The sequence below is a fragment of the Tyto alba genome, unplaced genomic scaffold (assembly GCF_018691265.1).
Source record: "Tyto alba isolate M040663 unplaced genomic scaffold, T.alba_DEE_v4.0 Super-Scaffold_14, whole genome shotgun sequence".
NCBI lineage: Eukaryota > Metazoa > Chordata > Aves > Strigiformes > Tytonidae > Tyto > Tyto alba.
The window spans coordinates 21,028,071-21,132,593 of NW_024881276.1; the positions used below are offsets into that span (position 1 = coordinate 21,028,071).

Here is a 104,523-nt window from a genome sequence, read left to right on the forward strand (position 1 = left end):
TACTTGATTTCAGATATTGATCTTTGTTCTCGTACTTTGAAAAGCTTCCAAATTCCAGCTCCAACAAAAATGTTACTATTAAAACCTCAGATATCATTCTGACATCAATTGTAGAAAAGATGCACTTAAGGAAATCTAGAATTTACAATATATGTTGTACTGACAGAGTAATTAGTAAGACAAAAATAACTGTTTTGTTTTAATATTAACAGTGGAGTGTACAGTGGGATTTTTTGCCTTTTTATTCCATTAGACAATGTCAGAACCATGCAGATAACTGCGGATGAACTACTGGTCTCTAAGCATATAAGAGGAGTCATGGTTCATTAGAAATCACCTTGAACATAAAAAAGTTGACATAATCTGCTGGACAAAGAAACTGTGAATTGCGACAGACATGTCTGCAGAAAAGAGCTCCATCATCCTGATAGTTTGAGTAGGACCAAGACAAGGGAAGGAACGCTAGGAACAACAATGCCTATGGAAAAAAATCAGGGTAGGGTCAAGGTAATAATATTTTGAAGTTAGATTTTTACCAGGTAAGCTGAAACTCAGAATTTCAAACCTCCTGCTCTGCAGAAAGCCCTGCCATTTGTCAACAGCTGAATGGCAATAGAGATACTGAAAAATGTAATACTCCCTTCACAGACATCATAACAGCTGCTATGTTTTTATCTATCTTATGAAACCCTTACCAAAAATAGCCTACCTCTCCAAATGAAAAATGTGATATTCTGTAAGCAGAATTATGTAAGCGATGAGTACCTCTACCCACACTTTCAGTATCTTGTTACAAGAACCTTTAAGTTGTTCATTGCATATCCTCACCAAAAAAACCCAAACCAAACAACCCCCCAAAAAAACACCTGAAAATTTTCTAGCCTTGTTTCTTAAGGAAGCAGAGTTTGCATGATCGTGCATGACATTTCTCACTTTCCCCATAACTTTGCATCTGTTGGCAAATTTAAACTAAATTTGGTAATAAAGACAGTCTCGAAGAAACTGAAGTTCTGTTCAATTCCTAAGTTTCATGAAGCTGAGTAGTGGACAGAACTTCAGTGTGCCCTTGGAGCAAAAGGTAATTCAGTGCAGCCTCTTACCATGGGCCACCTCTAACTCAACTCCACGCACCTGCCAAGTCCCCAGGTCATCTGTGGCAGATGCTTCCCACCAAATAGGAAGAGGATGGCTGAGATGCAGTGACCAAGGTGAGAAATGCCAACATGGGACAGGCCTGGGAATAGGAAGGTGATAATGGAAAAAAGAAAACAAATCAGTCAGACACCAGACCTGATTAGTTCCACTGCTCATGGACCAGCTTGATTAACTAAAAATACGTGCAAGTCTCAGGGTGTAGGTCTGATGCACAAAAGCACAAGAGCAGTCATTCTATACCTATTAGAATTCAAATGAGGTAGGATAATTTAAGTATCTGACACAATATTTAATATAATCTTTGTGAAATAACATGCTTTATCTTCTGATGTGTAATTTTCCTTGTGATTAAATGGCAATACATGCACTAAAACTTGTATCACTTTTGTCACACAGAAATTTTGTTTGTATTATCAACTAAGGGTGACTTAAGAAAAAAGATTCCATTGTGCAATGCCAAGAAGCACTTCATTTTCAAAAGAGGTCCTCATATCACTTTGTCAATTGATCATCATGGAACAAAAAACACAAAAGTTTTTGTATAGCTTTTTGTAAGTGAAGTTCATACAGGACAGGATAGCTTAGCCTGAGAAAGGAAAAGAATACTTATGGTAAGAAACCAGAATATACTGAGCAACCAGAGACTGCTGGGGTGATGCCACTACTGAATGACAACGCCACGAAATCCCTGAGGCTGCCTTTGCTGTATGACTCTCGGTCACACTCTTCTGTATTTTGGCTACTAGCATGGTCTCTGCAGCGCACAGTGATAATTTCCTCTTCAAGAACCCATGGCAGAAAAGATAGAAGAAGAGCATATGGGGAATGCAAGTACTTTTTTCTAATGAGGACATGAAACAGCTCTGCCTAATTCATTCCCTTCTGCCAAATGCCCAAGGGCCAGCTGTCCACCAAACACGAACCGATGACAGGGCAGGGATAGAGATGACCCTGTAAACCCCAGAGCCACTCGCTTAGCAGTGTGGATTCCCAGGACAAAGCCCCAACAGGCAGTGAGAGGAGCTAGCTGCAAAGCTGACCTGCAGTGGCAAAGCCCTCTGGGGAGGGAAGAGCAGCACTGGGCAGTAAGAGGGGTACTGACGACTGATTTTAATAGGTAGGCTGGGAACTAATTTTGAATTGAACAGCCAGTGTGCTCAAGCCAGCCTGAAGAACCTCTGGCACAACCCTGCTCATGTGTTCCCACCACTAAATACACTTCTGTCAGTGAAGCTCAGACTGTGTATGGGAGTTCAGTGTTTCACCTTCAGCTCAGGAGAGATGTGGAATCCTGAGTAACGTCCTGGGTTTGAGTGACTGGTGGGGTTTTTGGTAGCAGGGGAGAGGGCTACAGCAGTGGCCCCCTGTTAGAAGCTTCTTGAAGCTTCCCTGGCTCCAAGTCAGACCCACCTCTGCACCAAGGCCGAGTCAACCAGCTGCGCCTCTGTGATAACATATTTAAGAAGGGACCTTGGAGGAGGAGTTGGAGTTGTGAGGAGGAGTTGCGACATCTATGTGAACACCAAGGTCGGTGGAAGAAAAGAAGAAAGGAGGGGGGATGTGTGCCAGAGCAGAGACCCCCTGTACCCTGTGGTGAGACGGCAGGGCGGCCACCTCCTGCCACCCATGGAGGTCTATGGTGGAGCAGAAGCTGATACACAGTCTCAAGGGGGGGGCTTGCACAGCCACTCAAGGTAGCTTCACCCAAAGGATGCCAGGACCCTGTGGGAAGAAGCAGCCCCTGCTGCTGTATTTCAGTGCTGGGGTATTTCAGCGTGCGGGGGTGTCCCACACCGGAGCAGCTCAGGAAGGGCTGCAGCCTGTGGGAGGGACTCAGGTTGGAGAAAGTTTGTGGAGGTCTGTCTCCTGTGAGAGGGGAACCATGCTGGAGCAAAGGGAAGAAGTTCCAGATGTTTCACCCCCCTCCAAAGATGAAAGAAGCAGGAACACTGACTGCACCCCCCATTCCCTGCCCCCTGCACTGCTGCGGGGAGGAGGTAAAAATATTGGGAGCAGAACTAAGCCCAGGACGAAGGGAGGGAGAAGGGGTTTTCAAGATGTGATAATGCTTCTCACCATCCTACTCTGTCTGTTAAGTGTTGTTGTTAGTGTCTGTATTAAATTTACGTTATTTTCTTCTTCCATTAACAAGTCTATCTTTTGCCTGTGACTATAATGGGTGAGTAATCCCTCCTTGTCCTTACCTCAAATCCTGAGCGTTTGCTTATTTTCCCCTTTCCAGTGGTGGGAGGGAAGGGGAGAGTGAGCGGCTGCATGGGCTCAGTTGCCCTCTGAGCTCAAACCACAACAGGTAAGAACAAAACTAGCAACCACGTGGGTATCCAAAAATCCTGAAGGCACACTAAATTGTTACATCAGTAAAAAGTACGCAAGACAAATGATAGACTAACCCAGAAGACATTTGTTAGGATAAGCCTCGAGCCCCTGCACTACAACTGAGGACAGACTACTGTGCTCTGTTGGAAATATCAGAAGGCATGAATTCCCTGAAAGGATGCGCAAATAAACAAGTAGAAGTGAACAAGCATACATGAACAAGCACATCAGTAATAAGTTAGCCCTACTTTGAGTATGGGCTGGACTAGATGAACTCCTAAGGTCCCTCCCAACCTGAATTATTCCATGATTCTACATTTTATCAATATGCAACAAGCTTATCTCCAGAATATATGCCCTATAATGATGGATTTGCTAGAACAGAAGAAACAGCTCTGAGGCTTCAGCTCCCTCCTCCACCTACCACACCAGTATCATATCCTTTCCTTGTATAACCTGTAATTTGTTTCCCACTCCTCAGCTTGCTACATCAGGTTTACAGAGCCAAAGAGGAGCCATGGTGTGCCCAGGGAGCAGAAACCAGGGAGCTGAAGCAGTGCACAGGGGTAAGAGGGGGGAATTCACATTCTTCTCAACATGAAGCCATACACTGGGGGCCCACACTTTGGGACTCAAGGGGAGAGCAAACCTCAAAGGATGATCTGATGAGAGACACATGATCTACATCTAAGAATCACCTCCACTTCTATTCCATTTGGATTGGGACTGCATCTGTGCTGGGCTGAGTGACAAAGATACAGAACACATCCTGTCTAAAAGCATGAAACTTTTGTACATGAAAATATGAGCAGTTTAAGACTTTTTTTTTTTTTTTTTACAGCTATAAGAAGCACATGTGTAATTTTAATGTAGCTCTCCTTTTGGCTTTGGTGGTTTAATACTCTTACACAAAAGAAGTACAGCAGAAACTGACATCCTCATTTTTTGCTTGATTGCTGTATGACATCTGCTAACCCTACAGTGGCTAAGCGCTCTTTACTTTGTCAAAAAAAACCCAAGAGCTTGGAAAGTGTTCCTTTTTGGCATGTCATTACTGACTCCTTTATGAAAAGTTCTTGTAGCAGCCTGATTTAATCCTCATATAGAAGTGCTGCTAACCCAACTGATTTTCTTATAATGTCTGTATTTTTCTTAAATCCTTTGCTGCTGAAATTGGCTGAGATCCATTTGCCCTTGCTGAGGATCTCAAAAGAGGTGCCTGCGCCAAGGTTACTCTCTCAGTTACTTTCAGTGCAGGAAGACAAGCACCTCCAGTGAGAGGATTCCTTCACATCAACAGAAAGACCGTGTCCAAGACACCTCCCACCCAGAAGACTGCAGGAAAATATCAGCCCTTTTAATTGGTGAAAAAAAATTAATAATTTTGAAAAGACGAAGCAGGCATCCCCAAAATGTGGAATGGTGTCACAATGAAAAACAAAACTACCAAATTTTCACTTAAAAGAGCATTTAGGGACTACATTTCTCTACACCCAACAGAAGTTATGCTGGAAAATCCTTAGCTACACCCTGAAACCTACCAATGGGCCAACAGAAGCCAGTTATGACAGAAAATAATGTATGAATGGGATGTCCCATCTATGGGTAGGGTATTTTCACATTTTCAGTGCTCTAGATTGCCAAGATCTGTGTGGTAGAAACCTCATATGGTACAGCTGTGAAAAAGCCAGTAAATGGGGCTTTAAGGGACACTGTACAAACATAGACTAGTGGGTAGTATCTGGAACATATATAAACATGGCAAAAATGCACTGAAGGAAAGTGTGGAAACCAAAATCAGAGGTTGGAAGCAAACATCTCTGAGATCAGAAACCCAAAAGAAGGAAGTAAAGAAAAAGGACAGGTGAGTTGAAATGAAAAGTGGGTGTGAAAGTGCAAGTGAGGCACTGCACAGAGTTGATGGTGCTTTGAGGGAGAGACAGGGAGAGTGCTGAAACAAGCAGCCAGCACGAAGCAGAGAAGCCAGACACAACTCTAGAAATGTCTTTCAACGTCCAAAGGACAGTGCCTTGGCTCTTGTTACTGCTGTTCCAGCTGCCAGCTACAGGCTGGAGCCTCCAGCAGGCAGCTCCTTCCACCTTCCTTGGGGAGGCCCTCAATTACAGAGGCTGTATCTCCAGAGAAAGTACCAGAGACCACCAGGTGACCTTAAATCATGGATGACTGATGATAAATTCACTTATGCTGCATAAGTTCACATCGTCAGGGGAAGATGTGACAACTGTATTTGTATCACGTAAGAGTTGCTCTTAGTATACGCTTCAAGGATTTTCCTTTTTTTTTTTTTTTTTTTTTTTTTCCCCCTTCCCCTTTGACTAGGAATCTATTCAGTGGCCTAAATTTTCTGTTCCTCATAAACTCTGCTTGGCGCATGCATGACGGACAGGGGCCAAAAATGGCCTTGTGCCATTGCTGGTCTGCCGGGGACTGGCTTAGCTTTCCATGTCAACTGGCCTGGGGCTGCCCTCGTTTGGATTTGGCTCCATCCTCCAGCTTTGGCGGCAGCAGCCCCCGAGGGGCTGTCCCACAGCCAGGAACAGCTCAGCAGCCCTCTGGCCGCCCTGCCCGCCCCTGGACATCTCCCGCAGAGCCGGCGCTCGCCCCTGAGCCAGCGGGGCGGGCGAGGGTGACAAACCCCGCAAACCCCCTTTCCCTCGGGGATCTGCAGACGGGTCGGACAAAGGAGCAGCAGCGCCTTCGAGGTGGGGAGGACGGGGCTCCCTGGCAGGACGAGCCGGACACCAGCACCGAGCCGGCGTGTCTGTGTGTGTGTGTGTGTGTGTGTGTCCCCGCCATGGCCTCGGCTCAGCTCTGAGGGAAACCCGGGTCAGTCAGACCCAGCCCTCGCACAGCTCAGCGGACGCTCAAGCGCTGCCCAAGCGCCGGTGGGGCGGCGTCCGCCCCGCCCCGGGGTGGGGAAGGCGGCGGCCGCCCTGTGACAGACCCGTCCCCGGCACCGCCGGGGCGAAGCGACCGGCCGCTCCCGTCCCCCGACCCGCTGCCGGCCGTTCGGCAGCGGCCGCCTCGCCCGCCGCCCCTCAGGGGGTTCCGCCACCGCCAACCTTCCCCGCCCCCCCCCCATCCCCAGTGCAGCCGGCGGGCGGCTGTGGGGGCGCCCCCTCCCCCCCCCTCCCGCCTCCTCCGCGCTCCCTCCGCCCCCTCCCCCGGTAGCTCCCTCCCGCTGCGCAGCTCGCCGCGCCGGCGGGAGGGGGGGGGGGGCTATGGAGAGCCAGCGCTGCTTCGCCAACCGCTTCGATGACTACCCGGGCAGCCCGGCGGCGGCGGCGGCGCCGGACAGGGAGGCGGCGGCGGTGCCGCTGGTGACGGCCACCATCGAGCGGATCCTACGGGAGCTGCCGCCCCTGGGCGGCCCCGGCGGCTGCCCCGGCGGGCTGTACGGCGGCGCGGCCGGCGTGGCCTACATGCTCTACCACGTCGCGCAGTGCCCGCTCTTCGCGCCGTCGCGGGAGGCCTACCTGCGGGCGGCCCGCCGCGTCGTGGACGCCTGCCTGCGCTACCAGGAGGGCGGCGGCGAGGCCGACGCCGACACCCGCGCCGCTTTCCTGCTGGGCGGCGCCGGGGTGTACGCGGTGGCGGCGCTGGTCTACCGCGCCCTGGGGCTGCCGGACTTCGCCCGGCCGCTGGGCAAGTTCCGGGAGCTGAGCGAGGTCTGCGCCCCGCTCTCCTTCCTCGAGTGCGGCTCCGACGAGCTCTTCGTCGGCCGCGCCGGCTACCTGTGCGCCGCGCTGGTGCTGAAGCAGCGGCTGGGCATGGAGGTAAGGGGGGCGGCGGGGCGGCCCCGGGGCGGGGAGAGGGTCCCCCCGGGGAGCTGGGCTGTGGCACCCTCGGCGTCCCGCCGCCGAGGCGGGGCTGTGCCCTCGCCGCTGTTCCGCGGTGGAGGGGTATGCACCGGGGCTGCCACCAAAAGTAAAAAATAAACGGGGGGAAAAAAAACAACAAAACAAAACAAAACAAACGCCTTTCCCAGCTTGCGCTTTGGGGCCACGCTTCAGGAAAAGCCCCGGGGGGAGGAGGGGACACACACACATAGCACACACGACTTTCTCTAGTCGCTGTTTCTCCGCAGCGGTCCCCCCCCTAAAATAAACGGTGCGTCTTTGGCGGGGGGGAGCGGGGACCCGGGGCGTGCGGGGTGCGCTCCCGCGGCGGGGGCCCGGCGCATCGGCTCTGGGTTGCCGGGTGGAGAATCGTTTGGCAGGAGCCACCCCGGGCTTTTCAAGAATGTTTCCTTAAAATAAGCTGGCTAAGAAATGGAGTAGTGTTGGGTTAAACAGAGTAAGGAACCCTGTAATAAGAAGTGGTGCTGTGCTATAATTTGCAAGCAAGGAGCCAGATTTTCAGAGGCGCTTGGTTTTACTAACCCCAGCGTACAGCAGCTAGGAGTCTTTTGGAAATCTGGCCCTGTATTTTGTTTCTTTTCATGAATGAGAGCTGTTTGGTTTAGTGTTTGTGTGGGGGTTTTTTGGTTTTTTTTTTGTTTTTTTGTTTTGTTTTGTTTTCTCTGGAAGCATGAAGTGTGATTGTGGTTCAACGTGCTGTTGGTTTCAGTAGTTGGGACTTCACCCTAGGATATTGTCATCGTCGGTGCTAACGATTCAGAGCTTCCGCTCACTACAGCATAATAACGCAACTGATTTTGTTTGCTGTGGTGGTTGCTACTAAGTGGTCAGTCTGGTATCTGAGCAGGCATTTGTTAGGCTTTGGTTCCAGTCCTCTTGTCAGCTCCAATCTGTGTTTCCTCTGTTAATCACTGATTTGCAAGTTCATATGCTTTCTTTCCTCCTGGGAGAGGAAGCAACTATTATAAGTAAATAAATGTAAAAACAAGAGGATCTGCCCCATCCAATACCAGTCACTGCAATCAGAGTCCAGGGAAGTTCATTTAATGGAGGACTCGGGAGTCTCCAGGGCATCCAGAGAAGGCAAGAAGAATGTCAAGTCAGTTGAATGTTTTGATTGCCTTGAACAAAAATTCTAACAGCACTAAGCTTTTAAAGTAGCATACCGTATGTGCTGTTTCTTTGTGTGGGATCGTCAGACAAGCATAACCATAAAAATGGTTATTTTTAACCATAACATAACCAAAGTTTTAATTGTGACGGCATTTTCTGTGAGAGGAAAGTTTTATAGAGGCGTCTCAATCCTACATGCAGCGGTGCCAGCCTGAGGAGATGGTTCCTTGAAGAGGAATAAGCTGTTAGTTCAGTTTGCACTGGGGGAGTGTGTCTAGTACCCCTGTCAGTGCTTATGATGGTGTTGTGTTGTACCAGCTGAATGAGGTGGCACCCTGGACTCTACTGCTTCGTTAATTCCTTCATCTGTTTGTTTTACATCCTTGAGAGCAATTGCTGAACAGTTTGGAGAGTAGGCACAACCACCTCTGACAGGCAGTGTGAGGAAGGGGAAAGCTCTGCTCTCTGCTTGCTTGCTGAAAAATTAAACTTTACGCAGCTGTAAAGAGTTAAACATCCCCACAGATGAGCACTGGTGTGCACTTACTGTGGAATTCATTTAGCAGGTGGGTTAAGTACAGTCAGAGATGGGTGTATTTTGCCAATAAAACATACTCCGTGTCCCCTTGCTGATGTTTTAATTGGTAAGCTAACGTCCTTCCACAGTATTATTTATTCTGTCACCACACCGTAATTTTAGACGTATAGTGCAAGAAATAAAATAACCTAAACTGTTAAGTATTAATAAAACCAACTTTATTTTTAAATTTTAACAAAAATTAAAACTTTTAATTAAAATATTTTGCTCCTTAATGAGGAAAATGATGATTTCTAGTTTATGTGTACTCACGCTTGAGCAAAATTTGGGTCCTTTGTATTAGGATGAGAGCATTTATCAGAATTATTTTAATTACTACATTACCAGACCAGACCCAGCATCTTTTTACAAATGAAGAAGGGGATGCCCAGGGAGAGTGCATGTCATTTATTACCCAAGGTCAAACGGTAAGCCAGGTACATCCCAGAATAGAAGCAATGTCTTGTGATTCGAACCACTGGAAAATGCTACCTCCTGTAATTTGATTGTGCACAGTCTCACATGGCTCATTGCAGCATGTTTTCTTGTTTCCCACGTTCTGTTTTTTTGAGGACACTGTGCAAACATTTCCAGCACAAAGTGAAATCCATTCCTTACATTGAAATAGAGCCACTGCTGCCCATATGGTTGTTTTTTCCTCTGAAGCAGTCGAGTGGTGGCCTATATACAACACATTGTTTGCCCTTGAAGAAAGGCTTTTTGAGCAAATTTTACGATTTATGTTGTGGGTTTGGGTTTTGTCTTTCCCGGGCAGGGGAGGAAGGAGACTGCTTTATTTCAGTAAACACCAATTTAGCTCATCTGCTGTGCCCTCATGCTTCAGTTTCTTGCTAAAGAGTCTCCGTGTTTTAAAGCTTCACATCTTCTTCAGAAAGTTAATGGACTGTCCTGAAGCATCCAGCCTGTTGAATGACATTGACCTCATGTGAAGAGGGCATTCGCGTTCAGCTGGTGTTCAGAGTTTTAGGCTAATGCAGCATTTTCCCCTGATGAATTAATTGAGAGTTTTTGCATCAGTAAGGATAACTTCAACAGTCAAGGCTTAACAGGATCTGGCTTTCATGATGCACTATGCATTAGAAAAGATGTTTGTTTTCATCCTTTCTTTAGTTTCCATTACACTGTAGTTGGTGTTTCCCAGGCAGAGATGGGTAAAATATTGTTTTGGCAGAAACAATGTGCCATTTGTATAAGGTACATATAGATAAGGTGCATGTACTGTAGCTGTCCTTAACTGCAGTGTTTTCAGTGTCAGCAAAATTTTTGTTTCTGTTCTGTCTTCTCTGGGTACCTCTTTTTCTGATGCTTGTAGTGCTGGTTTATTATGTGCTCTTGGGGAAATCTGCCAGTCCTGCTTTTAATTCTCTTCTCTCGGTCTCTATTTGCTTGTGCAAACAGTAATAAGATACCATGAAAATGGTGGTCCCATTCCCCCGTTCAGAAGGTATTTTATCCTCTCCTCATTTTTTCTCAGTGATGTTTCTGTCCCATTTCATGGTTGATGGAGCATGGTGTGTCTCAGTAGTTGCACTTCCTTCTGGCAATGTAACTGTCAGATGACAGAGGAAAAGGTATAGAAGTTCAAGTGGCTTCTTGCATCGCCATCTGCTAAGATGCTGCTGCCTCCTAGCACAGCTCAGGTTTTCTTTTAGTAACTGACTGAACCGATGGACTTGACTGACCTCCACTAGCTCTGGGTTGCAGCAGCAAAGACAGCGATGGATAGCAGCGTACCACGCATGAGGCAGGCCAGCATCTTGCGTGACTGCCTGATGCTGTGGTTTCATTAGAGACTGTGGTTTTGAAAGACATTGGTGACACCGTAAGTGACCCTGGCCTGCAGTTGCGGTGGTGCCAAGCTGAACCAGCACACTATGCCAGCAACACGGCCAAACCAGTTCTCTCAGGGCGTCTCAATTTCCTTTTCCAACAAATGCGATGTCATGATTTGCTGTGTGTTTCTGAGGTTGCTGTCCCATCACAGGGAGGGAGCAATTCTGATGTTACTCTGTTGTGGGATGCCCAGAAAGGGCAGTGGTCTTTCTGGCAGGACTCTGGTGAGTGTAGTGCCCTTCTTGAAAACGATACTTTCCCTGGCTGCTGTCCATCACCGGAGCCTCTTTTCTCTTGGTCCTCACAAGATTGCAAATCAAGCTGACCAACTTCACCTGGTACGTGGAAAACAGAAATAGCACTGCTGTGTGATGTCTGGGATCTGGGTGCCGCAGCAAGGCAAGTGCGAGGCAGGACTGGCTTTAGAAGGCAGTGGAACAGTGATGTGCGGAGCATGGGACCTGACAGGTCCAGACAGTATATTTCATAATCTTCTGAGAGAGAAGATACAGGTGAATGAACATTATTTTCTTTCAACTCCTCAGACAACTATAGGTGATATTACTTGTTCCTTGGAGTCTTTCCTCCAGCTGGTGTTTAAAGACTATTGTAGGTTACTTTGCTCCACATTTGGTTTTTTTTTTTTTTTTCAATCTCTTAGAAAAAAATTTAGGAAGTATAAAAGGAAGGAACTTCCTGAATGACGCCTAGAACGTGTTCATTTGCAACTCTTTAAAGTGAAGTGTAAATGTATTAATGCCAAACATATTGTTTATAAAATACCCTCAATGGGCTGATCTTAGAAAGGGACATCTGCACAATACCCACAGAAGAGATGCACCTCCAAGTGCTGTAGCGCAGAATCCCCATGTTAGGCTTTTACTCTCACTTGTGCCTGAAAGGGAATGGTTGTCCTTTGAGGTGAGATTTCATTCCTTCTGTATGTCTGCTAAAAGTCCTTTCTCTCTGTGGAAGAACTTGCCAGTTTATCTGAAACGTGGTGGTGTTTGAAATGTCAAATATCGTGGTGCTAGCTGGAGCTGTACTGATTTCATTATTTCATTTTACACAGGCCACTACACAGCCAGGATGTCGGTTTTTTTTTGCCATAGAGGATTAAAATGAGATAACAGTAAAGATAAAAAGCTTTTGATCCTAGCCTGCCCCTTTTAAATATACTTTCTTCTAGCCATGGTTTCCCAAACCACACAGTGGGACTAGATTTTGCATTAATTTGCTAAAATTGAAGAATTTAAACTGGGAGTTGAAAATAGGAGTTTTCTAAAATGAACAGTGAAACAAAGGGAATTATTTGCATCTGGATTTTTTGAGAAAGTGTTCTGAAATAGTTTGAGTCTACATTTCAGAATTCTTCTGCTTTTCTTCAGCAGGGCAACATGAATCCTTTTTTATTTTAAGCAGTCTTCAGATTCTGTGATGGGGACGTCTTGATAATGGCCTTCAGGATTCAGTTCAACACAGTAGACACTGAATATCCAGTTGTAGAGTTAAAGTAGAAAATTTGGGGTTGAAAATGTTGAATTTCAGTTGTATTGTTTAACAACCAGTAAAAAAGCACTGTAGTACAGAGATTAGTATGGATCCTGCCAGGATTGGAGGTTTGATTGACACAAGTTTAGCTACATACATTATATATTCTGTTGCAGAAATACAGATTTCAGCTGCTTATAGCTGAAGAGTGGTATTAATCTGCCATCGGCTTCTAAAAAGACAATTTTGTACAAAAGCAGTGTCGTATCTCTGTACTGCTTTGTGCTGTTGGAAGAATGTTTGCGTATGCAACAGCATCTTTTTTATCAAAAAGCAGCCCAAGCAGTAATACTGTTGTTATAATATCCGTTATAAAAAAAATATCCAGAGGCATCTCTTGTATGCAGAATAGATCTCTACTTTCCCATCCTTCTAACTCCTTAAAGTTTCACATACTGGAAGTTAACTCTTAAACATTGTCAGTTCAGTCATCTTCCTCATCGTCACCATGGAGAACTTTCAGGTCACCCTTTGGAGTTTGTCAGTACCGCTCCTTAGCCCGCTCGAAGCAGAGGTGTTGAACGCAATGTCTTTGTCCTCTGCAGAGCAGGGTGTGCAGCCTCTGGCCTGAAGATGAGATCTGCGGAACAAATTGCAGGAGTCGGAACGAGGGCGTTTTTGTGGAAAAGGTGCTGAGCAGTTCTTTGGGCCTGTGGAGTGTATCTGGTGACGTGAATCTCTGGAAGCATCTGGAGCAGTCAAAGCGTTGGAAGTGGGGGATCTCCCCAGCAGGGAGGTGCAGGGCTTGGGTGGAAGCTGCTGTTCTTCACAGAATTAGTTACTTGTGGTCAGTTGGGTGGCACAGTGCAGGAAGTTTATTGAATACCTGTTGCCTTGGGTTTTCAGATTTTTGTAGGTTGTATTTTATACATATGTCAAATAACTTTATTAAAATACTGTGTTTCTACAGATAGCTATATTTGACATTTATGTTTTCCTCCATTACAAAAGCTAATAGTGATTTTTTGGCATGGTTCTCACAAAGGACCAAAAGCCACAGTTAACTCGCAGTTAACACTGGATGACATGTGTAGAACATCCAAATACATAGGAGTGTGTGGAGGCAGAGAAGCAGGCAGGCATGGGTAAAAAAGACTTTTGACAAAGGCTGAACAGAGAGGAGAAAGAAAGAGCCAATAAAGAAAATGATAAAAAAGCAAAAGGATAAGTTACGAGCAAAAATATAAAAATGGAAAGCTGCAGAGAGGTAGCAGAATTCAAAGGTGAAGGGGAAAAGGCAAGAAATAACACCGACCCTAGAACAGAGGAGATTTAAAATGAAAATTGGGCTCCCTGGCAAGCTGGTGTGGATCTGATGGCTAATGTACCTGATTTAGAAGATAAAAGTTCAACAGAAGAGTAGAGACAGGGAGAAAACATGTTAGGGAATGAGCAGAGGAATAAACTACATTTTGTTGAGGAAAATTACTGTTTTTGTTTGTCACTCTTCTGTCACCATATTCTCTTTGCACAGGCTCATACACTTACAAAAATAGCTGTCATCACATTCAGTGCTTACAAATTCAGAGCACAACATTATGTCTTATATTCCATATTTTCTTTAAGGAATAACTGAGTTAACTACTTTATGTCTGGAAGCAAAAAAGGGCATTTTCATTAACACTGCTGTACTACTTCTGACACTGACATTTTCCTATTACATGCATATAATACTATAAACTAGTACGTAACCTAAACAGTAATGCTGTTAGTAAACCTTACTTTGGTACCTGGCTGAAGAAGCAGAAATGTGAAAGACTGACCTGCTTCTGAGAGGAAGAAAAGAGCACGAGGCTAACAGTTACCAATGAAAGCATAACATCCTCAGCCTTTTACAGCACTGAAATGGAGGAATAAAATTAAGCCTCACGTTTCTCCGTAGTCATTTAATACACATCATTAAAACATTAGACTTGTACATAAATCGCAGCACAGCTATGCAGCACAACTAGCAGGGCTTAAATATAGAAACCTTCCTCTTTACTTTCTCCTCCATTAAATGAATAGACCCTGCTTCTCTCTCTGTTAATTCAGCTGGACAGTGTTAAAATCAACCTACCACCCTGTCGACAGGCTGTGTAAAGACTGCAGGGCAGTCTACTCATCTGGTAAACTGCTGTCTTCAGCCTCACCCCCAAGCAGTGGACAAGCTCTGTAGAGAGGATCAGGGAGGCAATTAAAATGGGTTAGTCCCGTGGTCCCAGCCTGCTGTGGTGGGAGCATCCTGTCACAACGTGATGTAAGGCATTTGCTGTAAGTGGGAGTTTTGTTTGTCAGCCAACTTCTCTATTCCACCCCCTTTTTAAAAAATCAGAATTCAATATATGCAATCAGGTCACCATTTTTTGATAAGAGTCTGTCAGAATGGCTCTGTGTTTGTGTCTGTCATGCAGTTCTTTGACTATTGACAAGCATGAGATTAAGTGCCGAGTGATGTTGTGTGACCTCCTGTCCACTCCATTACAACAGAGCTCAATGAAAATACCATGTCAAAACCAATTATTTCTTATCTATGTTGTAGGATTATTTTAAAGTGATAGTGAGCTGATTAATTTTTCTAGGAGTAGCAAGGCAAAATAATTGAAATAGCTATTTCATTTTAGGCAAACATGATCAAGAAGTATCTTAATAGCAATCCAAGCTGTTGCTGAGTCATTTGGTGTTTCTCAGCTTGGTACATTTTGATGTCTGAGAACAGAACCGTAAATCTATTTTTGCAGCATAACAGCATTTCTGAATTCCTTATTTTAATGGATTGATGTCTCTTGTTGAAGAACAGTGGATCATGAGTGAGATGGAATGGATGTCAGATAGCACTGAATGACCAAGGGGGAAAAAATGTGACAGATAGATACGCCTTCTAGCTGTCCAAGGCGTTTAGTTACTTTGTGTGGCTAATCTTTTTCTTCACAGAATAGTTCTATTCCCTCATTGGTACAACGTTAATATAATTGAGGTTTATAAGTTGGGGATGTGCTGGTCAAATTTAGATTTCAGCATCAAGGAAATGGAAACTGCTTTTTGAAGTGTGTGGGCACGGGGCTAGAAGCAGCACAGATCAAAGCAGCTCTCCACTGGTGGCTCAGTGTAGAATCGGAAAACAGTGGATATTGCATATTCCATACTGTCAGTGTTCTGCAGTTTGTCTGCTCAGTCCTGACAACCAAATGATATCGCTTCCAGAATTGAAGAAATGGTAGAGACCTTGCAAGGTAGTTCAGGGTGTCATCTAGCCCCCAGGCAGGCGTACCTGTGCCTGTGCCATCCCTGGCAGCCTCTCTAACATGCTCTTCATACCTCCCCAGTAATGGAAGATATGTAGTTTGACTTGGCTGCCTGAGATGCTGTTTTGTTAGCTTCCCTGCTAGAAAGACTAGCCTAATGACTACTCTGAATCTTGCTGTAGTTTAAGCCTGATATTCCTTGTCCAGTCCATTGAGAAATAGTGGGAAGTTCTGTTCCTGGTTACAGAAGCTCTTCATGTATTTCAAGATTGTTTTAATTTCTACCCTTAATCTTTTCTTCTCTAAATAAACAATCCTAATCTTTCCAATCTTCCCATGTGTGTCATGTTTTCTACACCTCTAGTCATTCCCATTGCACTCTGCCAGACTCCCTCCAGCCTTTCCTGAAGAGTGCCAGAAGTTGGATGCGTGGTTCTGGCACAGTCCTTTCTAACTGAGCAGAGAGATAACTTTGTGTTTCTTCCAGGTCATGTTTCTATTTATACAGCTCGGTAAGGCACTTGCATCTCACACCAGTGTCACGCTGGCTCACATCCAGCTCATGACCTGCTGTTACCCAGCAGTTGTTTAATGGGCTGGTACTACACGGACAGGTATTCATTAGGAAAAGCCCCCGAACGAGTGAAGTAGGTAGGGGTCATGTAAAGACAGGGAATCATTGAACCACAGAAGCTGTGCTGTGATAGGCAAAATGAGAAGCTCCTTCCACTGGAGGAACTTTGTTTCATTAATGCCAACTAGAGAATCTCCTTTCCTTTGTTCTCTGATTAAAACTGGGAATATGTTATTCTATGTTGTAACACCAGATGTGCCATTATATATTCAGGGGACATTGTGAAGTGATACGAATTCCTTTGTGGACATATAGTTGGAACAATATATTTGGGAGGACCGTATTAAGTCAATTATTTTGTCCCCATTAGAAATCAAGGAATAAATGAAATATGGAGAAGTGTCTGGAGGTTAAACTTAGTATATTCTTGTGATTCACTTTTGTTGCTAATGTAAAGATAAAGCTCATCATTGTCTCTCTCCCTAGTTCTGTCATCTTCAGTGAGGGCCATTTTATATATTCTTGGATTCACCAGCAACATGAGTCAATGCAAATCTGTGTTTTTATTTTTATGGAAGTTTCTTACAGCTTCATCCAGCATCACCAAATGTGTTTTTTTTTGGCTTACTGGAACTGTCCTAACAAAAGCAAAGATTGTCTTGCAGTAAAGTAATACCACAGGCAGGGGTTGGAAGCATCAGCCTTGCCACAGGTGTTCATAGGACTTTGAGTGTGCCTTTTTCGTTAAGGTTCTTCATCCCTTCGTAAAGCTAACTCCTGATCTCTAGATATTTCTACTTTCCATCTGTGAAATGGCTAATGTTATACTTAATTGATGTAGCTTTCTAAGGCTAAGCCAGTGATTAGTTAGTCAAAATCATGGTTATAATAGCAAGGGACCTCAAGATACACATTCCACATGTAGCTGTTTAAATTTGATCAGACATAAGTTGGTCAAATATGAACTCAGGGAAAATCCTTAGTAGTAGAACAGCAAAACAAACTTCAGGCTCTTTAAATAAATATTGATTTGTTTGTTCTTGGTCTTGCAGAGCTGAATCAATCATGAGCTTTCTTATGCCAGGCTGCCCTTTTTGTACATAAACATTTTTTATTATGCCAGCAAAAATACCTGGGAATAATGCATATATAACTGCTACACATCCAGAAGACAAAATGTAGACAGGGTTACAGTATAAATGCATTTGTACTATTCTGGTTTAGTTCTTTAAGCACTGTGAGACTGCTAGCTTATTTTGATAAAACAAATTGTGAGACAATTGTTTTAAAAAACCACACAGGTAAGCTGAGTCTATCAGAGTTGAATCAAAAGGAGTAAAATCCACACCATCTGTCCACATAGTCACTTACTTGTGGATTTGTCTCCATCGCAGAGTCAAAGTATGGCCAAGGCTGGAAGGCACCTCTGGAGATCATCTGGTCCAGCCCTCTGTTCAGAGCAGAGTCCACAAGAGCAGGTTGCTCAGGGCTGTGTCCACTTGGTTTTGAATATCTCCACTCTATGACCTCCCTGGGCAACCTGTTCCTCTCTTTGGTCACCCTCACAGTAAAAAAGCTTTCTGTTTCTATTTAAGTAGTTTTTAATGTCACTGGGCACTGCTGAGAAGAACCTGGCTCTGTCTTCTCTACTCTCTCCCATCAGGTGTTTATACAAGTTGACAAAATCTCTCCTGAACCTTCTCCAGGCTGAACAATTGCTGAGTGAATACGTGGAAAGCATCCGTGGAGGGCCAGAAAAAAAAATATGACTCCTGTAAATTGCAGGTATTCCTGCTCCGTTTGCCTCAAAAGCAGACTCACAGTGCTATTCCACCTCCTCTAAGTTCCCCTAGTATCTTGGATGGGCAAAGGATTGCACTTTTTTTCCTCTGCAGTTGCAAGCAGGGAAGAGCCTGAAGTTCACAAATGTCAAAAGGAGCCATTCAGTGCCATCCTCTGCCACAGAGCCTTAAACACCAGTTGCATCCCTCCTTGTCAATCTTTGCTGTGTCAGGGAAGGGCAAAATCTTCCCCCAGTAGCCAAGGATTAAGGTTGACAAAATTGTTTGTGGCTCTTGCCGATAACTGGGAAGGTTCCAGATCTGAGCAGTCTGAGAGTGTGCTGTAGCCCAAGAGCTTCTCAGTATCTTGCACCCCTGCAGCACTGAACATCTGTTAGTGAAAATGTCTGGATGATTGTAAGATGTGGACCGTGCCCCACAGTTAAAGGAAGACAAGAAATACCCTAAAAGTACCTGTCCCCCTAAGGTATGGGAAGATTATTTCCTAAGCACCTATATTAGTCAAATGCCTTAGATTGCTCTTTGTCAGTGGCGGAGGGGAGGAGTTCCCTGCCCTACATTATGTGTGCAGAGCCAAGGATGCATCGGGGGAAGAAGACAAAACCTTTTTCTGAAAACTGACTTACGGGCCAGGGGTGATAGAACATTCTTCCTGGTGTCTGCAGATAGCCAGGACACCCCTCAGATAGGGGGCTATCAAGGTGATTCTTCTCTTTTGTTTTTCTTTTATGGGATCCTTTTCAAATTTTGCAAGACAGACATCAGAGGACTTCCATGTCCTTCTGGGCCCTTGAAGTGAAGCTGCTTTACTCCAAGAACATCAGAATATTAAGCAGACAGAATAGGTGGGAAAGGCATCTGGCAAAAAATTTTAAATACATGTAGTTTGACTTAACAGGCTTGACTTGGAAAACACATTTTGTCATCCATAGGTCTAGAAATAGCCGGCTGGGCCCTCCTGTCTCACTTTGCACAGTCCCTCCTGTGGGGCTGCTGAGAACAGGTGTGTAAAATGACAAACCCAGCAAAAGCGAAGCATGGCATCGAGTGCTCCCAGGGCAGTGACAACACAGTGTAATCTGTAGCGTGAGATAATAGTAATTCCTGTTAGTTAACTATACAGCACTTTGAGATCTTCAAATGTAAGGTAATGTCTAAGTGCAGTGAATCTTTCTTTATTATTGGTGGTGGTGATGGTGTGATTTGTCTCACAGCTCTTAGTCCACTTCCTCCTTTCTGTGTGAGGTTTGAACTCCTTTAATCTGAACTGCTCCTTCTGGCACAGCAGTCTCTTTTTCCCAAAGCATGCTTGGTTTATGCACAGTCACAACTGAGAATAAGTAGTGCAAAGGGAAGATTGATAACACTTTCCTAATTTTATTATAGTACCGAATGTCAGTCTTTTAACCAGGACAATAGTACAGATGGTGATCCTGTTATTTGCCAAGTAAGCTGCATTTTAAAGAGCGCAGTATCCCACAGTTCCTCAGATTAATCCCATGACTCTTACTCTGCCCTTGAAATGTGGCAGTATTGAATTAGAAGTGACTGTCTGTATCTGAAGTATGACTTGAATTGTATTTGGAGTTGTGGGCGTATTTCCAGGCAATGCTAACAGCTCTGTATGCCACTGGAAACTCTTTTGTTACTGTCTTTTGCTTCAGAGCTTTCTTTGTCGATGTGCCTGGGAGGATCTGGGAGCCACATACAGATCATCAGGGTTTTTACTACAACAGACTGCTACCATAGTCTAAGAGTATGGTAAAATTCAGATGACTCAGAGGACTCAATCACCTTCATCTGTTTTTTCTGCATTACATTGTCAGCATTATTCTTGTAGCTTAAGTTGATATTTCTGTTCAGTGGCTTATTGGCATGGCACAAATCGCAGATCATCACTCAAAGTGGCAGGATGCCAGCATGGAGTTCTCTAGAATTACCTTTGCTTGAAAGCAGTGCTGGTGCTACTTCAAAGTGACTAATTTGTGCTTCTGTTAGCCCGTGAATTATGCTGTTGGGTCGTTTACCTCATTTAACTAATTTTGCAGGTAGCCAGATTGTTCCTCCACAGCAAATATTTAGACATACTTCTAGATATCACATGCCTCATAAATATCTGCATAATAGAACTACACATATCAAGCAGCATGACTTAGAAGAATAAAGAAGTCTTGCAAGACAAACAAGATCACTTGTTGTAAATAACAGCATTACAAAATTAGTGGCTGATGAAAATGCAGTAGCCAATACCCTGTTTACATTTGAATAGGGTTTTTGATGCAGTGTCAGAGATAATCTTCCTTGAAAACTCAATTCATGCTGGCTTGGATGGGGACATTATGGATTTGGAATTGGCTGAAAGACCACAAGCAAAACTAATCATAACTACTAATAAAGGACTGATGTAGGAACCAGCCTTATTTATTATCTTCATTAATAATCCAGAAGAGGCAGCTCATTGGATAAGAAATGCTTTGGCTTTTAAACTGAGACAAATGCCAAATACCGTACACTGGCAGAGGGAAAGTATGAAAGCAGCTCAAGAGATTAAAAAATGAGCAGAAACAAGGTTTATTTTTAGCAGTACAAATGTCCCCCACATGTATCTGGGGAGAGTTATCTTTAATACTTATCCTCTAGGAAGAAGCTGAGTTTCAAGCTGAACATGACAGAGCCTGAGTTACTCATGTACTCAGTTCACGTGAGTGTTCGCATTTTGTCTGCGCACGTGCTGCATCACTGCTTGTACATCTGAATGTAAAATGATAGCACATCAGAGTTCTACGCCTACCTTAATGTAAATTAACATTATGTTTCTTTGCATTTATTCTGCATGGGAATGAATAGTTAATATAAACGAAAAGTCATAACTAGTCCTGATAGAGATTAACACAGCATGACATCCAGAAGGTCAGTGAAATTTTGGACTGCTTACACAGCTCTACCATCCAACAGAGATACTATGGATTCATTCTCTATGATTATTCTGGCCTTTACATTACCTAAAACCCACTCTGGATGCTAAGACCCAAAAGTTTTGTAGTCAAAATTTTCCCTGCTGGTGACTAAAGCTGGATATGCCTAAATGCCCAAGGTACCTGGTTTATGCTCTTGAAGTCTTCCAGGCATGTTTTGGTAGGCATGCAAATCCTGAGAGTGCCGCGTTGTGGAGCACATAAACCACACCAAAGTGGCTGCATCACTCATGATCCACGGCACTCTGGTACAGATTTATAGAGCTCTTTTCTCTACGGTGTTTATGCAACTCCTTCCAGTTGCCTTTCCACAGCAGTAGCAGTTTGCACTCCATCTCACCTGCTGCAACTCATCTCCACCTCCTCCAAAGGAGGCTGTAAAGCTGCGGCTGGGGAGCTCATCCCACATAGGTGCTCTCTCCCTGTTGCTGTCTCTCCCAGATTGCTCTAGGTGCTCTTCTCACAGAGCTCCAGGCAGGGTCTGGCCTGCTGTGGAGCAAAAGCAAGCCAGGCGTCATGTCTTTTCCCACTAGCAAGGGCAGAATATGTTCACCTCTTATCACCCTTACATGTTTTAAGACCAAATTGGGCTCTGAGCAAATTACAGTCCAAGTGGGGGTCACAGTCTCTTTCTTTTTATATGCAATAACCTTGAGATTTCATCACTAACCTGGTAATTCAGATTCACATCTTTTCTTTTTCTGACACAGTGCAAGAATTTAAGCCGATGCCTCTAAGCCATGAGTGCTGATGGCTAGAGCAAGTCTCTTATTGTAGCTCTGATTGAAATCCCATATATAAAACACGCAAATCTTCTTCAGAGCAGGGCCTGGAGGGAAATTCCCCAAACCCCAGGCTCTAAAGTCACTTTTTGTTGCCGAAAGTGTAAGCATGGAAAGAAACTGTTACTGCATGGCAGAGACACACTAACTGAAAAATAGCTTTGAGTAACAGTTTCCAAACTGTGTTACCTACAGCACAACGTGGACATTGTCTAAACAGTTGAATGCTTCCACATGCTTGCTATGAGGAGCACGGCAGTACACAAACAAATCTTTCTTCTTCAGCATTTGTTTCCAATGCTCCATATGGGTTAATATCTTATACCAGTACTAGATGACTCAGAATAGCTCAACAAATGTCTGTGGAAGGTAATTTTGAAATATGTTGCCTGTAACACGCCTAAGCTGCATTTTTTTAAGGACTGACTATATGCTCTGAAGCACAAGGCTTTACATTTCTTCCAGAATTGGTGGGCTGGGTTCTGGAAGTCGATTGTATGACTTGGCCTTGGAACATCTGTCAGGAATAGATAGATGTTCTTACATTGTGATATTTGATGAATTAAAATGTGATAAAATACTAATTTAAACAACGCAGGCTCTGAAGAATTGTAGGTTAATTCACTTGGACTGGTGGGGCACTTCTGGCAGCTAACCTAAAAATCTTTTTTTAAAATTCTCACCTTAATTATAGAGAGGTTCAGTTTATTTGTCAAAATTCCACAGTGCAAGTGGACTCAGCTAAACTTTGCAGAAATAAATTCTCTAGCTTACTTGAGTCTTGGGTGAACAGAGAGATATTCTGTCTTTAAACTTGATGCTTTGCATAAGTTATCGTTTCGTTCTTATGTTACAATATAAAATAACTTTTTGTGTTCTTTATCACATTGTCTCCTGTCCAGAAAATAAGTGTTGCAGTCTTTTTAGCTTCATTTCTTAGGACAATCTCTTACTTGTCTCTAAAATATCTTTTTCTGCTTGATATTTTATTTTATTTTATTGTATTTTATTGTATTTTATTTTATTTATCTCTGTGGGAGAACAGACTTGGAGAAATACCAGAAAAAAAACAAAGCAATGACTGACAAAGTAGCTTTTTAATAACCATTTCACTATTACTCTTATGCATCCTCATACTTTTTGTTTGCTTTTTACAGTGCTGCAATACACTAAGAAGAGATTTTCACTGAGCTGTTCACAGCACTGTGAAAATTGTCACATATAGTTTAGGTCCTTCTCTTCCACGAGTGTAGAATTTTGAGAAGGTCAAGAACTCCTGTAAGGTACTGAATTGTTACAACCATGCACTTATTATATAGCCACTCTCAGGGCATTTCATGCATCCCTATGTAGCATCTCAAGATGTAAAACTAAGCTTTTATTGGTTTTAAATGGGGAAAAAAACCCGTAACATTGAAAGCATTGTGATTGGGAGCCTCTAACACTGGCAGCAACTGTGTTCTCTTTCTTGAACTTTAATCTGAAACAGATGAAGAAGAGAATAGCATTTTGCTTTTCTGTGCTTCTGTACATCGTCTCTGCAAGTTTAGCACAGTAACAAGCTATAAAGTCTTTTATGGATAGTTCTGCAGACGCTACTTTCTGTAGCAGAATTCATTAGCATTGGGTACTATTGTTTCTGAATTGGGAGCAAAATACTTGGAGTTTGGGTAGAAGAACACAAAATGGATGCTCTGCATCACCCTCTCCTCTCAGCCACTGTCCTCCCCCATAATTTTATTTTTTTTTTTTTGTACTGGCACTTCTGCCATGAGGCTTTGAGGAGGCATATCAGTTTTCTTATTTAGTTCACTAAGCTTGTGAATTATGTTCACTTTTATAGAGGGAGGAGGTATGAACACTCAGAAAACAAGCCTAAAGACATTGGAGGTAGACTGGGAATTGTTGTATGGGGAAGATAAGAGGACTGGGTGATGATAAAGGATGAGGAATTCAGTATCCTTAACATAAAGAGGAAAAAACCATAAGGCTGCTTAATAATGTATAGAATGAAGTCACTGTCTTCCTGTGTTTCAAATCTACCTGGCATATTTTGTGAGTTGCAGCCATGTGAACAATGATAAACAAAACACTGAGGAAGCCAAAAAGAGGAAGAGCAAATAAGTTACGATACCTGGCAACCCACTTCATATATATAAGTAAATGGAAGCGCAATTACTTACATTGTAATATTTGATCAGTTTAAAAGTGGTAGAATGTTTTTGACAGGTGTACTCCATGCCCAATCCTGTAGTCCTGACAGAAGAAATTTCTCCCTGGAAAACAGTGGAAGTTTGACCTGTGTCCTACAGTTACAGCTGCATCTATTAGCCATAGCCTAGCATAACAGCTTGAAAGGCAAAGGAGCTCCTGTTAAACTGAATATCAAGTGAGATCAAATAGTTTTGTCCAGTACAATTTGGTGGTGGGTGTATAAACTGCAATCTTTCATTTTATTGCTAGATTTTTAGTCCCTCAAACAATGTGTTTGCAGGAACAAAGAGGCTTTACAGCAGGAGTGTAAAGCTCTGCCTCAACACAAAATCTAAACCATTATTTGGAATTCTAGCTTCAGGGGAGTGGTGACTCATACCTCAACTGAAATTTGTAATCCTCTTTCATTTAGATATGGAAGATAGTATGTTGCCCAGCTCATCACAGGAAACAGTCTCCTTCAGAATATTTGTTGACATGAAGCAAAATTCTTCCAGGAGTTCCAGGGAGAGCTACTGTTTATAAATCTGCCTTTATTCAGTAGAGATGTAGAGTGTGCACAGCCTTGAACTGAAGAAAAAGTGGTGAAAAAACCCAAATATTTTTATTGTAAGTCATGCACTCCACATTGATGTAAAGCAATGAATGAGAATGCATCTGCTAGTGGCTTCCCTCCAAACTGACTAAAACGAGAGTAGGATCAATCCTTGAAGAGTTAGATGTCTGCTCAGCTGTATCTGTTAGGTTTCTCTACTCAGCTTCCACAAGCTAGCTCAGCATTTTGCTCTGTCAAGTAAGCCAGGTAGTCTCAATCTTTAAGGGCTACCTCAGACAAAATTATTATCATTCTCAACAGACTGTGAGCCAGCCCTATGGTGTTACTGACAAGACATAGAATAATAAGAATTTATAAGAATAATTACGTGGCATAGAAACTCTAGTTTATCAACCTGGTTACTAAGTGAATTACTGGACTCCATTCTTGAGGGTCATGAAATTATTCTGGTTTTGTATCTATGTTAGATATTACGCCAAGTGGTAAAACTTCCAACATTTCTTATATAATACTTGTCGGGAGTAACACCCCCCAGGTCGAGGCCCATTCAGGTCAGCGAGGACTTTGATATTAAAAGCAGCATGAATAATCTAGTAGGTGAAATGGCTTTGACAAATTGAAAAAAATAAATACTGCCTGAGACTGAAAAGGCTTTTTTCCTTGTCCATCACTGAGTGATTAAGATGACGGTATTACTTAAGATGAATTGAACTATGAACGTCCTTAGAGATATTCTCAAGGAACTGTCAATCAACCTCTCTGTCCCCATCCTATACTTTTTATTTGCTACATAGTTGTTTTCAGTTCATGTTTATGAACAACATAATTACTGATGTTGAAACAAGTGAAGCTTTAATGTTATATACAATTTCAGCATGAAAATGGTACCTGCGATAAGCTGGAAAGAGCTAAAAGGTTGTGTGACCATACAGGTTCTGTGCAGTATCTTGATCAGAGATGCCTCAGTGAAGGGTGCAATTAAAAAACATTTAATCATCCAAATGTGCTGTATGAAAACTGCTGACTTTTCTCCAGGCCAGTACCACACTGAATTTGGATATAAGTAATTCTTTTCAAACACAGCTAGTTAACACAACCTACGGGGCCCAGGAGCTCTTTCACTCTTTTATCTCTCTCTCTCTTTTTACCCCCTTTCCTTCTCCCCCAGGGCCAGGTAAGCCAACCCCTCTCTGTTTTGTGGCACCTTTTGCAATGTAGCACCAAGCTGGCCCTTCACAGCCCAGATGAGGAATACGAGAGCTAGCCAGCCACCAAGCACGTAGCCTCTGCCAGGAGAGATCACTACAGCAGTAAAGTTTTGTTAAGTCAGGTGTATGAAGTGATGCACCGTGCCCTTGTCCCTTTGTCTTTCTTAACCAAACTTCAGTTAAAGGAACTGTACAGGTATTATCAGTTTCCCATAGAAAACTAGGCTAAATTTCTCAGAGCTTAAACATTGGAGATGAACCAGAGATGTCCTTGTTTCCTCTAAGACCTTGCAACAGTGCTTTCCAGTGCCTGATTTCACTTCTATATTTAGTGGCACCTCCAAAATTAACTGTGTCTTCATGAACTTGGCAGCAGTACAATTCATAATCTTGAGAGGTCCTAGCATGAACATTTCTCTTTGTACATTTATACGCCTCAGAAGTAAACACGTTATATTTTATTAGATCAATGCCCTGTCAGATGCTGCGTGTTCTCCTTTCCAGATGAAGTAAAAGAATGAAGGAATAGAAGTGTCCAGTTCTTTCTGGAGACCTTCATGAGATTTTAAAATACAGCTTATCAACTTTCTTTAGTTTCTAGATGCAGTTGCCATTTTCATTTGTAGAACTCTAAGCCTAGATCAGCTTCCCTGAGAAAAATATTAGTCTTTACTGACTGACTCAAGAGCAGGTTCTGCCCATATCATGTTGACCTGCAGATGTATACAAACACTAACAAATTCATTTTTCCAATGACTGGTCTGCCTGAGATTTTGATAGCAAATGATGGTGCCCAGTTAGACTTTTATAATTTTTGAGTTCAAACTAAAGGCAGGGCCACAGTTACTGTAATGTTTGGAGAGGCTCTCTCATCCATGTTACAAAGTTTTTCTTTTTTGCAAAGGCTGTTTCATGAATCCTGTTTCCTGCTGCTCTGGAGCTGGACAAATGGATAGTACTTCTGGATAGGTTGCAGGCATCAATCAGTTCAAGCACCAGGGCAGCTTTCCTATAACAAGAAGTGTCTGTGGAACAGATGAAGGCATGGATTCACTTCCAGTGAACCAGCAGACCCGCTGTTTAGGGGAAGTAACCTGATCCAAAGTACATGGGCAGAGCAGATGTTCCATGCTTGCTACTATAAAAAATGTGATGGGATCCTGGGGCAGCACAGCTACAACACATTGGACTGCCTGTTACCCAAACCAGAGTGCAACGTGCCCAGCTTGGAAGATAATTATCATTGTGACATAGAATTGTCAGGGATGTATCTAGAGTGCAGAAGGATAGATCCTCCATCAGGAGATGACAGCTCTGCACTGCAGCTTTGGCATAAGCTAACTACCAGACTTCTGTACTGATGTACTTTCTGACTGAGACTAAATAGTCAAAGGATTTCCCGCTGATGAAGAAGTTTTTACAGGAATAATCTTCCTCCTACCTGTGCAGGGAGTATAGATAGAAGGAAACCAGTATCCATGCAGCACTAATCTCTGAGTCATTTGCAGCTGTCATATACTGCTCTGATGTCTAGTGGAGGAGTGGTTGACACACAGGAGCTCCAAACAAGGATTTTGGCCAGTTTCCAGTGTCTGTGCCCTCAGAATGGCTCAGCCATGCATTATGAGGCTGGTGAATAATAATAATAAAAGAAAAAGGAAGAATTGTACTTGTTTGTTGAAAAAAATCGGGGTAGAATTCTGTAATGTAGAAAAAAGCCTGTCCAAGCAGTGCTGGGTTTGTTTCTCAGTTAATTTGCAAATCTTTTATTTTTACTTGTTTTCAACATGCTTTTCAATTCCTACTCTTGAATTTGGGTGCAATTCTAGGGAGAGATGCTTGAAATTAAATTGTTGTCTCCCTGTGCTCTGTGGTAACTCTAACCCGCTACGAGGCAGAAGAGAGCATGCAGCTGGGGTGCAGGCGGCTGCCATTTGAAAGCTGTAACACAGGCCTGCATGCCGGGGCACTCCACTTCTTCTGTGATGGGACTTGTACTTCTGAGCAGTTCCCTGCTGTCTTTGCTGTTGACCAGCCACATTCAGCTGAAGAGCCTCTGGAGAGGCAGACAGATATCTCCTAAGTCACGTTGGTTATCTGAACTGCTCTGCTCTTAGTTCTGTTCCTTGACATCCTTCCTGCTTCAGTTCTCCAGCAGCAGAGCACAGGGGGTTGTGCTTCCCAGCTTTCTTCAAGTAAAGAGGGTGATGGGGACCTCTCGTTTCCTTCCGCAAGACCTAGGAGAGCGGCTATATTAGAACTAGATAGCTGTATCCTGCCAGACCCCGGTGGAGCTGCATGAGAGATGGTTGAGGCCTGTCATTAATTGGGGGGGCGGGGGCTGGGCACGGGGATATATAGGAAAGAGGAACAGAGTGTAAGTGGAGAAACTCATGTTTTCCCTCTCTCTTCATTGACCCAGGAAAGGGGGGAGCTTGAAGAAAGGCCGATTGCAGGTTTTTTTCCTTGAAACTCTCCAGTGTTTGAGACCCAACGAGTAGAGATGCTTCTTGCCTTTGACCAACTGTGTAGCAGCACCAGCTGCTCTCAGCCGCTCTCCTAGCTACAGTAACAGTTGTGCTCCATCCTTTTCTGCAACACTTCATTTGCAGCCATGTCTGAAATTTTCCCCTTCTGAAGGACAGGTTTAACAGCTGAATTTGATGGGTTTAGTGCTACACAGTCCTAGCAAGTGAGACCTCTCAAAATTTTGTACTCTGTTAGCAATAACAAAAGTGCTGTATTGTCTTCTTTACCACTAATCTGGTTCATCTGGAATAAACGTCTTCAGTTTCTGATTGAACTCATGGTTAGTGACCCACAAAATCAGGATAGGACTGACGTTGCTGTTTCCACACTGCTGAGGCAAAAAGCCTCAAAACCTCCCCCAAATATACATGTTTAAAAACAAGCAATACCAATGGGATCTATAGGGAAGTCTGTTTTACTCAAGATTGCAGCCAAGTACCATTTTCCAATAAACTGACACAATTGTATTAATGTGCTGAGTCTACGCACACTGTTATATAGTTGTGTTAATATAAGAAATTTGGAAAAGTATGCTCTCTAGAAAGTATTATTCATGGTGCTGTTACAGCACGAGGCATACTGTGTTAGCAACAGTATCAGTAGTACTTCAGGAACTACTCTGGTTCCTTGAACAAAGTTTGCAGATTTAAGAAAAATGGTTTGTGTTTTCTATTTTTAAAGAAGGGTGTACTTGACACTGCTTGTAAGGGAAGCAGACAGCAGTGCATTTGGAGCTGGGTTTCCCACTGTGCTGCAGGAGAGGTATATAAGTCAAACTGGAAAAACACTGGGAGGAGGCAGACCTCCTCTTTGTATCTGATACTCTTCCCTGGCTTCAGGTGTTAGCATGATCTGAAAGAAGAAAAAATTGGCCATGACATTGCACAAAAAGGTCCCTGAACAATCCCAGCCCCTGCCTTTGGTAGAAAAAGATCAAGCTTAAGGAGTGAACTTAACCATCACACAGTGCAGTAGGGCATCATTAAATTACCAGGTTGGATCCATCATCTTTCTGCTTGAGTCAACTATCCCGATGAACATAGATGCGTATCTTTTTTTATAGCATTTTTGAGTATTATAACTAATTCACAAGCTCCCTCTGCTGGGCTTCCAGCATAGGAGACTAATAGCAAAGCTCCTGTTGGGTTTTTGTAGACTGGCCCATTTTTTTCAGTTTATTTTTGAAACTTTCTGCAGCATCAGAGACAGCATATGATCAAATTCATGTAAATGGACTTTTAGAAGTGTGACAGAGAGAGGTTTGATGTGTTAGATGCATATTAATTTTTTTACATGCATAGAAGGCAGCTTTTTCCATAATGTAAGTGTAGCTATTACCTCCTGAAAGTACTGATGCATCTATAAAAAGATAATGATACTTGGCATTCAGTAATGCTTTCTATTAGTTACATGCAGGAAAGAGCTCTAAGAAAATAAATACAGATCTTTTAAAAGACTTAAAGGCTTACAGTCTTAAAATATACTCAATACACTATGCAGTTTTATGTGGCAGTGTTTTTCAAAAGGCAAATCATGAGCCAGGGAGCCTCTAGTAAGCATTCAGAGGAATGACAAAGTGCTGAAAACGTTATTGTAATCAGAAGCAAAGAAGAGCTAGTCCTGCTTCTTTCTGCCTAATCCTCAAGGTCAAGATTTCTCTGCAGTTTTTGAAACACATATCTAGGTCCTAGCATTGTCATAACCAATATATTATGAAGTCTCTCTTAGTTGTGAAATTACTTACTTTCAACAAAACAATCTTAGGTTGAGAAAGACTGCTAACAACAAAAAAAGACAATGTTCCATGGTTGCTGTATACACAGCACTTCCTTGCTGACTTTTAACAGGGATTTACTGAATAAAGTATCTGCCTTAAATAATTCACAGATTTGTGGAGGGTCTTAAGGGGAGAAGGCATATTGTCTGCAGTGACACAAAAGAAAAATGGAAAGACTTTAGAAACAATCATGGTGGCTTTTTTTATGGTAAGTAGGTCCCCTAGGCATAGGCAGTAGTACAAATGCTAAGTAGTATAGTGCTGCTTAAGTGTGTGCTTAAAGTAAAAGGTATATGGGAATGTAGCTGTCACCAATATGAGTTGGGATGGTTATTTAACAGCATGCATCATCACTGGACAATGATTTAAAACAGAAAATAAAGAACTCCACCAACCAAATGATACAGAAATTGCAGGGGAAATGTGGAAAGCATGTATTCCAAACTTTGATCTAGTGAGGAGACTAAATTGAACACTTCTAATGTGATAGGATAGGTTGTGGTGTCATTAAAAATACAGAAAGACTTAGCTGAAATATTAAACCACCAGCATTATATCTCTTAGTGTCAGTAGTCTTTTGGCTAAGTACTGACATGTTAAAGAATAATTTTATCTACTGTGTAGCCAGCTCACATTAAATGACATTCAAGAAGTTTCTCAAAAAAATGTAGGTACCTCAAGCATGAAATTTTCTTCTGGGTAGCATATTCTCATATTGGCTTTATTCTTCATCAAAGTATCTGACAGCTTTCACCAGAGGACGTAATATCAATATGCGATTTATCCTTTCAAAGCCTTTGGGTGTTCAGTCTACTTCTTTGCTGTCCCTAATTAAACATACTGCTTCAGTAATTCCCAGGGGCAAGGAGGCATTGAGACTACACTGAAATTAAAATGAACTCTGTAGAACGATGGCTACACTGTCTGTGGTTATGATTAATTTATTCTATGATTGTTATTTTGATCATAAGTTTTTAGCTGTTTTATTAAATATCTTGTGAGGGAGCATACAGAGACTAGCCACAGATTTTATTTCTTGGCAAGGTGAAAGAAATCTGAGGTTTTAACACAGAATTGGTTGAAATAAAATGTAGCAAGCCAATGGAGATCTTAAATGTGATTTCTGATCATTCAGCCTTTGGAAGGTCACTAATAATGATGGTGAGAACTTCTGTTCCAGGCAACCATTTCCTAGAATAAGGAGCAAATACAAATTCTTCATATTTAAGTGTTTTGTAAAACAGGCAGAAGCCATACAATGATGGTGGATTGAAGCACTTGATAAGAGATATTTGGAGTCAGCACAAAAATTTTCTTATTTAGCTATTAGTTAGGACACACCTACCTGATTTAAGCATACAGGTCAGTCTGAGTGGCCAGAAAAAATGTTGCTTTCAAGATACACAGGTTGTTTTCTTTTCCATTTTCTTTGATAATGTGGAAGTGGGTCAGAATGGGTTGATTTCTATCATCCGTTCTAATAATGATTTTAAATAATAATTTTTCATGTGGCTTTGCATTTGAGATTTTTTTGCATTCTAAAAAAGAGGTGATATTCATTAGCATATTTCATTATGACAGCCAAAAGGGTATACTATGTATACATTTAAGTAATCATAGTGCTTAAATGTTTGGCCTTTTACACTTTATATTTTAAAATGTTGAACAATGCATTTCTTGCTAGCTGATACTTCTTTTTGCAGCATTGTGCAAGTCTGGATTTGGATCAAGGTTTAAATCCATTTGAAATATACAAGCAGCATTTTAAAATAGTTATTAATTAGATTTAAAAATTAAATGTACTGAAGATAAAAACAAGTTTAGCAAAAAATGGTTTGTACTGAAAGCCAGTTGATTTATTAAGTGAAGGAACCATTACATACAGAAAGTGAACTGGTTATGATTTTTCTAACCAGTGTGCCTTTGCCTTCCAGAATTACAACTAGGAGATCTTATCCTTCACATTTATTTTTAAAGGGTTACCTTACTAATCCTTTTACAAAGTATAGAATTTGGAGGACTATGGCCCAAACTGCAAGATGGTAAAATGAGGGCTCTGGAGAGAATGCAGTATGTCTCACCGTGTCTTTGCTCGCCTCATTTGCTTAGGATTTAAACCATTTCTTTAAATTTGGGGAAGCTAAAACAATTCATTTTCAAATGACTGGAAATGAGTGAAATCTCCAGATGTTAAGGGCTTGTTTACTTCTACTGCAGTAACATTAAAGAACAGTAATCAAGATCAGAAGTAGGTTGTTCTCCAGATTGTACAAATATCATCGTCATTTGGAGCAGCATTAGTACGTGCCTTGTTATCAGGCAGCAAGGTAAGATAGACAAACAAGATTTTTCAGCCATTAGTTTTTAGTCAAGTTTTAAGTGACATTAATTATCCGTTGCATCTTTGACATGCCAAATGAGAGAATAGCGTTTATAACAGGTGTTGCCTCCATACTTAATGCTAACAGTATTTTTTAAACATGAAAAAGTAAATCCTATGATAGTAAAAATTATAGCAAAAGCAAACGTGCTCAGAAACATTGGTGTTCCAGTTAGTTTCAGGATTGCTACTTACCTTGTTAAGGCTACTTCTACAGGCTTTTTCTTTTTTCTGCCTCATTTTGCCTTTTTTCTGTCTCGGCTCTCTTTTCATAAGTTGAAGTATATTTTGCAAAGTACAGCTGCCATACAGGCTTTTCCCTAAACCCAAAGCACTACTTAAACTAAATTATTTTAATGATCTTGGTATTGGTCAGTAATGTACAGATGTGGCTGACACAGAGGAAATTGCAGATGATTGCAGTGAATTGCGTAGCATTAGAGCTGTAGTTAAAACCTGTAAACCCAATTCCTCACTGGATGCTTTAGGTCAGTAACTTGGAAAAGTTCATGTCTGGTGAAATATATGATTTGTCAATCTTGGTTACTTTTGACACCACTAAGAATAAGGCATTAGTCATTTCTTAGGACTGCATTAAAGGCATTTTTGACCTGTGGTGATGATAAAAGTCCCATAAACATAGCTAGCTTCTCTTCATAGAAACCTGTCTTGCACTTATTTTTTCTGTGCGTTTTCTTCAAGTAAGAAGGCCTGATTCTTTTACTAAGATGTTTCTGAACCCACATATGCAGTATTGATTTTCAGTAAAATGTAGTACCTTCTTCCTTTCTTCCTCTTTTATATTGTCTGAGAAAAATCTGTCTAGCTCAGTATGTCCCAATAAAGCCTGTAACATTTACTTCTTCTATAGATCTGTTTTCCTTTGTCTTCTCCTAATGGCTCTCCCTCCCGTCTGGAGGCTGCTGTGCTGCAGCTTGCCTGGTGCTTGTTGTCAGCTTCCATCAGATTGATGGATCTCTGGGAAGGAAAGTCAGGAGCTCTTAGGGGACCTCTTTTCACCTCATCCATGCAGCTAAAACTTTGATGTTCACTTTCCTGAGATGGTATGAAACTGTGGTTTTGAGAAACATTATGTAAATTTAGTTTTACGTAAGAAACTTCATAATGATGTGCCTTGTGGCATGCTCATAGGATTAAAGGCAGTACTTTGTCTTGTGCACCAGCAAAAAAGCAGTCTTGAAAAACATGTAAAAAATAAAATTATTATAGTACACTTGATGTTTGTTTCGATGCTTCTGTTTAGGTGCTGACCCCAGCACAAATAAAATCAATTTGCCTGGCCATACTAGAATCAGGAAAGCAGTATGCAGTGAAGAAGAGGAAACCATTCCCACTCATGTATTCCTACTATGGAACAGAGTATCTTGGTGAGTAAAACACACCGACTACTTTGCAAGTGCTGCTGTGTGTAGATGCTGAGCCAGTAGATGCTTCAAAAATGAAACACATGAAACCCACAGTGTGGGATTTCTCCTGACTGAGATGGGACCATCCAACCTCCTAAAACTGCTAAGTGGGACTGGGGAGCTGGAGGGAAGGACTGATGCTGCCCAGCGCTGGGGAGCGCAGAGGTGCCTGTGCTGCACCAGGGGAGCAGCTTCCTTCCCTCTTCCCCTTTCTGCACCGGCAAACCCGCCCTTGCCAGGCGGAGGCAGCGGGAGGTGTGGTGCCCGGGCCTGTGTGGAGGAGGGTACCCCTGGGAGAGAACTGTCAGGGGATGGTATTTGTAAGCTGCTGGTGCCACATGGGGACTGGCAGAGCATTTTTTGCTGTAGCAGTGCAACTCAAGCACATGGTCAGCTCCTGCCCACCGTGAGCAGCTTAGCTGGAGCTCATCTGGAGTGGTGGTGAAGGGTCACTGGGCAGGTCCCCGGCGGGGGTTGTCAAGGCACAGTATCACACTGCAGAAAGTGTAAGATTGGTTTGCAGGTGCTAGTGAGTTCTCTGTCAGGGGAGCAGAGGGAGAAGTCAAAGAGGGGTGCTGCTGCTCAGACCCTGGCAGGTACAGACAATTCTTGCACTGAAATTTAGGTTTTAGCTGGGTGTCAGTTGATTAACTGGGAATACCACTTACGGTCCAGTTTCAGCGTGGGTTCAACAAAGACTTCAGAATAATGGTCCAGATTCAGTAGTGTGTAAAGAAGGATAACGTCTTGAAACAGTATTCAGTTTCAGTTCAGTTGAACTTACTGCACTGAGTTTCAGTCATAACAGAGTGAGAGCCGAAAAAATGAATACATATTTTTGCATAGCTAGGGGAACTGGAAATGACAGAAGTAGTAACAAATGATAGTGTCATGCACCTAGAAAGCTTTTATCCCAAGCACTATTGTCAAATGCATGAAGAAGATGAAAGAGCCATGCATTTGATAAGGAAATCAGTTCCAAGGGAGAGTTGCCATGAGGTGTAGGTAGGACCAAAACCTACCCTCTGATTTGACTGTTTCTGTTCTTTACAGGTGCAGCACATGGGCTTTCATCAATTCTTCAGATGTTGCTTTCCTATTATGAGTACCTGCAGCCAGCAGATCAGGAGCTTGTGTGGCAGAGCGTTGATTTTCTTATGGATCAAGAACAGAACAGCAACTGGCCTCCTGAGCTGGGAGAGACAATCGAGCGGGAGAATGAGCTTGTACACTGGTGTCATGGAGCTCCAGGTTCTTTTCCATGGGTGCTATGAGTAGCCAGATTCTGATCAGATTGTTTTTCCATGTTAGGTGATTCCATATAGAAGATAGTCTCTGGTTAAATTTGACTTGACATTTTATGAACTGCAGGCAAATGATTTAGGCTTTTTCTTCCAGTTAAGAAGCTGCTGGAAGGATAGGCATATTTTCTGCCTTAAGAGCGTAGGTGATCACAGCTGAAAGAATTCTGGTGATCCTGAACTGTATGTTTTCTGCTCTTGATCCCTTTCATGACAAGACCTCAAGGAATGGTACAGCAGAGTCGGCATATAGCTGGACAGAGAAGTAGTATGCTAAAGAACACAGATGCAGACACATCTGTGAGTTTGGGGAGGCCTTCAGAATAGCTTTTTTTTCCCCCCCACCAGAATCAAAGTTTAAGCTGCACTTACATTAATAATGCATAAATTTGACCAAAGTATTTTAATGTGAAAGGGAGAGGCTTTTTTTCTGAAAGTCACCCATATAAAACTGCTTTTCAGAGAAAAAGAATCAATCCTTAGTTTGGGTTCGTGAGGTAAGGCTGATGTCTGTCAGTACAGAATTTAATCTTACACTTTAGCAATTTTGGCAAGTAATGCTGTATATTGAAATTGCTTTTTTACCCCCAGGCAGAATTTTATTGCTAACTAGTCATATTGGCTTGGTAACATGAACCTGGGAGGCTACAGAAAAAATTACTTTTATTAAAGAATGTCCATGAGCATTGATGGATTGTTTTTAAAGGTGTTCAATCTAAATTACAAAAAATACATTATAATTAACAACCCTTAAATGTGCTTTTTGTTGATATGATTAAGGAACAAGCTTCTTGCTCTTGCACTCTACTGAAGTGAAATGAAAACAGCTTTTGCTTACCAACTTTTTTTATTTTTAAGAGGAAAAAATTATGTCTGCAGCATGTCTGGCCTATTGATAAAGCCTGCAGGGAAGATGCCCTCTTTGTTTCAGTATCCTGAGTGGCCTTTGACTTTGGTTTAACTGTTAGTGGAGACAGATGCAGTGAGATTCAACCAATGTGACAAAATCCCAAAGGGTATCCCAGATGTCTCCTAAAGTTAGGAGACATTTAGAGACATGCAGATTCATCAATTCCTATTGTTCTTCCCCAGAAAATCCTTTTTCCATCACTGTTCTTGGATAGTAACACACATGTAGCTTACAAGAACATTTTCAGCTACTTCAGTGTATATTATATTCAGACCACAAGTGAGCTATTCTAAACGCTTCCCGAGGCACTTTACCTGGTTGTGTGCGGTATGCATTCTTTTAAGGTTACCATGAACTGAGCTATGCAGTGCTCAGTTGAAGATTATGACTAAGTTATTTGAATCCCCTCTAAAAAGAAGCCAAATAGCTTTTTTTTTTTTTTTTTAAACAACAGTTAGTATACATAACTGTTTATATCTAAAATAAAGCAGCATGGGCCTCACTGGAAAAAAAAATCTAGTTTCTTTTTCTCATTCAGTAAAAAATTTCATCTGTTGCAAAGTGTAATAAATTATCTTGCCCATCCTTTTGTTTCTGCTTGTGTAAATAGGTGAAGTGGATGGGGATTTGAAACCAGTAGAAGACAGTGCTAAGAGTTTACTATTTTAAAGGCAAAAATTTGACTACTGTTTTAAATTAATAGAAGTCTGAGAATGTTAGAGCAAACCCTGAAATTCAGTAATGCATTGAAAAGATTAAAAGTGTTGTCACAGGCAGTGGATAAGTACGTGTTACCATATGCTTCTTAGTATACTGGATCCTCTGCCCTCCATATGTACCATATAGATATTTAACGTTGACATGTATAGAGCGTGAGACTGCATTTTTTTAGTGCATTAATCTTCATTTTCTTATGTGTTCTATGAAACCCTTGGCCTGCCTATTACAAAAGACAATCTCACGGCTGTTTTCCTAGGCATCGCATATCTGTTTGCCAAAGCTTACCTGGTTTCCAAGAAGCCTCAATATCTGGACACTTGCATCCGCTGTGGAGAGCTAACTTGGCGGAAAGGCCTGTTGAAGAAGGGACCTGGAATATGCCATGGGGTGGCCGGTAGCGCGTATGTCTTCCTGCTGCTGTACAGGCTCACTGGAAACTCAAAGTACATATACAGGGCGCAAAGGTTGGCATTCCTACCTTTCTGGCTTTAGGTGAATAGCAGAAAGTCTCAGGAACTTTCTGCTCAGGTCTCAGCCTCAGGTTTATAGGGCTGCTCACCCTGTGATCACCCCCCTCGGCTCCAACCTGAGCGTTTAAGCCTCGGGTGCAATTCTGCCTGCGAGGTGCAGGGTGGGCGCACTCTGCAGGGAGCCCTGTGGTGCTGCTTCCAGGCTGCCTGTGGCCGGGGGGGGGGGAGAGGCAGGCGGGTTCTCCCGGCCCCCCCGGCCCGAGAGCCTGCAGAGGGGGCCGGGGGAGCAACGGCCCGCATCCAGGTCGCATCCTGACGTGAGGTCCCGAGTCCAGGAGCAGTAAAACGTGGTTTGTTATGATTTTCAGAGCATTTAACACTACCTCTTACTAATAGAAGTGGAAAATAAGTATAGGACCTGATTTGCTGTTATTTTACGGTTTTTTAACTTATCACTCACAGCTTTAGCCAGTTTGACACTGTGCTGTTCAGCTTAGCTAGTGGGGTTAATTCCATTTTGTCCTGATGCAAGCGTGATCCACTGAAAATTCTGTCACAGGGCTGCAATTATCTTTAATTGTATTTCTGTATTTTACTGTACACGTTTAAAAACATAGTATTCAATGTTTGCTACTGTTTTCCTTACAGCATAGAATAATGAGGGGAAGAGATATAGAAATTAGGGTGACTTATTTTCAGCTGTTTGAAGTGAGAACGTTTTTATTTGTGTAGTTATTTCAGCATTATAGAATTTGTTGCATTGATGTGAAACATTGCTTGCATCCTGCTGAAACAACAACCAAGATAAAAGTTATTAAAAAGTATTTGCCTAATAATATGTCTCATAGAAACCAGAGAAAGTTTATAGCTCTCAAAGAAGCATAACACACAAACAGTTCACAAAGGTTCAGCTTTTCTAGATCTCATGAACCTTAGCTTATTGTAGAAATCAGAGAGTAAAATTTTCACATAAGGTTAAATAATGAACATTCTATTTTTTTTTAATCGAGTGTTACTAAAATGATGTTTTCAAATGACAACTAAGTAGACATACAGTGACACCAAATAATAACAAACTTTTTTTTTTTTTTCCTGTTTCTTAGGTTTGCAGAGTTCTTATTTACAGAAGAATTTAAGGCTGGTTCCCGGGCATTAGAAAGTGTATATAGTCTGTATGAAGGCTTCTCGGGAACTGTGTGTTTCCTGACTGACTTGCTGCAACCCAACCAAGCTGAGTTTCCTCTCTTCAGTGTCTTTGTCTAGAGAGCAACATTCTTCATGGCCACATCCCAGTGGCGAGGGGAGAGGGCACTGCGGTTTCACTTATTTGTCAAGAGAGGCTATTTACAGAACAAGCCAGTGGTACCACTAATGCTAGCCTTAATGTAACTGGGAGTCAGGTTAAAAAAGAAAATACACTGAGGCTTTGGGAGGGAAGTGTGTGGTCAAAAAAAATTGGTCAATGAAAAAAATATGGGGAAGTGATTGAATCTGATGGGGTGGATATTTATCTCTAATAAGAAGCAAAATCTAATTATTCAAGTGAGAGAGAAAGGGGCATTATCCAACTTTTAATTTGGTGGTTACGCAGAGGGAAAAAAAAGGCACGCTGGAATTACAGAGACATGCAAATAAGAAAGTGATGCATCCAGTAGGTTTTAAAGAGACCTGCAAAAACATCTTCATGCAGCGATGCATTTATCGGGGAGGGTATCATAGACACATCACTACACTGCACAAAGGCAAAATCTGGGATTTTTTACCTAAACCACATCCACTAGTTCTAGTAACATGTATTAGAAATACCTGTATCTTGGAGCTGTTTCATCTTCATATGCATATAATAATAGTTATGTGGATAGCTGTATACTCAACTTGTAGTTTCATGGGTTCATTTCAGTTAGTGGGGTTTCACGTGTATAAATGAAACTGAATTTGACCCTTCCTTTAGGAGCTCAGTCTGTGGCGAGGAGCTGGTCTCCTTACTATTTACTGTAACCGTGTCACTTCTTGTCAATACTCTCTCTGTCACAGGGAAGATGAGTGGAGCCCTGTAGAAGACTTGGATCAAAAAGGTTCTATAGCAAAGATACAGGAGGCAGATGCTTTCTTCACAGTACAGCATTACTAGATACATATTGTTCAGTGATACAAAAGCTTCCTTTACAAATTAATTACCTATAGCAACATTTCTGAACAATAACATACATATTTCAGAGAACAGAAAATCTATTTTTCTTGATGAATTATTCACTACAAACCCTGCAATCTGAATGCAAACCTTGGATGGCATACTGATCTTAAGAAAAGCCTGGTACCAAAACTCAAAAATGCTTCTTTTCCTGGTTAACAAAATAAGGTATACTCCCAAATGATTTTTAGCTATAGAAATAAATGGGTTGCTCCACACTAGTGGCACTAGTACTTAAGGTTGCAATTCTATGCTGTTTTATATGTAGTATATATATATGACATGGTACTTGAAAGCTAAAGAAAATGCTAATGTAGATTTGTACTAAAAAAACCTCTAAAATCAATATCTGTGTTTAAAATATATTTATTATTTATTATTTATTTTTATTTATGTGGGAATAATGTAATGCAATTACCTTTAAAGACAGATCGGGAAGACCAGTATGTCAAAAAATGCAGGTAGAGTGAAAAAGCTGACCTACATGCACTGCCAAACAATGCAGTCCCTCTTCCTGCATTCTCAGCTGGAGGAGATTACAATTTCCTTATTTTTAATGCCTAATGGATTAAAGTTCCTATTTAATTTCAGTGGCCCTTGATCAGGCTACAAGCTGGAGCCAGGTCTTGCAACACTGCTGCTTTTTAATGTATCCATCTCATTCCTGCTTTTGCCACTGTCATTTTAGTAAGATAGCTTGCATTATTATGAGCTGAGATTAGGATTTCTGTTATTTTGTCTTGGGCTGTGCAGCTCTAATTAATTACTTAATCATAGAAGTAACCATATTTCAGTGGTGAATAAAGCAATGCATTTCTGTATCAGTTTGTCAAGAATTTAGGCATTTTTTTGTGAATGGAAATGTTACACACCTACGTTATTAGGTGTTTATTATTTGTGGGATAAAAGGTCTTTTAATAAAGCCATTAATATCACTTACTTTTGTATACATGTGAGGCTAAACCAAAAAGTCAATGGAGATGTGCATGTGCTCTGCCTGGCCAGGCTGAAATGCTCTTGTTAGATCAGAGCAAAGTCAGTTGTCAGTAGTGACGATCCTGAGTCTATTAGGATCCTTCTCTAGTTGCTTCCTGTAATGCAGGTGTCTAATAAATTTCATAACTGGAATGCGGTCACTAGCTTTTCAGTCTCAATATTTATTGTAGGGTAATGTCACTCAGCTAAAACATGTAAGTAACAACATTTGGGCTATAGCATTTAGATAGCTACTGTAACTGTATTCTGTCTTACTGTGAGACAGAGAAATAGATTCTGCCATGACCTAGACTCAAGCTTTTGTAATCCTGCATTTATTGCTGATCTTTCATTTAGAGATGCAAACATAAACCAAAAGCACTTAGTGTTTTGATAACTACACCTTCAAAAAAACCCCAAACAACTTCAAACTTAAGCCTTAACAGAATCTACACATGTCAGAATAATAATCATGACCTTCTCATTTTGTCCCCAGTTGCCTCCTTTTTAATTATCAGTGGGCCACGACGTTTAATTGTTTCCAGTTAGTTATTTCTCAGGAGATGCCTGAAGAAGAAAATCTTTGCCAAAACCTCAATAAATCTAGAGCACAATAAATCAGTACGGTAACTTAGATCCTGACCAAGTCATGAATGCTGTTATTGTAACTTATACCACATATATGTTAAAATTTACCATAATAGTAGATAAAATTGCTCCATTTTATTATGCTTAATTTCCAACAGTCATGTTTGCATTTATCTTTTAATGAAATTCTTCATAAATGGCAGGAAATACACATTAAGAATTCCATGTCAGTTTTCTAGTAGTTTTCCCTGTGTGTCTCTTTGTAGAATTAATTCCTTCTGATTTACATCCAGAGGAGGCTTTGATCTGTCTATGTTGTGTTCAACAGCACCCACAAAACAAATCTCCTGTCTCTGCAGCCGTACTCCATATATGAAGCCATGTGTTTGACTTGATACTACTCCTGTGAGAAAAAAAAAATAGTTATTTGAGTAAGAGTTAGTCCATTCAACAATGAGAAAACCCGTGCAACCACCCAGTTTTCAAAATCTAGGTCCCGAACATCTCTCTGCAGGTTATGTGAGTTTGGCACTGACTTCAGCAAGGGCAGCGAGCAAACTTTGTTTACTGATGCTTAAGATAAACGTCCAGTCTCATGGGATACATCTTGTAAAATCTTGGAACATAATTATTCATCTGTTTCATCAGAAAATGGCAGTTTGAGCTCATTCTTAGAGCTTCGTGGCTTTTCTTACCTGACCTAGCTGGGCTAAGGTGGCTACTAGACGTGCTGTAGTCACAGCTTCTGAACACAGTGTAAATATATCCCCAGGGCTCTTCTGAAAACACCAATCATTAAATGAGCAGGGTTTTTTTTCATCTTTTTCCTCCTCTTAATTGTCTGTCTGCTTTTTTTCCTATGTACTATATATGCTATCACATACATGCTGTTGCAACCTTTATTCATTGCTTTTAAGACACTGACAGAAGAGCAACCTGAGCAGAGCCATCAGCACTTTTCAGTGTAATAAAAAAATAAGGTCCTTCATCTTTCCTCCTTACCGCTGCAAGAAATCAATCACAGCAACCTTTGCTAGACATTCTCAGCGGGATCCTCCTGCTCCCAAATTGGGCCCTAATAGACTGAAAAAGTATATTCCTGAACAGATTCCGCCATGGTGCTGTGACAAAAGACTCTGTTAGTGGGAACTTGAGAAGCCTCTTTCAAATTGTGAAACACAAGTTATTACGTCATGTTTGCACATTAGTTTCTTGACTGTGTTTAGTTTCTAAAGTGTAGGCAATAGGAATTTAAGTGATCTAATAGTATTTCTGATTATGCTGTTAAAGCAAACAGGATGCATTGTGTGGGTATTGGTGCTTATTTGTGATGTACCTGTGTTTGTGTGGTGCTGTTTGTGAGTAAATCTGTAGATTACACATCAGTTTAAGGAGCTCTGTAGTATTCATGACTTTCAGTAGGTCATCCAGAGATTACTGTCATGGAATAATTTTGAGGGAAACTAGATCTGTGATGTCCAGACTTGGTGATCTCAGGATTCACAGACCCAGATGGAATACATTTCATCGAGAGTACAGTTATAACACATATACCTTATTTTTTTTCTGCTACTCACAACTTCTCAGCATGATAACATACTCGTTTTGTGCCACTGCTTTCAGTATCTGCTTTGCCTGCATCATTGTTTCCTTCAGTTTCCCTGCCTTTCTTTCCCAACCTATGAATAACTTCAGAAGACTGAAGCAGCAGCCCAGGTCTTTTGTTCTTGAAAGTAAGATTGATTAATTTTGCTTAAGAGGGGTGTTCCACTTACTTGCATTACATTATTACATGGTCTTTTCTCAGTGGTTCTGCCATTTCCCACCTGCTAAGGAAAACTCATTATACTGTGTAACAACTGTCAATGATGTTTTACATCATTAAATAAAACAGAGAGAGACTTTCCAGGGAGCATGTTCCCTTCTCTAGTATCTCAATTCTGTTAAGACAATCAAAAACAATTGAAGTGGATAAACTTCCCAAAATACACATTTAAATAGTTCTGGGAAATATGCACAAACTAATGCAAGTAAAGTGGTCACCCTTTTTGCTATCTGTGAAACTAAGTAATGCCACTTTGATGTTCTAATAATTATTATATGGACATGTAGAAAATATAATAAGAATACTGATTAGTTTTTAAAATGCTGTTAAAAAAATAAACCAGATAACCAACATGCAGGTATCTGATGTATTCAGAAACATACAGGTGCAATATGTGCAAATGGAAATTTTCATAAGCAATGAGATTTTTGTACTTACATTGTTATCTGCTAATACAGTTATAGCATCTGCCAACCTATTGCATGTTTTATGCAAACAGTGACCTATTTTAGTGTATGCATGCATTTTGAGTATATATCCTTGTTACTTGGACCTATAAGATCCATGGACAGAGTGTATCTCTGAGGTCTGCCAAATAAATCTCAGGTGCGGTAATCTTCTCCTACATACCTTAAATATTCACTGGCATGAGTGCATATTCTAATCTGTAGGAAGATCAGCATATCAGGAGTAAAAATTGCCCTGTATATTTTAAAGGGTAATCTTCCTGTGAAGAACTACACCAGTGAGCAATTGCTGGCTAACAGCACAGTCTAGATTGCTCTGAGAAGACATTTCACTTTGTATAAATATGTCCTGGACTACGTAGTAAGCAGCAGAAAGCTAAATTGAAAGAAATAAGAAAATGACCAAAAATCACATTACTGAGGGAACAACATACTTCAAAGCCATAAGACAAAAATGCTCAGGGCCCACAAAACAATACAGCATTTTAGGGATGTGAGTAGGCATTTTTCAAGAGAATAGCACAGTTTGCTTCATTGCACAGATAGTGCTACAGTGTGCATTGTGCAAGTTTTAGCTGCCTTGAACAGCGCTTCATTGCCATTACAGCAAAGTCACCGTGTGCTGAAAAAAGTCTGCCTGTGAAGGAGTTGCCTGCAGCTGAACCTACTGCCAACTCCTATCATTTAATGGAACAGAAGTAGTGTACACTATAGATGCTTAGGCAGTTTAAAATAATATATCCAAGAAGCGAACATGCACCAACTTTTCGACCTGCCTTTGAGTTATTAAACCTCCTGATTAATTTGTCCTGTCACTGATGTCACTGTTGGTCTTGTGCCCTGTATATTTAAAATTTTACATCATGTTCTGAAAAAAGTCAACTTATAAACAGCAATCTGCTGAAAATACAAATGGGCATATGGGTTTTTTTTAATACTTACAAGAGAGTCCCTTGGCTTTGTTCATTGCATGACTCAAAGAGAAGGTGGAGGCATTTAGGTCAAGTACAGCAACACCAACTAGAATGGCGGATAATTAAAACTTTTTTTGCCTAGTGGTATAATGATATTTGAATAAAAGATACTTCATAATGCAGTGATATTCACCAACAGCACTGCATGACTATACATGCTTACTCCCCAGAAAATTTTATGCAGAAGTCCTGAAGTCAATTATATCCCATAGTAAATAGAAGACAAATCCTGTTCAAACGTTTATTTCTACTTCATAGAGATGAGAGAGTCTGTCTGACCAGACACTGAACTCTGCTTCTGTCTTCATTACCATGAACACACATGAAAGAAGAAAAGATTTCCTCCAACAGTGGTCTGATTTTGCCACTGATTTGGTCTCCTGTGCTCATTTTGATGTCCTGATATGCCACCTGCTGACATCAGTGGTGAATCTCCACTTGATTTCAGGCCTGCAAGGTTAGGTCCTTCCACACGTGTGAAGTAGGGGCAAACCTGCATCATTCCGGACCCCAAGCCTGCAAACTTTCCTTTACACGAGTCCCATAGAATTAAGAAGGCTTGTTCGTACAGTAAGGGAAAAGCACAGGTGTTTGCTAGGGCCCTAATCAGTTGCAGTTTTATACCCATTTTCCCTCAATATGTCTGCAATATACGTGCATGCCAATACCAATAAAAAGTACAGGGAACTTAAATGGCATTATTTCACGTCTAGTCTGTGTTGGTGCCACTTGATTATTCAATATATTCCAACATACAGTGTTCATTTCTTAAGTACTTGCCGCACCCTAGATTGGTTTCTCAGCGTAGTAGCCATTTGCTGCCACAATATGGTACAGGCCCTTAGAATTGAGGTTGATTTGATTCTTTAGAAATGCACCTTACTGTTTAAAAGCAGGACCCCTGCTCTTCTAATGTTTTAAACACTGTGATCTTTCAAAATGTGTTTATTGTATTAGTTTTGTATTGTAGATTATGATAGAAACTCGATTTTATAGCTTTTTAAAAGCAGTGATAGTACAAAGCTTCATAGTGGCAGAACAAACTCTGTGTATATTGGTATTATGAATATTAAAGCTGTGATTATATTTTGCCTTAAATAAACGCTCAACCTTGAACAGTATGATTTTGCATTGGATTGCTTATTTCTGTACCTATCTTTCCCTGTGCTGGCAAGTTTTCCTTCTGGAGCAGTCATGACTCAGGGCTCCAAAAGCTTTTCAGTGGTACTGTGCTATCAGAGGTAAAACCATTAATCTTAGAATGAGACAAAACATCCAGGCTGCACATAGCAATATGGTAAAACTACCTCATGGTAGTTTCCCCTGAGATAAGGGAAGATGGGTTGCTTTTGGCCTGTAGATTAAAGTTTGCCACTGAGGTGTTTATTTCCAGCCTGCTTAAATCTCAGAACACGCAGCCTTTTCTCTTTCCAGAAAGACCCCTCCATTCCCAGTGAAGGGCACTAGATCATTTAAGTTCACCTTGGCCTGCACGTAACAAGGTTTCCATCTTTGCCATGGCGAGCTGAGCTCAACTAGAGGTGAGCAATGGGACTCCAGATTTGCCAGAGCAGCAGTTCAATAAATGGCCCAAAGAAAGCATTACTGATATTTTTTTGTATAAATCTGGTGACAGCCCAAGTTGCATTAAAAAATAGCAGAAAAGAATAAAGAAAAAATAGCAGACATGCAGAAGTAGCCATTAGTGTTCTCTCTTTAATAGGCAAATAGCATCTCAAACTCCGTATCTTGCCTTCCTGTTGTGTTCCTGGTAGGTCTTGGGGCTGTAGCTAACATCCACATGCAGATCTGTAATTACCTGGGAAGAGGCAAGGAGAAACAAGATCTACCAGGGCAGGCATCAGAGCCAGCTGAGCATGAACCAAGTGCCTGCACCAAGAGGAGGCGATAAGTGGTGGTGATGGGAGGCTCCCCCAGCGCAGGATACAAGCACCGTGTGCCAACCTGAGCTTCATTTCTTGCCAGGTGCTCAGACTCAGGGTGTTGTGGAGAGACTGCAAAGGCTCGTCCTGCTCTCAGGCTCTTTATTACCTCCTGCTGCTCGTCCATGCGGGTGTCAGTGACGCTGCCGGGGGACCTCACGCATACCCAGACAGGCTCTGGAGCTGTGGTGGCAAGGGAGAAAGGCATGGGGTGGTCTTCTGGCTCCTGCTGGTGGAGGGGAAAGGCCAGGGGAAAGCAGGCACGTGCTGCTGGCCAACGGCTGGTGTCGCAGCAGGGCTTTGGGTTTTGTGACCCTAGGAGCCTTTGAAGGACAAGGCCTGACAAGCAGGGCTAAGATCCACCTGACAAAGTGGTAAAACGGCCCCTCCGTCAGCAGTCTTGCTCATTTGGTGAGGAGGTCTCTGAACTAGGTGCACCACGGGAGGCTTACTGGGACTCACAGCTCCTTTTCCGCACCGTTTTTTTGTTGTTGTTGGGTTTTTTTGTTGGGTTTTGTTTGGTTGTTTTTTTACATCAGCTGTTCCTCAGCCTTTATTCTTGCACAGGGTTGTTTTCTGCCAGCTGCAGCGCTTTGCCCTTACCCCCTCCTTCCAAGCTATTTCTCCAGCCTGCCGAGATCCCCCTGAAGAGCAGCCCCACCTCCCCACCAACACACACCCCCCCTCCCTTAGCTCCCTTATGTACTTTACGGCCAAAGGAGACGCGACGCGGCGGCGCTCCCCGCCCGCCACCGAGGATCGCTCCTCCGTTTACACCACGTCCCCGCCTCTGCCCAAGACACAGCCTCAGCGCCTCCGTGACCCCCGGCCGCCATCCCGGGGCCCACCCCGGGCCCCTCCCGGCCCGCCCGGAGCGCGGCGGCCGCGCCGCCGGCTGCCCCCGGCGGGCGCCCCCTAGCGGGCGCGGCGCCACACCGCACCTCACCGCGCCGCGGCGGTTGGGCGGGCCCGGGGCGCGGCGGGCGCGGGGCGGCCTACAGCGCGGTCGCAGCGCGCCCCGCGGGCGGCGATGAAATTCCCGGGCTCCGTCCTCGTCTCCCTCGTCCTTTTCGTGGCCGAGACGGCGGCCGCGCTGTGCCTGAGCGGGGCGTACCGCGCGGCGGGGGATCGCATGTGGCAGTGGCTGACGCTGCTCTTCGCCCTCCTGCCCTGCGCGCTGGTGCAGCTCAGCCTGGTCTTCATCCACCGCGACGTGAGCCGCGACCGCCCGCTGGTGCTGCTGCTGCACCTCCTGCAGCTGGGGCCCCTCGTCAGGTCGGTGAGTCCCGTCCCGTCCCGCCCCGCCCCGTCCCACCCCGGGGGGGGAGGCGGCCGCGGTGCCCGCGGGGTCCCCCCGGAGCGCCCCGGCCCTTGCGCCGGGCGGCGGCGGCTGCTCCTCCGCGCCGTTGTCGGGTCCTTCCCAGCCTTATTTGTAAAGCTGGGGGAGGAATAACGGCGCCGGTGGGTGCCCTAGGGCAGGCAGGGTGCTGGCGGGGGGGCGGGCCGGGCCCCGCTGAGGGCCGCCGGCGGCGGGCTGCGCTCCCGCCCAGGGCCGGGCAGAGCTTCGCTGCGCTCCTCGCCCCCCGCCCCCCGCGGGTTTTTGCAAATGGCTGTGGCCCAAAATCCCTGCTGGCTCGGCTTCGCCCCGAGGGTACGTCCCAGGGAGGCTCACCCCGTTGCTAGTTTAAGTCGACGGTAGTACCCATCCCATCAGTGCATCTTGGACATACCAGTGACGCTTCAGTCGGTCTCCTCTTTCCAGAAGCGAGCGTCATGCCCTGAATCGCTTCGGAGATTTTTCAACTTCGGCTCAACTTCTGGCGGAAAATGTCCTTAGGGAGGAAAAAGAAGACCAAAAAAAAGATCGAAACAGATAGATGAGAATTTACAGAGGTGGTGCAACCCCATGACAAAATGCTTACTGGGGGCTTTCACTTTAAATTTACATTCAAATCTTTTTAGAGAAAGGGAATTAAATACAGTATCTCTGTAGTAGAGACTAGGAGAAGTATCCCCAACTTTCTGAAATTTCCGGACAGTGTGGGAAAGGAAGATGTGTTCGCACTAATAAGGGTGAACAGTTTGGATGTTACAAAACATCTTACACTTCAGAAACATTTAATTCCTCTATAACTGTGGCTGGATATTGTTTATTTGTTTGCTTTGTTAATATTTTAAAGAGACTTAAGCTATGGCTTAACAGTTAAGTTCTTGAATAGCTCTGATTTTTCTAAAAGCGAAGAACACATTCTTTGGAAAATAAGAGTGGAACCAAAGAGAAAGCAACTATCAAGTAAAAATGATGTTCATGACTTTTGTCATTATAAATCAGTTTCTTGAGGTCAGACAAGGAAGGAATGCCATGTCAAACTGCAAGATGGGAAGAAGCAAACAAAGGATGTAAGCAACAACAACAAATTAGAGGATTTTCTTTCTAATTGTCTGCAAGAGACACAGACTTTTGCTTTGACCTTTCCCACCAAGCATGATTCCACTTTTTCTTTCTTTCTCGAGTTTACCTGTTTACAACACGAGTCTCATCTTGTGCAGAACATGCTTTCTGCTGTGTTGGCCAGCTCCCAGCTGCAGTCACTGCTGTGAAACTAGTGGGCACACAGGAGCCCTCTCCTATTCTTTCCTTGATGTTGCAGCATACGAGCGTGTCGTCGGGTCTGCACTTCTGCCTTTCTCAAAGGTTTACGAACTTATCATTTCCAGGAGATTTGAAGATGTTCTGGAAGCGTTGCAGCATGCCTGCGACACAGTCCCCGCAGCATCATTTAGACAGTGCAAAGTGATGCATGTTAACCTCTCCCTAGACCCAGGACAACTGGAATTATAATTACTAACAAAAAAAGAGCGTAGTACATTCATGCCACTTGAAAAACTAATTTCCTGCTAAAGGTTGGAAGGACTCTACAAATTAAGAGGAAAATTTCCTAGGAAACAATCTCTCTTTAGATTCAGGGAAATGTGTCTATTTGTAGGATACAGTACAGAAGTGTGGGAAGGTGAAGTGATGGCTCTGAGACAGACATTAAAGGTCTCTTTTCCTTGCCTTCCTATCCACTGCCACTAAACATTTTTGTATCTGTCAGAAGAGGAGACCAATCACTTCCCATCAGGTGTAGATCTGCATCATTAGAGTTCAGGTGTTTTCAGCACATGAAATACCTTACCTTTCCCTACTTTGCAGAGGAGGCTTTCTACTCGGTGGACAGGAATATGCACAATTCTGAGGTGATAGCTACAAGGCAAAATATTTTTTGGTTGTTTCATCGCTTCACTCTAGCTTTAACCATTGTAAGCTGCAAAGGACCATTGTCCCTGGAGCCATTTTGTCCCATCCTTTTAGGCAAACCTCTGCTCCTTTGCACCAGAGACTCCTGCTGCTGTTAGTTGTCTGCTTCCCCAGTATGAAGCTTCGCTCAGTCCCTTGTGTTCTGTCTCTTACATCTCACTGGCACAGCCTTTTAGGGAGGGCTGGGTCAAGTTAGATCAAATAGGACACAGAGACAGTAGAGCTGCACCAGGCTCTGTCTGCTTGCGGCAGCTGAATGAAATGTTAAAGAGCCTTTAGGGTGTGTGAGACAGAGTGCTTCAACAGAGGGCAGTATGCTTCTGCTGGCTTTGAAAAAGCTAACACTAACTTTTGAACGGTCTCTTTTGGGTTTGTGACATGATACAGGGTAGTTAGTATTTCTCTGTTTGGTCTCAAATACCAGTGCACTGGCTTATGGACAGCACATATACACTGTGTGAGTTTTCTTCATAGTCATAAAAGTTAGACATTTCTCTCCCCTTCATTCTTCCCTTAACATTTTAAGTTTAAATTTCGGGGAATGGTAGGGAAATATCTTGGCAGGGAAGGAGGGTATTTAGCTTTGCAAGCCAAATGATCCAGCCTATTTTGAATCTTCTGTGTGACAGAGAAAAGAGTACATTCTCTCATAAAACCTTCTTGCATACCACCACCTTCCCCAAACACCCACACTCCACCTGTTCAGGAGGCACTTGCTGTCCTGCTGCTGCCACTGGAAGCACTAAAATTAGGAAACTTCACTCTTCCTGGAGAGGACTTTTGCTGTACTGGGAAAGTACTGTTAATGCACCCTTTCTGAATTCCTTCTCCCACTCCCTAAGAGTTTTGCTATAAATTTAGAGCAATATGTAGAGGAAAATTCCTACTCCCCCTTGGTGGCCTGGCGCTGGTCCCCAGGATGTATGCAGAGAGTTGGCTGGAACAAAGTGACTGCAGGTTTCTGGGCACTGTGGGGGATTCCTGCAGCATTTCAGGTCAGCACCACTCCTTGTGAGTGCACTAATTTGTCTGGATGCTTAGAAAATATATTTGGATGCTTTCTCTCTTTTTTTTTTTTTTTTTTGTTGTTGTAAAAAAATATTCTTTTACCTCATGAAATAATTTATTGCACAAAAAAATGACTTAAAATGATGACAAATGTTAGTGAGACATATAATACATTTTTCTTTTGAGAAGACCATGATGAGCTTTTTGGCTCACTGTCAGCTGCTCCCGAGCCAAGGACTGTCTCTTTGTTCCCTGTTCATTTGGAAAGCACCTGTAGCAGCAACATTGTCTTGAGGTTTTAGGTGCTGCTACAATTCTGATAAATACTAACAATGTACTTTTGCTAGCGTGCTTAGGGATTTGTTCAAAATGCAAATAGCTCTTCATGAAGGGTACCAGAGAAACCCCTGTTAACTTGCTTGCCCTTCTGTATTCTGCAAGCAATAGGTCAGGAGCTGAAGTAAGGAGTGTAGATTTCCAACAGACTTGAATGGTCAGGGCTTACAGTCCCGAGCAGGGAATGTTGGTGGTATTGGACTGTACGTCCACTGGATGCGGTGATTCATTGCCATCTGATTTACTGAAGGCAGTCCTGAAGTGGCATATCCGGAAGGGACTGGTGTGAACTTGGCAGTGCTTCCTTCTGATACCAGCTTCATGGAGAGGAAAGCTAAGTGACTGCTGGTGTCTTTGAAACTACTGTCCTTAGTGCTCTGTTTGCCGAATGTGGGCCTACAGGTTCTTCCTTACGAGGAACATGCAATTAGGAGATGGCTTTGTCTGCAGGATGATGAATTTCTCCTGCAAAGAAAAAATCAAAAGCCCTATATAGAACACTAATTAATGACAGTTTTCCTCAGATTTTAGTGGGACAAGGATATAAACAATAGACTTCTCTTTTTTTTTTTTTTTTTTCTTTAAAATGAGATCATGCTTTGTTTCTCAAGGCACAAGGAGAAACAATTACATGTGTCTATGTACTGTGTAAATAGCAGCAAAGCAGATAAGCAGATGCAGTAGGAAGTTTGCATTAAACTGCCAGAGGAGCTGCTGTTACAGCCACAGTTAAGTTATGTGAGCTGCAGAAAGTAAAAAAACAAAGCAAACAAACCCAAACAAAAACCCCAAACCCAAAACATTTATAGGCTGAAATTTATCAGACTCACTAATATCTTGGACAGTTTGAAATCAATAAGCTATAAAGGTGCAGATACAATTCAGTCACATTGTGCAGAAGCACTGTCTCTTGTGGGTAGTCTTGGTAGTCTCTCTTTCCTAGTGACCTGCTTTATAGTTTAGAACAACGCAGGTCTAAAAACATCTCTTCTGTGTAGGACTTCTGCTGGCAGACCTTACTGTAGGAGGTTCTCCTAGCTCTAAACTTTACAACTGTTGATGCATCTCCCTCTTTTCCAGATGGGAAAAATATGCCTAGAATCTCTTCAGGCTTTTTTGTTTTTTTTTTCTTTATTCTTGAGCAGATGTGTTAGGTGTCCAAGATGTGATGAGCAGAAAGTCAGGTCAGATGGAAGGTAGAACAATGAGTGAGGAACAGATCTTTGTCTGACACAGGTAAGTAAATCTGCAGGACTGATAAGTCTTTTGCACAGTTCTCTAAAGAAAAGTAATTACCAAAAATTGAGTCATTAGTGAAATCTGCTTGCACATTTGCAGTGAGCATGTGTGGATAGGTCTCTCGAATAGACATTTGCTCCTGAAGTGCTTATTGGCTGTGGGAAGTTCCCTGTTTTCATTGCCTGCTCCCTCTTCACACCACCATTATTTGGCCTGTATTTAAATCCCACACATCCATGATTAAAAGGGGGAATGAGGTGCTTGCTCTCAGCAGGCATACAAGGATAGGATTATTCCTCCTACTGACTGTGTAGAAGATGAATATGTTGCTGCTGAATCACTCTTTGTAGGCACCATAAGGATCCTTGAAAAAGTATAGCTCTTCTCTCTGCCAGGATTTGGCAGCAGGGGAGAAAACAGCACCATATTTTTCTTACCTTTTAACTTTCACTGTAGAGAGTAGATCTGACATTTTTTTCTTCAAAGTAATTTTAGTTCCTTCAGAGCCCATATTGCAACTGTCATTGCTTTACATGTAGTGAAACCAGACGGCTGCATGCCTTCTGCTGTTGATGCCATGTGAGGATCTGTTGAAAGGGCCCTAAACATCACTGCATCGCAGGAGACGGATTGTGCAGAAGTTGAGCTCTCCCATTCCTGGTCCTCCAGAGCAGAGCAGCAATAAGCAGTGAGCAACTGGAGCAACTGGGGCCTCTATGTTCCATGTTCTGTAGCAGAGTTTGTAACTGTGGAGGAAAACAGACTTGAAGCAATCACCTTGCATTGTCTTTTAGTTCTGCTTCATACTAGAAAAGAACAAGCCAGTTCATTTAAAGACAACCTTTCTGAATGCACTTCATAGACAAAGTTGTAGCATGGCACAGGTATATGGTCTGAATTGATTCTTCATCACTGTTCTGAACCCTTCTCACCTGGATGGTTCTTCAAGTGCCTGTGCCCCTCTTCTTACACTCCGTTACTTAAACATTTAGATTGGTGCTATTTTGTTCTAGTGTATCAGCTGCCAGTCTGCTCCTGTTTGAAGTGGTTGCTTAGGCAGTGGCACCAGCTGGAGTCTTGAGTACGTTTGTTATTGGCCTGAGGAGATGTGACCTCCAGAGACACTCTTGCATGGGATAGACAGGGCTCAGAAGAAGATGGACATCGTTAGTGGCATATTCTGAGTGCTTGCACAAACCATTTTTATTACTCTGTTGTGCCAACAAAAGTCCCCTTTGGCCCTAAGGTTTGTTCATCAGACCATTCATTTCACATTGTGTTTGCCTTTGCATATGGACATAAAATTTCCCATCATAAACAATATTAAATAAACAATTGTTTAATACCTAGCTAATAAATACAAATCAAATGCTTGCACCAAAACCCAACATTTTGTTGATTATAATATTTGCTATAGTCAGTAGACTTATGAAATTTATAATCTCTTTTATGGGATTACTGCATTTTTGTTAGATGGGTCCCTAGACTGTATCTGCTTCTAGTCATACATGGCAAGAGTTCAGAGGCTTATGCTGAGATCTCATTTTCTGTAATAGCTTCAGACTTGCCCTCAGCTAAAGATGAATAGATGGCTGTGAATACTAAGCAAAACAAAAATGTCCTGGGATCTTTCTTTTGGAATAAAATCAATTTGTTGTTTTCAGACTCTCTGTCGGCTTCATAAGCTGCTGTGCTTTATTAATTTTTCACACTTACTTTTGGCTGTGTGGATTCTTTCACATGGAACAAGACTGGCAGGGATTGAAAAGATTAACAAGGGGAAAATAGAAAGTCACCACTGTGAATGAAGCCTCCAGCACACCAGATACTTCAGATAGCTTTAGTGATAATAGTAGCTGAAGCTAAGTGAATCAAGGATAGTACTACAGGATCCTAAAACTGCTCTCCATCTAGAGCAGGCGAAACTTGCTAGTGGTCCAGTTAGGAGAAGAAATGAAATCAAGTTTGTTAAAACAAAAATCGGTATGCTTTTTTTGAATTTCTGTTAGTGCTGCTTTGCAATTTGGTCTGTGAGCTTTCCACTAAAAGGCTGTGTTAGACTCGTCAATTGTTGAAAAAAATCAAGCTGAGAAGGAAATGGGAATTCAAAGTCTCAGACAAGCATAGCTCCGTGCTTTGTGATTGTGACGTACTTTTAAATAGGAGAAAAGCCTTATTTGTACAGTTCAAAAATTTAGTGGCCAAATCTGACCTGCAAGAGACTTAGAGGTGCTACATTCCAGCAAGTATAACCCACAGAGGTAGACAGGTGGAGGAGATGAACCCCAGCAGTCACTGTGGAAGGGAGGAAGACAGCTCAGTCCTGATCAGAGGATGATGCCTGCACAAGATGATACCGTGTATGTCAGGCTGTGGGGGGGGATGCGACCAGAGCTGGTGCCACAGGTTGCCCTTGCAGTGGGGGTTTCTCTCCCCTGAGTTTCCCTTTGGTCTGGAAGCCAGCCCTCACCAATCTTGTTGCTCATGCTAAGATTGTTTTTCTTCTTGAAGCCTGTACCAGTTTTAGGCATAAAAGAGAAAACACGTTGTGTCTGCACTGGGTTTGGGCTTTTGGGGGCTTTATTTTTCAGTAGTCAATGCCATTTATCCTTTATGGTCCTGCTGTATATGGACTCTTCCACAGCAGGCCCTGTATTTTTAGGACACTGTGCAATGTGACAGAAACAGTGTTTCTTTCCTCTCCTTATCCCTCAACTTGTGACTTCATCTGTACCTGTTTTGCCAGTTGATGGTGTTAACACAAAGGACACAGACACCAAGCTAAAGAAACAGGCTTATTTTACTTTAGCTTTAAGCAGAAGAAGGAATAAGCAAGGTAACGCACCTAGTCATTACTACATAAAGCTAGCTATACTGATTAAGAAATATACAGCACCAATTGCCCTCATACTTTACCATCATCCAGATCCATGCATCAGCTGGGGAGCGAAGGGTCGGAGAGCCTTTCCCGGCAATTGGGAAGTCTCCGCAGTGCGTCCACTCGTAGGTGAGGTCTCCGTCTGTGCTGTGAGAGGGTCCGGCTTTTATACAGTTTAACAAACAAATCTGTAAATCTATATGACAAAATGCACGGGAGATATCTGGTAGATTGACATTGCACACTCAGGTGCATCTGGATCTGGCCAGGATCCGGGCACCTCTGAGGAGTTCCTGGTTTTCTTTACATTTGAGATTTACAGTTACTTCCTGTTGTTTACTTACAGTTTTCAGGGGTTGTTCCCATAGTTGCATTTCATGCTGATGAGATTCTGGCTGCTTCTTGCTGAGAAGATGCTGGTTGCTGGCCGGGGGTTTACTCAGAAGTTAACTTTGGTTTGAGGCCTATTGTTTAGGCCTTTTTTGTTTCAGTACCTCAGTAGATCCTTGCTTGTTATTACTCCCCAGACAAGGTTCCCCTTTGTCTTCGGATCCTGCTTGATGCCTAAGCCCACCTTTGACACCTTCATATCCAAGCAACTCTCTTAGAATAATTTTGCTAAAGTTTTTCCCAAACTAAAAATAGGCCTTGGAAGGAAGTTTCAGAAACTCCTTTAATAAATGTGTCTGAGGCTGTGATATCTTCTTTAATACTTGAGGAGTCAACTTGTCCTCATTACTACAGCATTTGCTGCTGCCAACCCATTTAGCCCTTTCCATTCCCTCCCAAGTGTATGGATTATTCTCTGTGCATGGGTGGAGGCAGCATGTATTACAACAATATGTAATTTATGAATAGAAATGTATGTGTTGGCACCACTTTTTTCTTTGGAAGCTAGTCTGTGGTAAGTTAGACTTACATAAAGAAGAGGGTTTGGTTCACCTGTGTTTAAAGTACGAAGATCTGCAGCAACTGAAAACACAGCATCTTCTCATTTAGAATATTTTTGCAATATTATGTTTAATATTCTTTAATGCAATAAATGTAAGCAAACATAAGGAGTAAATCTCCTATTTCTGTATCTGTTTTTAAAAAAATGTTAATATCCAGAGTTGTGAGGCTCTAAACTGCTTGTTCTCGTTATTGCTGCTATGACTTGTTATTTGTGTTTTGGGACCACTGCTTGGTAAAGCAAGAACTAGAGTCCAACTGTTTGAGGGGTGTGCACCCGCTCATACTCTGAGCTTCTTTCCAGTGTTTTGAGATTGTTTAAGGCAAAGTTATGAGAAGTGGCTTTATTGCTGTGTCACAGATGTACAGATAACACCAAGAGAAAGAGAAGAGAATCTGAAGAAACACTTCCAAATTGGGTCCTGGATTGGGAGCTTACAAAAACTGTAGTGGATGAGTAGTTTAAGGACTTTATTAGGACAGCAGAGAGCAAGGGCAGCCCATACAAAACAATTAAACTGCCTCCTGTGTCTGAATACTACAAGCAGCCCAAAGGACACTGCCAGACTCTTGCCCTCCAGTCACATGCAGTTCATGTTTTAAAGGGTGAAATCTGTCGTATTCCAAATTTACCAAGAGGAGAAAATGTACAGGCTTTGCTCTGTGAACAAATGATTTGGTATGTGATGGCTTAAAATACTAAGGATTGGGAAGACCTATGATTTTCTTTCTTTTTTTCCTGTTACTCTATTTACTGATTTGCTTGTAGGTGTGTGGAAGTCTTTTACATTTACTTCCATGCTGGCAGAGTTGAAGAACCCTATGTCAGCATCACGAAGAAGAGGCAGATGCCCAAGGATGGGTACTCAGAAGAAATTGAGAAGGAGGTGGGCCAGGCTGAAGGCAAGCTGTGTACTCACAGGTCTGCATTCAGCAGGGCGTCTGTGATCCAGGCGTTCCTCGGCTCAGCGCCCCAGCTCACGCTCCAGCTCTACATCTGTGTCCTGCAGCAGGAGATCACGGCTGCCAGAAGTAGGTAGAGCTGTTGTTATCACCTCCATATTTTGCTGGGAGGGAGAGGAGAAGGGTCAGCAGTCAGGTGTAGCTGCCCTGGGCAAGAGCCAAACATATTACAATGGCTTTCGTCTCCCTGACAGCTTTTGATGGTGATACTGCTCACAAGTTTATCTATACTATCATGTTTTAGACTATGATGCTTCCTGTAGCATACTTGGGTTATTATAAAAATATTAATTTGATAAGCAGCCATTATGACATGAGAGGGAGGCAGCTGGAGGGATTAAGCTGTCTTCATGAAGAGGAAAAAAAAAAACTTTACCCCTGTTCCATTTTGGTTTTTGAGCAAACTTTCTGGAAGATTCCTTGGGGTACAGTGCAGATCATGTTTTGCCATGCTGCATTAAGGAAGGTGTACTTTCAGAAATGCAGTTTCAAATATGGACTGAGGACGTGAACTGTCTTTACTCATGCCAAACTCTGAATTTGGAATCAAAAGGCAGGACTCAGTAAGCTGGTATGCAAATGTGGCCATCTCATCTCTGGACCCAAGCTGTTGAGCCTTCACCAAGCAGTGATGCACCACATGGGCTTACCAGGACACATCTCTCACTGAGGGACTCCACATCTTGAACCATGTTGTGCTCCGGCTCTTTGAAAAAAAGAATCTTGATTTACTGGCTGGCTGCTAAATGAAGAACCTACTCCAGCTGGTTGTAGGACAACCAGCTTTTTGGTGTAAGAAAGAACTTTGGCACCTGTGCGAACTGGAGGTGTGTTTCCACTGAAATACAGAATAGCTCTTGTTTTATCTCCAAGGTCCCGAGAGGCCAGCGGTCTTTACCAGCTTCATAGCTAGGGAGGCTGAGGCTAGGGTGGCATATTAAGAATCTGATTGCTTTTGTGCAGTCTACCTTGGTTGCCAGTGTACCAAGGTAAGGAACTAAGATTTTTGGAGAAGACTTTATAATAATGTCAGGGTTCTCCCTCAACTCAGGGAATGGAAAACTTTAGTATACCAAAGGGTGAGTCAGAACATAAAGATATTACAACAGGTTAAGGTCTTCATACAAAAGTACTTGTTTAAGGTCATAGCAGCAGCAACTTGAAAGATGTTGCTCCTGACAGTTTCTGAGTACTTCACAGCTAAGGTAGGCTCTTCGAATAAGCATGGTGCCTGCAACATGGGATGAGAACAAAGCAGCTGAATCCTTTGCTGAGTGGTGCAATTAGCAAAATTTCCAATTGCTTTGCTGCAGATGGCATTTGCTTGAGAAAGGTCACCTTTTCATTATATTTCTTCTATTACTGGTGTTGACCTTACTGGTTATGATTGCCAAGGAGAAGCGCTGTGTTCCAGATGATTAGAGAATTGCATATTTAATAAAGATTTGTAACGCCCTATTTCTTCTGACTTTTATCAGTCACTGCTGAGATAAATTCTGAATCACAGACTGGAAAGTGACCTTCTGTGGGTGAAGTGAAGTTAAACAGAGACAAGCTCACTCACCAGGGAGTTCAGTGAATCCACCAGCAAATGCCGTAGTCATCTCATGTCTCCCATAAGCCATTTCTGTATCAGATGTAATTCTAAAATACAGAAATGAAAAGGAAAAAAAAAGGTAGGTTTTTTTTCCTTAATCAGTGATTTAGGAACAACGTCAATGTCTGTTAGAGACAGAAAAACAAGACTCCTAACCATATTCCTCTTGTGTGTATTTTACCTTCTGAAATGTTGAAACTTTCTGCAATCTCTTTAGCCAGCTTATCTCTGCAGTAGTACCTTTTGTCCACCAGGATTTTTCAGCCTCCAGAGTAAATGGGAATGATGCATAGCACAGTTCTTGTTGTTTGTTATGTGTATATCGGGATTCTCATGTATAGGGATATGATTTCAACCTTTTGATCTTGCGGCATCGTCAAAATAATTTAGCAGCCAGTCCAGCTCTTCTTCCACACTTCAGATGTCTTCAGCTTCCCTTTTTTTGACACTGATTCTCCAAAGGTCATGCTCTTTTCCATTTGTCTTGGTTATAATGATCTCTCTCTTCTTGTATTTTGATTTCCCCATTTTTTGTCTTGGCTCCTCATCAGTCTGTTATTTTTCTGGATTACTACCCTACCCTGTCTGTTATTTTGTGGGAATTCTGCTTGGTCAGTGGTAATGAGGTCATCATGCTACATAGCATGGTTTGTCCCTTTCAGATCTGTTGGAAACTCATTATTACTTCCAGTATTGAATCGAACAGTTCTGAAAAGAGCATGCCTCCTGCCTAACTCTTTGTTAATCAGAGCCATACTGCATCTTTCTTGTGTATTTCATGGCATTCATTAATTTATCTGGATGTTTTCTTCTGGATGATCAGATTCTTGCCAGTGTCTGGCATTCTCCAAAACTGTCATTTCACTGTCTGCCAGGGAAGTAAGAGAACTAAAGAGAATTGCAAAAGCACGACAAAGCCTCTGGGTTAGTGATGAAAGACGTAAAGGTTTGGTGACCATATAGCATGAAATATATAGAAATGTTGTTGGCTGAAATGCAACATTGGAAATCCACATGTAACAGCCTAATCTGAGTCCTGGTTCTAGACATTCAGTTCATTTTTTGGTTACAGCATTACTGGGCAGAAGTTCCAAACTTGTTACTGTATGAAATGCCCAGTCTGACTTTGTAATTGCCACTCCCAGAACAGACGCCGAGGTCTCTCTTGCACATTTGGGCTTCACCCTGTACTAAGTGCTTCAGCACCCATCCGTGTTGTGCACTGCCTTAGATCCAGCTCTGACCTTGCTTTGAAGAGGTGGCTTATTATCAGGCACAGGTCCACTTACATACTGTTGGGCATCTATCCAGACCTCCTCCCTTAGGTGGTACCACCTGGAGAAGCACAAGGCCAGGAGGTGCCAAAAAGACCGGAGTTATTAGCGTGGGGGATGTGTGACTTGGCTCCTTACACTTGAGAAAGGGCCACTTCTCGGTGTGCAGTATTGAAGACGGAAGATCTGCTGCCATTAAGATCAATCTTTCTGTAGGTTTAAAGTTTTTTGTGCCATTAACATAACATTTTCAAGTGTTGCTTGCAGTGATAAAATAATCTGAAAAGGCAGCTTTCCTACCATTTAAAATAAAATTATTCTGCTGGAAAAGGTACCTTTTTAAAAAATAAAGATTTGTAGCAGTGACTGCCATCTTCAAGAATAGAAGTTTTGTTTTTATGATTTTTTTCAACTTACTAGGGTTTGCACTGTCACTTTCCTAATATTCATCACTGGGCTTTGTAGGTGGTCTTACTAGATATCTTAAGATACTTCTACGGTTGCTTCTCTTCAACTCATTAAGCTCTGACCACAGAATACTTTTCTCATTGTTTGAACAACATACTTAGAGTATTAATAGTTGTTTCTAAGTGTTGAAATGATATCTTAAGGCAAAAAAAATTTGTATCTAGGTGTTTTGCCCTAAGTAACAAAATAAGTGCCCTTATTTTTCAAGGGTTCTCATTATCAGTTTAGAAATCTATAGTATATACAATAGATAACTTATGATTCTTAGCTGAACGTAAGATTTCATAATAGGTGTTTGTGATGTAGCTCATCGAGAGCAGAATTCACTCTTAGCAATTTCTGAAGCGGGAAGGACCAGGTCTTGAAAAGACTTAAGACATGAAAAAAAAAAAACCAACAAAGTAAAACAGTGCCTCCCTGAATGACTCTGTTAGTGTGCACCTCTAATTTATAAGAAAAGGAAAAGTACAGCCTTCTGGGAGTAGGAAGGAAGAAATAAAATGCCACCTTCATAAGGACTGTTAGGGAATTTGGGCTGTTCCAGAGGAAGACACTTTGCCTTTTAAATTTTTACTTCTTTGCCTGCTCAGGATGAGTAAATGCAACAATAATGTCACCATCCCACATTTCCCTTTGTGGTTGCTTCAAACTATCTTTCTCACAGACTTAAAAGTGATGTTTGAGCTGAAGCTTTGATGACAGTACTGAGCTTTTGGGGAAGTAGCAGGACTGGACTACTGTATTAAACCAGAGTTGGCATGACCTGGTTTCTATCAATGGAGAGATGCCTCTTTGGAAGGCTTGAGTTTTTAAGACAAGTTTGAGATTAGTATAGAATCCCTAAAATGAAAGTGGGTAATAAGATAAATGTCTCAGCTTATCAAAGCAGAAAGCAAGGAGAGTTCTAGGACAGCAGCACCCTGTCCCCAGTGGATAGGTTTTTTTGTTTCTTTAATTCTGAGAATATTCTTTTGCTTCATTAGCTGCTGGAATGTATTTGTTCTTTCACAGTTCTAGAGCTGGCTTGAAATTACAGGAAAGATTTTGTGAAGAGCCACAGGATATCTAATGGTATTCTCGATGGCACTTGCTTGCTTTTCTGCTTTCAGCCAATGTTTTTCTAAGGCATGTTTTAAAATTCTCCAATCAAGTACAGTGCTGTAAGATAGATGTTTAAAAACACCTATTAAAAATGTAAGTATTAAACAAGCAAATACATAACCATTTTCAGAGAATATATGGACCACCAAACTGGCACGTTCAAAATATAGAATGACAAATGTTTTTCAAATGACTGGAAAATTAGATCTAAATGATTAATTATTTATTTCCAAAATAATTCAGGGGTGTTTGAGGTTTGGGGTGAGAGAGAGGTTAGCTAAAATGAGAGAGAAAATCCTGTTAGAAAGTTGTTAGAGATCCTAAAATACACTTGTTTCGTTCAAAGTCGTACTTACAAATTAATAACTTTCATTAGAAAAAAAATGATAGTCATGGCTGTATAGCAATAGCAAGGCAATGAATCCAGTTCATTTGTAGGATGTTGACACATAAACTAATTGAAAGCTGCAGAAAGCACTGGTTGCTAAGCATTGCAAAAGTAATTAACATAATCAGGAGTTCCCAACTCTGATTATTTTATCTGATGCAATATAAAGCCCTGTAGCATGACCAGTCAGCTTGGTTAGTTTTCATTGAAACTCTAAAAGAAACAACTGACTCATTTTTAATGTGCTTAACTGATTTCCATTTGAAGTGTTCCTTGCATGGATAAAATGCTAAGATTGAAACTAGAAGTATTGATTGGGGTTGCTTTGAATTAGTCTTCTAAATCAGACATTAAGCACGTTGGTAAAAATTGTGAAGAAAGTATGCAAATATTAACAAAACTGTGGGCAGTTACCAATTCTGAAAATCAAGGTACTTCTCAACGAATGTTTATTCTATGCATCCAGGGTTCTTGTACATTCATACCCACTTAATGTGGTAAGACAAGTTCCCCTCCTGCAGTGCCAGGAAGCTTTTCCCCTGTTGCATCCGGAGAGGAAGCCAGGTAACAACTGGCCCCTGCCTTCACTATCTGCAGAATATAAATGCCATGAAACCTTCACTTGAGGGGCTCTGGATAGATGGGAGGTCCTGAAAGTTGATCTGAATTTAAATAAATTTTTTAAAGGAGTGTTGTTTTTAAATGCATGATACAGATAGATGTATAAAGAAAAAAGATGTGTAGGAAAACACAGCAAACCTCTGTCTGTCTACACAGGCAGAGAACCTGCAGGTGGTTCTGAGTTTAAAGTGCTTCAGCTTTTAATTTTGAGCTCCATCACAGAGATTTTCTGTGAGCTTAGGAAATTTGCTTCGCCATAGAACTTCACAAGCACTGACGTATCTGCACACCCAAGTTACTCCAAACTTTCAGCTTCTCATTTGTGGTTTTTCATGTGTGCAGAGAGGGAGTAGCACTCCTGTGCCCTGTGGAGTACTGTGAGAGTTTGAGAGCAGCTGGGATTCTCTTATGACTGAGCTGTATACTTACCAAGTACAGTATAGGTATGAACAGCCCTCAACAGGGGGAGGAAGGAGAGACACCTGTGACTATTAAGTGCCTTTTTTTTCTTTCTAACTGCTCAGAAAAGTAGCAAATGGGTACCAAAATAGGAGGTAGGGTTAGAGTAAGAACCCAGAAGTGTATACAAGGAATTGCTTTTTTGGCATTATATCCTGCTAGGAATCACCAGGAGCGCTGTGAAGACAACAGCATCTGCACTACTCTGATGCACTGTCTTTAACTTCTAAGCTGAAGGTCCTGATTTGTCCTTTCTCTTTGTAGGTATTTTTATGGTCCTTTCTCTCCTGTCAATTGTATATGGCGCCTTACGCTGCAACATCCTGGCTATTAAGATTAAGTACGATGATTATGATGTCAGCGTGAAACCAGCTGCCTACCTCTGCATATTCATGTGGAGAAGCTTTGAGATTGCTACACGGGTTACAGTGTTGGTCCTTTTTAGTTCAGTCCTTCAAATCTGGACTCTCCCTGTTGTGCTAGTGAATTTCTTTGGCTTTTTCTTCTACCCATGGATTCTCTTCTGGCAAAGCAAGTCCCCGTTTCCCGAGAACATAGAGAAGGCATTGAGCAGGGTTGGCACCACCATCGTCTTGTGCCTTCTCACCTTCCTGTATGCTGGCATTAACATGTTCTGCTGGTCAGCAGTGCAGGTGAAGCTCAACGATCCTGACTTAATTAACAAATCCCAAAACTGGTACCGACTGACTGTGTATTACATGCTGCGATTCATTGAGAACGCGTTCCTCCTGCTGATGTGGTACATCTATAAAACTGATATCTACCTGTATGTCTGCGCCCCACTGTTGGTCTTGCAGCTCCTGATAGCTTACTGCATGGCTGTCCTCTTCATGTTGGTGTTCTACCAGTTCTGCCACCCATGCAAAAAGCTTTTCTCATCCAGCATTTCCGAAGGTTTGCTGTCCTGTTTCAAGTTCATGTGCTTTATTTGCAAGCCTCCCAAATCCACCACACTGATGGACAAGGCAGAGGTGAAATCTCTTGAAAATACTGATGAAGCGCGGAGCAGTAGCAAGACAATAGATTCTCAAAAGGGGAATCCTCATCAAAGTGTTTCTTCCAATGCCTAGTACAACTGGAAGCGAGTAGGTGCCTTTAGAAGGTGGCAGATCACCTGCTGAGAACGTTGTGTATCTTGGACATTGTGTCTTGTGGATGGGTTTTCTTTCTTGCAGGTGTGGCACTGCATGACGACTGACAAACCTACCTTTGTGGAAAACTTAGTGTATGAGTATGTGTATCTGTGTGTTTGTATGCAGAGAGCAGTCATTGTTTGCAGACTTCTATTTCAGAGTCTTTTGCACATAGGTTTATTATCACGTGCTTGTTTTGAAATTTTATAGGAGACATCCTTCAAAAACTGGCCTGATGCTCATCTTACTCAGGAAATCTGAGGATAGAAGGAAATGCATTTTACATCAGATAGGATGTCATTATGGCATGCCACCCTAGCATGGAAACAGACCGTAGACCTTGACTATATATTGACTGTACCTGTGGTCTGCTTTGATCAAATTGCAGACTTTTTTACTCTCTAATCAGTGTAATAAGATAATATTTCTCTCTGTGGTATAAGAATTGGACTTGTACAGTGCACTGTAGCCTAGGTTGCCAAGAAACAGCCAATTAGCCAGCACTAATACTGAAATGTGACTGTTACTGAGAATGAACAGAGGGGTTATTGGCTTTGCACTGTTTCATCCCTCGTATTTGCTGCTTGTTAGTAAGGGAATTAACACATTAATTGTGATGTTCTGGAATAGCTAATTTTTCTGACGTTATAATTTATTTAGTACTTTATTTGTGATGTGCTGGCATTAGGGTGGTGTTCACTTTATATAACTTTAAACATTTAGAAGTTGGACAAATAGTGTGAACTAGTCAGGTATGTGCTCTCCAGAGCATGTCTCCAAGGAGTAATTCAACCCATTGTAAAATGTCCTCTAAGGCAAGTGATACGAATCATTCTCTGGAGACCTATTACTCAGTGTTAACCAGATGCCTTGACAATTAGTTTTGACTATCCATCTCCCTTTTAGATGGCTGAAGTTGAGATGAGCACTACCCTGATTGTCAGGGAGTTGGTACTACACCAAGCAGGCAACTCAGTGACTTGTTATGTGGGAACAGAAAACACGGAGTCCTTCTTTTTGAGGCTGTGATATGTTATGGTTAGTTTAATATCAGTAGTTCAAAACCCTCTGACTTCTTTACCTCAGAAGTATCACAGGCTTGAAATCTGAAAGAGGAAATGGAAGTCATTGACTTTTTCTTCTATGCACTATATCACCACAAATAAAAATGTTTCTGTATTTTGTAAGTTGCTGAGAAAGCTTTAGCAGATGAACACCCAAGAATTTAGTGGAAATACACAAAACCATCTGTCTTTTCAATAATTAAATGAAATCTTTTTGCACTTTGTTTGTTTAGCACCTTGCATTTCTTTTGAGTATTACACATTATGGCTGCTATTGGAAGCAAATAATTCATGACCCAAAGCATTTCCTAGTGTCCTAAGTTTAGCTTCCATCCTATTGTCATGGAGGATGTGAAGTTCTTCAGTAGGGATGACATCATTGTATTAGAAGTGTCTCAAGTTCAGATCTGAGGTCATTTATAATGAAATATGTCACATGCAAAGCTGGAAAAACGTAAGCTGTTTTGTTTTTTTTTTTTTTCTTTACTGTACAGTAAATGAATGTCTTCATACTTCAGTTTTATAATGGAATTTTAAAATTTTGCTTAATATGTGTCTGTGTGTGGTATGTCTAAGTAGATCTCATTAAATTATTGGTGGGTGGTAATGGGAATTTTTGCCCTGAGCTTGCCGTGGCAATGTATCTCACATATCTGGGGAAGACACCAAACACCTCAGTTCTAATTTCTTTCTCTGAGGAGCACAGAATAGTGAGGTGACTCCTTGAAGATACTACAGTATTTCTCTGTACTTCTGTATGTAGAAGTACAGTATAGTATTTCTCTGTACTTTTCTAGATGTAGGAGTATTTCAGATTTTTTTTTTCAATAGTGAATTAAAAAAGCAAGTGAGAATGTAACCCTTCCTTCCAAACCTGCAGAGTTCAGCACACAGGGCCAAATTTTCATGTGTTCTTAGCTAAAACTGAGTATCTGACTTTATATTTGGATACTCATCAATAATCAGGGAATTATGGTGGTTGCCTATCTACAGATGTACCTGGTCTGAAATGTTAGTCTTTGGGGAAAAAAAAAAAAAAGGTGGCATCGTATGTAGAAGTATTTCATCCCTAGAGGGAGAGAGCTTTCAGATCCTTAAAGCAGACTTTGGACACCGTAAGTGATGTTACCATTGTGATTTTGCCATTTGGAAACAGTGGAAGCTTCACAAACTTCAGCCAGTGAATTGTCTGTGCTACAGTGAAGTCAACAGCAGGAGGGTTACACAGCCAGGAGTCCAGTGCATACACATCGTGAGTACCATTTAACTTCACATACCAGTGATGAATGCTGCTGTATGCATATTTTTAGAGAGTGTGCCATATTACTTCCTATTTTTATACCCATCTCCTGAAGTGCATGCATAGGGAACTGAATATTTAAATTGCTGTTATGAGAGAAGGGAAAAAAAAAAGAAATATTTGTATGGGTTATATTACTGTCATATGGTTTTGCCTTAGTTGTGCAGACTAACCAAATACAGTTGAAACACTCCACAAACATGAGTGCCATTGCTCTTGCTGTGCCTCATGTCACCACAGCATGGAGCGCAGATTAACAGTATTGCTGCTCTAATGTATGTTTTGATCTAACTGTGCTGCCATTGCTGGTAGAGGGTAGGAGAGAGTCACAGAGAGAAAAATACTCTGCTAAGACCAGTCTTTTAAAATACGAGCATTTTTTTCTGAAGTGTGCTATAAGGCTGGGAGAGGCAGTTTTTCTCATGATAATGACAGGCTAGGCAGTGTCGTTATGGGTACACCCAGTGAGAGGATAGTGTTATCTACAAAGGACATATGTGTATGAATGACTGATCTCGTGCTGCAAGTTTACTGGAGTTTTACTCCCCTCTGTGAATGTTAGAGGTGTATGTGTTCATTGGAACGGTGGAGGGTTACTGTTGAAAACTACTCACTTGAGTAGCCCTGAGTCATGCAAAGGATTGCTCAATAAGGACTATTCATGTGTGTAAGAGTATGCAAGATCTGATACATAGGTTTTCTTTTATACTTGTAAAACAACACAAATTAAAATGTTGAAACACTCCCTTAACTTGTGTTGGTATCAGTTCTTAGTCCACTGCTTTCAGAAATCCAAGGTAAAGGTTATATAGCAGACTGTCATCTGTTACCACAAAGTAGAAGAAATGTTTTCAAGCAGACCTGACAGAAGAATAATCTGGGATTGGTTTGGGAGTTCCTTACATCCAACCAGTGGTGCTTCCAATGCTGTTTAGCTGGTTGGGGTCTCAGCAGAAAATTTTGTAGGAGGCAGGCAGTTTAAGAGACCAGTGTTATACAAAACAAGATAGTATATGTTATTTATTGTCAGGATGAGCATATTTAGTTGGCTTACATTGGGAATCAGAAAGAAATCATTACTTTATAAAGGATCTCACAACTTTTTCCTGCACATTTGTTTCATGTTCATCTGGATTTAACATGTGTTTGTCTCTGACCTTAGGAATAGTCAGCAAAATCCATATTGAGGACTACTGTGGAAGCACATGAATGCATAAAGACTTTGTAATGTGTTTAAGTGTTTGTAAATTTATATATATAACATGTATATAGTTTAAAAATTTAGATGTAAATAGATACATTGTAACAAGTTGTAATGCGTGCACATCACTTAAATGAGGAATAGCGAGAAAGGATTTTAGAAGTCCTGGTGGCAATGGACACCAGAATCTGCTAGTAAGAGCTGTGCTCCCTAAGGCATAGAATGTAATTAATCCTTTCTTTCTTACAGACATTATTTTTAGTCTCAAGGGAAGATTTTTAAATGAGTATCCAGCATATATATTTTTTAAATCAAAGGTAGATTAAAATCTCAATGAAAAATTTCAGATTTGGTCACAAGTTTGATAACTTCTGTTTTCAGCATGGTTTCTTAAAAAAAGCTTATGTGACCACACTGTTTCTCTGTCAGCCCTGCTCTCCCCCATATGTATCAAACTCACTGGACAGAGTAAAACTAAATTTTTTTGAGGGCAGATATCTGAGGAAATAAAATAGGTTTACACAAGCTTTGTAAAAACTGTCAGCTTCCAGTAGGAAAAGATGAGAATTGATAAAATGATCCTACTGATAAGAAAGGTTTCAGCATGACCTTCTTGCTGACCACTTAGCAAGCCAAGCAATCAGCACACTTTAAGTGTTACAAACCTGTGTATCACTCAGCAATTCACATACCTGCTACCTCTTGCCCTTAGCATGAAAGAGGACTACAAGTGGTGGGGATGAAGAGATGCAGAAGGAAAGAGGAGGAGGACATCACAGTCATGGGAGGTAACAAGAGTCACTTCTGTTTAAAGTGTGCAGTATGGACTCAACAGGACATTATACTTTCTGTATTATTCCACTGATTGCAGAACAACTTACTTAAAGTAAGTTTCTAACCATTCTAATAAAAGACAAGGTTTTGTTGGACTTGAAAAATTCATGATAACTAAAACGAACCCTTTTTAAAAAAAAGATTATCTGAAAGCCAGTCTGCTGACATTTGCAGCCTGGCTCAGAATTGATGAAGTACTCGGGGTTGGTAAATTGTAATCTAATTTAAAACAAAAAAAAAAAAAAAAAAAAAAAAAAAAAAAAAAAAAAAGGGGGGATTTTTTTTTTAATTCCCCAGTAGTTGCTATATTTTTTTCCCGTAGCAGCAGATAATATCTAGTCTAAAACTATAAACTATTTTCTATTACTCCAGCCTATTTGAAGGGCTCATATACCAAAGAAAGTGGGATTTTGAACTGAGATACTTGCAAACCAAACATCATAGCGGATATTATAATCCTATATTTTAAAATGCAGTTGAGGTAACTGCCTCTAGTCACTCAGGAATTATCACAGAAACATTTATATGTAGTAATTTGTCAGAGATGGTAAGTTTGATTCACTGGAGATAGAAGACTTAAAAAGTAGGAACTGTTAAGGATTATCTAATTTCTTAGTGACCATGAAAAATAAGTATAATAAAACGGTTAGGTCTTGGGTTCACCTCAAAACTAAAGTAAAAATTAAAGGTAAGTACTTGAAAATGACAGTGTGAAAATTTACTGAATCTCTTCCTTGAATGAACAACAACTTCATATCCTGAAAAAAAAACAAAACACTTTTATCCTTTTTGAATTTTTCACAGTCATAAGGAAAATCTCTTGCCACTGAAATTAAGTTTTACAGAAATGATGAGTGTCTATATTCAGGTATGAAAATTTTACCTTTCAGGTGTGAAATTCAGAAGTGAATACTTCTGTGTGTAAAGGCTTCTAATCACAGACTAGCATTAATGGGTAAGTGCATCTAAGCAGGGGATGGATGCTAATTAGTTGGATTCTAATTAGTTGCTTACTGAGATCCTTCTGGAATAACATCACAGTTGTAAATTTTTGGCCTTGAAGGTGAGACCTGACTTAATGAACTAGAAACAGCATGTCTTAAACACATATTCTGTGCCGTCACATTCATAATTGCTTAAATTCCTATTTTGGCAGAGCAAACGAAGTGACAGGGAATAAATGTTACACATTTGAACTTCTGAAATTTCTTTCATCAGCTAGTCTGTTCATCTGATATATGTGCCCTGTCAGTACAGAGATTTAATCAGCCACAGGTACTTTCAGAAAAATTAGGGATGGATTCAGATGGACAGTGATGCCAGAGGTAGTCAAGGTGAAGATTAATTCATACCTGGCTTCCAGAGTGGAAGCTAAGTATCAAAACAGTAGCACAACCCCTTACAGATGAGGCACCAGTGTTGCACTTTGTTGTCTTTATTGCATGGATTTGCAGTTCTTGTAAATCTGTGTTGTACTAAGATGTGCACTAAACTCAACAGCTAACAGAAAAGAGAAATGCTTGCAGTTGCTTTAGTTTTGCAGTTGATGGCCCTCATAACACCAGTTACGTTTTTTAGAATATATCTCCTAGCTACATCTTCCTTTCTGCGGCTGGTGGTCATTTTAAATAGAAATGGAGAAACAAGGCACAGTGAAACACTCAGCTGCATTTTTCGGTAGGGCTGCTCTTTAGAGCCAAAGTTGCATGGCCATAAAAAGGGCTGAACTCACGGAGTGCATCAATTTTTCATTGCAACTTTGAAAACTTTAATAATAGTGGGCAGTACAGTAACTCAGAAGCATGCAGGTGTCATTTAAATAAAAATTAGAATGGAAAGGAAATTTTCAAAAAGGAGTAGCATCAACTCTGGAACTACAAAGAAAACAAGGGAGCCTTACAACCTCAGAGTAATTAGGTGTTTTTTAAACATTTTTTTATCATTGTGTTTGGGGATTATTGTGGGTTACCCCTCCCCCCACCCCTTTTCTTATTTTTTTTAAGCAACAAGTAGAAGCAAGACCAAACATGAGAAAAATAAATATTTTATGAAAAAAATAAAATGTCACTGCAAACCTACAGAAATGTGTAGGGTATCTCAAAAGCATGTTGCATTGAGGATGCACCTAGACTTATCTGCTGGTGCAAACCCCAGGAAAAAGTCAGGCAGTGTACCCAGCCTCAAAAACTAAGAAGGTCTACCTGACCTAGACCTAGCCTCATTTTTTAAAAAAATTATCTTTATTTGTTGTTTGTCTGTTTTAGTACCAGCATGTTCTTAATTATATACATTGTGTTGCAGTACACACATTAGTTTTGATTCTGCGTCAGTACAAATAGGTAATTTCCATGCAGAAGTATTACCACTGTCATAATATGTGTAGTTTGCTTAGCTGATTCCACCTTCGTTATGCATGTGAAGAAAAGCAATGACCTGTGCACTGTGTCAGAGAATTTTTAACACCATGTGGTAGCTGTCTGGTTCCTGTTTGGATCATGCTTTCTTCATCAGCTGACAAAATATGTTGCCCTGAAAAAGCAGTGTCTGTTCTTTACGGAAAGATAAAATATAATAATTCGGAGAAACCTAAGATGTTGCACATGCCAAGTCTTATGGTGATTTGGCTGTATACATCAGAAGTGAACCGAAGTACTTCAGAGTAAGAAGAAAGTGAAAACACTGTGGGAGATGGGTTATCAGGTGGAAACAGGCAAGGAATATAAGAAGTGAAAAAATACTTCTGCCTTGCTGTGAAATACTCACTAATGATGTTGATGTTGTGCCATAAAGGTAATGGAAGGCTAAAGAGTGCTGTATCTCTAACTTATCAATCAACTCAACTGCCAGTTACACCTCACTCTCCAGCATAAACCCACTGGTACAAAATGAAATGGAAGCCACCAAGGACCCCACGCAGGAATCCATTAGTGAACACCTGTAAATCACTTGTCCTGTAGCAACCAAGGGCTTACGTGTTTGAGCTGCTCTCTGACCATGCATCACTCTTCTTTCCAGGGTACCACAGCATATAAGCAGTTGTCTCTTCAAGCGAGAAAACAACCCCCCCAAAAAAATGGCAAGGGAAAGGGAAGATTTACTAATGGGAGATCTAAAATTAAAACCCACAAACTGTCTATGGTGTTAAACATATCACTCATTCACAAGAAATTCCAGTGTACTAGAAAACTAAATGCATTTTTAGCATGTATAAGAGCATATTTGTATGGAAAAGAATATTGGCAAGGGATTGGAGTATGATTTGACAGACTGTTGCTGCCAGGTAACAGAAGTCTCAGTGAGGTGGGGTTGTGTCCCAGAATACAAAAGAAAGTGTCGCAGACAAAAGCTCTGATTTTGATTCCAGGTGGACACAGCTCCCTTAGCTTTGGCAGAAAACTGTGCAGGAGAAGGATCTCTAAATCCAGTTGAGAAAGAACTGAGGTATCTCCAGCCTATTACTTACTCCCTTGAAAGCTTGAGCAGTGACAATTGCAGAATATCATTAAGCCATCAAACTTTATATTAAAAGATCATAAAAGCAAGAGATACAATTAGTAAATAATATTGTGGAAATTGTATTCCCCAATCTAATCCACTGATTTTAATTTAATTTTTAATAGTGGTTTCTCTGGAAGTGCTAAAAATGTACTACAAAAGGAAAGTAGGTATGTATGTATAAAGTGCTGTAAACTGTCTTGCAGTGGGAGGCTTCAGTAGCTATTAATCCAAGGGTAATTCAACCTGGAAGAACGTCATCCCAGTTCAAGGTCCAGGTTGTGTGTCATTTGTGTCTTCGTTAAGTTTTCCAAAGAGATTGATGGATGCCTCCAAGGTTCTCCTGAGTGTAACTTAAGCCAGGTAGGGCTTTACAAGCCACTCAGACAAATGTCCAAGTTTTCAGGGCAAATCCAGAAGTAAAAAAGCTTTATCCTGACCAATGAATGAAGGGAAACATAAAAATCCAGTGATTGCATGGCTGGAGCAGTGTAATTCTATATTAAGAGGCAGTTTAAGTATGATTTAGCAGCATATAGGCTTCATGCTGAGTCCTGGCACAGGGATGAGCCACATTTTAGTCATCTAGCTGAAGGATAATTTTTAAGCAAAAGCTTTAAGCAAAAGCCTGTTCCTTAGTGCCATAGTTTGTTGTATCGTGTTGTCTTGCTTAGGCGTGTCCATTAAACATGACATCATCCCTCAGTGTTTCCCCTGCTGACATCACTGAAAACTAAAAGTCCTTGGTACAAACAGGACTGAGCCAGAGGCTGTATCTGTCAGCTGTCTGGTCGTAGACAGGCATCTGCTGGCTGAACTGGGTCACCGTGTTACCCATATGCTGAGGACTGGGAGAGAGAAAAATCAGCAAAAAGCTATCGCAGCACTCACTCCTATTTTATAAGACAAACTGCAGCAATGAAAAGTAATATAGACCTGTGTATATTACCTGTGCAGTAGGGTGTAGACATGGGTAGCTGTTCCTGTGCGTGAAAGGGGGTACTGGAATAGTTCCGTGGCTGTGTAGTTATAGTGAAGCCATTTCTTCCACTGCTGTAACACAGACACTAAGACACCCAGCCAGCCAACAGATAGAGCTGTATCAGGGCATGGTGCAGGTTTAGCTTAGACCTGGGATTACAGACCCTTCTGTGAAGTGATGCACCTTTTGGGTGCATGCTCCCAGGCCACCTCCCTGTATAATATAACATGGTGACAGTCAAGTCCTGGATCCAACTCTAGCCATTGTGCAAATACGGTAAAAAGACACTCTTTTTCAAAAATGGTTTTTCAAAATCAAAGAGGAGAGACGGGTGATAGATGTGGAGCAACAGGGAAATCCTAGCACAAGGCAGCTTTCCTCTCTTTGACACCAGAAGGTTTGTGATGACTCACATCTGCTAGATTTTCAGATCCATCAGGGAGCATATAGCCTCAAAAGTGTCAGCAGTGGACCATGTGGGTGGGATCTGGAATCCTGAGGGAAAGTGAGAAAGTGGCATTTTAGTTAAAAGAGTAAAAAAAAGCTGCTGCATGGAGATTGTAGGCCATGGTGGCCAGTGAAATGACACCGTGCTGATATTTTACCTAATTTTCACACCAGAAACTTTCATTCTTGTTTCTGAACTTTCATTCTTTTGTTTCTGATTTCTTATCACCTAAAATATTTCCCCATAAAAGTGCTAAATTAACACTTAATACAAAATATAAATTTAACATTTAGTGACAGTGGGCTTGTTTTCTTTCTCAGCATTTACAGGTCTCAGAAAAATTTCACAGGCTCACCAGTGTCTGTAGAAGTACTGCAAGTAGCCTAATGAACAAAAATGTACCCCAACAGACACCTAAGGAAAACCTGACTTGTCCCTTATGGCTGCCCACCACCTTGTACACTACACCAGCATCCCTTGTGGATCAGAACAACGAGGTCTCTCCCCAAAGAAAAGCACAGGAGATTCACTGCCAGAATTGGTCCAGGGACCGCTGCAGAAGGCAATACGTGCAGACCCACGCAGATCTCCCTCCCAGTGCCTGGCCCAGGCCACCAACACCACCTGAGCAGACGGCTCCTCTCCTCGTGCGTTTTTAGATGGACTCCTCTTCCCACCACACACTCTTAGTCGCGAGATACTGAAGTACAGCTATAGCAGGCCGTGAGGCACCTCACTCACTTCTAACTGTGGAAGCGGTGATGCAAACGTGTGTCACGAGTGACACAGCTCTAGTGGATCATATTTGGAAGCACGGGGGTGGGCTAACAGATCTCTGGAGGTCCTTTCCCAGACTGTGATTGTGAGCTGCTAATTAGAAATGGGATTTGACAGCCCAGCACTGGAGGAGAGGGGGAAAAGTAGCAAAGAGATTTTGAACAGAGATGCGATAGAAAAAGGGAGGCAAGGGCAGGTGCCTGTGGCGGGAAGGTCTGGGGCAGAATGGGCATGTCTCCTCCAGCTGCTTCAGCTGAGCTGTACCCCACGAGCGATGCGGGGTCCCGGCTGTGGGTGGCATTGCCTGCCACCGCATGCAGCCCTCCGGGCGGTCACGGCCTGGTGAGCCACCAACTTCCCCCTAGCTACAGCTCACCCACTGAAATCTCAGTTACGTCTGGGTTGAAAGTCCTCTAGGTAATGCACGATAAGAGCATAGGAGAAAACTGCCCTCTCTCTCACATCTTTCAAGATGTTTTCTTGAGTGGAAAATTGGTGGTCAGCAGCTGCTGGTGAAGTCCCTCTCTCCAGGCAGAGTTACCCCGGGCTACCTCAGGTGTGTGTAGAGATCTGAAGCCATGGAAAGTGAAGTTTCCGTCCACAGGGAGAAGCAAATAGATGGCAGTGGTGTTCCAGCGCCAGAGCCAGACTAGCAGATCATGAAGAAGCCTGGTAGCCTGCTGAAGAGCTGCAAGCTGGGGACCCTCTCCCTCAGTCCCACGTGAGACCATGTTATTTTGGCCTCTCCCTTTATGCATGGGAGGTTGTGCTATCCTAACTTTACTCCAGCTTTACCTGGAAACTGCTGCCAGCTTAATGTAATAAAATTTCTCTGTACTTAGAGGGGGTACAGTGCTGGTGGTGGCTTTTCCTTCCAGTAACATAGCAGTGTGCAGCCATTCTGGCCTGCTTTGTGATAGTGCTGCTTGACTTCAGGCCAACATGATATGGCAAATGCTGTCTGGATCATACATGGATTTTTTGAAAACAGCACGTGGGTCTCTCATGATCATTGCAAAAGGCAGTGTGAGGAAGTACCGGAGCAGGGAACTACACTGAGTGTTATAGTATAAAGCAAAGACATAAAAGGATCTGCCGGTCCTTACTGGAGTCTCACTGACATTTCTTTCCTGGCTCACATCTATCAGCTTTTCTGTCCGCATCTCATCATGGAATAATTTATTTTGTAAACAAAACAGAAAGATCAGAAGTATTAGACTATGTCATTGCCTTGAGTGAAGGCAAGTGCGTACAGTGACAGCTTCAGGCTGCTTGTGAGGGCAGTCCCTTTGGGGAAGACAGCTTGACAACTCTCTTGTCTGCTTCTTTGGTGTAGAATCAAGGGAATGTTGGTAAACAAAGGTTGCACAGCATTCAAAATAAAGATTTCAGCCTACAAAATAAAAGGGGCTAATTGAGGTCTCTCCTTTCCTCCTGGTACATGGGAAGGAGCTCAGCAACATCCTTAGCAATGCAGGAGCTGGGTCTCACCCTGTTCTCCATATCACTCTCTCTTTTGGGGTTTATACATGCAAAATTTTACATTGCCCCTTTCTGGAGTCAGATGAGAAACACCTAGGCCTATTACCACTGTCTGGCATTAAATTTGTGCAGGAATACACAAAACATCATTGCACAGAGCAGAAGAACTAAATTAATTCCTAAGCAAGGGATTAGAATTACTGCAAGGAAATGGAGAACGCTGAGACCTGAATACTTTTGCACAACTCTCATGCTGCAAAAGGGTCACTGTTCACTGAACTTTTCAGTGCAAGCAAGGATGGAAAATGCTGTGCACAATCAGCTAACTTGAAAGAAATTTTAGAAACAGAAAATGTGATAGTGTTTAGTTTTTTCCATACTCCAGTTTTACACACTCTTACATATTTAATACACAGCTTTCAATGTTGCCTTTTCTTGTACAGGATGCATTTTTCGAATTAGACCAAAGTACAAAACATGCCAGTCTTTATTATAGCAAAGATGTTTCACTCACGCAAAAGGTGCGAATAATTAAATCAAGGGTGACACGTGGGTGGTTTTAATACCAGTTCTACTCACACCTGTCACTTGCAGCAACCAGGCAAAAGTTTGCTGTGCATTGTTCTGTCACTTTTGAAATTAATGGGAAAACTCACATCAAGGAGCACCAGAACTCACCAGCTGTGGAAGGGTCCAGCACCTCTACCCTTTCTTTTGAGTTCAGGCAGGGAGATCAGCTATGTGCCTTTGATAACCGCTAGGCTGGTTGCAGCTGAAATATATTCTGATTCATGACCTGTATTCTGTCTGTTAAGATGACATCAGACTTTGTGACTTCTGTGACTGATCTTAGATCAGCCCCTTGCTAGGTTTGTGGCCTGCCAGAAACCTCCTGAGCCTGTAAATCCATGTTCCAGTGGCTCTGGTGCCTGAGGACCTTCCAAGCAAGGCAGGGCTGCCAAAGCGCGGAGCATCCTGGATGCCCACACTTGCTCACCCCAGAGAAGCCGTGAGTAACTTAGCCTAAACTAAGGGGAAGAGAAAGGCATCGAGAGAGCTAGCTTGTCTGGACAGAGAGAACAGGCCAGTCTGCACAGCTAGAAGGGACGTCCACAGATCAGAAATTCCCCACTCCCCAACCACTCTCACTGTTTATCTCCCAAAGGCTACTTCCATAAACAAAAATATGGGGGACCAGACCCTCTGCTGACAACTATTTGGGACAGCCATCAAAGCAACTGGTACCACATGAGAGCCTGGTCCATCACAGAGCCTGTCCAATAAGACTGCTGCAAACCCCATTTGACAGGTTTTGAAGACTTCATTTTGGTTTTCAGTTACTGAAGCTTGGGAGGCTTCTGTGGAGGAAGATGATTAAAACACTGCCAGTCCTGCCTGCATGAGGAGGTGAAGGACTGCTGTTCATCCCTGGGCTCTGTTTTAGCCATTACTTCTATACATCTCAAGAAGGAATAATAATGAAGAAGCCACCTGTATCATTCAGATAGCTGTGTTCATCAATTTGTTTTTTAAAAAGTGTAGACATGTAGGATTTTTTTTCTGTATTGGATCTTTGTTCAAGCCCCAGTTATGTCACCTTAAGGAGGCCATATTCCAGGAGAAATTTTATGAAGACAGTGATACGTTGAAAATGGAGACAGTAAGAGAACACAGGTATTTGCCCAGGCTCCCTTCATCCTCAGTTTTACATCATGACCAAGTGTCTCATCACTGCCAGAATCAGACCCCAAGCTAGTTTCTAAGTGAGTCCAGAGTAAGGTAGGCTGTGCTGAGTCACTTTTCTGATGGATGTGAGTCATGCAGGTTTTATCTCACCTCTCTAGGTCTTCCTCTCTGTTGTGGATCAGATCAGCATTTACTCTGGAGAGCAACCTTCAATCATGCTGTCCTGGTTTTATTTGGAATAATCTTTCTTCCTAGTAGCTGGAACAGTGCTGTGCTTTGGATTCAGTGTGGGATTTGGTATGAGAAGAATGCTGATAGCACACTGATGTTTTCAGTTGTTGCTGAGATTTCAAGGACTTGGAGAGTCCCCATGTCCTGCCCATGCACAGGTGCACAAGAAGCCGGGAGGGCACCGGTCCAGCCAGAGCACCGGACCTAAACTGGCCAATGAAATATTCCATATCATGTAGCATCGTGCTCAGTATATGAAGGAGCGGCAGCCGAGAAGGAGGGGTTCTCTCTCACTTCCAGGATTGCAACTGCAGGATATTGGTATTTCAGGATTGCTAGCTGGGATCAGGTTGGCTGTCAGTCAGCGAGTGGTGAGCAATTGCAATGTGCATTGCCCATTTATACTTTCTATTATTATTCTTTTATCTTATTAGAATTATTAAACTGTTTTTATCTCAACCTACAAGTCTCCCTTCACGCCTCCAACTCCCTCCTGCATCCCCTGGGCGGTGGGAGGGTGGGCAAGTGGCTGTGTGGTGTTCGGCTGCCGGCCGGGTTCAAACCACAACATTGCAAATGCAAGAAGCAGCTTGCTCTTTACTCCAGTAGGTGCAGGATCAGGCCTATGAAAATGTCGCTGTGCTGGAAAGCTGTTAGCACAGCACAAGGCTATGCCAGGCTCCCTCAGGCTTCCAGAGCTGTGAAATTCTGCAGGGTGCGACAGGGCGTCCCAGCTCTGGCAGAGGGACACCGCCACTCAAACTGCCCTTCTGCTGCTTTCTAAATCCTCAAAACATCTTTCAAGGACACCACATGTACATACACTTCACCTCTTTGGAAAGGAGACTGACTTGTGTCCATCACTTTGGGAAGAGATCTGTATTTCGGTGGTGCAGTGGGTGGGTGGAATACACAGGAGAAGCAGCCAGCTGGGGGCAGGCCTGGAGGCCTTGCTCCTCCTTAGGACCTGGACCTTGCCGAAGGATGGCCCCTCTTAAGCCCAAAGCTTTCTCCAAACTACCATTTTGCATTCTTTATTGCAGGTTTGAGGATTGTGACACCACAGAAGCAAAACATTCAGAAATCATTAAACTCCCTTTATCTAATTCTTTTTAAACAAATACACTTGGGATAAGTATCCTCTGGCTTCTAAGCTCTAAAATACATTTGGGCAATTTCCGATATTTTTGTCTCTAATCAGAAAATCAAAATGCTTATTTAAATTTTTTTCTTATAGAGTGACAGGGTTCCTGGGGCTGGGGACTCTGTAAGAGTGTAAAATATGAGAAATAACCAATCTAGTGACATATGTCCTCAGTTTTGGCCTGAGCAGAGAGGAAGTAGCAAGGCTTGCATGTGTCAGACAAGAGGAGGTTAGATTACATTTGGAAGCTTCTGTGGACATTGAATTACTGGAAGAGAAATAATTCTAGTGATTATTTATCAAAGAGAATCAGCAGGAATGGCAACTCAGACCTGAGGTGATAAAAAAAGACAAGACTGTGAAGAGATAACTTTTCTGTTCATTCTGTATCACATTTCAGCATTGAAAGTTATATAAAGCGTCAATAATTTTTTTAGCAGAAAACCTGACCAGCTCTGTTATTTATTTTATTATCTGTGTCACAAGGGAAAAATAGTCTATTTCAACAGTTTTTATATATTTGAGTTACGAAAAGTTACATGTAAAGTTGGTAGAAACATGTTTCAAACAGAACTATGGACATGATTCAATGGTTAACTTATTTCCTAAATGAATGAGAAAGGAAACAGGTTGCTGCAAGCTTCTACTCTCACTTCCTTATGAGAGAAGACATAGACGCTGTCCCAGAAAGAACAGGGCTGTTGTGCACACTCTTCTCTGGCAATCATGGGTAACTGGGTGGAGAATGAAGGACTTTCCATCTTCGTTGTCGTAAGTACAATTTTTATTGTGTTTGTGTCTAGTAAAAAGTTCTACTGAAAATTGTACTAAGCAGATCTCACTGTGCCAGTGAACGATGCATCTGATTATGCTGAAAGTAGGGCAGCAAGTGCAGTGAAATGCTTCAGGAGAATAATTTTTAAGGAGATCTCTCTGGTATCTCAGTTGCTGTAGGCTTCACTGTCAGCTGAGAAATGATCATATGTTAACTTTCATTTGCTTTGTTGGAAATATTTAAATATCTGGGGTTTTGGGATGCAGCAGTGACTTAAGGAAAACAATTAACATTACATCTCATTTAACTATGTGCACTGCAACAGAGAAATTAATTACAATAACCACCCTTTCTTGCACTTTTATAAACAAAAGTGAGTGTAACTGAAAGCACAGTGTCTTGATGGTATAAAATTTGTATTAGAGTCAGATGCCAGAATTTAGATCAGAGATTCATGAGTCCTTCATTAAGACAACTAGTATTTGAATTGAGTTTGCGTACAGCTTGCACAGAATGGCTGCAAAAGTAGGTTAAATTAATTCTGATCAAGATTTAAAAGTACTGAAAATCTCAGTATCATTTAAAAGTGCAGCAAAGTCGGGCAGTCCTTCTTGGAGAAAACTTAGACAGAAGTTAATATTCCAGTGTTTAATTTTTTTCACTTCGCAGTGTGATACAAGAGCTATAGGTATACAGTTTTACATATTTTTATCTATCTATCTATCTATCTATCTATCTATCTATCTATCTATCTATCTATCTATCTATCTATCTATCTATCTATCTATCTATCTGTCTATCTATCTATCTGTCTACCTATCCATCCATTCATCCATATATCCATATAAAACACCAAAATGTAATACCAGTTAAGGTATTGTTGCCAAGTGTGGTTAGTAGATGTAAATACTGAGAGAAAGAAAAAGAAGGCATAGAACTAAGACGTTTGTGGTGACTGAAATGTTAAATTCAAAAAGGCATTTCTGCTGCTATGAAAAATCAATATTTACATATTACATTGTAGATGTGTAGCTCTAGTTTAGGAACATAATCCTTGTGGCACTTCAGTGCTTTTAAAAGGAGTAACTGTTTGCTGTCACCTTCAGTGACTTGAGGAAGTTGAAACTGCCAAGAGGTGAATTCTGGCGTGTTTTTTTTTTTTTTTTTTTCCCACCAGATCTGAAATATTAAATGACTTAAGTGAGAAACCCTTATTTTGTTCAAATAAGGAATTTGGTTTTAGAGGCTCAAAACTTTAACAAGGTCAACTAATAGAGAAGGAAACTAGCAAAGTGACTGATAAAGAAACCAGATAAAAGGACAGTTCACTGGAAGCCTTACCAAAGTGTTCTGCATTGTCCTCTACAGCTTTACTGCATGCTGACTAGGTACAGGGTTGTCCGGTGCTTGATAGAAACAGGACAGCCACAGTTTCTATTGATGTACCTCAACAAAACAGAAACATGACAGCCTTAACCCCAGCCTATGCTGCCTCCGCCGGCCCTAGCTAAAGAGCATGGATGGCCGCTAACTCTGAAACTCAGTACAAGTTGCCAGAAGGTGTCACACTGTTTTTCAAAGGGTCCATGTTCAGCATGGGTCAACACCAAGAAAAACTGTGAGACTGTCAAGGATCATGCCAAACATCTTGGTCTTCTGGGCATGCTGTCAGATATGTTACGTACTCCCACTGTACATGGGAGTGGCACACTCTCACTTTAAATACATATCCTAAGCATTTAATCGTGAGATGGGCTTGGTTTTTTAATGAGGATTTGGGGATTTCCCATATACTGCCTGACCCTGATGGAAATCCCTTCATTTCCCTGTATTTATGCCACAAGGGTAACACATTTTCAAGATCTAAACTAATCCCAAGTTTTTTACAGTGTCATCTGGGTCAAAGAACTAGCAAAACGTATGTTAGGTATAAGTGAGGGAGTATAATGTCACAGTTTCTCTCATCCTTAATTTGTAACCAGAGGCTGGGTTTTCTCCCAGTTCTCAGACCTTCTCTCCTATGTTTTCATGCACCACCTAGTAAATCTACCTAGGCTGAGGGTACCTGAGATACAGATTGGTTTGACTGTGGGACATGAAATCAGTCAACCAGTTCCAGAAGGGCAAATTCTCAGATTCACTATGATCTCTTGGTCTGGATGGACTGGAAGCTGCTTTAGATAGCTTTGAGAAGGGCTAATAACTTCTCTTTCCCTAAAGAAACCTGCACTGGTTTTGTGCAATTTTGAGAGAACACTGCAGTACAGATACAAAGAATCCCAGTTTTGGGTAGTCCAACCACTACCAAAGTGCCTGTGTTGAATATTTCCTGCTGGCTTATTTCAGACCTTCAGAGCCTCCTACTCAGTTAGGTCCTACATGTTATTTAGGCCATCTATACTTAGATCTCAAGCTTCTTTGTCCTTTGGCACACCTTTTAAGTCTTCTCCATACATAGGTTAATATGTCTGAGAAACTGCCATTTGGAAGAGGCCTTAACCTTTAATGAGGTTTGGAGATTCAGCTAGACCCACAGACTCAGCAAAACACCTGTAAAGTGATGGTCTTTATATAATTTTGTCTAAACCCCTTAAGCTATGCAAAAGTTTCAGCTACCCAATGCTGTATTTTGGCTTATTGCCACTCTTGTACTCCTGTGTGCACACATCAGAGCCCATTTCCACAAAAAAAAATTCTGTCACCCCTGACGAACCCTTTATACCCTGCAGTATGCCTCTCTGTGCAAACAGGAGCATGATGAACTGACCATTGTCTGAACTCTGTAAATTCAGATGTATGATCTCTAACAACAAACTGGAAATCTTCCTGTTCGTTTCCCTTTCAGATTGTGTGGCTGGGGTTAAATGTCTTCCTCTTCTGGTGGTACTACCTTGTATATGATATTCCACCAAAATTCTTCTACACCAGAGTACTCCTTGGCGTAAGTACAAAACATGTGTTAACTCAGCAGAGACAGAGTACAGATCATTTTCCCCTAGTTTTATTTGATTTAAACAGTGGCTGGAGCAGCAGGTTCATGTAGGAGTTAAAAGTCATGTGCAAACAGGTAGCCAAATGCAAACAGATGCTCAGTGCTTCTGAATAGAAAGCTGGTACATAAAATAGAGAGATCCTATTCTAAAGATGTTTTCAGGTAACTATTATGCTTCTGGTAATTAAAGTGATATGAACTGTGGCTGCTTTATTAAGCAAAAGATGAATAAAATATCGCCATTGAACTATTGTACAATCATTTCCCCTTGCAATTATTTTTCATAGCATGAATAGTTTACAAAGCTATTAGCTCTGAAGAACAATCATCATTCACATAGTTATCAAGCATGTGAGTAGTAGCCAAGTAGTGAAGTGACCCTAGACCCCAGGCTATTCAATATAATCCAACTGGTTAATGCAGCATTATGCGTCCTACTACAAACTTATTTCCAAAACTACCAAGGGCCATGACCAATTGACAGACAAAGTTAATTTGTTCACATATTTTAAAAGCCTGATCACAGACATAAAAATCAGTCTAAGCTTCAAATTACAGAACACAGCACTTCATAAAAGGTTTGCAAAGCCATGGTTTAATTCAACAATGCATGAAATCCCATTTGCATACGGCTTCAGATCTATGGATCAAATTCCATCTTTTGCAATCCTGGTGCAGTTGCCTTTGAAGTCACAGAGCCCTATGCTTGCATAACTAAAGCTCAGCGTAATCCCAAATCAGCAATTGATTTGAAACCTGAAAGGGTCCCAATCAAGGCAAGGAGAGCAAACGGTTGTCTTTTCCTTTCCTTCATTGTGTTTGAATTAATATGGTCATTATTACCTCATTTCAAACAGTATTTGTTCAAAAATTGGAAATCATTCTGGGTGTGAAGAGCAACATTAAGGGAACATAGTCCTAAAAGATGAGGCAACAAATTTCCCTAGACTCTCTTTACTGGCAACAGAGAACATAAACCTACTTCCCTCATAAGCTGTCATTCTGTCTACCATAACCCCCCAGCCAACAGAAATTACAGCAGTGAGACTTTCTTTACAGCCTAGGACAGAAAACTCTACTAATGGCTTAGATTTGCATCTGTGCTGGGCCATTGATTGTCAGACATGACAGGGAGCTTTTTGTACAGCCATATTATTTCAAAACTGGAAATAGAAGGTGCCTGTCTGGAGGAATGTGTTCTGTCTGCATATGTGTCTCTGACTACTCTGAAATGTGAACATTGTTTATTAACTCTAGAGTTCACACTCCTGAAAAGTTGTGATATAATGCATAAATGAAATCTGTGCCCATCCATGTCCTGGATAATGTCTTAGGCAATGCATTTAATAACAGCATCTCTCCAATTACAGCATGCTTTGGCTCTGGCGAGGGCCCCTGCAGCTTGTCTGAATTTCAATTGCATGCTGATTCTGCTGCCAGTATGTCGAAACTTGCTCTCCTTCCTCAGAGGATCAAGTGCGGTAAGATGAAGAAATAATTTCAAAATTTATGAAAGATAATCACCCAAGCAGCCTTGCAAATATACGAAGCAACTTCGTCCAAGTTCCCCAAGTATACTGTACTTTGAGGATGTCCTCTTTTAAGAAGTAGATAAGCCTGCAGTTTTGCTATGAGCAAGACTGAGGTCTGTATGCCAATGGTGTACCTAGAGCTCTGTTGAGAGGTTTAGTCTTGAATTGGCCTCCTTTGAGTCTTCCCTTTTTCCTTGCCTCCTGGGCATCCTGCCACCCTGGATTCAAAGTCCTTTTGCCTGGTGGCAGCCGTAGGTGGAACTTACATACATTTGCCATGTTTGTCACCAATGCAACACCCATTTATAGCAGGAGACACTGGCCCGTGTCTTCTGTCTTTGCATGTTCAGTTCTTAAATTAAATGTTGTCTTCCACAGACTTTCAGAAAGGGACTGCTTTCATCTGGTTTATAAATTACATTCTTTCTTGTCTGAGATATGTTTCCATCTCAGGATGAAATAGTTCACAGGCCTTTTGACTGTTTCTAGCTCCCAAATGCAAATATTACATACAGCACCAAGGAACCACCACTAAGGAAAGAACAACTGATTCTATGTGACAGCTGGAGAGGCTTCCTATGATTGTACTGACTGTATCACCCTGCTGAAATCTAGATCTCTGGCTGTTACAGCAGAAATAATGCAGACAATGCATGCCATGTTGCAGTGGAAAAGCAGTATTCTCCTCAAGCTCATGAACTGTCCTTCCAAATATATAATGATTCCTCCTTTCTTTCTAAAGTCTTTAACATACACTTTGAACTTTTTAATATACACATGGTCAACAAAATCAGTTCACAGAAGCTGGTTTTCATCTGCAAATCTAGTATAAATTCCTTCACGCAAATGAGATATCGTGAAGGGGCTGAAAAAGCAGAGAAAAGGAGGAGGCAATAAAACAGATGCAGTGTTTCAAAGGTCCTTCATAAGGGAAGAGAGGGGGATACAAAATAATAAGAAAATAATCAGAGACAGCTCAGGCTGTACCTCCACCTAGTACATATATCATGACAATCAGTGTGGCTGAATAAATGAGATGTGTCTGCTACATTAAGCGCCTAAATTACATCTAGGAGTAAGGCCAGTGCCCTGGCCTTTTTAAGGCGTAATACTTAGTAATATATGTTGGAACTACACAGACCAGGCTTTCAGTCTTGTGCTATACCACTTCAGATTCTGGGATGCTACAAAAGCAGACAGCCATACCCCACTACGTATGTGAAAGGAAAAAGAATAGTAAGTAGAACTGTAGGGTTAAAGCTGTTCTCCCCCTGCCCTCAGAAAGATCAACCAGTATATGCCAAAATTCAGAGCTGACTCCCCAGGCTGCAGAAGTCAATAATGAACATAAATTTAGTAAGAATTGATGTTGCTATTGGATGAATGCAACTGGAAAATATTGATGAGCTCTTGATCATACAAGGCCATCATGAGGTCTGAAGTAGATTCCACAGGGGTCAGAGCTGAAAGCAGGTCGGGCAGTAAGGTCAAAGCAATGAAAGAACTGAAGACACTTTTGGAGGTGGTACTGGAAGGCTAAAAACTTATTCCAAGGAATCAGAGAACTGTATTTGAGCCAGAACTTCACGCTACTTGTCCTGAATTGCTCACCTCCTATCATCTATAGCTTGACTTTTCTAATCAGGATCCCGATAAAGCTGTCCCTTTTATCTCTGTGTTCAAGCTACAGAGTAAGCCCTTCTGCCTTGGGCACTGTGGTACAGTCTCACTCAGGCTACACCCATCTTGCAAGTGCGAACCGTGCAGAGAGCTACAGCTCCATTTCTGCTGCCTGCTATCTTGCTGATAGCGCTAGGCTGTATGAGGAAGCAAAGGGCTCTGAGGATGAGAAAGGAGGTGAGGGAAGGACATAAAATAGAACTGTTAGACAGTTGAAGATTGTTTAACTTCAGTTGTTGTTTGCCATAAAGTTATACCTCCAGAAGGAGGTAGTTTTATACCTTAAGTGAAATGTGCACAGCCCAGTGTGCCAGTGGTAGTGCCAGGACTGTGGTGGCCTTAGCATAGGGGTACAGCTGTTTATGCTTGTTCTTCTGTTGTCTCTAATTAGCTATGCTCTGCAAGTAACACCTGTGAGGATCTCTTAAGAAAAATCAGGATTTTAAAATGTCGCATAACTTACTGAAAGGGTAGTGACCTTTCCAACAGCAATGTCACGGGGGTTAAGGTGAGGGGAGAATTGTTCATACCCACTGTTCAGTAGGAATGTGCTGGAAACTCTTGCCCTTTACGTCCTGCCACCCAGAAATCATACACTACAAAGTTATTTGTTATTAATCGAAAGAACAACTGTATTGTCTTTACATGCCCTTTATTGCTGTATTCATTGCTGTGTTCATCACTTGTTAAAGAGACCCACTACTAAACCTAGCTACAGCATTTCACCATTGCTTGGCTTTATGCTTCTTAAACAGAAAGATCAAGGCAGTCAAGCAGAGTTGGCACTTCCTCACTATGCTACAGTTTACTCTACAGTCTTTTAAATTATGTCTCAAGATACATGATACAGACAAGGAAAAATTTCTCCTGGATGTTGTTACAGTCTACTGAAGTCATTGAAATAGCCCCAGTGTGTTAGAATTTGCCCTTTAATCAATGTGTCACAGCTAGAGAAAAACTGAAGGAGGGATGTTAATACTCATGGGACATTTAGAAATGGACTGGTATGGAAGACTAAGGCCACTTCTGGTGTATCTCTACTAAGTAAAGAACAAATCAGAAATTAATTTGTTCTGGTATTTCATCCTCGCTTCTTCTGTTTCACTCCTGGGTGGCCGGGATGATGAGCTTCACCCAATCAGCTGGGAAGATACTTTAGCTTACCCTGCCTTCTACAAAGTTAGTGTCTGGCAAACACTTGGGAGAATATTTTGGTCTCTTAATTTGTTGTGGAAAAATAGCTACATAGTTATTGTGTTTGTGTTACTTTGTATAGTGTTTTCTTCCCTTTGCCAGTCAGCAAAAGCAATATGCTTTCTGCTCTGAGGAGACATCAAATGCTAGCTTCACAGGAACCTGAAGTTATAGGAAAACTCCCACTGACCACAGCACAATTCTGATGGGGCCTCTTAGGAACCTGTCGTCGTTCTTAATGAAAATATCATTCTGTTTTCATTAACAACCAAGTTCTTCAGTTTGTATCAGCAGAAATTTTTAATTTCTGTTTCTATTTGGGTAGCTCAAACAACAAGTTGTAAGTGAATGCCAGGCAAGTACACCTAGCTTTTTGGAGAAGGAATCACTTCATATTACCGACCATAAGTGATTAGCACATTTGGGGTGAAAGCTCCCTGACACAGTTATACCCAAGATTTAAAGTTCATTTCTACAGCGTGAACCACTGTAGAATCCTGATGCCAGGAGGCAACTTGAGACTCTACCAAAACAGTCACCTGCCACAGCCAAGTGTGATCCCTCCTGTTCATAATGTGCAATTTAAATTTAACACAGATAAGATATATATTTTTGCCATAGTGGATGTTAAGCTTTTTTCTCATTATCAAATACTTTGTTTCAATGGGACATGTTAAAACATAATCTGTTATTACTGTATTCTGAAGTATGGAGGGAAATATTTTTGCCTATTTTTAGGAATTCTAAGTCTTTATCAGCAATGCCAATAATTGTTGTGCTCAGGGCCCCTGGTTTTTCCCTGCATTTAAATAAGTATGCAGAGACGTCACAAAGTCTTCAAATACTTTTTTCTTCAAACCCAAAGTGCTGCTCTACCCGTGTCAGACGACAGCTGGACAGGAATCTCACCTTTCACAAAATGGTGGCATGGATGATCGCCCTTCATACTGGTTGGTGCTCAGATGTTTCTTTGTTTATGTTTTCTCATGCATTTTACACAGTATCCAGCTGGGATTCAAATTCTTAAGGATATGGGCAGAAACGTGATTTCATTAACCTAAAGGAGTCAGCGTGTTCCAAGACTTAAATCATTTTCCAAATATTATTCTGCAATTGGCAGACAGCAAAATAACAATAAGAAAGATATCTTTCTCTTGAACTGTTAGTACCATTCATGGCACTGGTTAATAAAAGGTGTTTAGCAATGCCCCGAGAACCAGATACCCTGGGCTTAATTCTTGTTTAGACTGATTTCTTCACTGGAATGTCTGGAACAAATAATAGAAATTATGACAGAAAAGGGTATAAAAGTCTTGGACAGGCAATGGAGATGTTTTCATATTTTACCTCTCATTTTCCAAACTAAGGGGGTTTTATCTTCCCCCCCCCCCCCCCCCCATTAAATTTATTACTTTTAAATGCAGGTACCTTACAAATCATATATCCTAGAACAGTCTTTGTATCAGTAGATTACCTGAGCTGAGCAGGCTCCCTTCCTGAGATGTGGCTGAAAACTCACCACCACTTCATAGAAAAGGAGCAGTGTGATGCAGTTAGCGGAAGGCCGCAGAGGAGATCTGCAGCAGAGATGAGTTGTTCAGGAGTGCAAGATGTGTACCCGTCAGGCCCTGTTTTGAAAGTGAATAAGTATCCAGTGATACAAAAGGGGAAAAATTTTGAGAAGAGGTGTACAGCTTACCCTGCAATATTGTGTGGTAGAAATAGTGTGAAGCATCTCTGCCGTACGAGGTTTATGGGATGCATCCAGCTCAGCAAGAACATTAGTGATTTTTAGCAATACAGCAGAGCGAAGCAGCAGTAGCAGATGTGACACCAAAGACATCCAGATTAACTTCTTGGCTTGTGGACAGAATTCTTGGATGAGCCTGACAAATAATTTAAGCCATCCCATGCTTCGGTTTCCCAGACTGAAGGGTATTGCTCTTCCACCTGAACTGATGAAAACCTTTGTTGAACAAAGATGTGCTGGAAACTTCTTCCCTTTACTTCTTTCCTTCCCCCACTCAAAAAGATGTAAACTTCAGATGGTAAAGCTTTAACAGTAAAACATTTTGGTGAGGTGAAATTGTGATAAAGAGGGTGAAAGTGGCAAAGGTCTTAAACTGCAGTTGACAAATGTTACAAACGTAAATTCTTACCCCAAAACACTGAGTACTTTTCTTGTGCTTAACCCTGATTATTTCTTTCCTGTCACTCCAAGCTATTCACACCATCGCACACTTATTCAATGTGGAGTGGAGTGTGCAAGCCCGTGTCGAAGAGAAAGGAACTCTGGCAGCTGCACTTTCCAGTCTTGGTGATAACCCAAATGAAAGCTATGTCAACTTTTTTAGAAAAACTATTGGGGTAAGTGACAAAAGGGTGTGAAGAATCAGAATTACATTTGTTTAGTTGACCATATAAGACAATCTGAACAGAGTGCCTATTTCTGGTGTGCACTGTCTGGGTTTGGACCATCTTGCAGCAAAACTTTGCACAATTCATTCTCCTATATTTGCCAGTAATATTGTTGCTGAATTTTGGTAGTATAAACTTTTTCACCTCAGGAATTCAAACTAGTTTTAAAATATTACGTAAAAATAAATAACCTGTAAAGAAATCTGACCAAGGTAGATGTGGCATACAAAAAAGCACACAGAAATCAAGGCAAAAGTTTTGAACTTGGGCTCCTTAACTCTGGTTAAAAAAACCAACAAAGTAAGGAACTTCCCCATTCCTCAGAAGCACCAAGCATCCAACCTCTCTGGATGAGTTATGAGACCCACAGTTGCACAATGCTGCTGAAAAGGAGAGCTTTCATTTAGCTCCCTTAATATGGATGTAACAACAGAGCTGTGCAGAAGTGTTCACTTTCCCCAAGCCCATACTGCTGAGCAGTGGCAGAGTAAGAAACAATGTTTGATGTGCGAATGGGTGGAAAACCCTTTCTCTCTACTTCTACTTGCTTTAGCACACCTGCAGTGCAACAAAAATCGAGTGGGATTTTGGCATTGTTGGCATGCAAATTCATAGAGGGTGACTTAAGGACTTACAGCAAGGTAAAGGATTTGGCAAGTGAGACAGAGTGATGGTTCAGTTGGCTCTGCTTTGATGCAACCCCTTCCTTAGACTAACATGTGCAATTATTTCACAGAATCCTGTGGGGGGTCTATATGTGGCTTTCACGTACTTGGCTGGCCTTACTGGTGTTATCATCACGCTGGCCCTCATACTAATCATCACGTCATCCACCAAAACCATCCGAAGGTCATATTTTGAAGTATTTTGGTATACCCACCATCTCTTTGTCATCTTCTTTATTGGCCTTGTCATCCATGGTGCTGGGTGAGTATTTGCACTTATCACACAATACGTGATATCTACTGTAACTTAATTTAGAGCCCTGTACACATATAAGTATAGGGATTTAAATCACTAAGCAGCAGTTATTTTTGATGGTAATGATGGGCCAGTACAGACTCTGAGAGACAAGAGGCTCTCACTTGTACGTGCAACAAGCTGTTCACATGCACGAGGCTTTATGGGACTCTGGCATACTTAAGCTCACTGATACTCAACTTCGTCTGATATTTTAATGGGAAAGCTCTTTTCCAAGGTTCCTGTTTCTAACTATTAATTTATCTTTCTCTCCTGGAAGGAATTGTATCACATGCATGCACGTAAGGAGACTTCACCATAAAAATTATATAGACCCCAGGATTTTGTTGGCTAAATGAAAACTATTAAAAACACAGATTTATCTTTCAAACTTAGATTATCTTTTAATATCAGCAGTATTTCAGAATAGATATTTAGCAGCTCAAATATAAGCAACTAAGTTTTTGTACCTTTCAAATGCCAAACATCTTTTTCTACTATCGGTTCATTCCATACCTTCTGAAATAGCTGAAAAGCCTAATGAAATAATTTTAGAACTTAGGAAAATGATCTTTAGTTCCATTTTATAAAACCACAGAGCTGATGCATAAAGAAAAATAAAAGGTTAAAGCATTCGAGCTGTATTTCATAGTTCATCATTATACTATATTGTCCATTTTAAAGGAAATTGTAGGTGCACTAGAAAGTGTGCTTTAAAAATGCCCAGCAAAAACGACTATTCAAAACCACTTCCTCTCAGTCCAGCAGTGCCAGAAAAAAGACAGAAATGAGACTACAACGGGAAGAACAAAAATAGAAGGCAGATGAGAATCGCTACCAGCATATTTGTCCATTCCAACTTCCAAGACAAGGAGAAGGTTTCAGCAAAACCTGTTGAAGGAAAAGAACAAGTGGTTCATGTTTCCTTCAGCAAATATTGTGTAGTTACTGAAAAAAATATCCAACCTTGCCAGTAGTTACTACACAATGCTATCAGAAAGCAAGTGTTGCTCTTTCTAGAGGTCAGTGAAGAGCATATATTTCATAAAAGTTGACATTTTTTTACTTGGATGTTCAGTATACTTCCACCATTTTAATTGCACCGTACTAAAAAGACCAGAGTTTGGGCAGCAGCGCAGTTGAATGTGGTTGTCAGAGAAGTTCAGCTGTCCTTTGGAAGCAGATAAACACAGGAATATTATTATTTGTAGAGGGAAGGATGCTTTCTGGATGTGAAATCAGTGGCCTCACTTATTTGGTCTTAAAAGCAAGAATGACATTTTGAGTAGTACTAATATACTAAAAGATATTGGACAGGCTTTTTACATTCACGGAAGGCATCTTAGGTATGCAAAGATTGATGTTATGAAGTATGATCTGACAGTCTCAGAGTAACATGTTAGAGAGAGCCATAGATGTCAGTTTATCTCAGGAGACAGAAGGCTGTGTCATACATCCATATATATAAATGCATACATATATGTAGATACAGAAAACTGACGCAAAGATAATTAATGGAATCAAAGGGGCAGATTTTTGTCTGTTACAAGCTGTTACAGCATTTTTGTAGCGCTGTGCATGAGCTATGTGTGTCAGACAAATGTCCCACACTTTCCATCACAGTAAATGTAAAGAGGAGAGAGTACAGAGATGCAGATCACGCTGCTTTGGAAGCTAAAGTGAAACTTTCAGCTAAAAAAAGAAGTAATTATAAGGCTATGCTACTGAAAGCTTAATTACAGTACTGGAAAAGCATCGACACTGAGTAGCAAGGAAAAATAAGTCCTTTCCTTCTCTTGTACAGGGTATTGGCATTGTCAAACCTTGAATGGAGCACAGAGCAAGGCCAAAACCCTCAGTCCCGCTTTCCCTTGAGCAATGGGGTGCTTAAGCAAAGGGGCAGGAAATGGGCTCCTCCTGTTCCTGTAACTCATCCCAGAGGGCGGCTCAGCTGAACCCTTGTCATTAGTGGGGAAGTAAACTACAACTGGTGATGTTCCTGCAAATTGCAACTCGTGATGCTCCTGGGACAGTGTCATGCCTTCCCTTTATTCTTCAGGCAGGATGTTAATCAAAGCCTTCATGAAGAAGAGGTTCATTAGCAATATTTATGAGCAGTGCAATCTTCTAAATTTCAAGACTGTGCACAGGATTTCTAATAATCCTCTGATAGATCTGTCACTTAAAGCTAGGCATACATATGATTTAGATACCATGTTTTTTTGAAACATCAGAAATATAGTCTAGTTAACAGAAACTGAGCTAGAAAAGCAGAAAGAGAAGTCATGGGAAGAAGATGTCAAAAGAATCATATTGGCATAAAACTGAACAGCCTGATCAGAATCAGACCATTTCTAGGGCAAGTCAGCAGATCTGCATTTCTCTACTATAACCCTCATCCTACTAATCACCATCATTTTGGGGACTCTCAGACACACTCCTGAGGTTGTCAGAACTCCAGACAGAGGCAGAAAATAGTGTACAAGATCAGAATACAATTTTCCCCTTCAAAACTGAAACTGTTATTCAGAACTAGCTCTGCCAGTGGAAATACAGCTGAGCTGGAGCAGCCAGGCTTCTCTGTAGTAAAACAAACAACAGCTACAACAACAAACCCTAACCAAGCAAGAATATAGAGGCCAGATCATCAGCTGACATAAGCTGGTATAGCTGGCATAGCTGCTTTTCATCAGAAGAATCTGTGCTCATTCGCACCAACTGAACAGCTACTCCACAGCTTTAGAGGGAGAGGAAGGGTCAAAGGAAGAATATATGTTGGAAAGGACTCTCCAGGTTTCTCATATAAACAACAGAAATAATTTCTGTACTGGTCACTAGGAAATTGATTACCTTGCCCACTCCAGGTTTTATTTTTAGTGAAGAAAAAAAAAAAGTACAATAACTCTGAAAATAATGAAGCTTTCCTATCGTGACCACATCCTGAAAATGGTAATGGACATACTTCTAAGTTTCTCACTTAATCTTATAGTCAGCATTTCCCTCCACAAACTTTCCTGCCCATTTGTATCACTTTAATAGCAATTCTGTGGGCTGATTAGAGCAGTAACACTGTATCAAGGCTGTAGCACTACAGAAGTCCCTCAGCTCCACATAAATACAGTATATAAATAGAATAACAATAAGGGATAGATACCTTCATCTTTATTTCATTGTCCTAATGATTTTTATTTTTTTCCAGGCGTATTGTCCGGGGGCAGACAGCTGAGAGTCTGGCTGAACATGATCCAGAGATTTGCTACAAGAATTTTACTCACTGGGGGAAAAAGGGGGCTTGCTCAATCCCCCAGTTTTCAGGGAATCCTCCTATGGTAAGAACAGTTGTCTCGAGTGTAAATCCAATTTCAAATGTTTACAGTTTACTCTTTTTGTTAAATAACATATGCACTTGCTGTAGAAAAGCAACTATGTAACCCTCACACTCTTCAGTGGCAGCTTCCTTCACATAAAGCAATAGATTTCAACATAATGGATTATAAGCAGAAATGGACTACAGACAGACACACAACCCACTTCCAGTGTGCCGTAAAATGAGCACAATTAACAGGCAAAGCAAAAGAGCAAATCTTATCTGAGAATGGTTTACCGAAAATATATTTTGTGGCTTGAGGGGATTTCTATAAAGTGCTATAATCCACATAATAAGTAGTTTGACATTATTCATGAACTAATGATCATTAACAGAAAATTAATGTCTCTGGAAATGTGATATTGAAACTTCAGCTTTTATTGACTAATCAGGATGCTTGTTCGTTCACATTGCAGAATGATCTGTTAACAGAAACCACATCTTTTCCTGCAGTAATACAGACATGAGTCAATAACACATTCAGAGCTTTACTCCACATTTCACTTAGTTACATTATTTTTCAGACAGAGAAAAAATCACTCATAGGAAAACAGCTTGCTGTAGCTGTAGTAGCAACTAAAAAGCCAGATGCAACTCTCAACAGAGAAAGACATTCTCTCTCTGACCAGAAGTAATTTTGAATGTGTAATATCTCTTAAGGATTCCCTTCTCTGGTTGATAAAGAGCCTAGATTACTTGAATTTCACTTCTGCTCATAGCATTTCCAAGACTCAATTTAATTTAAGTTGCCATCTTCATCATCTGACTTCTCATTTTATTCTCTTTACAGACATGGAAGTGGGTAGTAGGTCCCATGTTTTTGTACCTGTGTGAGAGATTGGTGCGGTTTTGGAGGTCACAGCAGAAGGTTGTTATCACAAAGGTATGTGTTGATGCTATGCTTAACACCCAGCAAAACATTACCAATCTTTCCAAGTGGTGCAGCAAAGCCAGATGCTCCTACAGAACCGACAATGCTATCAGTGAAAAGAATGTTCTGGCTGCTATCATGATGCTAATCTCTAACACCTAAGTGTAGCCTGCCTCTAAAGAGGGCAAGAGGAGGAAGTTAGCTAAGGCACAGGACTGAATCCTAGCAAAGAGAAATTAATTTTCTCTGTATTGAGTGAAAAATTCCACAATGTAGAAATTCCGTACCCAGATATTCAGGAATTCTGATTTTTCAGCAGAAAAAAATGACTCCAGAAAAGGGAAGTTGGGAGGTGCCTATTTTGTGCAGCCGAAGCTAATGTTGAGCTTCCCTTCCCCATGTTGTGTTGCAGAGATATTAACACAGGTTCTGAAAGTCTGACAGCCAAATCAGCATGGCATGAAGCTCAAACATATCGAAACTACCCTGGCCTTTCCCAGTGAAATTTCCTCAGATGGCACTGTGCTGCATCTTGGGGACATACCCTGTTCAAATTGTAGCAGGGTTTGGGGAATGACATTAGATGTCTCTACTGTGCCCTGACACAATGCTGACATGTTGGAAGGCTCCTATTTACTAGTGTGCTTTTTGGTAATTTTACCAAAGTATATCTGAACTATTTCTACACCATATGATTATGGCGTCTGTTTAGTTCCCAGTTGGCAGAAAATTTCTTCCACAATCCTAAGCACTATTACTAATACTTACATTAATAGATACAGAAACTTGATTCTCCCTTCTGCAAATCTCTTCTGAAAAATGAAAATAACCTTGGCAAACAACTTTAGGATTAAAAAATCATAACGACAGAAATATTAGCTTTGCTTCTAGAATATTGCTTCTATTTCTTCGTGGCTAAAGATAGGCAGAATGCAAATGCCCATACTATAGGTCCCACCCAGCTATAACATGAAAACATCAGTTTCCAGTGGTACTCTCTATCCAACTTCCTATCTGTATGATGGCCCTATGGTTTTGGCCCTGTATATACCGTCAGATCCATTAACACTGTGCTCTGTGCCACTGTGTAAGGTGCATCTGGAATTGACACTGTGCATACATAGGTCTGGTGATGTGTTACAAGATGTGCCAGTCTGACCTGTCCCTTTTGGAGTGACTGCAAGCATGGTGTGAAAAAATACTTCAACCAAAAATTCAGTATCTTCTGAAGACTTTCATCTGGCTGTCAGGTGCTCTGTTCCTCACTCCCAGTTCTGCCAGGAACAAAGTTTCACCTGCTTTCCTTGCTCTCATAGCAGAGGATGATGTTAGTGATAGAAGGCGTAGACACATCCGGTGAATAGTGAAGACAGCCTTTTTCATTTCCCTTTTTTTCCCTTGTCTCTCTTGCTGTAGGTGGTCATTCATCCCTTCAAGACAATTGAACTCCAGATGATGAAGAAAGGCTTCAAGATGGAGGTCGGGCAATACATTTTTGTCAAATGTCCAGCAGTGTCTAAACTGGAATGGCATCCATTTACATTAACCTCTGCTCCAGAAGAGGATTACTTCAGCATTCACGTCCGTATCGTAGGTGACTGGACAGAGGGCTTGTTCAATGCCTGTGGATGTGATAAGCAAGAATTCCAGGAGGCATGGAAGTTGCCCAAGTACGTACAAAGAGTCTCCATAGTAAAGTCAACCAACACCTATGATGGTTTAAATTTTTCTCAACCAGTTTGTTGGCACCTGTGATACAATCTTTAGCTACTTCCATCACAGATGTGGGCCTTAGATGGTTCTTCACAGTTTTTTCTTATCAAACCCACCTCTCCTTTTGCTGACTAGCATTCAGCCCAAATGTGCATTGTAGCAGACAAACACCTTACCTCTTTCTTGTTATTTTAAATTGTGCTAATAAATATTCACTATTTATTTATTAAGTGTACTTTCCATTCCAGGATAGCTGTGGACGGCCCCTTTGGAACAGCAAGTGAGGACGTATTTAGTTATGAAACTGTTATGCTTGTTGGAGCTGGAATAGGGGTCACTCCCTTTGCATCTGTACTCAAGTCTGTCTGGTACAAATACTGCCATGATGCGACCAACCTAAAACTCAAGAAGGTACGTGTTCTTTTTTCTAGAACCCATGTAATTCTTCAAGGGCCAACAGCCCAAATCAAAACAGGCCCAGCAAAGGTGATCTGGCTCCAGACATGCATGAGTCCTACCAGAGGAGTCCAGTCACCTCCCAAGACTATCAGGCAGGGAAGCAGGAGAGTCAAAAGCAAAAACATAACAAAAGGAGAAATAGCCTACAAGCAAAGTCACACATGGAAACCCTGACTGTGGCCCTGGAGGTTTCCACTTGCAGTGGAGTTGTTCAATCTGCTTGAGAAACACAAAGTCCAAGGCAATAATACAGCCCATGCAAATATTGCATTCCTTCCCCAAGCACAGAGAGAGCAACTTTACGTCAGTGGAAGATCACTGCTACCATCTTCCTCTCCCCTCCTGCACCTGAAAACTCACTGTGCAGAGAGGTGTGGGGTCACACTCTGCAGTTATGGTCATATTCAGAGAACAGAACTGGTTTTGTTACCTGCTGTAATTCACCCTGCCTGACAGCAGACGGGGAGATAGAGTCTACCTTTAAATCATTAATTTATGTCCTGACAAACTGTTTTACAAGGATGTAAGTAGAGAAACATAATAAACTAAAAATGTAACCTGCTGGTGGAAGAGAAATAGATGTTTCCTTGTTTTGCAGATGCTTATTCTGTTTCGCAAACCCTCCCAGCATCAAAACTCTTGAATAGCTTTGATACCAGCCTTCCCACCTACTGAAGTGGTCAGGGCAATTTCTGCAACTCTGCTATCCTCATTCTGTCAGCAGACATAAAACTAGAAACCATCATAAGTGCCTATGTCCCCTGACAGCTCACTCTTGTCTCTTTCAGATTTATTTTTACTGGCTTTGCAGGGACACTCATGCCTTTGAATGGTTTGCTGACCTCTTGCAATCTCTGGAGGCTCAAATGCAGGAGAGGAATAATGCAGACTTTCTCAGCTATAACATCTACCTTACAGGCTGGGATGAATCTCAGGTAACAACATGGTGGAAAATACCGCTTCGATATTCACTGAAGTTGATGTTAGAAAGTCTGTTATGTTTTGATGAATGTTCAAATGCATGTCTTTATGCTGGGCCTCCATCTGGCTCTCAGAGGTTTTAAATGCAGGCAAGTATTATCCATCAGATGTTACATGGGATCGGATGCTAAATGTGCTCCCTGACTTCTTTTCTGGTTTACTCTGGGAAGCAGTCTTTCCTTATAGTACTAACTGCAGCTGACCGTGCAAGTTTCCCTAGGACAGCTAATACTGCTTAAAGCATAATTAATGTCATTTGAGACTGCAGAAATTAATGCACAAAGTCTGAGCAATGGCAGCATATTTGTTTCAGGACTCTCATGAGTTCTCTATCTGGTCCCACATATGTAGGTTGTTGTGAGGATAAAAAGGAGCAAGAAGCTCTTCCATGAGCCATTTGAGAATGTGTGATTGAGTCAGGAAAGGTGCTCACTCTCTTACTTTTAGTGATGTTTTATTTTACTTATATCTCACCATTGCAAAATTCATCATGTGGCTAAAGCATGGTAGCTCAGCTAAGCAGACAGGGAGGAGTAGGAGCAAGGTAGGAAGTTATCACACATGCCATGGAAAAAAAACAGGAAGGAAAGAAGAAAAGTCACACAATTTTTGCTTGGAGAGAAAGTTACCTGTAATTTGTTTCTCATATAACAGTGCTGCAGAACTCCACAAGACCTGAACTTATGATGCCCTTAACTACATCTCTTCCTGGCTTTACCTAGCTTAGCTAGTCTAGGCGAGGGAGGGTGGACAAGACCTCCTCATATGGATCAAATTTTCAAGAGATCAAGCTGGCAGAACTTCATTAACGTCAAGGGAGTTGTATTATTGTATCTGAAGGGAAAGTTTTGTTTTAATTTACATTTTTATTTTACAGCTCTTAGACTAAACTAGTTCATTGCAAAAGAAATGTAATTAATTGCTATGTTCAATGCTTCATAGCTTTAACTCTTGATACCATCCAATCTAGGGAGGAGATAGACATTGATAGTCAGGACTTTACCAGTCTTAGCTTTCCTTGCTAAACACCGTAAATTCCATATTCTCAGTTTGGAAATAATTCAGTGTGTATTGACATCATTATTTTTTTAACAGGATATAATGCTGCCGTATCTAACTCTGTCTTCATCCTGTCCTTTGTGTTTCGTTTCCCACAGGCCACTCACTTTGTAGTGCATCATGAAGAAGAGAAAGATGTGATTACAGGCCTTAAACAGAAAACCTTGTATGGAAGACCTAACTGGGAAAATGAGTTCAAAACTATTGCGGGGCAGCACCCTGGGTAAGCCTGTACAAACTGATAGTGTCTATAGACTTCCTCTATCTAAATGCCATAATAGCACAATCTTGTTCCTTTGGCTGATAAATTTAAGGAGCATTTTTTTTCTAACAATCTCCAGGTATCTTCTATTCTTGTTTCAGCCACAGATTTGACCAAATTGTTTTAACGTACAATTTTAATTAAAAAAAAAAAAAATCATCTCTTTTTGGTGAGGAACTCCATGGAGTATCTAATTACTAGCAGAAGTTTTAGAAAAAACATACTCCATTATTCCAGCTGAAGTAGATAGGAATATCAGATTTTGTCTAAATACCTCCAGAAATACTTTCTACCTCAAAAAACAAAATCTGAATATGGATGACATTTAGCTGAGCACCCAAAATTACTAGGAAAAAAGCCAGAGCAGTTCATTTCAAGAATTTGTGCCATAAGCTCTTTGAAGCTCCATTTCTTTGATTCCACTGCAGTAAATAAACCTGTCTTCACCAACTTCTGCTGAGCTGAGATTTAGCCCACCATTTGTTTTAGAAGCAGCAGTAAGCAGCAGTAAGCAGTAAGCAGCAGTGCCTTGCAAATTTTAAGGGATTTTAAGTTTTAAAGGATAGATATCCGGTTCCTATTTAGTTCCTGTAATTGAGGAAAAAAACATTGCACCTACAGAACATAAGATCGATTTACATGAAGAACATATAGCTGCTCCATATCTAGTTCTTGACCATATTTTCGTTTTCTTAACAGCTCCCGAATAGGTGTTTTTCTCTGTGGACCTGAAGGCCTAGCTGACACACTCAACAAGCAGAGCATCAGCAACTCAGAAGCTGACCCGCGAGGAGTACATTTCATTTTTAACAAGGAAAATTTCTAACTCCCAAGCATCAGGAGTCATTCAATACAAAGTCTAAAGACTGGATCTCTTTTTCTATTTGGAGTCTGGGAAGGACAGCCCAGTTTCTGATCTCAGCTACACTAACGCAAATCCCTTTGCTTCTTTGGAAATATTTTAGTGCTGTGGTAAAGAGGCAAGATTTACCTTAGGAAAGTTTGCACTGCCCTCACGTGCTGGCAATTTAGTAGAAATCTATTTTCTTTGTCTGTGTGAGGGGATTTCCCCTCAGTTAACTGTCTTTATCCTCCTATTATTCATAATGACTGCTGAAGGGTCTAAGCAGACATATAGCTTTTGGGAGCCAATTCACACTGATAAAGCTTAATGCTATTAAACGATAAAGAGTTCTAGCATAATGCTTGCTATTAGGAGACTGCTTATCCTGGCTGCAGCCAGTCTCTGGAATGAGGGGGCGTTGGGGAAGGGTGACAGGGAAAGATTGTTCTTTACAAGAGGAAATCTCCTTTGCGCACCAGCGTCTTTCAAGCTTCTGAATACAAGCCCAAACGTCTTGTCCAAGAGATAACCCAGGCTGCTGAAGAGCAGGTGCTCCACTTCAGGAGAATGGAGAACTGGGAAGGAACCACCTGGATTTCTGAGTGCCACCCCCACCCCAGCTGCGGGGGATGACGAGGGTGGAGTCAAAACAAGTCCCACACCTGGCATGCAAGCCACGCTTGGCTGCCTCAAACACTCTCAGTTTCACATCTTCAAATTCACAGTGCGGGGACCCAAACAAGAAGAGGTTTTGTGTTTTCAAGACTGCCATTTCTGATTTTCAAGGCTGAAAAAACTTGTTGCTAAATGATTTAATGGGTATTTTCTGAAGCATTTTTAAATGCATACAGTGCTTTTGGCCCTATTGTTCAGCTGTTCCTCTTTGATGGTGAAACATGTTTGAGAAAGCAATGATCATGTGAGCAATAGCTGGGATAGCTACAAATAAAGTTTCTGATGTGTACAAGACACCCATACACAGCACAGCACTTCTGTATGTACACTACAGGTAAAAAGTTCTTAAAAATAAAAAGGAACTGAAATTTTTAATACCAGCAGAGAGAAAACAAAAACAACAAGAACAAAAAAGGCATTAAAACCAGCAGCACAGAAAATTTAAAAAACAAGTGCAAAAAGCCTTGAAAAAGCCACAGTTTAGTACACCATGGGTCTCCTGTTCAGCCCAGTCACCTGCTTCATGACTTCTAAACTCTACAGCCAAGCCCTGCAATAGCTCCTACACAGCAGAAGACCTTGCTGACAGATTCTTACAGTCACAGAAAAAAGCGGTGGTCTGCAATTTCAGACAAGTTTGTGGAGCCATCTGGTTGCATGTAGCATATTTTACATCTCAACTTGCTAGACAGGATGTGTTCTCCCTTCACACCATTTTTAAATGCTATCCAAGCACTTCATGATACTTCAGAAGGACAGCTTACCAGTTCCTATTTATTAGCATCAGTTTCTGGCAAATGCTGGCAAAGATCAGTTTCTGGAAAAGCTGGGGAATTTTTCAGTTATTTTCCTCAGAAGGGCCATATCTAAATCCACATAATTCTGTCTGGAATACACCTATTAAATCAGAATAGAATATAAGCAGAATTAAAGAAACTTCTTCTGTGGAATAAAAAATACTGCTACTGAAATATAATAAGGCTCTCAGCCTGTGCAGAGAGCATTGAAATATTTACCTTTGATTCTAATGGAAATGCAAGGAGGCTTTTATATTGTTAGAAAGTGGGCAAAGATGAATTGCAAGGGGTCTAATGGAGACAGCATATTTATCACGTGAAGAGTCTTGGAGGGGTGTATTTTAATTCACCCATCAATTTTCTAAACATTGCCATGTTTGTTCTTACAAGTCCAGGGATCTTTCCTTACTCAGCCGGTTGTAATGACACTCCCTGACCTGCTGCACACTTGTACCAGGGGTTGTTTGTCACCTCAAACTCAGAAAACAGAATTCTGTGCTTATTAATAAATCATTGTCTTCCTAAAACATATAAAAGAATAAGCAGGTGAAAGCTTCTCAGTTTCTTTCAAAGGTTTGTTATATTACATCCTGCTAAAACAGCAAGCCATGCCTTATCAGTCATGGTTTGAATATGAAGTTTTTTAAAAATTTAGGATACATGACTGAAATACAAACATAAGAAACAAACTAGCTTGAGTCCTCCCTACTCTTCAGCAAAGCACAGAGGGATGCCAGTGGTACTGTTTTAAGTAAATACTACTGTCTTCTAGCATGGTAAAGGAGTAAAGCCTTTCCTCCAAATGCTTGTTTGTTCTCTACAAGTTCTCCAAATCAGCGGTTTCACTGATGAGCCTTAGACACAGACCTTTTCTTAATAAAACATCTTTTACAACGCTTACGTTAGATATAAAGCCCATGCCTGTGTTAAATTCTTAGACAATTGTGGCTGCAACACCAACACAGCTTCCCAGGCAGGACGTGCAGCGCTCCTCATGCACCGGGAGGAGAAGGCTGGGGAGCGGGCTACAGGTGAGCTCAAAGGACAGTCCTCTTTTGTAGCCAAATGCCACTGCTTGCAATCTGACCATTCCTACTGGCTGGGCCTCTCCCTGAAAATTTCCTCCTTCCGTGTGTTTGGGGATTTTCTCTCCTGGGGGCGGGGGAAGGGGTTACTTTCACAATAAACTGATTCTTTTGCTGTCAAATTGCTGACTGGGAAGGGCCTGCCCTGGAAACAAAGGGTGGCCTCTCATCTTTGTTTGAGAAACAGCACATGGTACTCAGCAGTTTAGGCAATGCTACCTGGCACCATGACACTGCTGCAGGAGGTTTTCTGAAAGGCAGGGACGTCTCAAGGTTGCTTCTGCGGACAGCGGGGGAAGCAGCGTGGGGGGGATGGCAGTGAATGGTTGAAGGCAGGACTTGAGGGAACTCCATGCTTCATTGGTGAGGGTCAACTGCCACCACAAAACTCTTCCATCTTTACTAAGCTCCTAATCTGTGGGTGCCAAAATAAGTGAGCTATCGTGCTTGCTCTGACAGAGCTCTGCCACTGCCCACGCTCGCCAGGGTCTCCAGGCACCCTCTAGAATTGTCCCCGCTTCCAGTGGGATCTGAACACTACGAGCAGCTCTCCCATCAGGGCTGTCCTTTAACAGTAACCTTTGGCCCCAGCTCTGCCTCATCTGCAGAGGTGACGCGGAGCGGTAAGGATCCCTTAGCACTCCTGACACCATCAGTAGAGACAGGAGTGCAGTCTGTGTGACACGCACTGTTGAATTCATGCTGCACCTGAGTTTACAAAGTGGACTGATGTCTGATCTTTCCTTCCATCCGGTTCCACAAATTCCCTATTCAAATGGAAAATGCTCTGCTGATGTCAAGAAAAGCCAGTTGTTGGATTATTAAAATAACCTTTTCAACTAATGGAATCAATTAGGAGTTCAGTGCAAAGTGACTGAAGAGAAAAGCTTGTCTCACTTATGGCCTCAGCTCAGCATGTTTTCCTTCCCTTCTTATATTCTCTCTGTCTTCCCATATGTAGTCATCTGAAATAAGCAGTTAATTGATTCATCAATAACCTTGATTTTCAGTTCACTGTAGTTAGTCTTACAGTTAAAGACCCTGACCATCCGGGGTGCTTGGCAGCTCTGGTTTCCATTGGCCTCATCATGATTTTGGAAGCTGGAAGGGGGATTTGGAGGGGGCATGGCACCTGGCCATATTCAGATAACATATTCAATTGAGATCTCGGTATGTACTGGGTCTCATCTAGTCCTCCTTCCTTTCCTGGGACATACTTGCCAAGTGTGCACATGGGCAAATGAAATCCAAGTTTTCCTAAGTTTTAACCTACAATAAAAATGCTCCTCTGCCTGTTCACCATCATGCATGTCCCAGGAAGAAACCACGCTGATTGCAAAATATGTCTTCCTCTTTTCAGTCTCGTAAGACTTTCTCTGCTGGGTGGGGACTTTCTGCCTTTCAGTCCCTGAATTGTGGGTTAAACCGAATTAGAAACAGAAAAACAAAAAGCTGCCTGTGAAATACAAGTTACTTCTGAACAAAGAAGAAATAATATTAGGGCCTCATTACAGCACTTTTTTCTCAGGATCCTGCTCTGTTTTGGAGTGTTCTTAGCAAATGAATGTTTACTGGGTTTATTTTTTCATCTTTCAATGAGTTCTTTGTAGAATTCATAGCCAGGTGTAAGCCCTGGCACCTCAAACACATAGGTATATAAGCTCAAAGGAAGTTAGAAGCATACGTTAAGGTGCTAATGGTTATAAGCGTTGGCAGGATCAAGATCCTCATGTCTGACTGTGTATAAGAGCATCATTTCCACAGACACAAGCCAGAGTAGTTATTCATCATGAACTACATATTCCTTTTTGCATTTCATACAGACCTTAGCAACCCGCTGATCTCATTTACATTCAACAAACACAAAACAGCCCAGACTAGCAGCAAAATTAATTACAGTAGAGTGGAGAAGTGTCGAGAGACTTGCTGAAAGCTTAAAAAGACTTCCCAGCCCCGTTCTGTACCTCTGTTAACCCCATTCCCACCCTTTCTGCTGGTACTCTTCTACCTCTCTAACTAGTGTATCTCTGCCCACTCAGTTACCACCAATTTCCCTCTGTCCATCCTCTTCTACCAATTGCTGCGGTCATCGCTTTACTCACTCACTCACTCACTCCTTCCTGCTCCCCAGCTCTGCAAGTTTCCTGAAAATCTCCAGCTCCCACAATCTTTTTGCCAATTTTGCACGTGCTTGTGC

The 104,523-nt window shown here is 41.6% G+C and overlaps 3 protein-coding genes across 3 annotated transcripts; all 3 read left to right on the plus strand.

Moving 5' to 3' along the window:
• Positions 1 to 6,445: 6,445 nt before the first annotated feature.
• LANCL3 (LanC like 3) lies at positions 6,446 to 45,458 on the plus strand. Its single transcript, XM_042788903.1, has 5 exons — positions 6,446 to 7,289; positions 33,754 to 33,877; positions 34,970 to 35,167; positions 37,104 to 37,311; positions 38,421 to 45,458. Exons 1-5 carry the CDS (start codon positions 6,735 to 6,737, stop codon positions 38,578 to 38,580), a joined length of 1,245 nt encoding a protein of 414 aa, XP_042644837.1. The 5' UTR covers positions 6,446 to 6,734; the 3' UTR covers positions 38,581 to 45,458.
• Positions 45,459 to 47,242: 1,784 nt separating this feature from the next.
• XK (X-linked Kx blood group) lies at positions 47,243 to 67,133 on the plus strand. Its single transcript, XM_042789021.1, has 3 exons — positions 47,243 to 47,555; positions 56,763 to 57,025; positions 63,129 to 67,133. The coding sequence occupies exons 1-3, from the start codon at positions 47,311 to 47,313 to the stop codon at positions 63,953 to 63,955; spliced, it is 1,335 nt and encodes a 444-aa protein (XP_042644955.1). The 5' UTR covers positions 47,243 to 47,310; the 3' UTR covers positions 63,956 to 67,133.
• A 12,064-nt stretch (positions 67,134 to 79,197) lies between these two features.
• On the plus strand, positions 79,198 to 100,740 carry LOC104369030 (cytochrome b-245 heavy chain). The gene is made up of 13 exons (XM_009976460.3): positions 79,198 to 79,433; positions 82,283 to 82,378; positions 83,800 to 83,910; positions 87,701 to 87,785; positions 89,057 to 89,202; positions 89,990 to 90,180; positions 93,413 to 93,542; positions 94,371 to 94,463; positions 95,868 to 96,121; positions 96,413 to 96,575; positions 97,412 to 97,558; positions 98,762 to 98,886; positions 99,625 to 100,740. The coding sequence occupies exons 1-13, from the start codon at positions 79,389 to 79,391 to the stop codon at positions 99,749 to 99,751; spliced, it is 1,713 nt and encodes a 570-aa protein (XP_009974762.1). The 5' UTR covers positions 79,198 to 79,388; the 3' UTR covers positions 99,752 to 100,740.
• The last annotated feature ends 3,783 nt before the right edge of the window (positions 100,741 to 104,523 follow it).

What these genes read in the sequence shown, in the direction of transcription:
- LANCL3 (XM_042788903.1), top strand. Translation starts at nt 6,735, where the DNA reads ATGGAGAGCCAGCGCTGCTTCGCCAACCGCTTCGATGACTACCCGGGC. An exon ending in AGCAGCGGCTGGGCATGGAG is followed by an intron (nt 7,290 to 33,753) that starts GTAAGGGGGGCG and finishes GCTTCTGTTTAG; the next exon opens with GTGCTGACCCCAGCACAAAT. An exon ending in CTATGGAACAGAGTATCTTG is followed by an intron (nt 33,878 to 34,969) that starts GTGAGTAAAACA and finishes TGTTCTTTACAG; the next exon opens with GTGCAGCACATGGGCTTTCA.
- XK (XM_042789021.1), top strand. Translation starts at nt 47,311, where the DNA reads ATGAAATTCCCGGGCTCCGTCCTCGTCTCCCTCGTCCTTTTCGTGGCC. An exon ending in CAGCTGGGGCCCCTCGTCAG is followed by an intron (nt 47,556 to 56,762) that starts GTCGGTGAGTCC and finishes ATTTGCTTGTAG; the next exon opens with GTGTGTGGAAGTCTTTTACA. An exon ending in GGAGATCACGGCTGCCAGAA is followed by an intron (nt 57,026 to 63,128) that starts GTAGGTAGAGCT and finishes TTCTCTTTGTAG; the next exon opens with GTATTTTTATGGTCCTTTCT.
- LOC104369030 (XM_009976460.3), top strand. Translation starts at nt 79,389, where the DNA reads ATGGGTAACTGGGTGGAGAATGAAGGACTTTCCATCTTCGTTGTC. An exon ending in GATGATCGCCCTTCATACTG is followed by an intron (nt 87,786 to 89,056) that starts GTTGGTGCTCAG and finishes TGTCACTCCAAG; the next exon opens with CTATTCACACCATCGCACAC. An exon ending in CAGGCTGGGATGAATCTCAG is followed by an intron (nt 97,559 to 98,761) that starts GTAACAACATGG and finishes CGTTTCCCACAG; the next exon opens with GCCACTCACTTTGTAGTGCA.